The 144,179-nt window shown below is 28.8% G+C and overlaps 9 protein-coding genes and 1 long non-coding RNA gene across 10 annotated transcripts in view; 5 read left to right on the plus strand and 5 right to left on the minus strand.

The window, feature by feature from the left end:
* Positions 1 to 515: 515 nt before the first annotated feature.
* LOC136086200 (uncharacterized) lies at positions 516 to 1,178 on the minus strand. The gene has a single exon (XM_065808483.1). The coding sequence runs from the start codon at positions 1,176 to 1,178 to the stop codon at positions 516 to 518; it is 663 nt and encodes a 220-aa protein (XP_065664555.1).
* Positions 1,179 to 15,900: 14,722 nt separating this feature from the next.
* On the minus strand, positions 15,901 to 16,929 carry LOC136086201 (histone-lysine N-methyltransferase SETMAR-like). The gene has a single exon (XM_065808484.1). The coding sequence runs from the start codon at positions 16,927 to 16,929 to the stop codon at positions 15,901 to 15,903; it is 1,029 nt and encodes a 342-aa protein (XP_065664556.1).
* A 7,981-nt stretch (positions 16,930 to 24,910) lies between these two features.
* On the plus strand, positions 24,911 to 25,378 carry LOC136086202 (uncharacterized). Its single transcript, XM_065808485.1, has one exon. The coding sequence runs from the start codon at positions 24,911 to 24,913 to the stop codon at positions 25,376 to 25,378; it is 468 nt and encodes a 155-aa protein (XP_065664557.1).
* A 1,419-nt stretch (positions 25,379 to 26,797) lies between these two features.
* Positions 26,798 to 30,340, minus strand: LOC136086203 (uncharacterized). The gene is made up of 9 exons (XM_065808486.1): positions 30,329 to 30,340; positions 29,925 to 30,194; positions 29,643 to 29,767; positions 29,457 to 29,466; positions 28,824 to 29,109; positions 28,621 to 28,692; positions 28,077 to 28,300; positions 27,642 to 27,806; positions 26,798 to 27,278 (listed from the first exon to the last, which is right to left on the minus strand). Exons 1-8 carry the CDS (start codon positions 30,338 to 30,340, stop codon positions 27,666 to 27,668), a joined length of 1,140 nt encoding a protein of 379 aa, XP_065664558.1. The 3' UTR covers positions 26,798 to 27,278; positions 27,642 to 27,665.
* Positions 30,341 to 39,442: 9,102 nt separating this feature from the next.
* Positions 39,443 to 63,030, plus strand: LOC100205636 (DNA replication licensing factor mcm7-B). Its single transcript, XM_065807451.1, has 18 exons — positions 39,443 to 39,633; positions 42,199 to 42,275; positions 42,618 to 42,677; positions 44,641 to 44,745; positions 45,345 to 45,478; positions 50,370 to 50,612; positions 50,697 to 50,955; positions 52,973 to 53,054; positions 53,604 to 53,735; positions 54,020 to 54,103; positions 54,175 to 54,261; positions 59,287 to 59,411; positions 59,605 to 59,786; positions 61,804 to 61,887; positions 61,973 to 62,141; positions 62,227 to 62,333; positions 62,458 to 62,526; positions 62,696 to 63,030. Exons 1-18 carry the CDS (start codon positions 39,606 to 39,608, stop codon positions 62,826 to 62,828), a joined length of 2,160 nt encoding a protein of 719 aa, XP_065663523.1. The 5' UTR covers positions 39,443 to 39,605; the 3' UTR covers positions 62,829 to 63,030.
* A 7,305-nt stretch (positions 63,031 to 70,335) lies between these two features.
* LOC136086204 (uncharacterized) lies at positions 70,336 to 70,767 on the minus strand. Its single transcript, XM_065808487.1, has one exon. It carries the CDS (start codon positions 70,765 to 70,767, stop codon positions 70,336 to 70,338), a length of 432 nt encoding a protein of 143 aa, XP_065664559.1.
* A 14,025-nt stretch (positions 70,768 to 84,792) lies between these two features.
* On the plus strand, positions 84,793 to 107,124 carry LOC105846300 (uncharacterized). The gene is made up of 3 exons (XM_065807452.1): positions 84,793 to 85,204; positions 85,274 to 85,528; positions 103,804 to 107,124. Exons 1-3 carry the CDS (start codon positions 85,141 to 85,143, stop codon positions 106,785 to 106,787), a joined length of 3,303 nt encoding a protein of 1,100 aa, XP_065663524.1. The 5' UTR covers positions 84,793 to 85,140; the 3' UTR covers positions 106,788 to 107,124.
* A 9,072-nt stretch (positions 107,125 to 116,196) lies between these two features.
* Positions 116,197 to 128,892, plus strand: LOC136086526 (uncharacterized). Its single transcript, XR_010641395.1, has 3 exons — positions 116,197 to 116,312; positions 128,433 to 128,547; positions 128,719 to 128,892. It is a non-coding gene; the product is annotated as an uncharacterized LOC136086526 (long non-coding RNA).
* A 1,063-nt stretch (positions 128,893 to 129,955) lies between these two features.
* LOC136086205 (52 kDa repressor of the inhibitor of the protein kinase-like) lies at positions 129,956 to 131,211 on the minus strand. The gene is made up of 3 exons (XM_065808488.1): positions 131,057 to 131,211; positions 130,535 to 130,980; positions 129,956 to 130,473 (listed from the first exon to the last, which is right to left on the minus strand). The coding sequence occupies exons 1-3, from the start codon at positions 131,209 to 131,211 to the stop codon at positions 129,956 to 129,958; spliced, it is 1,119 nt and encodes a 372-aa protein (XP_065664560.1).
* A 5,803-nt stretch (positions 131,212 to 137,014) lies between these two features.
* LOC124816189 (uncharacterized) overlaps positions 137,015 to 144,179 on the plus strand; it is a 7,972-nt gene continuing 807 nt past the window's right edge. The window contains exons 1-6 of the mRNA XM_065808489.1: positions 137,015 to 137,345; positions 137,475 to 137,630; positions 138,712 to 139,024; positions 142,241 to 142,398; positions 143,007 to 143,097; positions 143,177 to 143,258. Of these exons, the coding sequence (XP_065664561.1) occupies positions 137,108 to 137,345; positions 137,475 to 137,630; positions 138,712 to 139,024; positions 142,241 to 142,398; positions 143,007 to 143,097; positions 143,177 to 143,258 (1,038 nt within the window). The 5' untranslated portion in view covers positions 137,015 to 137,107. The remainder of the gene's footprint in view (positions 137,346 to 137,474; positions 137,631 to 138,711; positions 139,025 to 142,240; positions 142,399 to 143,006; positions 143,098 to 143,176; positions 143,259 to 144,179) is intronic.

A 144,179-nucleotide genomic window follows, 5' to 3' on the forward strand; every position in this document is an offset into this window, starting at 1 on the left:
TGTATATATATATACTCTATGTATATATGTGTATGGGTGTGTGTGTGTGTGTGCATTATATAAAAAGGAAAGACAAGTTTATCCTTGATCAAATGTATTTTGAGTATGGGAAACCAAATCATGTTGCCATGGAACCTGTCCTTGAGGAGAATCGAAGAAATCTCGAAATAATTCTCTTACTGCTTTTGCATCACGAGAATATTTATTTGAGCCTAATTGTTTTTGTAAAGTTGTTTTCGTTTGGTAATCTGAAACATTGCCTCGCCATTCTACAGCTAGCAAACCAGAGGATGTTTCGCAATCCACAAATCCTAAAGGGCAATATTGATTTAAAGGTTCAAACTGACGACCATGCATAAGGTAGTTATGCTGAGCAGTTACAGCTTTAGTAACATTAACCACAGTTTTTTCGTTTGCAACAATTGATTTTCAAAAAATTCTTGCTGCCAGAATCCCAAAAGTATTTTCTATAATTCTGCGAGCACGTGACAATATATATTTATATATTCTTTCTTTTAAAGACAATATTTCCTCAGGATATGGTTTATTAAATAGTTTTTGAGAGGAAATGCCTTATCTCCAATAAGAACGTAGGGCAGTTTTACGTTTGAACCATTTGGCTTTTTAGGTTCTGGAATATGCAATAAGTTTGATTCAAAAGCAATTCCTATTTTACTATTTTTGAACACACCACCATCACTGTTTCTACCAGTATCACCAATGTCAATAAGTTTGAATTCATAGTTTGCATTGCAAATAGCCATCAAAACAATTGAGTGAGATTTTTTGAAATTAAAGTAGAATGACCCTGATCTTGAAGGGGCTTGCATAACACTATGTATCCTATTAATAGCCCCTATGCAATTGGAGAAGTTCCATTTCTTCTCAAACTCGTTTGCTATAGCTTTCCATTCATCTTCGCTTTTTGGATAGCTAATATATTCTTTAGCCTGCAAAATAGTCCATATAGCAATACAAGTTTCGTTTATTACTCTTCCTACGGAAGTCGGACTTATTCGAAACATACCAGCTAAATCTATTTGTGAAGTGCCTCCAAAAATGTATCTCAAAGTGACCAATAATCTTTCACTAGCTCCAATTGTTTCACGTCTGAGAGAAGATTTTGTAATCGCTGGTGCAATTAAGCTTAACAAATGTTCATACTTTGTAGGTGTCATTCTAAAAAACTTAAAAAAGTATTCGTTATCAAAAAGCATATCTGTTATAAATAAACTGAATGCTCCTTTTGTTTTTCTTTCTCTAAATAATTTTCTGACCCACATACTTTTACATACTTACTTTATACTTATATATTTTATATACATATATTTTATACACTTTATATCTATATACTTTATACACATACATACTTTTTTTTATACTTTTGCCTTCTTTTGATTTTTGAATAATACAGTAATAACAAATATAAAATTTTCCTGCTAAGAATCGATAACGCCGCCATTTTTATTATTTAACTATCATTATTTAAAAACGAAAGTTAAATTGATACGTATAAGTGGAAATCAATAAATCCTAACCGTCCTGTACTAATTACTGTTTTTTTCCCATCCTTTTCCGTTTCCCGTAATAAAACGGATGAGTGGAAACTCACTTTTACAAAAAACTTGTTTCCAAACAAACAAATCTTAATACTTGTTTTTCGACCAGATTCTAGCCAATCAGGCAGCTTGCTTCATATAATTCGAAGACAGTTTCAACATGGCAGACCGCGAAACTACACAAAATGTCTTTTTTCGTAATTCAATAACGTAAGTCGAACTGTGAATATTTTGTTTGTTTATTTAACAAAATAGTGTTTAAAGAATTTATCTTTCAATAAATAATGAAAAATTTGTTTAGAATTTAATAATAATTGTGTAAAATTTAATATAATCTTATTAAACATTATTCAAGTGTTTTTGTTGCTGTTGTTATTCTGTAAATTAAATTATTGTATTATCTTTTTAGTGAAGACCAAGTAAAGAAAACTCGAAAACGGACAAGAAATACTGATATGGGGAAAAGGAATTGCACAAAGAAAAAAAGAGAATCTTTATCTATATAAATTCAAGAGGGAAAAAAGTTGACGAAAGAAAACCTGTTGAAAGTAATTGCACAAAGTGCATATTTTCTTGTGAATCAAAAATTAACTCGGAAAAAATGAAACTTATATTCAAACATTTTTGACAATAGCAAAAATGTTTTTTATACTAAATTTATATAAAGAAATGAAAAAGTAAGAGTTAGAACTGTTTCAGACAATAGCAGAAGAAAGTATTCTTATCAATATTTTATGGAAAATGACAGCATTATCACAGGGTTTGTAAAAAGTTTTTTTTAGGAGTTCTTTGCATTTCTCAAGCAAGAGTACATTGTTTTCACAAGAATTTAATAGATCTACATACAGGAGTTCCAGTTGAAAGGAAAAAAGGAAAGTACATAAAATACAAATTGTCACAAACATTGTTGGACGAAGTTCGTACTCACATATTTCCATGTATTGAATCTCATTATTGTAGGAACACTACCAAAAAAGAATATCGTGAAAATAAGTTAAATTTGTCATTAATGTGTGACTTATATTCAAAACATTGCAAAAAAAAAAGGAATTCAATATGTTAAGCAACATAAGTATAGAGAAGTGTTTAATACAGAGTTTAATATAGGTTTTTCAAGACCAAAATCAGACAGATGTGACTGCTGTGAAGAGAATAAAATGAATATGGAGAAAGCAATTAACAGCTTAGAGTATAAATGCAATTTCAGCGTCATATTTTTTAAAGACAGATTCCTATCAAGAAAAGAAGAGTGACAAAGAATCCAGAAAAGTTGTTTTATGTTTTGATATGGAAAATGTTATTCAGCTTCCAAGAACAAATATATCTAACTTTTTTTTATAAAAAAAAACTTTTTAATCTCACTGTTCATAGTTCAATAGATAACAAAGTTTACTGTTGTGTGTTGAGTGAATATACTGGTGGTAGAACTGCTAATTGTATTGCATCAACATTGGTAAAGGTTTTAAGGCAATTCGTTCTAGAACATCCAAATTTAATAGAAATTATTTTTTGGTCTGACTCATGTGTGCCACAAAATAGGAATTCAATACTTGCTTTTGCTTTAAAAGGCCTTATGTTAGAAAATACATAATTTAAGACAATTACTAAAAAAATTTTCAGAAAAAAGTCATTCTCTTGTGCAAGACGTTGATAATGCTCATAGCTTAATTGAAAAAACTTTAGCTAAGAACGAAGTATTTAGCCCAATTAGCTTAATTTGTGTATTAAAAACGCTGCGAAGAAAGCCCTAACTCCACATTCTTCAGATGAGGTCATCAGATTTTTTTAACTTAAAAATTATCAAAGACTATGAATTTTTTGCAGATACCTTTTTTGTTCTGTCAAACAACTAAAATATTTTTCAAATATGCCGCATTTTGTAACATACAAGGACTGTCACTCTATCACTGAACCAGAAATATGTGTAAGTATTTTGAAAAAAGAAAGAACATTACGAGTTGGCACAAAAACACATTTGCAATAAATAGTCCCAATCTCTAGTGTCTCTTAACATCACCAATCCCTCTAAGCATAGAAAAAACTAAAGATATAAAGTCAATGCTATGTTTTATGCCTGCAATTGACTGTTTTGTTGACTTGAAGAAACATTTTAAAACAATTGTCAGATTATGATAATCGCAAACGTAGTAAAATGCTTCAAAAATGGTATCCTAATATCTGTTTTTGGAGATATAAATAAACATTGTTTTTTTACAAATACTTCTTTAAAGAATTATATCTCCAAAACAATTCTATTCATTTAAAAAAATATTTTTACTATTAAAAAATGTTAAAAGTTAAAGATATATAATTACTATCTCTTTCAAATAAAGTTAATTAGAAGTTTTAAAGACGTATATATGTTGAGAAAAATAACATTTCTTTTTCAATCTTTTATCCTCATTTTTCAATGATGTGTTTTTGGGACTTAAAACAAATAAGCACTCGGGTCGCGCGTAGGAACGTATTTTTTTACGGTAGATAATAAAATGTATATGTAAAAAAAAACAAAAGTTTTTAACCTTTGTTCTTGAATAACGTTTTTTGCAGATGTAGAATCAGTGCGAACTTTTAATATTGTATTTGTAATAATGTAATTTATAAGATTGTCTGTACCAATTTTCAGCTCTTTACGAATTATTGTAAGCTTACTACTATTTTTTCGACTATTTTAACTGAACTAACAGTTAAGAAACAAGTAGCAAATTCTACAAAAAAGTAAACAGGAAGAAACCTAAAATAAAGTTAGACATTAAGAATTGACGCATATATCAACTTTAAAATAAGTTGCACAAAAAACTCTGGAAAGTTAAATTTCTTTCTATAACATCAAATAATTAATCAATCAAAAAGAAAACTCCCCTCATAAATACAACTTTAGATAAGGGATTAGGTGCGTTGTTAACTTAGGAGAACGCAGTTAAAATAAGTTTTCTTATTTATAAAATACTAATTTCTTCTAGTAACTTTAATATACAAAAAAAGTCAAGAATTGAAGACGGAAATACCAATGAATCAACCGACAAAAACTCGTACTCCACAACAACATAAAAGATAATACAAGTTGAAATATTGCAGCTGTAAATGCAGTTGTTAACATTAGTAAATGTGCGCCGTGCAGGGTTGATAACTGACAAACTTAAAATAAAATCAATATATTTAGAAAGGGAAACAAAATAAAAGCAAACCCGTCTTAAAAAAATGAAATGCAAAGGCCATCCACCAAAGACAGCGCAAAATTACTTAATGGTATTATTGATGACGTGCCCAACTTAATATCAAAGCTCTCTAAATTGAGCAGAGAAAACTATGGTAGATTAGTAGGTTAATGCCATTGTTAACATTGCACCAAAAAGTGGGCTGACAAAGATTGAAGGAGTTACCTTCTTGTAAAACAATTGATGACTTTAAGAAGAGCCTAATAAAACTGGGTTATTGTCTATTGCGATCTGCAACTTATTTAAAACTGCTATTTAAACAATCAATCACAATTAAAAAAAAAACATCACATTAAAACAATTCTTTTGAAATTGATCAAAACTGCCAATACAGCTCACGATAGGATTACATTACTGTATTTACATTTCCGTGGATGCAATACATTGATAAAATTTGTTCAATGTTGGATCCAGATTCATTCTTTTATTTAAGTTAAGACAAAAAAGCTAAAACGCCGTTATGATTAGCAACTGCAACAAAACATCACCAATAATGCAATGTCATACTCTGGACCAATATAATACTATTAGATCTATGAGGCATGCTTTTACTCTTGGCGTAATTTGGAGCGTCTTGTTTAAATTGAAAATTTTAAGCTTCCTATTTGTACTCCATAAGGTCAGGTAAAATCAATATTTGTTGTTGCGCTTGATTGAATTTTCTCACCATTCACCAATGAATTTTTTCTTTATTTAGTCAAAAAATTTAGCCTTTTTAACAAATCAGTCACATGACACCTATTTGCGCCGGCCCTGGCCGGAAGAAACGTGATTTCTTCTGAAGACATTTTTAACTCTTCTGCTAATTCATTTTTGAACCGCGAAAACCGATTTCTTTGAATTCTATAAGAAACTTGCTTACTTATTTTTAACAATTTCAAACAATTATTTATTTACATTTTGTCATTTTGAATGATTCTGCCAAAGAAAGCTCTTTTGTTGATTTCAAAAATTCTGGTATTAACTCTATTTTTGCAACCTTTTATATTTTCACCATTGTAGTAACCTTTTCAATGACAATCAGAAATTGGTAATCCGAAGCCATCGTTTTTTGTGCGCTTATGTTATTAAAATGTCTATAGCCTTTCTTAATCCTACTCAATTAACTTTTTGAACTTGCAAAAATCCTACAAAATGTTCAACGATATTAGTTGTTTTGTCTTTTATCTTGACAAAAGTATTTCTTTTATTTGTTATTGATGCTATTTTATGTACCAATTAGAATGTATCGTAATACTGTTGAATACAGTCCTAGAGTTTTAGTAGTTGTGCCCAATTCATACTAACTTTATATAAGCTTACATTCTTGCAATCACGCGTGACGGCAATTAGAAAAAAGATGGAATGTTTAGTTGTTTTTAGACTTATATTCCAATATTATACTGCAATGTTATATATGTTAATACTGTTGTTATTTTTTTGCAGCCCTGGATTAACCTTCAAGCAAAAGGAGTACAAGCTTAGGGCAGCAAACCACAAGAGCAGCATATAGAGGGAATTTTTTTGTTTTTTCACTACTTTTTTTTTTTACACTAATAGGTCAAAATCTTATATCGTACTATATGATTAATTAAATACTGCATTAAACTTTACCATTCAACTCAGGTTATAATGTAAATTATGCAAGGTTTCATCAACTTCACGACCTTGCAAGAACTGTTCTCAGAAAATAATATGAGTTCTTGATTGTGTATCTATTACTGGTAATGGCCTTGACCACCAACCTTTTTAACGCAATTATTGTCCAGAACTGAAATCCAATTAAATGTAGAGAAAAAAAGGAAAGTGCTCAGATAATAGAAAAAGACAAAAAGAACAGTTGGAAAATTGAAAAAAGAATTTAGAAAAAATACCAAAGTTAACAAAGTGTTGTAAATCTACAGCTAATGTAATAACAGAGCAGCAGCAACAAGAATATGCATCAATTCAAAATCGAGATCATTAGTAGCATCAACATCAAGAGTAGAAAAGTAACAAAAAATATCAGATCCAGAGGTAACAGATGTAGACACGTCTTTATTTAGTAATGATGCGGTAAAAAAAAAGATTTTAAAATCAAGGAAAGTAAATCTACCGTCAATGTAAATACAGTCAAACGAGAAAATTATCTTGGTCTATGTTAGGAATTATCTGTGGAGGAAACAGCATTTTAGGTTGCTGCTAGATCAAACAATTGCCAGCATCTTAAAGGTCTTTTTTATAAATCATACTGTGTTTTCAAAGATGAAAAATAGAAAAGATTTTGTAATAATTTTTGAACAGATGCAATAACTTTCGTCAAAAAAATGTTGTCAGTTAATAAAAATGGTTTAGGACACCAATTGTAGCTTTAAAACTTATTTTTGTCTCTGCTTAAAACCATAATCAATCATAGGTCTTTATATTTCAAGAAAATTGATGTATTAAATTTTAAAATGAAATTGCAAATGTGTTTGATCTGTTTAATATGATTTCGAAAGAACTACCAGGTGTACCGGTATGAAGTTTTGAATGGAAAAGTAAAAATTATTTTTTCAAAGTATTGATCATTCCTTTCTAAACATTTGAACCACCACTCTAGCAGTTTGTAAATAACACGCCAATGGAAATGCTAGTCTTTTGAAGCAAACCAATCAGACACCCAAATTCAATTTCTTTGTTGGAATCAATGTGCCGCTCATCCAATGTCTTTCCTATTAATAAATATAAGTGTCAGTCAATAGAGGCCAAATCTGGTGAACATGGCGGATACGTTGGCAGCTCCCAGACAAGTGCTTTGATTGTATTCTGATTCGGTATTGCTTTGTGTGCAAATGCGTTGTCGTGTAACAAATTTACTTTGCGATGTCTTTTGGCCAATTCTGGTTATTTTTTGATCAATGCATGGTTCAAATTGATCATTTGTTCTTTGGGTGACTGGACCATTTTCAAAGCACTTAAGTATTCAATATTTTTAGTCTCCAAGTATTCTGAAGCAGGGGGCAGAAATTTGAATACTCAAAACAGCAGAAAACCAATTAGATGAGGTTCTAATTTATACTATTTACCATAGAGTAAATTAGCATCTAATGCTGCTTGAGTATCAAAGTTTGGTGTATCTTTGATACAATGCACAGTGGGCCAGAGGTGAGCAAAACCCTTCAAAATAACTTTTTATTAAAGCAATTTCTTTTTTTAAATATTAACAAGAGACCTCCTGCACTCTAAAACTGATACAATTTTTTTCTTCTTTGATTTTTGAGCTCAGTATATCAATTTTACTACAAAAATAGCAATATTTTATTTTTCAATATTAGTGATAATGTAAAAAATATATAAAAATGAAATATAAGGGTAGCGAGACAATTTTACAACATTTCAATTTATAAAAAGTTTGTATTAGTCCAATGACATCATATATTGAAATAAGAAGAAAAAATATGAAAATTTATTTTTTATGCTTGCCTTTTTTCAAAGTGTTTTTCAATAGAAATCCTTAAAATGCGCAACATTTTTTTTATCACTTACCTTTACACAAGCCAAAAAACACTAGGCCGCACATGTGGTTTATTTTAAATTACACTCTCATATATAGATAAAAATTTACAAGCAAATTTTCTGAGCTCAACTGAGTGCAGTAGGTGCTAGGCTTTTAATATAAATAATATCCAATTGTAGATTTCGCTTTAAAAACTGAAAAAGACAACACAAAGAACACTTTTAATCATTTAAGTCTTGTTAAAATCTTCTTTAAATAGCACTTTTAATATTATTGTGAAAAATTATGAAACATTTAATGAAGGAGGAGGGAACAACCCCAAAATTTCATGCCTCCCTCACCCCAAACGAGAGGGTAACAAGTTGATTAAATATTTTTTGTACAACTTTCAACTAGACTTATATTAATCCATAAATTTCAAGTTTCATAGCATTATCTCTCAGCGTTCAAAAATAATGAACATAAAATTTGTAACCCCCTCAGATTGAGGAGGGTTTGGGGTGGGTGGGTGTTGTGGGGGTGACGAAATTTTGGAGTTTATTTGTTCCCAACCTCCAATCATTGCAGTTTTTGCTAAGCATCATTATTTGACATTAGTATAAACATACAAATGTTAAGAGTTTGCTCCATGTCTGGAAGTTAGCTCAAAAACCAAAAAATGCTGGATCCGTCACTGAAGAGATTATATATTGTTTGTATTTATGTATGCAAAAAGTTTTATTTATGTAGAAAGAAGAGTTAAAAAGAGTAAAAAGTTAAAATTAGCTTGTTTACGAGAAAAGAGGTTTTTTAATTTCTCGTCGTGTTGAAAGCGAGAAAACTGCGCCATCTAGTACCTTCAGTTTTAATGTCGTCTATATAACTTTTTTAAAATGCCGTTTTCATCGCGAAAATTGTACTTTAAATGTGTCAAATGTATTTTGTTCATCAAAATAACGCCCATAAAAACGAAAAAAGGTAAATTTGATTGTAAAAAATAGCCATTTCATAAACCCTAATATTAATGTTTTAGACTAAAACAACAGAGAGCACTAATGAAATTTTCAAGGTCTCAAACAAATTCTGACTTTATGATGATAATGTTTTGCAGCTACGTTACTATATATATATATATATATATATATATATATATATATATATATATATATATATATATATATATATATATATATATATACATATATATATATATATATATATATACATACATATATATATATATATATATATATATATATATATATATATATATATATATATATATATATATATATATATATATATATATATATATATATATATATATATATATATATATATATATATATATATATATAGTGGGCCATAAGCAGGTTACTGAAAAAGAATGATTATAGCAACAAACAAAAAGAAAATTAGCCAATCACATTTCATTAGTTTTTTAATATATATATGTAAGTTTATAAAAATGCCACTCATTATTAATTTCTGTTTTTAGACAATGAGTGGAAATCGCTATTTGTTGGAGCAAAGTATATGGATTGTAAAGATCATTATTTGTTACAATTTCCAGTATTACTTCAACGTGCTTGGCGTAAAGAATTTAAAACTGCAGCTCCGTTATCTTTATGTATTTGTGAATTAGTTGCCAAGTTTGAGAAAACTGGAGCAGTAACAGATGCTAAAAGAACAGGATGCCAAGTCAGCGTGACCACAGGTGCTAAGAAAGAAGAAATCAAACAACATTTTCAAGAATGTACAACAACATCGTGGTTCATTGCAACTCCAAATATGCCGTTTATCATTACGCCGCATTATCAATAAGCTGAAACTAAGGCCTTACATTCCTAGTCTAATTCATAAACTAAATGAAGATGACTATGATCAATGTGTCGAATTTTGCGAAAAAATGCTAGCAATTTGTAAACAAAATTATGACATTCTTGATTCAATGAGTTGGTCAGATAAAGCAGTTTTCAAATTAGATGGCTCTATTAATTGACACAACAGTGTTTATCACAGTGTTAATTGACACAACAGTGTTTATTACAGCACTGAAAATCCCCATAACATTGTGGAAGAAGGTGTCAACAATCAAAGTTTGTGTATATGAACAGGTTTAAATGTCAATGGTTTAATTGGTCCGTTCTTTTTTGAAGGGACTTTAACAGCTCAAAGTTATCTTTTAATGCTCTCTGACTATTTATGACCTTCACTCAATAATCAACAAAAGCAAGAATTTATATTACAACAGAATGGCGCTCCGCCACATTATACTTTGGTAGTTCGAGATTTGCTAGACTTTAATCTTCCAAACAGATGGATTGTGCGCCTCGCAAGTTTCTGGGAGTGGCCTGCAAGATCCCCCGATCTCACGCCTTTAGACTTTTTCTAGGAAAAGAAAACGAAGGAACAAGAAATTACTATTGACTACCTAAAACATTACCATTACGTATCCAACAATTTCATTACCTTGGGTATCAATATTGTCTCACAAATTACGTAAGATGTTTAGGAAAGCGGTCTTCAAATCAAACTTGAACCTAGAGGCAATAATAACATCAAGAAATAAAATCCAAACTACAAATGAACAGCCAACCATAAGTCTTATTAAATGTCATTGTAGCAAAAACGGTATGCGGTAGTGGTGTAGTGGTAAAGCGCTCGCTCTATAAGCGAGAGGTTTCGAGTTCGATCCCCATTACGTCCCTGGTAGTACCGCGCTCAACTTGTTTCCCCGCGCAGCGGCCTTGTTCGTAGAAGTTCGTGTTTTGGAGTTATAGGGTTGAGAGAGGGTTATAACCACTATTAAGTAGCCTCCTCATCTGTAGTGGCCTTCTTGGCCTTGAGGAGGTGAATAACAAAACAAAAAAAAAAAGTATATAGGTAAAACAAAAATGCAAATAAAAACACGCATACAACAACACAAAAACAGTACAATAGGAAATAAAACAAAACGATCTACTTTAGCCGAACACAAGAGACATAGTGCACAACAAATTAACTGGGACAGTTGCAGAACTCTAAAAGTCGATGCTAAAAAGTTTGATTGGAAAGTTCGTAAGGCACTTGAAATACAGTACCACCAATGTGCCCCTCAACAAAATGGTTTCAATTTAGATGAGGGACAATATGTGTACGCAAAATTTTGGACACTATTTTTGGCGCACTTTTGGCGCAAAGATGAAACCATCCCATTGACATAAAATAAAACTGCTGTTTTAAAAATAAAATAGAAACATAAGCAAACAAATAACTTTTAAGCTGAAGACACTGGTCACAACAATCCAGCAAAAATTTCTTTTAATAAATAAATTTAGTACCGAGAGTGTTGTTCAACGCATTTAAAAGCCATTTTGTTTTTAATGTTTTTATTACTTATCAACAACCTCAACGTTTTTACAACAAAACTGTTCGCTATATATATCATTTAAAAATACAACTTGTGACTCTTGTCAACAATTAATGATCGTTATACAAAATGTTATAATAGTAAAAAAATGCAACGTATGACTTTAGTCAATAATTAGCTTTGCTAATTATTGACAAATTATTGACGCACAATAAAATCACAATTTCTCCCCCAGCTCAACAAGAGCTCATACATAATCATGATACTTTCGGTTAGGAAACAATCTTTTCCCATAGCGAGTGAACTTAACAGACTAAAACTCTGTCTCACAACCTGTTGAATAGTTTTGATCAACGCGATCCATACTATCGTCAGCTTCGCGATTGTCCAGGGAATTTATTTTAGAACTTGGATCTTCGATTACGACATTTTTTAAGTTCGTTTTGGGAGGTTTAGCCAGTGTCAGATTGTAATCGTCATCAGTTGTTATATCTTCTTCTTTTTTGTCTACACAACAATGTCTCAGATGAGAAAAATGTCGTGGAAACGTATGTCCGTTGACTTCAACTTCAGCTGTTAAACCATTATACAGTACCACTATACTTTCTTTTAACCAATGCTGTGTACACGGCGTCAGATGGTTGGGCTTCACCCACACTTTATCGCCAACTTTCCATCCTTGAAACTTAGTCAGGGACTTTGATGTTGATTCGACTTAATCGATTCCAGGAATTTGGACGCGTTTGTATCGTTGGCAAAAGATTTCAAAAGGTGTGCCGTGTTTTGATGAAGCGTTGTTGAATAATAATACAGACATGGGTATGCCACATTTTGCTCTCGCATTTGTTCTTTTTACCATCCGATGAACTCTTTCAACAATTCCATTTCTCAATGGTTTTTCAACAGCTTGTCAAATAAGTCCTATTTTCCACTTCGACGCCATAGCTTGCATAGTCTGAGATCTAAACGATTTAGAATTATCTAGGAGAACTTCGGAAGGAGGTCCAAACAAAGACCATATTTTTTCTAAAGATTGAACAACCATTGCTGCACTTTCGTCGCTTAATGGTGTCCACAACGTGTATCTACTTGGGCCACAATTAATACAGGTGAGATATAGCACCGAATCAACGTGAGTAAAATTGCAGGCTACTCTTTCCCACACTTTACTGACAGCAAGATTTATTTTATTCCACAAAATCACATTAGGATCAATTGAACTACATTCATCACAAGCAATAGTTTGTTTCACTGTGTCTCTTTTAAAGTGGATACCAGCATGCGAGCATAACTCCATACTCTTTGAAACTCCAATGTGTGCTATTAAATGATATTTTTTAATCTGCTGATTATCGTGCTTATAAATGATATCACATTCTTTCGTTGCAACTTTGTTATTTTTCATTTTGAAGCATTCGTTGAATTAGCATTTCACATTGCCCAGCACATTTTCCAGGTTTGTCACAAGTCAATTCAGAATTTAACCAACTGAATACACTTCGAGAATCAGTTTCGATAGAGATATCAATTTAGTTCCATTTCAATGCCATATTGAGACCTTCAATATACGCATCCAATTCAACTACGTTGATATGCATTGCATCAGACTTTGGTTGGAGCCATTTCGCATCTTTTATTTTCTTGTCACCTTGCATTTTCACAACTCCTTTTGCCAGCGAGCTTGCATCACACCATACAGTTAGAGGTACGTTTGGTTTGACATTTCATACATCTTTGCTTAATGACTTTATCCACAACTTCCTGCATCATTTTATTAGCGTACTTATTTGTAATAGGTTCATGACAACCTGCTTCGTTTGTACATCTCTTTATAAAGCTACATGCGAGTCTCAACCATCCAGCAACTGGTAGATTAGCAACCAGATTACCACATACTGAGAATATCTTAGTGAGCACATTTTAAATAGTGGGAATCTCACATTCTCTCTTCCAAAACATTTCCTTTGTAGATGGATTTACTGTTACTTCCAATCCTAGTGCACGAACTGGGTTTTCGCCAAAATATTCAGGTGTTTTTAAATGAAGACCCCATTTCTTCGTATGTGCCACCAGCCTACTTCCATTTTCATTGGTTGCAAAGGTTTCATCAATATATCCTCTTGTTGATTTTGCAAGTGAAAAATTTTTTTGGAAAAAATATTGTAGTATTGAGCTCATCACCACAGGTGCAAGGTTCAAATCAAAGCCCAAACGTGTAAGCGCATATCGTTGATCTTTGTAAATGACAGTTTGGTAAGGCCTATGTTGTTTATGCACATGAATTTGTAGGTATGTTCTTTTTAGATCCACCACCAAGTCGTTGCTATTTTTACTCATGAGTCTCCAATCTCTCATTGCATCGTTGATGACATCTGCATCCCTTTTAGAGGCTTTTACATAGGTGTTAAGTTCGCAATAATCAAGTACCGGTCTTATCTTCTTTTTATTACCTTGAATGACGCAACCAACAGCAGTAATCCTTTAGCTTTCCCCATAAATTTGTCGTCATATTTGATAAGTATGTCTTCTTATATCCATTCATTAATTTCGTTGTTGAACACTTCACGATGTTGGTTAGATACGTTATACTGAGTTGTTTTGTTATTTCATTTTAGGTTCGTTCTTCCACTCCCAACTTACAATGCATTTTTTGCCATCAAAATAAGCTTTGTTTGTTCCAACTTCAATTGTCGCAACACGAGGTGTCAATGACAACTTAATTACAGAATTTCAATTTTACATTGCTAAATTTTAGTTTATCACACTATGGTATGGATCCAATAAAGTTGTGTGATTCACACAACTTTATTGGATCCATACCCATAATCATGTCGTATTTGTTTATTACTACATTCACACATAGCACGAAGGCATCCACCAAGCACCCGTTCGTTTGGTGGTGTATTTTAGCATTAACTTCTTCACATCGAATGATTCCTCCCATTGTAGCAATATTCACTACATGAATCACTTTATAGTCGGAAGGTAGTAATTTTTTGTTGATGGTTAATTGCTAGCAACCAGTATCCACAAGCGCTGTAGTTTTTTTCCGTTTATTACCAAATCGATAGTAGGTAGTATTGTTTCGGGACGAGTTCTTGTAGAAATACCTAATGCAAACTCGTCCCATTTAAGTTTTCCTGGTTTTGTCCAGGGCTCTTTTACTTTTTTTTACTTTTTTTTACTTACACGAGTAAATCAAAAAGTAAACTATATAAATAATTTTAAACGTTTTATGTAAATTTACATTTCCGTATAACTAATTAATTTTTTTGAAACGTCTGCTTCTCGTAGCCAATACCAAGAAGGATGGTCTCATATTATGTGTATCATATACTAATGTTGATTCCATCAGTATTGGTTCGGTACCACACGATACCGATAATAAAAAGATTGTATGGTATCGAATGATCACATAGTCACGGTTAGAAAAAATTAAATGACTATGTGACATTTTAAATTTGTTATTGTTAACACAATACAAGTAAGATTGCTTTTTAGAGATTTAGTTGATAATGTTTAGTTGATGATATTATAAGAGACATAATGAATGATGATTAGTTTACTTTAGTTGTTGAATGTTGAACACAGAACGAAAGATATACCAGGCGAGAAATACAATACCACACAAGAAATAATTAAAGAAACATTACCAGATAAAAAATTAACATGCGAAAGCGATACCACACAGTTAATTAAATTAAAATTGCGATACTGTTTGATAAATATAATGTGATAAAAAATTACATAGTTTTTGAGAATTTCTATTATACTATATAAGTCAATTATATATGGGAGGGTGAATAGAAGTAGGAGGTGGAACATCTCAAAAGTTCAAACTAGGAGAGATCTTTAGTTAATGTTATCTAATGTAAACAATGAGATTTAATCCTTCTATTTTGCAAACATCACTTTGTTTTTCTGGGTGTCGTAAAAACCATATTTGTAAAAAGTACTCCCAAAATACTATTTTTTGAGGAGGAAGTGGGACAAAGAAAACTAATTAACCTCCTATTTCTACCACTTTTGTGTAAATTTTTTGTGAAAACTTCTTAAATATTTTGATGAAAATTACGTGGTTCACGATTTTAATAGTTTCTAATTAATAGTTTTTGTTAACATGTTGTTAATTACTCGCTTGTCTCATTTCACCCCATGGCACTTCACCCCATCTTCATATTGCGGAGATAACAGACACGCCTGGTTAGCTTGTTGTTCAGCGCATTTAAAAGCCATTTTGTTTTCAATATTTTTATTACTATCAGGTAACCAAAAAAGTTCGTGCGGTTTTTCCGTATATTATAAAAACACACAAAACGATAAAAGTAAGTACATTTATTCATCAAAATAGTCACCATTAGCATCTAAAACCTTTTCCCAACGTAAAACAAGCTTATTTATTCCACTTCTAAAAAATTCTCGGTCCTTTGAGTCTATAAAAGCTTTCAACTCCATTTCAACCGCGTCCTGGTCTCGGAACTGCTGTCCTTTTAAATGATTTCCCAGGGAAAGGAAAAAATGGAAATCAGTAGGGGAGAGGTCTGGCGAGTATGGTGGATGAGGCAAACTCTCCCAACCAAGGCTTTGGAGCTTGTCCTGAGTCACGCGAGCGGTGTGCGGTCTCGCGTTGTCGTGGAGAAGCAGAACTCCTCTCCTGTGCACCAGTGCAGGCTGCTTTACAAGCAACAGGTCGTGAACTCGTTGCAGCTGTGCTGAGTAGACCAGTCCAGTAATGGTTTGGCCTGTTGGGAGCAGCTCGTAATGCACCACACCAGCTGTAGTCCACCAAATGCAGAGCAAAACCTTCCGCTCGTGGAGATTGGGCTTGGGTGTCTTTGGGATGGGGTCATCGGGGGACAACCAATGGTAGCAACGCTTGGTATTGTTGTACACAATCCATTTTTCGTCGCATGTCAATAAACGATCAAGAAAAGGCTCAACATTGTGGCGTGATAAGAGTGATGTGCAGATCGTAAGCCGTTGCTTCTTGTTGTCGATCGACAATTTGTGCGGAACCCACTGACTCAGCTTCCACGCTTTCCCAATCGCATGCAGATGCAGGCGGATGGTTTCAACACTCACAGCAAACCTCACTGCAAGTTCTTGGCAAGTTTGGCTGGAGTCAGACTCGACAGCGTCCTTCAGTTCATCCTCATCAACCAACAATGGGCGTCCAGAACGCGGCAGGTCTTCAATGGACTCATCTCCCGAAGAGAATCGCTGAAACCACTTCTGTGCTGTGCGTTCACTTACTGTACCTTCTCCAAATGCTGTGCAGAAGTTTTTGGCCGCTTGTGTTGCATTCCTTCCAAGTTTGAACTCGTAAAGTAAGCAAGATCGAATAATCGTTGGTTGGGTTGCCATCCTTTCTTTACACAAAACCTTTCCTGTAAGCTCGTTACAAGCCTACACTATATATGCAGCAACTGCGCGTGACACACGCGTTCTATTACGCAACAAAGCTTTTAAATGATGACATCTTGTATGAGAGTTAAAGTATTTTATTATATGAACATCAATGAATACAAGTTCTCTCATTACTAATTTTATTTAATCTAAGAAATTTTCGCTAGATTTTTGATTTTGATAGTAGCATTTTCAGCTTTAATTACAAATTAGATTTAATTACAAACAAACGCACAGTGGAACAGAGTGTGCCAAAATACCTAAATATCAATGTCGGCATTGCACGGTGAAAATTTGACATAATGGTTAAGACATGTTCATTAGAGGAAATATCTAATTAAAAAAAACATTAATATTAATTTAAGCGTTATTTTATGCGGTTATTTACACGTAAATTTGACATGTGTTCCAAAACGCTACTTTGCATTTTTTGTTTATCAACTTTCTTATGCTACTATTGTTTTAAATTAACTTTATTGACTTTCATTTTAAAATATATTATTTAATTTAACAATGTTTTTTTCGCTCAGACTTTTAAAAACAATTTAACGTAAGTGTAATCATTAGTTTTTATGCATCAAAAACAGACAGTTTTCGATATTTTTTTTGCTACTAACCTTTGCTATTAGGTATCAGATAAACTATCCTCCAATATCCTCCAAACATTTGACTATGTAAATCTCATGCTAAATGTATGTAAATAGCCATGCATCATAAACATTTTGTTACTTTTTGCAATAAAAAAAGTTATAACAAAACATTGGTCTTCAGTTAATGCTCATTTGATGAGAAGTACTGAGCATGTAATAAAGATGTTTTGTACACAAAGAATACCTACAAAATATTTCATTACTGTTATAATATATAAGTTCTGTTAATATAAATCTAAAAAAGGTATCTTATGACAAATACACGCATTGAAAAGTAATATTTTTGATGTTTACACTAATAAAAGTTGACTTGTCCATTAAAAATATTTTGTATTTTTCACCAAAGTTTAATTTTTTTAATATTTCTTTTAATGTTATATAAGTACATATTTATTACTTTATTTATGCATTTTATATATAAATATAGCTATTTTAATAAAAAAAAACTACAAAAATAATTTTGGCTCAAAAAACTTGATTTTGTCCCAATGTGAAACGGTAATTTCACTTTTTATTGGCTTCTTTAAAGTTCGCTTTATTTGGGCTTCTTTAATGTTGCGTAAGTATAAAAATTATGGCGTCCAGAATTGCGTTTTTACATACTGACCATCATCTAAATTCATACCTCCGTTCTTAGGTCCGCATTTGTTAAATTGAATTTTGATAGCCTCTCGAACTTTTCTTGTAAACTTTTTGGGTTCTATTTTTAATGTTTTTACTTGATCCCATTTTATTTTGCATGGGCATTTAATTTTATGATGTCCAGTTGCAGATTGTTCCAATTTTTCTTCAAAACATTTTTTTGGTGTTGTTTTGCTCTTGTTGCTATCTGCATTTTTGTCTCGCCGATGTATTTTTGTTCACACTCGCTTCTATTAGGTATACTCCGGGGTAGCTATTTGATGGAAGGTTTGTTTTGTTGCGTGAAGTTAGCAAAGATTTAAGATTTGCACTAGATTTAAAGGCTGCCCTTATTTTCACCTTATTTACTAAAGATTTTTCGAAGTTTTGGTAATAATATTGGGATCCACGGTAGTGATATAGTTGGCATGGTTGCTTCGTTGTTAGATAAGACTATTTCATTATTTGAGTGTTGTTTTTTTATAACAATTTTTGCAAGGATTTGTAATTTTTTTATAATAATGTTTGCAATGTTTTTCTTTTCGAATCCATTTTCAGCAAACACATTTATTAGGAAATCGATTTCTTTATTTAAAATTTTTTCAGAGCAAATTCATAAAGCTCTATGAATAAATCCTTTAAATATTCTTTCTAAGTTTTTTGGATCGTGGTTTGAATTGGGCTCAACCTGAATATTTGTTATTGCTTTTTTTCGATGTTTGTTAAAATCATAATTACCTTTTTGATTATTGGTTATTTGGATGTCTAAAAACTTTAGTCTTTTGTTTTCATCTTTAAATTTAAATGTGTATTTAATGGCATGATTTTGACTGTTTAATATTTGTTGAAAACGAATGGCATTATCTTTATTTGTAAATCTTGCATGCCTATCATCTACGTACCCTCAAAAACAATTTTATTTCTATCGGTGGATTAGAATGAAGCGCAATGTCGATTGCTTTATTTTCAAAAAATTGTAGGAAACCTTCCGCAAGTATTACCATAAGTAAAAGTCCTATTGGACCTGAATCTACAAGCTTATAAATTTCTTCATTCCATAAAAAATAACATTTGTATAAACACAGCTCTATTAGTGATTTTATTTCTGAAACGCTTAGTTTTTTTGGGAAGAGCTCTAACATATCAAGAAGAATTATTGTGGCCTCTTCCAGAGGGATTGATGGATATAAATTGACATCGTTTGATATATTCCAAAGTTTAGCTGTTTTTACAAAAGTTGACAAGTTTTTCAACTTTGTTATGTTTTAAAATTGGTTGAAATATATGAACTGAATATTGTGATATTCCATAACTTGGTTTCCCGATGGTTGAAACTACTAATGGCATAGGGCATGATTTTTCCGGTTTGTGCGCTTTAATTACACCATACATACATGACGGTACTGGGTCGCTTGGGTAAAGACTTTTATATTCATTTTTGGTAAATGGCCATTTTTTATTCAATTATGATAGGTAAGTTCTAATTTTAGTCGCAAATTTAATATTAGGATTTTCTTTAATTATCTTTGTTTTGCCAATTTCTTGGTGAATTTTGCCAATGGCTTTGTTGTGTTCTATTTGGAGTATACCTAATAGAATGCGAATGTGAACAAAAATACATCGGCGAGACAAAAATACAGATAGCAACAAGAACAAAACAACACCAAAAAAATGTTTTTGAAGAAAAATTGGAACAATCTGCAATTGGGCATCATAAAATTAAATGCCCCTGCAATATAAAATGGGATCAAGTAAAAACATTAAAAATAGGACCCAAAAAGTTTACAAGAAAAGTTCGAGAGGCTATCAAAATTCAATTTAACAAATGCGGACCTAAGAACGGAGGTATGAATTTAGATGATGGTCAGTATGTAAAAACGCAGTTCTGGACGCCATAATTTTTATACTTACGCAACATTAAAGAAGCCCAAATAAAGCGAACTTTAAAGAAGCCAATAAAAAGTAAAATTACCCGTTTGTTTGTAATTAAATGTATATATTAGGGTTGGCCGAAAAAATGTTTTTTTTGATTTTTGTCTTGATATACCGCAAAAAACTTTTCTTAAGGGTACCTAAAGATAATGCAAAAAAAAAAAAAATAGATAAATTAATATTACACGTCTGGAGCTAGCGCATCGCGCTTGAATAATCGAAGAAATTTTCCCTTTTTATAATTTTCTAACAAATGAAATGAAATTTAATAAATTCTTTAACAAATATCTAGAGACAATTTAAGTAGAAAAAGGTATTGGAATGGTAAATAAGAAATCTTTTTTTTATTTATTAAAAATCATCTTTTCGACTAAAACTTTTTTGAAGAAATATATTTTTTTACTTGTCGCTAATTTCTGTCGATAGTTTAAAATATGATTTGCTTGAAAAATTAGGCATTGAGGATCTGGAGTTATGTGTAGTTTTTATAATGCCATCTCTGGAATTGAAGCCAGCTACTTTTTGTGAAGCCACTGTTAGCTTTACGCACCGTTCTACTACTTGTGTGTGACATGGAAACTTTTCAGAGTTCCACTCAGCCGCTATTTCGCCTGGATCTTTGGACCTTTGACCAAATATTTTTATCTGAGACTCTTTGTAGCAAAGGTGGCGCCAAAAGTCTAGTATTATTCCAGTCAATCATCTCTGTATAGTTGGTAGCAAGGAAATTTATTTTGGGTGGTTGAAAACTCCTGATAAACTTTCTTTGAGAAGCTAGGCTTTTTGCCTTTATTTTTCTTTTAAAACCCAATTCCCTAATATGAACCCGTTTGTCTATTACCAATGTTAAAAACAAGTTTTCTGAATGTGCAAAAAAAGCGTTTCTCTTAATTACTGGTTCTATTACTTTTAGCAAATCATTAGGCAGGAATCTTGACATGTTCTGCTACATTTGTGAAGTGTTTACTTTTTTTTATATGAAAAAATTCAGGGACATGATTTTAAAAGAAAAGAAACTAAGATTTTGTTCTACTCAATTGGGGTTTCAACGCTCAAAAACAATCGTAAAACTCTGTTTGCAGTTGTTAACCACCTTGAGTGTGAAATTGTTTCAGGTTCACGAACAGCTGCCTCATTTAATAGCAGAACTTATATCCAACAAGAACTGCTGATCTTTGCTTAAAATTTTGCGGCCAATTTAAGGAATTTCACAATCTTCACTGACAAATTTTACTGGTAATTTCTCACACTTATTAAGCTGTGCACCAATCGGACCGCTAACCGATTTTGGGCCTGTCGTTTCTCCGTCTAACGTTTGAAATAAATGCCAGAATGGCAATTTGTTGAAGTGTAAGAGGCAAATCCCCCACTGCAGTGGTCTTTTTACATATTTTTCAATAGTGGGAATAACACCGGATTACCATCCTGTGTTAGTAACTGTGCCATCGCATCCGATTACGTCTAGTTCATGAAATGAAAATCCAGCTTCATTCAAATATGAAATAATGCTACTGGCAATGTTTTCAGCAAACCCAGAAGTTAATGAAACATGACTAACGTCTTTGCAGCATTTTTTATTGTAATGCGCATCTGCCATGATGACTTAGTTTGCTTAAATTCTTCTAATTCTTCATCGATGACTTCTTCAATGGCTACGGAGGCATTACCATCGAACTCTTTTTGCTTTAGTGTTTCATCTAAATGGTTTGAGCATGAATGTTGCGATAATAGATGGTTAGCGGGCAGAGTTCTTTTAAGTTCAGCAAATTTCCTATCGTGTCTTTGTGTAATTTTTTGTTTCTTTTACGTCAACACTTCCAATTTTACTAATGCCATGCATTCTTTGGAAGTACAAAAATTGTTACTGTGGGTATTGAAGCTTTATCAAACACTGATTTAATTTGTTGTGCGACACAAATTGAAACATAAGAAAACTTAACTGTCTTGTTGTTTAATTTAAAGGCTAATTTGTAATTTTTATTAAAACAACACTTGAGAACTTCTTCATAAGTTGGAAGTTTATTTACTGATAATTCTAATGGATGACCAAAATTCGTACATTTAATTCGCCACGAGTGATTTTTAAAAAAAAGCCATGACATATTGGCTAATATTATCAAATAATCAAAACAAAATTATATCAAAACAAGTTGTTGTGGAGAGAAACACACCCATTTTGCATCGCATTTTGGGAATATTCTAATGCGATCTTTATTACAAAAATAATAAAAAGCGAGTATTTATTCAAGTATTCAAATACGATGCGCTAGCTCCAGACGTAAAATATTTGTATTATTATTATTATTTTTTTTGCATTATCCTTAGATACCATTACATTTTGGCCCACCCAAAAATTTTCTTCTTTTTAATATGTTAATATAGTTCAACTTTATTGAACTTTATTTGTTTATATTCACAATATCAAAGAAATTATAAATAAAGATCATGAAAATATCTTGACAATTCATGACCACACCTACCTGTACTATTGTAACCACTCCAGGAGACCAAATATGGCCAGGCTTAATTTTCCTGATATCAATTACCTTAATTTAGAACATGTACCATCTAATCAAAAAACCACAGTGATACCTGAGCGGTCATGACCACTCTTGAAGACCGAAAATGCCTTGAAATGTTTCAAATACCCTGACCACAATTACCTAGATTTAGATATACAAAATGTCCCATCTAACTTAAAAACCATTGACCTCCCTTGACAAAACTCTTAAAATAACCACCATAAATGGAGCCCGAAAGTGAAATTCTTGTCCCCAAAACCTCTATAAACATGTATCATATGTCTATATTTAACCCGTATAGTTATATAGTTTTGCCATTTTTAGACAATTCTAACCCACTGTCCACTGGTGCAACACTGACATGATTACATGGAAAGTTGTTTCCTACAGAAGCAAAAGTGATTCATTTTTGTCTCCAGTAGGCATCCGTTGGGTTTATGTTGGAGTTTCACCAACGACGTATTACAACGTTGTTAAGACGTTGATATAAAATGTTAAAACCATGTTATTTTATTGACGTTTAACGTTGTTAAAGTCGCTATTAACGTTCAACGTTGAAGCGACGTCAATGCCTTGACGTCGAAACAATGTCGATTTAGCAACTTCAGAACGGTGTTGGTTCAGCTCTGTGGGAAAGATGTCGTTCCAACGTCTTTCAACTGCCACATTGCTATATATATATATATATATATATATATATATATATATATATATATATATATATATATATATATATATATATATATATATATATATATATATATATATATATATATATATATATATATATATATGCCACTAAAGGTCCACTAAGTAACCGATAAGCAAAACTCCAAAGAATTTAAACCTTGCTTACGTCCACTGCAAGACCAAGGGGTCACTTCAAGGCTGAGAGCCTTCTTTTTTTTTTAATTTTTAAGATTTTTTATTTCTTATATAGTGGATACAACCTTCTTCCAACACTTTAACTCCGAAACACAAACCTTGAAAAATAAAGCTGCTGCGTAGAGAAACAGGTTGATATGAATGAAATATGTAATATATTTTATAGTTATTTTTCTTTTTTAACTATAAAAAATTATTAAATTTAAAATTTAACTGAAAGTTAAATGAAATTTTGAAACCGTATCTAAATTTAATTGCAAGTCAAATTTTTATTACAAATTCGGCACCAAAGTCAAAGCTAAAGCCAACTTCGCCTTTCAGTAAACTTTGTAGTCAATAATACACCGGTCCTTAATCAGTATCATTGAATTCAAATCACTGGAAAAGTCCACCATATTTGATATTCCGTACATTTAATACTCTACCTTGAGTTTTTTACATTTTTACATTTAAACGCATTTTTACAGAGAGATAATTCTTGTAAATCATTTTTATTTATAACCCGGTAACAAAAGATTTTTAGTTAATAGTTCATTAATGAACTATTAACTAAAAACCATAAATGAACTTTACAAAATACCAGGGCAAACTGTACTAAAGAAGTATCTAACGGGTGATGCGGAAGTTATCGAACAAATCCTAATTTCATTATTTGAGCATAATAATTAGTTTTTGTGGTTTTATGCGTAGGCATAAACGTTCTATAAAATATAAACTTTATTATTTGAAACACAATTATTTAAAATGAGGTTAAATGCAGCTGAACGAGAACCTTTTCGAAAGCGACTAAAAATGTTTTTTTGTAAATAAACCTAATATTAAAAAAAATAAAATCGTAAATCATTTTGAAAAGGAAGGATTTGCTCGAAGTACAATATATGATAACCTAAAAAGACTTGAAACTGTTCAATCGTTTTCTGATAGAAAGCACTCTGGTCGTCCGACATCCTGGACTAAAGAAAAGAAAGCTGAATTAACGAGACTTGTCAACAATCGAAAAGGGGTCAGTCAGAGAAAAATAGGTATTAAATTCGGTGTAAATCAATCGACAATTGGTCGTCAGTTAAAAAAAATGAATATTAAATATAGAAAACGTGAAAAGACTCCAAAATACACTATAGAACAACAAATAAAGGCAAAGAAAAGAAGCAGGAAACTAGTTAACCAACTCTATAACACAAAATCGCCTCTAGTCATCAATGACGAAAAATACTTTTGTTTTGCAGAGGACAACATGCCTGGAAATTCTGGATACTACACAAACAACAAAAGACATGCCCAGAAAGTGTTCGTTTTATAGGAAAAGAGAAATTTTCAAAAAAATTATTAATGTGGATAGCCATATCTGACCGTGGTATGTCCGAGCCATTGTTTCGCACTTCCAAGGCTGTAGCGATCAATTCATCAATCTATATTAATGAATGTTTAGAAAAACGACTTCTTCCATTTATTCACAAGTATCATGGAGACTTTAACTATTTATTTTGGCCAGATTTAGCAAGTTCTCATTATTCTAAAGATTCTCTAAATTGGATGGACCAATATGTCTATTACGTTGATAAAGAATCCAATCCCCCAAATGTGCCTCAAGCACGACCAATTGAAAACTTTTGGGGACATTTGGCACAGAAGGTTTACGAGGGAGATTGGCAAGCTTCAACAGAGCAAGTTTTGATTGATCGCATTAAACTAAAACTACAAGAAACTGATTTAAACTTTTTACAATCGCATATGAAAGGCGTCAGAGCAAAATTGAGATTAACTGCAGATGGTGGTGTTTTTTCATATAAAAAATAATATATTTTTATTAAAAGATAAATGGTTTATTTTAAAAAAATATAATAGTAGTTTGTTTCTTTATTTATAAATAAGTCATTGACGTTTTTATTTTGTCCGATAACTTCCGCATCACCCGTTATTATCACATACAATATTTGCGATAACAGATATATTTCCAGTACTGTTTTATACTGATATGTTGGTATATATCATAATGCTTTAGCAGAACGATATATATCATTCATCAGTACAAACTGTAAAAGAGGTATATTTTTATATTTTTTGTTATTTTTTATATTTAAAAAAACCGGGCACAATTATAGGTATCTATGATTAATATGTGGTATTAAACTCGAGTTTAAAACTTAAAACTAGATGCGCATTTTTCTGGTATTATTAGCGATATGTAATACGTGATTGTTGGTTCCCTGTGATTAATTAGACAGACTAAGTGGAGTTTAACTAAAAAGACTCATAAATTCGCCACGCTGTGTTGCAAGATTTTATTTAACTAAATGAGCAAACTGTTGTAACAAACACTTATAAGAGGTGGGCGAGAACATCGGAGCTCTCCGTAGGAGAGATCTAACACCCAGCCAGCAAGTCCAATTAGGCCTCACATGGGGCCCAAGTGGGCAGCTCTATGGGGCCCATATGGGTTGCCCACATTCCGCCCAAGGAAAATTGTCGCTGGGCGTGAATTGGGGCCCAAATGGGCAGTCTATATGGGCTGCCCGCTTGGCCCCAAATTCCCGCCCAGCGACAGAATCCTAGGTTTGTTTTTTAATTGTTTTAAAGCAGTGAAAAAAACAACACTTAAGTGTTGATTAAGTTTTAGATTATCTAAAATCGATTAAAATTAATCTATAATTTTACCAGGATTTATTTTTTGCAATGTGATTTAGATTATGCAGGACGTATTCAAATTATATGAAAACTATTCAAAAACCAATTATAAAATTTCAACATTTTAAGGAACAGAAAAAATACGCTGCTACACGTTTACACGTGTACCTGTGAAAATTGTAGCCTAATCTAGTACTAGATTAGGCTACAATTTTCACAGGTCGGATTACTTTTTAGGCGCCCGAAAAACATACTGCAACACCGAAACACAAAGATAAGTGATCAATTTTGCAGGTCGTATCTTTAACATATTTTAAAGAACCTTTACATTTTGCATAATTAAATTATACTGCCAATATAATTATTATGAACACTAAGTAAAATACAACATTATAAACACCTCGAACAAAATTGGAAAATGCATATTATACAAGTTGAAAAAATTAAGATACGCCTCCGAGTTATAAAATACGCCTCCGAGTTATAAAATACGCCACCAGTTATAAAATAGGTTTTTGTAAATATTAATAACTCGGAGGCGTATCTTAATTTTTTCAACATGCTCCTTTTATGTAATTAATATTCAATCCAACATATATTATTTAAAAGAATAAAAAATTTTATAGGATAAATTTTAAGGTCCCCGCCAGGCGTTTAAAACACCCAACATTTTTGCCCAAAATCGAACTGGCGGGGACCCTAAAAATTGTACAAACATACTTTTTTTTGTTCAAACTTATTTTCATATAAATGGTCAATTTATAAATCGATTCGCGAGTTTAATTTCAAAATTTGTTAAAATATGAAACACCCTAATGTACATCAAGTAATAAGATAGCAAAAAAATGTACATAGCAGGCAACAAATTTGGATTGATACATGAATTTATATTATGATCACTTCCTGCTTTCAGGTTGTCTCTCCCTCTTGACGTAGCCTCGTTTCATTTGTTCTTTTGGCTCTTTCCGCTTGTTTTCCACCCCGATCTCGCGCCCCAGTTAACCATTTGCCTATAGCTATCTCTATATCTTTCACAGTTGCACTTGAAGTTAGCACATTTGCTGAACAGCACCTAAAAAAGGTTATAGTTACTAAAACACTTGCTATTTCCTTGATATAAAATTACTTGCTATTTCCTTGATATAAAAGAGAAACAATCTAGGTCATAGACTTATCACCTCATATTATAGTGATGCAATATTATCATTTATTATTAAATAAAAAAATTCAACACAACAACACATAACACTTGAAATAGTATCATTAATTAAATGTAGACTAATCTTATAGTAGTCTACAGTACTACTATGATGCAAATATATTTGCATCTTTAATTTTCATAAATAAGAAATTATTTGGGCTCAAAACCTATTTGGGCTATAAAAAATATTGTTACAATAATAAACAACAACAAATACAAAATACAATTTCATACGTATTGCACAATATATTGAAAAATTCAGTTCCCTTTATTCCTTTTTTTTTTGTTGGTTCCACTATAATTAAATTGGAGAGCTATGTTATCTGGCATCACTGCTTTCATCATCCTTGCTACTGCTTCAAAAACTTTCCGTCCTCCAAGACTGCTCAAATGAGAAACCTATATTCAAAGTTACTATGCATTTTAACATTTACTAAAATTTATAAATAAAAATTTATTTCATACTAGGTCTTTCTAATTAATTAAACAAAATTGTTTGATTGCATTGTAGAGTTATATTTATTAAAAGCATTTAATTGTACAAATTGTTTAACTAGATCTACTTTGGTAATAAAGTTTACAACTATTTCAAAAACACACAAATAGCACTTCTTTCATAAAAACTGCTTAAATTATATAATGTAATTTAAATATAAACTGTTCTCTAACCAGAGCTTTAGAAATGTTGTAGTCTGTTTTGAGCATATCGTTTAATAGCTGGAAGTCATGGAGTTCTTTTATAGGAATAATGCCACGGGAAAGTTGTGACGCTTGGCTTACCACATTTTTTTGTTGCACTAAAGCATTTAAAATATTTAAATGAATAGTTTGGGTGACTTTTATTTCCTGTACAGTTTTTAAAATTGCTTCGAGATAAGGTCTCAAATTCGAGCCTATAAAACAGAATAACTGAGCATTTTAAAAAATTGATTACTGCTGTTAACGCTACACGCTACTAATTCTGATATAATTAAAAATTGTATAAGCAAACTCTAAGGTGTTATCGTCAACAAAAATTGTAAACAAAATCAGTGTCATATACATAACAATTATGCAGTTACTGCAGCAGGAACTATTTGCATTAAATCTTGCTTCCCTTTGACAAAATTGATGAAAGTTGTGTGTGCAAAAATTTGTATGATAACAATAATTTATTAAGTTTATTTTGGCATGAACGTAATCGTATACTATAAATAATATAAAATACGCTAACCTCCTGAATGAAAATTCATTGCTGATAATGACGAAGAGCTCGGCACATCAGTAAGCAAGGTGCACAGATCAGCTGTTTTACATTTATTTAATTGAATACATTATAAAATATGCAGAAATAAAATTAATAGATAATTTAGTAAAGACTACAGCCAAGAAACTTAATTAAATTAGACTTTACAATACATCTAAGGTTATACTAACCTTGGATATCTTGGCCAATATCAGGAACAACTTCAGCTACAGAAACAAGAGTTGTTTCATGAGCAGTCAATGGTGTATGCTGACTGGTTGAGCTAGTAGTAGGCGTACTGCAGATGGCTGGTGAAACGTGTCCAACAGAAAAACCAACAGGAGAATTTGTTGTACAAGGCGGTTGACAAGGAGTGATTTGTAATGATTGAACAGATGTAGAACTGGAAGGATTATATTGAACATTAGAATTTATTCTTGGAGGTGACTGGGAGGTTGCAGCAAATTTGACTTTTTTCTAGGATATTCTTCATTGCCAGTATCAGAATCTAAAGAAATTCGCTTTGAAGTAATGAAACGCCTGAAAGTGTAAAAATATTATATATAGTCGATAAATAGGCCATCCAACGGGAAACTGGTATTAGTATTTAATTTTGTTTTTTGTTTGGGTAAGTTTTAAATCCATTTTTAAACACTTGTGTGGTTTGGATGGTTTTTCATAGTGACATATAAATGCCATTATAAAAGAGTAGAAGCAATGTTTTAGAACAGGATGACCTTCATGGCATTAACATAAAGCAGGTTGTACTGGATTACATGTTACTAATAGCAGGATAACCTTACTTTACGTAAGGTTAACCTGACCTGACTATAACTGAATATTAATTTAATAAAATGATTGAAATATGAGTTACATACTTTATGTACAAATGAGTTACATATATATATATATACATTACAAATGAGTTACATTGTTTGAAAATTATTTATTAAATCGAAATTTAATTACGGATTGTATGTAATAATAAGGAAACAACAAGGTTTTCTTACCCATGTTTACTCCTCTTTGAGGTTTGTTTGCGCACTGGAGCATCTTGGTCAGTGCCAATGTCTGATTGACTCAAGGGTTTTGTCACCTTTTCTTCAGCCCTTTCATAAGTTGCTAAAATATACAGCTAAAAAATGATATTAATTCATGCTCAACATTTTTTTAAATTTCTTTGCATCATTTGTATCAAAAAAATTATTGTGTGAATATAAATTATGCCTACAAAAACATTATATTGTACCTGCTCTTCCCAGAACTCTAACAAAAAACTTTGGCCAAGTTACCAATGACTCACATCGATCACTAACAAGCTTTTTAATTGTATTTCTGCTTACTTTAGAAGGAAAGAAGCACTCTTCTTCCTCTTCTGAAACAAACCATGATACTGGGATAGTGGCTACACTATAATTACTTATAAATTCGACAATAGCAAACTTAAATGACATGTTGCTGCAAATAGAAATTAGGAAGTGAGGAAATGATACTATATTTAAATAATTGTCATTTCCTATATTTGAAATATAGTAATATTTAATGGATATAAATATTAAATACTAGATTTATTATAATAAATATAAATATAATAAATAAATATTTAATTAAATATGTTGTAATAATTTCCATGGTTTAAATCCTATATCTGATTCCACAGTTAGAAAAATTAATACTATATCAGCAATGATATTACATTAAAATACATGATATTTTTTAACTAATTTATATAATTTATTTAGGATTATTATAAATTTTGAGGATTTATGTAATATTACGCCACTTGATTGAATTAAGGACGTTCTAAAATGTAATAAATTTTACAAAGAACTTCGCAAGAATAAAAAAACTGCCAGATTTTTTATATGCATTCAGCTATGTTAAAGAGCAATGAAACACAAATTTTTTGGTCTACAAGAATTATTTATCATAAGAATTATTAGTCATATTGACTTACTAAATTTATTCTTGATGCAACAAAGGCATAAGAACAAAGTTATCACCAAAAGGCATAATAACAAACTTTTTTCCAATCTTCTCAGACAGTACAAACTTTAGATCTGTGGATAAATGAGCAGCTAAAAATATTTCTAAATGAGTAGAATCTAATGGATAAATAAAAAATGGTTCCAAATGAATGAATTCGTTGTAAATAATGAATGTATCATTTTTTGATGTTTGCAATATATTTCTGACAATTGATAGCTTCCCTAGAATTTCAAAGCAATTGTTGCCAACTGTTGATGAAATAAAAATATGATCTGTTTTCAAATGTTTATATTGTTGAAAACTTTCTTGAGAGAAGTTTTGTGGTACAGGACCAGTATAATGTTCTTTTGAAGGCATATTTTGTTGAATAGTGCTAGTATTTTCTGCATCCAAGAAAATACAGTCTTTTTCATAATAACGTCTCATTATTTGAGCAATTGGATTCTGAGGCCTTCTCACCATTTTTTTTATTTGACCCAAAAAATTTTCAAAGGGAAATGATGATTTTCTATCTAGTGCTCCAAAGTTTCTACAATCTTGTGGCAAATGAATGACATAGTATATAATGTACATATATGAGCTGGTTTGTACCATATATAATTTCAAAATCATTAACAAACAGGAGCAACAATTTCTCTGCATAGTCACAGTACTGCAGTACTTGCAGTACTGCAAACTGTTTGCATATTCAGGTCGCAGTAAACATATCATTGCAACAGAAAATGTTAGAAAGTTACGGTACATATTAATGGGAATAGCATCACGAAGAACAACTGCTCCCAAATATAACATAAATTGACGCAGCTCAGTTGCTTTCCACTGTTTGTATTCTAGAACTGATCGTGGTCGCCTGGCAAATTCACAAGGCATGTGGCTCCTCAACATAATTAAGTTTGCAGATATATTCTGTAGTATCCTTGATGGCAACCTATAATGCAAATCCCCTTTTGCCCAGAGGCTAATAATTCTCATAACTATGCCTAAACAAGTAAGGTGCATATAGTCAAGTGGAAATTTAGAAACTAAACCAATATTAAGTTCTAGCAATGGTGACCGTACATTGGGTAAATGGTGGTCCTCATCTTTTTGCTTAACAAAGTCATTATCGGTTCTAAGAGAAGCATGCAAATTTGGATAGATCATTTTATAGTCCAAGTAAGTGCCTTCCTCTGCACAATGCTCACATGCATTATAACCTCCATGCCCCTTAATACACTTTAAATGTGATTGTGCTGGTGCATCACAAATAATTGCATTTACCCCAATAAAATACACTTGATCTAAATATCTCACACCATTTTGAAATAGATGTTTCATTTCAATGACAAAATCATTTAAAAATGTATTGATACATAAAGGCTTTGATGATCCAGCATATAAGCCAATGATAAAAACATCTGCTTTTGGTAATTCAACAATACTGCCTAATATTGGCCATAATTGCATATGTGAGCTGCGAAATAGCGGCAAACCATCAATATTTATATTAGGAGACAATTTCTTGATTTCAAAATGAGTGACATTGATTTTTTTTCTTAAAGATGTGACTACTGCATTTTCAATACCAAAATGGTAATAGTGTCTGCCAGGAATCTGCTTAATCTGTGTACTTTTAGGTGTTTTTAACAGAGTTCTGGAATCCTTTGGTACTGATAAACCGGCTTGCCACAAAATATTCATTTAATTCATTTTCTTAATCATGTGGAATGCAGTGGTCACCATTTATTTGTAAATCAGGTATAGTATCCATGTATATTTCTTGATCGAATTTCTCAATAATAGTATTTGCAATTTCAGGCAATTGCATTTCCAGAGTAGGCAATGTTGCTTGTTCTTGAAAATTGGCTGAATCCTTACTATTAGTTGTGTCATTGAGATTCAAGATTACCGAATCAAACGCTCTTTTAGCTTTCCTTTGTATAGTTCGAATACTGAACGCCGTTGTGATATCTTATAAAATAAAATATTAAAGTTTTTTAATTTTCCCAAATCAATAATTTTCCCAAAAAAAATACATAAAATGCTTAAATTTAATAAATTTTTTTGATGCAATTAAATAGAATTTTTTTATCTGTGGTCATTATGCAATTATCAACATTCTATATAAGATAATGCATATTATGAATGCAGTAAAACCACTGATTTAGGACTGAAAAGGAAATTAGAAAAGAAATCTATCAGACAAAAAAATATTTAAAATAAATTTTTCGGTTTAAAATATAAAATTAAATAATATTCCCTAATTTTTCCCTGATTTCAAAGTTCTTTTTAAAAAATGTCCTGAATTATAGGTATTCCCTCTATCTTCTAAATTTTAAAAAAGATTCCCCTGAGTGCCCTGTAGTACAGGGCATTCAGGGAATCATAGAGGCTGTATGCAGCAATTTGCAGCAAAATGCAGCAAAGACTATAGCAGGCTGGAACTAGTTATTTGCAATTAACTGTACACTAAATACTCATAGTGTGTGCACAAAAATACAACTTGTATAGCCAATGTCAATTTTTAAACCAAAAACAAAATAAGTTAAGTATAATTTATATCTATATTGTATATTTATACTTTTTTATTTTAATGAACTCAAATACAAGCAATTTTAAAGTGAAGTTTAAATTTTGATATGAACAGCAACTGTCTTAAATATTACCAGCTTATAGCATTAAAACAATACAAAAGTACATGTACCATAGGAAAAATATAAAAAAGGATAAATAAAATTAACAAATAAAGAAAGCTTTATAATAATAATCAACAGGCAGTCTATGATCCGTTGAATATTTACAGTCAGTTGATTATGGTATCCAGGGGAATATCAAGATAGTTCAATTAGTCTGTCAGACTAATTGATCTATCTTAATATATACCTGTATATAACGATTAATACATCTATTAATAATAGATGTATTATATCTATCATCTATTAATAATACATCTATTAATAATAGATGTATTATATATATCGTCTATTAATAATACATCTATTAATAATAGATGATAATAGAATTATCATTTAAAAAAAAAAATTTACAAAACGTAATGAAATAATATAAATAAATAGCTTATTTAAAATGCCAAACGTCAAAAATGAAAATTTAAAATATACAGAACTTTTCAGTTATATTATAATTGTGTAGCAAAGTACCACATACCAATATTTATAAATTAAATTTTATAATGAAAACATTTTTTTTTTATAAATAATGCTATAAATAAGTAACTTACAGAAAAATTGCTATTGCGCATGTACAAAATTTGCAAAAAAGGTTAAAAAGGTACGATCGTCAGCCTTTTTTCGCTTCGAAGCATTTATAAGAGCGAGCGCTTAAGCGCTCAAAATTTTGTAACTATATTTTGTATTCAAGGGCTAGCCCACATGGGGCCCATTTAGGACCCTTTTAAAAAGCCCATGTAGGGCCTACTTGGGAAAGCCCATGTGGGGCCCAGTATGACATGCTGGCTGGGCAGTGATCAATACTTGACTTTTTACAACACCAGATGTGCGGGCTGGGTAATAGTGTTTAATAATAATAACGAGTTTACGAGAAAGGTAAAAAATAAAAAAGTAGCAAATAAAAGGTCTCTCATTCATGATAAGAAAAAAAATTTCCAAAAAATAGTGAATTTTTTGTAAGTTAGATGTACTATCTATAGATTTTGGGTTCATCAAAGTTGTTGCCAAATAATTAGATTAGAGATAGATCAGGATATTTTTTATGTGATTAATGAACTTTTTTTGTTTAAGCTGTACAATCAACAAATAACTGCTGTTCTTTAAAGGAATTTTTTTTAGTGTATTTCTACTTTAGTTGTCATTAATTTTATTGTTTTGATTATTTTTAGAAATTGTTTTTTTTTTGTTCTCTTAAATCAATTAACTTTACGTTACTAATTAGTTTATCCGCAACTAAAATTTTGTTTCTTAAGTGTACCTGCATGTCCCACTTTATCCTATTTAGATATTCGCGGATTAGCATTTTACCAGGAAGTTGGCGCCTCCTTCCTTAACAATGTTGCATATTTGGAGGGCTTTGAACCACGGATCATCAGTTCTAAAGCCAGAACTATAACCACTACACCACAACTGCTTACTTAATATTCTTTAGTGTTAATTTATAAAGTATTTCATTGTTTTATTACCGCCAATATTATTTAGTTCTATTAATAAAGCTCTATTAATATTCTTAATAGTATTAACTACTTCAAACAGTTTTACTTCTGGTAATAAAGTTAAACACCCGAGTAAAATGCGGAAACTTTCGATGGGTAAAATTCAGGAATAAAGTGTGAAAAAATTCTCCTACATTTTCACACTTCCGCATTTTACCTATGCCCTTAAGTTAAAGAAAACAACAGAAAACGAATGAAAAAGGGATTTTCCATAAATTACGAAACTCTTAATTTAACTAAGAAATCAAACAAACAGGTTCATGTTTTCCTTTAATCTTTGATTAAACCAAAGATTAGCAATTTAACTTTAATGAAAACCACTGCGCAAAAATGCAAACGATCTAACAGTGGGCCAGAATTTACTTTTACTGGACAAAATTCATAACAAATTTAATATTAGAGCTATATTTATAAAACTAGCATGAGTACTAATATGATGTCTGTGCTTCTTATGAAATTATTTAAGTTATTTTGTTGCTGTCAATAGCTAATTTTGTCTAGCAACAACTTATTTTTGTTATTTGCAGATAGTTTACGAGTGCTATATTTAATATATTTGGTAAAGTATTAATAAGAGGTTGAGCTTCTTACAAAATGGTAATTTTTTTTATTGATTTGCAATGGATATCTATATTGCTTAGAAACCAGATACTTTCGGTTACTACACAGGGGGAAATTCGTGTTTAAATAAACTCTATTGGATTTTCAACCCATCTACTTTGAATAAAAAAATAAAGATTTGGGTAGTTAATAGTTAATTTAGCAATAATAAAAACAAAATCTAGTGCACATCTACTGAAACAATGTTTGCTGTTGTTAAATCCAGTCAAATCCAACGGGAATAGACAAGTAATAAGAAACAATTCTTTAAACCTCCGTTTATGCAAGGTTCTGATAAAACTTGTATATAAGTATTACTGAAATAACATTCTATGACATTTTTAAGCAACAAAATATTTTTTTCTTATCTCTGAATATTCTAGAATAACATGAACTGATTCGGTGTTTTGATAACACAGATGAAATTAAAATTAGAGATGTGCCGGAACCAGTTGATGCCAAATCAACGAGTACCCGAAAGAAAAATCCGGGTCCGAGTCCTGGTACCCGGCACTAAGTTCATATTAAAAAGGTGGAATAAAAGCTTGAGAAATCTCTGAACTGTGTTTTTACAAAATAACGCTAATTTGCGCTAAGAAAGTTTGCCTAAATATATCAAGTTTCTTAATATTTAATAATAATTAATAGGTTATTAATATTTGGACTAAGGGGTTGTCCATAAAGTACGTACACTTTATTTCTCCCACCCCTCCCCTGCATTTTGATATATGCTTTTTTGAGTACCCTCCACCTCCCTAAAAGTACCTACACTTTTAACCTACCTACCCAACATTTTATGATATTTTTTTAATTTAGTGTCTCCTTACTTTTATAGTTGACCCTTGCTCTAAAAAACAGCCGAATTAAAAAGACCCCAGGTCTTCAATTAGACAAATAAAATTTTTCCATTTTTTCAACCTACTGTGAATCACCTTGAATCAACTGTGGATCACTGTGGATCACCTTTCCTGGTCATATGGTCAATTTTTCCAACCTACTAGCCATCTGTGAATCACCTTCTACTTTTTAGATAAATTTAGCGTTGCGTAATTTACGGACAATTCCAAAGCTCTTTCGTGGTGCTTTGTGATTAAACCTAATCTTAAAAAATTTATTAACAAAAAGTTTGAATCTAAAAATAAGGCAAATTATGTGGTTATTTATATATTAACATATACGCATGCTCAAACTGGGATCTTAAAGTAGCCCTAGGTGTTCAGAAAAGTTAACCCCTTACTTACCACGAAAACACTACATGTACATACGATGCAAGGATGAGCTGCTGGCTGGATGGCTATTTGACCAGACCGGTTATTGATGGTAGTGTTAATAAAAATACGAGCTTAAAAAAATGTATATATAAATATTGTCATATAAATATTAGTAATCATACTTGTAATAACTTCTGGAGACTTTGATAACCCAAGTATTTAATTTTTAGATAAAGTTGAACTATTTAATATAATGAGCCAATTTTCAATATTTAGAATGAACCAATTAACAACCAATATTTGAAAATTCAATTTAATATTGAGTCAGCTGTCAATATTCAGGATAACTCTTTTCAAATACTATGTATAATATTATAGTACTATGATAAATCAAACCTAATTGAATATATTTCGAAATAAGTTATAACATTTCAAGGAAGTTTACAATAGTACAAGTACTAATATAAAGTAAATATCTGAATATACAACATAACGTTATAGACAGTCATGAAAATAGTAACTGATATCAATAATACTACTACTAATAATAATAACAATAATAACAATAATAGCAATAATAATAACAATTATAATAGAACGAGAATATCATAAATGCAGCAACAAAAATTTAGTAAATAATGACAGCAACAACTAAGGTTTAGTACGAAGTAGAGAATAGTTGAATGAAAAAAGATAAATAAATAGATAGATAAATAAAGAATGTCAAAATATAAGTACTAATATTAAAATTATTATTAGAATGAGAAATTTAATAAAAGTATTAAAAATGGTAGATAGAAAACCAGAGGAATTAGATTTAGATGGATAAATAAAGAATTTCGAAATATTAAAAATATCAAATTAAAAACTGAAGGATCATAGATATAATAAAATTTCAATATTAATAATAGATATAATAGAATTTAAAATAAATTTGTTGAAATATTTAATTGCATTTTTTTAACAAATAATTAAAAAGCTTGACTTTGAATTCAGAGATTGAATCAAGAGATTTTAGATCAGGCGGTAGTTTGTTCCATGAGTTAATACATTGATATTTAATGGATTTTTTTCTATATTTAGCAGAGTGGCGTTTTGGAATATCTAAGTTTAAACTACAGATGGAGCAAAGAGGATAGTGACAATTGGTACTTGTAAAGAAATTATTGAATGATAGGGAAGTTTTTTGTGATGATAATTCCAAACAAACTGGCAGTTAAGGAATACCACAAGGTCGCTTAAATTTAATATATCAAATTTTGGTTGCTTAAATTTAATGAATTTGATTAGGTATAGCACATTAGATTTAAAGTTGTTATACTGAAAATATATTATTTTCAAGGCTTTATTTTGGAGATGAGACAACCTTAAAAAGATTTATTTATGGAATTGTCCCCATACTTGACATGCATATCTTAAATGGCACCCGAAAATAGCATGATATATATTTTGCAGAGTTTCTAGATTTACATTGTGGTGGACTTTGACTAGCATTCCATTAGATCTGCTAGGTTTCAAGTCATTCATGTGGCCTTGAAAAGTAAGATTAGAATCAGTTTTAATCCCAAGATATTTAATAGAGTCTAAAGAATAAATTTTTTGTCCGCTTAGTCTGAAATTTAAGTGCTTTTTAATTGGTGCCAGATTGAATTTAAAGATGATCAGCTCTGTTTTGTTAGAATTGAGAAAAAGTTTGTCAGAACGAAGTCTCTGAACAAGATTTCCAAGATTATGATTGACATATTTGTTGATTTTTTTAAGTGATTTTCAACCAGTAGCATGTTAATATCAACAGCAAAATGGTAAGCAGTTGCAAATTTAAAATAAGCGTTTTAGTCATTAATAAAAAGAAGTGGCCCTAAAACTGAACCTTGTGGGACGCCATTTAAGCAATTCTTTTAATCAGATTTTGTGCCATTAATGGAAGCAAACAGTGCCTTGTTTTGGAGATATGAAGTAAACCATAAAGATAATTTACTTCATATCACCAAATTTTATTAATATTGATGAAATTTTTAATGCCTTTCTATGCATTTTTTATGTTGTTCATGTTGTTATTAAAATAAGTTATGTAGTATGATTTTTTAATACTTTTTAATAAGTTGCTAATTTTATTTCTACAGAGCTTAAATTTTGTGAAAAGTTCATTTTTAGTATTAATATTAAATTTCGCAAATTTTTTATAGAGTTTGTTTTTTTCCTGATATAGATTTAAATAAGCCTTGAGAGATCCAGGGTTTAGATTTAAGTTTGATTTGATATCATTATGATATCAAATTCCTGACTTAGTTTCTATAGGTCAAATAAATGAAATAAATGTCTTAGGTTTTATGGCAATAATCCACTCGGGCTCGCCCCGAAGAGATCTCACAGAGGGAGTGACGTATCTGTCCTTTGCCGAATTTTACGTTTCTGTCTTTTGTCTAGAAATTTATTTTTTACCGACTAAAGTCTTGAAAAAAAAAAAAAATAATACATAAAGAAAAAAAAATAAGGTCCTCGTTGGCTAACATTTGCCGACTGCCAAACATAGATTCAATTTTTCCGAATCTAGTGTCCAGTTTGCCGACTAATAAATTTCGTTGGGGGCTAGACAACCCCCTCCTCCCTAAACCTCGGGACGCCCATGGGTCCACTTTTATACTATTGTTTAACAGAAATTTATTAGAAGCTCTATTATTGTTTTTAATAGCTCCATTTAAGCAACCAAATCCAGCACAAGAATTAACTATGATTTATAACATTTAGATATTCGGTTAAGTAACTATGATTTATAACATTCAGTTATTCGGTGCAAACAACCGCGATTTATTTTGTAAATTATTTTGTAAATTGCCGGATAAATAGCAAATTTTGGCTTCAAAAAATTCGCCGATGTCATTCTTATTATTTTGAAATCAATACGCTTGCGCCATTAAACTTTACTTTCCCGCCATTTCATCTAAGTTAAAAGTTGCCTTTGTAGATAGGTTTAAGTCAGTATATTTTAATATTGTTAAATCAATACGATGCCAAAAGATTACAGTGAAGAAAAAGGTTTGATTAAATTATATTTTGATTATTAAATAGAATTAATAATCACGAGACAACAATTTAAATACTTAAACTGTAAATAATTAAACTGTAAATTTTAGTGTACTACTAATAGTAATTTTAATGAAATTGTATAGGTCATTAATAGAACCTCAGTATACGAAGAAAGAAGGACACTGTTAGAATTTTAGAGGCTAGTGGAAAAAATATTTGACTAATTTATCATGCAGTTTTATTTTTGTTTCTTTCTGATCTTAATATTAAGTTTAACTAATTAAATTAACTTATCATTTGATTGCTACATATTTTTGGTAAGTGCTCTATTCAACTATTCTACAAAGATATGATGTTTATGTTACAAATTTTGGATACAAATACATCATTTTGTCAATGCTTTTTTTTATTGAAATGCACATTACTAGGTATTAAAAAATTATATTGAAAATAAGTGAAAGTATGTTTAAATGGTTATCAAGAGCACTAGAAAGTAAAATGTCTCCAACACCCTTTGACATATTTAAAATTTATATTTCTTTAAGAAATGTATTTTTTAAAATTTGCTGTTTTTTTTAGTGGTTTTAATATTTATATTTCTTTAAGAGCTATAAATTTTTAAATTAGCTGCTTTTTTACAGAAATTTTTGTTTTTTTAATATATTCTATCAAGGCATATACCATCACACATCAGAGTAAATTAGGTTTAGTGGTTAGAAGCTAGTTCTGCTTCATGATTACACATTAGTATCAATAATTTTAATGACATTGCAAGTAAAAGTTTTTAAGGTTTTAAAATTTTAATGTAAGGATTTCTTTCAATTATTTTAACTTGATTGTTCTTCTATAAAATGAAAAACCTTCAACTTTTCAAGTCTTCTGTCAACCATTTCACTGCTCTATTCTTCTATTCTGCTCTATTTACAGCTCTATTCTTTTTTTATTCTCTCTAACTCTATTCTTTTTTTCTAGTAACTCCCAACTTAATAGTGGTTGCTTGCAGTCTTGTTGTGAGTGAGTCAGAATTAAAAAAAAAACTCACCTGAAAAATATCACCTCACATTACCTGTGAAAATACTGTGTCAGACACCCGCAGGGCAACCAGGGTTTTTTTTCCCAGGGGAAAACTTGAAGCTAAAAAATTAAAATCACAGACTACTATAATAAAAAAAATAATAACTGTTTATATAAAAATAAATTATCAAAGATTATTTTTATATTTATTATTAATATAAATATAAATTTAGGTAATTCAATTTACTAAAAATACTTATTTTATAACAAAATTTTGACATGCATTATTGTTAACGATTTTTATTAGGTTAATTTTGTTTGATAAAGTTAGACAAAAATTTAATATACTAGTGAAAAACAATGACACATGAGTTATTTATACAGGGTTCCCACTCCTAAAAAACCTAAATATCCTTAAAAAAGGTAAAATTTGACTGCTCTCCTTAATTTCTCATTTTGGTTTCAAATATGCAACTTATTTTTCACTATCACATCAAGTTGTAAAGATATTTGGGTTCAAATTTTTTTTTTTAGTATTTGGGGTAAAGTAAAAAAAAATCGTCAAAAGAAGCATATTTTCATAGAGATTTTAAAAAAACATAAATTGTTGACCTGTGTTATACTTATTAATAAAGAAGAAAATATATAGTTCTTCGATGTTGTGTGATAAGTGATTATAATAATGTGATATAATAAAGTGATATAATAATAAAATTATATAAATCTATTTTATATCCAATTTTAAATCCATTTTAAATCCAATTATATATTAAAAAGTGATATAATAATAAAATTATAATAATGTGATATAATAAAGTGAAAAATGATTATAATAATAATAAAGAAAAATAAGATTCTGTTATTAATTTAATTGTTTTCTCCTTAATTCTCCTTACTTTTTCTTTCAAAGAATTGTTATTTGCGACCAAATCTCCTTAAATATTAGGAAAATATCTCCTTAAATCTCCTTAAAATCCTTACTTTTAGCCTCAGTTTTAATAGTGGGAACCTTGTTATAACAAAGTGTTATTAATGATTCTTGTGCCTATTCACATTATTCAAAATGCCACTAATTCATTTAAAAAATAATACCATAGCAATTTGACAATGTTTTAAAAAACAGTGTGTCTAATTTTATTCAAGTTTTTTTTTTTTTTACATTCAGTAAAAATATATAATGCACCGTAGTCTGTTCATTTTTAAACATAGTTTATAGTTTATGCACTTTTTTAAACATAGTTTACATTAAATGCTTTTTTAAAGGTTTCTTTTAAATAATCACAAGGAATGAAATCTTCATAGTTTAAAATATATTTTTATTAATAAACACTCTTGTAAGTAACATACTGCCAGGATGTATCATTTTTAGGATGTAGCAATGTTTATACAACCCTAAGAAGTTGCTCACTAAGATGTCTCATCTGCTTCAGATAATTTAAAAAGCTTTTAATCAATGCTTTATTAATATTTATTTTAGTATGATGTCATCAGTAATGTTTTATGTTGTCCTTAGTTGGCAGTATGATATGTATATATACACTTTGCTTCACTTTTATATAGATCATGTTCGTAGGTTTTTATCTGAGCACTGTGTTAATGGTCCAGATGGAAAAGACTTTAAATATGGAAATGCATTGGTATATTTATTTAATAAGATTTATATATTAAATTAATTCATACATTATCTTAATATCTTGTTATAACAAATTTATTTGATTTAGTAAATACCAAAATCTTTTTAAATAATAATTTAAATTATTTTTATAATTTAATTAAGATATTTTGATTATAATAGTTATTTAAAAAAATAAAAAAGAATTCAGTACTTATAAACATCAACTTAAATAATCAAAATATGTACACAACAATTTTAAGTTATGATTCACAATATGTACACAACAATTTTAAGTTATGATTCAGCATTTAGCTGCACATTTATGAAAGAAAAGAAACTAACTTATTTTTTATTTTATTTTTAGGTAAAAATTGCTCATAGGGAACTCACCAGCCTTTGTATTGAACTAGATGATGTCCAAGATGTAAATACATATTATATTATTATGAATGTTTCATTCTCTATATATTCAATATAGTTATAGAGATATAAATGCTGTATATTGGCTTTTTTTTTACCAATGTTTGTTTTTATTTTGTTTTTATTTTATTGTAATGATTGATTTTTTAAGCTTGAAGCAAACATCATAAAAGCATAATTTAATTCTGATAAAAAGTATATGATTTAATTTAGATTTTAAAAATATATAATTTAATTTTGATTTAAAAAATATATTTACTTTTTATAAAAGTGTCGCTTCATTTTATGAAAAAATTATAAAAGAGAAATTTAGAAATAATTTATTCTAAACTTAATTTATTTTGTTTTAGTTAGGTTTTTTTCTTCGTTAAGTATTCATTTCTTTTTTAGTTAATTTTTTCAGTAGTTGTCTCCCGTCAAGTTAAATTTTTTTTTCTTATTTCGCTTTTTTGTTCTCAGAACATCTATAAAGTCGTAGCCGTGTTATTGCGACTAAATATTATACGCGTGGTCAGATACAGAGTGCAATCACACCCGCTTCCTGACCAAGCCTGCACTATATTTCAGCCCTTAATGCACAGTTCAAAAAAAAGGCCAACGAAAAAGAAATACTTATATTTATTTCAAGTGTAAAATTAAACAATGAAAAACTTGGTAGCAGTTTTTATAACAGTTTTTATAAATCTATTTCAATATAGTAGATTTACAAAAAATACATTTTTAAGAGGTGTTTTTAGAAAAATTTAAAAAAGAAAAGAATAAAGGTTAATAAATTCTTTAATTTTAATGTAATCTTAAAGTTTGCAATCCTTTCATTTTTCATAACGGGTGATTTAGAAGTTATCGGACGAATCTGAATTTAATTATTTGAGCATAATAATTTGTTTTTGTGTTTTTATGCATAGGCATAAACGTTCTATAAAATAAAAACTTTATTATTTGAAACACAATTATTTAAAATGAGGTTAAATGCAGCTGAAAAAAAATCTTTTCGAAAGCGACTCAAAATGTTTTTTATAAATAAACTTAATATATAAAAAAAAGAAATAGTAAATCATTTTGAAAAGGAAGGATTTGCTTGAAGTACAATATAAGATAACCTAAAAAGACTTAAAACTGTTCAATCCTTTTCTGATAGTGAGATATCTGACTGTGAGTTATTGTTTCACACATCCAAGGCTGTAGCAATTAATTCATAAATCTATATTGATGAATGTTTAGTAAAACAACTTCTTCCATTCATTCATGGAGACTAACTATTTATTTTGGTCAGCTAGTTCTCGTTATTTTAAAGATTCTCTAAATTGAATGAACCAATATGTCTATTACATTGATAAATCCCCAAACGTGCCTCAAGTTTTCACGACCAACTGAAAACGTTTGGGGACTTTGGCATAGAAGTTTTACAAGTTTTACAAAGAGATCGGCAAGTTTCAACAGAGCAAGTTTTAATTGATTGAACTAAATTAAAACTACAAGAAATCGATTTAAATTTTTTGCAGTCACCTATGAAATGTGTCATAGCAAAATTGAGATCAATTGCAGATGATGGTGATTTTTCATTTAAAAAATAACTTATTTTTGTTAAAAGATTAATACTTTAAAAAAAAGAAGTACAATAGTTTTTTTTTCATTTGTAAATAAGTTATTGATGTTTTTATTTTGTCCGATAACTTATGCATCACCTGTTATTATTTTGTTTAATATATAATTAAAAGATAGGTTTCTTGCATACATAACTATTCTTTATGTTAGAAATTGATTCAAAAATTGTGTGATTGATGAAAAAAGAATTATTATTTGTCAATCAACTGCTTCCATTTTAATATAAATAGTTAAATATATATTTTTCTTTATCTTAAATAATAAAATAAAAATGAGGTTTACAATGCTGTTCCACAGAGAAACAAGCTTAACTATTAAAGCTTTCAGAAAATCAAATTAAACTTTTAATCTATTTTTTGCAGATGAATCCTGAATTGGCTGAAAATATTGCTAACAATACTCGAAGATATTCACAACTTTTTTCTGATGTAGTATTTGAAATGCTTCCCGATTATAAAGAAAGAGAAGTTAGTATTCATGTTTTTTTTTTTCTAATTATTTAGTTTATTTTTAATATCTGATTTTTACAAATATTTTTTCTTAACTGTATAATTAGTTAATTTTATAAACTGTATAACTCAAAAATTAAAATAAAAAATTTGATATAAATCATTAACTTTAAAAACCTTTCCTCTCTTTGTAAACATTTTAACTCTTGATGGTATATAAACTTTTAAATTTACAGGGCCACTGAAAATTGTTTAATAACATTACACTTATTCAGTAATTGCTTATGATGATTAAAAGGCGAATATGAATTTTAGTTGGTTGTATAAAAGTTGCCATTGTTTGTAGTATAATCTAGTTAGCGTAATATGCTGCTGTTGTATGTACTACATTCCTGTTGGCTACTAATAATACACCGCTATTCTATGTAATATATTATTATTCTGAAGCAATTTTTTAAATTAAAGCTATAGATAATAAAAAAATCAAATTAAACTGCTTGAAAATATAAAAATTTTTTGAATAAGAATCAGATTAACATAGTTGATGGTAAAAAGATTTTAACTGTTCACTGATTACATATAAGTAACAATAAAAAAAATCTTTTCCTATCTCTTAGGTTGAAAACAAAGATGTCCTCGATGTTTTTATTGAACATAGATTAATGATGGAGCGCCAGCTACATCCACCTCAACCTGGTGGATTACAAGAAGACATAAGGAAAATGTATCCTCCTGAGCTCTTAAGAAGATAGTAAGTAATACTGGAGACATCTTTAGTAAATATTATTATCATTATTATTATTGATAGATAATTTTTTTTTTTTTTTTATAACACACACACACACAGGGGTCCAAATAAGTGTCAGACATTGCAACCCCTCAGACCATTTTTGAGACCTGCTAGAGGAGGGCAACAAATCATTGTTCATTTTTTCAGTATAAATGAGCAATCATTGGTGCCCCCCTCAAACAAGTCTCAAGAATGGTCTGAGGGGCAGCAATTCCAACATCTATTTTGACCTCTGTATATTTATATATATATATATATATATATATATATATATATATATATATATATATATATATATATATATATATATATATATATATATATATATATACACACACATATATATACACACACACACACACACATATATATATATATATATATATATATATATATATATATATATATATATATATATATATATGTACATACATATATATACACATATATATATGTACATACATATATATACACATATATATATATGTACATACATATATATGTATGTTTGTATATACATATGTATATACATATATATATATGTATGTTTGTAATATACATATATAATATATATATATATATATACACACACATATATATATATATATATGTACATACATATATATACACATATATATATGTACATACATATATATGTATGTTTGTATATACATATGTATATACATATATGTAATATACATATATAACATATATGTATATATGTAATATACATATAATATATATATATATATATATATATATATATATATATATATATATATATATATATATATATATATATATATATATATATATATATATATATATATATATATATTAGTAAAAACACTTATCTAATTTTTGATTACTTCAACACTGTGTTTCACCATCTGTAGGTTCATCAGGAAGAATGTCTAAACATAAAAAAATTTTCAAATTATAGAAAAATTATTTCACAGGAAGTTGGGAATTGTTATAATTAATTATGTAATAACTGTAGTATTTTGCAACCAGGAAGTTGCATCAACTACATTAGATAATTAAAAAATCACGAAAAGAATTCTTTAGAATTAGGATAAATTTGGACTGGTCATTTGTTTTTATAATTTTTTAAAAGGAACTTATTTTCATGTCTGCATTTAGAAATTAATTCTGATTTTTTATTCAGTAAATTTTCTTGATCTAAATGAGTAATAATTTCAAATTTTTTTTGTAAACATAGTATACATTTTTTGGAAATGTTGTTATAGGCAGGCGCAGTTTTTAGGATAGACCAGTTTAATTTAAAATTAATATTTTTTTCTTTTAGTTGCCAAATATATTTAGACAGCATAGTCTCTTTTGAGTATTTTTTATGTTTAAAAGATTGTTTGTGATTGGCATAATGTTTTTTCCATTTGCCCTCGGTTAAGCCGATATGTTTATCAGGGTTGTTTTGTGTGGAAGCAATGCATTTGTAAATAATGTTTTTTGATAAGCATTTGCCATTCATAGGGCAGTCAGGTTTTTGCTTGCAGTTACAATTTTCAGTATTTTTTTCTTTGAGAAATTCATTTTTATTAATCAATGCAAAATTATGGCCTTTTATAATTCTTTCAATATTTTTTGTACAGCTATAGCTTACTTTAATAGTTAAAAATTTTGTGCAATTTATTAGAGGGAGGGAAATGTTTGTCAACTAATTTTAAAAACGCTTTTCCAACCTTTGTTGAAACATTTTTGCTGTACGGTGGGTTAAACCAAATTATATTTCTATTTCTATTTCGCATTTTTGCAATTTTTGTTTCAAATTTAAGCTGAAAATTTTTAAATCCGCTTTTTTTAAGAGCATCTTCATACACGCGTTTGGAAGAGTTGAAAAAATTTTCATTAAAGGAGTTTTTGTTTTCATTAAAGGAGTCTATTATTAATTGAAATAGGAATTTGTTTTAAGATTTGAGGGGGATGATTCGAATTTATATTAATATACGATAATTTATCATAAGGTTTTTTATAAGGCCTATAAGAATTTTCTGAGAGGTTAAATTGACATCAAGAAAATTCACAATTTTTAAATTAATGTTTATCTCAATTTGGAAGCCAATGTTTTTGAAAATTTCTATAATATTTTTTCTGACTTTGTCAAGTTGAGGCCCTGATTTTTTTTGCATTATTACTAAGCCATCATCGCGGTACAAGCCTAATTGGTTAAAATGAACTATTTTAGCTAGGAAATTTAAAATATATAAGCCTACAAATTCGCACATTTCTACTCCGTTGTAACTTCCCATTGTTATATATATATATATATATATATATATATATATATATATATATATATATATATATATTTATTAACCCTCAGAATTAGGAATAATGAGGTAATTTATTGCCTGTTCAAACTGTTAAAGGTCGGCAAAAAAAATTTTACACTAAGCGTTTACCATGAAACATAAAAATGAAGTCAGCAAACACTTTAATGGCAGCACCGTTAAATCCCGACCCTTATTGTGAGGGTTGATATATTTATTTATTTTTATTACTTATTTCAATTTTCATCGTATATTTTTCTATGAAATGTTCATATATCATAAGATATTGTTGGCTTAGCATAGGAACAGCCTAAATAGTCATATAGACTAATCCAAAGTATTGTCTGTTATTTTTTTCACAAATAATCATAAAGACTAATCCAAAGTAGTGCCCAACATTTTTGCGTACCAAAGTACTACTCAAACGCTGAGTTGGCGGTGGCAAGATTTTAACTCGTATTGTGCAACAGTCTGGTTTTAACTTTTTTTTTTAAAAACAGAGTTTTGTTTGTTGAGTATGCATTTAAAAGTGTGATTAACAGCATTGTCTACACTTGGACATATTGTTTGATCTTTTCTGATATCAAATCTATATAGAGTATCTTTTACCATTTTTTGACTGCAACTAAGTTGTGTTGTCCTACCTATTACCAAAGTTTTAATTCAAATTTTTCCGCATAAAAATATTGAATATTTATTCGCAAATAGTTATTTTGGTGTCGAGTGGTTGCTCCTATTTTCACATAAATAAATTTTTAATAAGAAAAAAAACTTTTTCTTAATTTTGAACTGAACTCACCTATTTAAATCAATTCAAAAATGCTCTAACTAAATTTAATTAAATTGAGTCAAAATTATTTTTTAAAAAATTGCTAATTAAACAAAAACAACTTAGTAGCTCAAGTTTAATTTTTAAAATAAGAAAATTCTGTGTTCATCAAATATCAATCGAAAAAACTGTCAATTGTATATATTCAATATCTACATTAAAGTATAATAAAACATTTAATACTATAATAATGGTTAATTTACTTTTTATTTTTTTTATAAAGCATATTAAAAAAATTACTATATTTAAAAATCAAAAATATTATAATGACATTTTTAATCATTGTAATTTTTTAACTTTAAAAAAATATTATATAATATAATAACTTCATAGCACTTGAAATTTTTTAATTAAATTTTAAATTAACAAAAAATTTGGTTATTTCACAATTGTGGTTTAATGCTTTTTCTTTTTTTTTATAATCTAATATTTTCGTAAATAAACATAAACGATATCAAAAGATAATTTAAATATTCCAAAAGATGAAAGCCTTAGCTTTACATGAAATTACCGAATGCGTACATAAATTGTCATTTGTAACGTAAGATGTGAACATAGTAATGCTTCTTAACAAGGCCTGATGTAGTATATATTTATTTGTACATATTTGTTTATTTTTACATGCTGACATTTGAAAATTAAGGTCGGCAGTTGTATATTGTAGTTGACTAAAGTATGTCCTTTTTACATTGGCATAGCTGAATGCTGACTTGGATATCAAAAGCTGTATATATTAAAAAATATAAAAGTACATTTAGATTGACATTCTGGTGTCATACTGGTTTAGGGAGTGGTAAGGTTTCAGTACACACATCAACTGAATAAGGGAGTTTTCCCAATTAAAAAAAATACCTATAAATTCTAGTTAACACACAATTACACACATATTTATATTGCTATCAGCACCTGCCTTTTTTATTAATTTACCAATTTTCCAACTGATGGCATTTTAATATTTTTATCTTGCATGATGATAATAGTTTAGTTTATAATAAATAAACTAAACTTTATGCATTAGTTAAAATTTTTTTTAAGTATTGTTTATTTTTACTTTGTTTACAGGCAAATTTTTTTATTCTTTAAGATCATGTTTATAAGCTTTAATTTAACAGCTGAATGTACTTTTATTACCATATTATTGTTTTTAAAATGATTTTATTTTGTGTTGTTCTATTGTTATCATTAAAAGTAAACTATTTAAGCATTGTTATCTATACATGTTCAAGTATAGCCTTCTATATGATTGTTGTTTAGATATCTAAGTTACTAATTATTTAATTAAGAATTTTAAGTAAACTGCTTATCTTAGTATAATTTTCTTTTTTTAAAGTTTTTTTTTCATAATAAAAAAAACTGAAAAATGTCTATTATTAACTGAATTTTTCTAATGTCTTTTAAAATAATGGTTTGGTTCTGATTTGGATCCAAGTATTTGTTTACCAGCATTGACTCAATTTAAAGTTGTATGGTTTTAAATTTTCAAAATTTTAATAATTTGTTAATTCATTGGTATCAGCCTTTTTTGATCCATCAGTATCGGAATCAGCCACAAATGTGCTATCTGTACATCACTAATGTACATATACTTCATATATATATATATATATATATATATATATATATATATATATATATATATATATATATATATATATATATATATATATATATATATATATATATATATATATATTCACTATCTTTATAATTCCAATATCTTTTTTTTTAAAAGTGAAATCCAGTTTAAACACAGCAGCCAACAAAAAGCAGAATCTGTAAGAAATATAAAAGCTGAACGAATCGGAAAGTTATCAGTAGTGCGTGGTATTGTTACAAGGTGTACTGAAGTAAAACCTGTAATGTCAGTTGCTACTTACACATGTGATCGATGTGGAGCTGAAGCTTACCAATGTATAAATTCACCAACGTTCATGCCATTAATTAATTGTGAAAGCCATGACTGTAAGACTAATAGGTGGTTACTATTTAATATTTTTTAAAATTCTTTTTAAGTCTTATTTTTAAAATCAATATTTTTTTAATAAAAATACTTTTATAGATCTGGCGGTCAACTCTATCTACAAACTCGCGGTTCAAAATTTATTAAATATCAAGAGCTAAAAATTCAAGAACACAGTGACCAGGTCCCTGTTGGTAATATACCAAGAACAATGACTATTGTAGCACATGGAGATAATACACGTTTAGTTGTACCTGGGGATCATGTTCAAATTACAGGAGTTTTGTTACCCATGATTAAACAAGGATTCGCGGCAAGTGTGCATGGTCTGAACACAGAAACTATATTTGAGGCTCATGTAAGTAGAGTTTTTATTGGGTTACTTAATCTCTAAAAGTTTCACCTACATATTTCACATATCAGTATTTTTAGTTTTTTTTAAGAGCAATTGTCTGTAAAAATCAGACAATTTTAAAAAAGTATATTAAATTTGACCATTCTGTTCTTTTTTATATAATTGGTTTGTATATTAGACAAAGCAACAAATGCAAAATAATTTGTTTTAAATTTTTGTCATTCAGCTTAGGTATTTTCTTAAAAAATCAAAAGAATTTGAGTCAATTTTGCCTATTTTGCTCTAAATCTCAGTAATAATAACTGGGTTATTATTTGTTTAAATATATGTTTTGTAAAAGTATTTATAATAGCCAGCCACAAGTTTTACCAGTGAAAGTTAAAATTAAAGTTGTCAAAAAGTACAAATATTGTTAAATAGTATGAACCAACTATTGAAAACAATATGGCCACATTTATTTTTTTACATCAGACAATAACTGGGTTTGCTAAAAGGAAATGTCTGACATCCAATGCCCAATGGATCCAATGTCCTTGAAAAGTACATTTGTATCAAAAATATCCTGAAATCCTGTAATTTAATTTTTAACAGCAAAAGAAAATTTTTTATAATTTATTTATTTAAAAGGTTTTTTATTTTTATTATATTGTTGTATTTACTTAAAATTTCTTAAAATCTTTTATATTTATTAGTATTTTATTTTAAAAAGATTGACTACAGACGCTTAATTTAACTTAAAAGTAGTTTATTTAATTCAAAGCATAAATATAGATATTTATATTTTTATTACAAAGTATACAAATATTTTTTTGCTCTTTGTCTTGCATGAAACGTCATTGGCGACATGCTACTGATAGTCATTATTAGGGGTTTTAGTATTTACATCAACTGAGGTTTGCATTTCACCAGGTACTATCTAGATATGTATGCAAAACTAAATACAAAAAAAGAATTTTGTTTTTAGTAAGAATTTCAACATTAGTGTATTTAATGTGCCTTTATTTTTTATTTATTATATGAATGTAAATTTTTTATCTAACTAAACTATTGTTTATGTTTTTGTCAATTTTATTTATTTACTTATTGCTTATAATTTACATAAATAATTTTGTTTAGTTCCATTTAAACAATATGGTTTAAGCAAATAAAAAAATCCAAAAAAATATAACATTTTTAATAAAATTAGATTTTTAATAAATTAATGCACTTAATTTAAATACTTTCACTAAATTGACCTTTACTTTTCTTTTAAAGTCAATTTAAAGTTGATTTAAAGTTTTCTAACTTAGATCAATTTCAAAAATGTATTAGTTGATTTTGATCACAGCGGAAGAGCATTTCCACAGAGCACAGCAGAAGAGCATTTAGCTAGGAAATTTGCACCTCATTTCTTACTAATGTTGTTTATTGGATTAGAGCTGGCATCAAACCCTGGACCTCTTGGTTCTGAGCCAGAACTCTAACCACTGTGCCATGGCTGCACATAAATCAACTTAGTTGACAGTCTATTTTAAAGTTGTGACAACACTAATGTTTATATAATATTTTATTATTCAATAAATTTATAAGTTTTGATAATATTAATTTAATTTTAATAAGATATAAATTTCCTTGAATTTAATTTTCATCCCACGACCTTTTAAGACCTCAAAAACTGCCAAATAATAAATGAAAAGCTTTGCTTATAGAAATGTTGGATTTGATCAAATTTTTCCTAATGCTAGAATTGTAAATTGCTATATAAATGCAATTTTTTGTGATTGCTTTAAAAATATTTTTTGAAGCTTTTATCTTTTAATTAGGTATCAATATAAAAACACATGTGGTTCATTTTGATCAAGATAACCTGCAACTAATAATTAGGGGGGTAGACTCAACAGTAAAAAACAGTAATCTTAAAATAAGCATTGAGAAATCTTGGTGTTTTGATCAACAAGCTAATGAAAACTGTTTTATCAGAGCCTGTTTTGGTTTTGCTTATAAAGTAATCAAATGTTATGATTCTTTTTCTAATTTATAGAAAATTATCAAGATGAATAAATCTGAAGAAGAAATAAACGATCGAGAACTCTCAGAAGAAGAAGTTTTATCTCTTTCAGAAGGTTTGACAGTCTTTTTTAGTAGTATTTTTTTGAATTTGAAAATTATGAAATTGATTTGATTAAATGGATTTAAAATGATACTTGCAAAACATAGCATCATAAAAAGTGGGCAATCAAATATAGACATTTTAAGTTAGTTTTAAAACTTGTTGTTTTGAATTTGTTCTACTTGCTTATTCAACATATTATAAAAAACTACAGCTTTGTTTTTTTAATGTAAATATTCTGTTATTTTTTTAACCATAACTATCAAAGTTTTTTCTTTTTTTTTTTTACAAAAAATATAATGTGTAAATAAATTTATTATGGCTTTTTATGTTTTATTAATCATCATCATCTATAAAATTAAAATATAATAAATATATATATAATTATAAAAAATATATATAAAATATAATTATTTGAAGTTTTCTTTAAATGGAAGTTAATTGTAAACAATTATTTCTTACTTTATTACTTTTTATTACAATTTATTACTTTAATCTTCTAATGGAAATTTATTTTAAGTAGAAGATTAAATATTTATTAATTCATTGATTAAAAATTTAGAAGCTGACTTTTATGAAAAACTCTCCTCTTCAATTGCTCCAGAGATCTATGGTCACGACGATATCAAAAAAGCTTTATTGCTTTTACTTGTTGGAGGAGTTGACAAAAATCCTAATGGAATGAAAATTAGAGGTATATCTCAACAAAGGATTTAATTCATTTTAAATTTCTTTTACAATAGTATCATTGTCTTTTGTTTTTATTTATAGTTTTTGAATGCCAATGATGAATATTACTTTAGAAGCCGTTAACAAATTGTTATAAAGGCTAATGATCTTTAAGTTTTCAACCTGACTGGCAATTTTTACGCTATGAATTTCTTACTAAATAAGTTAATAGTTTCAATTAAAAACAAAATATAAAATTTAAATATTGAAATAAATAAGTTTTTATTTTATACAAGCTTATTATATTAGGCAGTATCAACATGCTTCTTATGGGTGATCCTGGTGTTGCAAAATCACAACTACTTGGTTATATTGATAGACTAGCACCACGAAGTAATACTTTTTACAACATTCTTGATTTGTATCCACTTAAATTATACATATTTAATGAATACTATCTTAAGGTCAATACACTACTGGGCGTGGATCTTCAGGTGTTGGACTTACTGCGGCTGTTACAAAAGATACCTTGACTGGCGAAATGACTTTAGGTAAAATCTCTATAAAAATAAATGTACACAAAGATAATAGTGAAAATTTTAAATATCTGAGTTATTGGAAAAAAAATCATTTTTTATTTTTAAATTTATATATATGCACACACAACCCTTGAAATTACCTAGCTGCGTTTCTATGTTTTATGGTATTCTCTTTGTGTCAAATTTTTTTTGCTAACCTGATGCTGACCTCTAACAGTTTAAGGTCGGTAATTTATTGTCAACCTCATTTTTCTAAATTCCAAGGGTTGTATATATATACATATCAATGTGTATATATATGTATGTATATATATATGTGTGTGTGTGTATATATATGTATGTATGTATGTGTGTATGTGGGCAATTCCACAGTGGAAAATGAGAAAGTAATGAAACTTTATTTTCTTTTTCGTCAACTTTTAACAAATGAAAATTGATGTAGACACATGAAAGTTTATTTAAAATATACCTTTAGTACTAAAGTTAGTTAATCTTAGTCATTTGTATGCATCTGAAAGTTACGTTTTTTCTCATTGTCGCATGATTAAAAAATTATCATTGTAAAATGTTGTTTTAACCATGAATTTATTTGCATAATCGGAATTAATTTAGCATGAAAATAGAGCTAACATGTCCAAATTGTTGTTGGTCAGATTTTATAATTTATAAAATATACATATTTCAAGAAAATAACGAAAGAAGTTTTGCAATTTTCATGTAATTTAAGTTAACAAAAACATGATAAAGTTTTGTTATTTCTAAAATTTAGTTGAAAAACTTTTTTAATAATATATGCGAAAAATATTAAATGTTCTTATATTGGTTGACATATAAATATAGATAAATTAATAAAAGTAAGAATTATATAAATATTTTTATTTTGGTATTTCAAAAAAATTTTTTTTTGCTATTCTCCTAGTATAAAACAAATCAGTTAAAATCTTTTTTATTTTTGTTTTAGTAAAACAAATTGTTTGTAAATGCAATTAATAGGGGTCATTCATAAAGCATGTCACCCATATTTGTCAATTCTTAACACCTTGGCTCCTGTCACAAACTATCACATTTACCTGAACCTTCCTCCTATACTGTGACAGCAGTTTTTATGTCAATAATATTTTAAAAGATTTAAATGTAAATACTTTGCAGTATTTTAAAATTTCAATCTAATGAAAGTAAGGCAATAAGCATAGGCGTAAGAAGTGTAAGTAAAAACTTCGACAAGCCAAAGATTTTCTTATTTAAATGACTCAAATAAGTATTAACACGTTCGCTGCCAATTACGAGTATACTCGTAGTGCTTATTTTTTGTCAGTTTTATTCAGAATAAAAAATACTATAGAATTAATTTTGATTAAAAATATTTTATTTCTTGAAATCTTGATATCTAGCCTTGGCAATGAGAATGAAAGCCTTGCCAAAAATTAATCATTGCAGACTTTATGGCTCGGCAAAGAAATAAAGCATAAATTAATTTAATTCTCGGCGTGTTCTAATACTAAAATAATTTTTTAAAGTTGCTCTTGCTGAAAAACTGTTTGGGTTCTATAACTTTCATAAATGTTATAAAAAATCACTCAGGAAGAGTGCCACCAGTTATTTAATAAAGTGTTAATAAAGTTCTAATATTTAGAACTTTATTAACACTTTAAAGCAACTTTAAAAATAATTTTTTAAAGTTGCTGAAAAACAATTTTAAATAATTTAAAGCAATTTTAAGTAGATTTATAGGTAGTTTTTCGTAATCTAAATTTTTGGACTTAAGTAAACTATAAAAAACTCGGAAATTACTATTTTATTTATGTCATAATTGACATGCAAGAAACTTTCGATTTAAAAAATGATTCTAAATCACTATATTGATGTGGTAAATTTGCATCCAGAAGTTTGGATTCTATAACTTTCATAAATGTTATGAAAAATCACTCAGGAAGAGTGCCACCAGTTATTTAAAATTTGCTTTTTTAATTAAATGAATGAGTTCAATACTTTTGGAATTCTTTTGTTACGCAACTCTAACTCTTAACAATAGATATAAAATATCCATGATAATAATTGCTCAGTAACGTAAGTGATGTAAATATTTAGTATCAAAAAAACTAGTTTATTTTTCCTAGCCGGTCACCTCTGAAAATTTTTTATATATTTTTTAAATTAATATAGAATTCTCAACATTTGTGAAAGTTTCTAATGCAAACCGCTTTACTGATTCGCAGAAATCTGACCTATAAGTTAAAGCAATTTTTTTACTTTGTTTGTCGTGTAATATAAATTAAGTGTCATTTTCAGTAATAAGTTAGACCACTTTTAGCCAGACTCAAAACTTTTTAGCTTTTTTTATTCTTTAGACTAATGCCTTTCACACAAAATAGCTAAAAGTTTAATTTACAATTTAAATGGCAAATATTTGATGAAGTTGCTGGGCGTGTAATGCAAATATTACCAGGAAAGTTTCCAATATTACCAGGAAAGTTACCATAATACCAATTACCAGGAAGTTACCAAATTATTTGACAAAAAATATGTAAATGACAACTTTCAAAGAATGTTACTTTTCAATACACTATTATTTGTCAGCTTCAATATGTCAGCAAAAAAAAATCAAAGTGTTTTTAATCAAATTAATTATTTAATCAAAAAAAAAAAAGAAGAGAAGAAAAAAAGCGTTTTTGTGTGTGTCGTTTTTAACTGCAGTTCTTGTTTAAGTTTGTTGCTTCACGCAACGTTTTACACCATATCTGGTGAAATTTTTATAATATTAAATCTGTAAGTTTTAAAATTATAAATATTAAAACTTACAGATTTAATATTATTAAAAATTCATCAGATAATATTATAAATGTATTACTTTTTAAATTACACTAATAAGCAGACAGTTTAAAGAAATCTGTCTATCAAATATAAGATTTACCTCAATCAACACTATCAAATATATATATATATATATATATATATATATATATATATATATATATATATATATATATATATATATATATACACAATTAAATATTCTCTGAGTCATTTACATTGAATATATTCTTTTGCATAGAATATAATTGGTTACAAAATACAATGATAAAGTTATTGTAAATTATAAACAAAAGTAGACTAAAAACTATTTGAAACTTTGGCTAAACTAGAAAGATACTTGCCTTTGTTTTTGATATACATAAGCAGTTTTTCAGTGATGCTATATAGTTTAAGCATAACATACTTTTTAAAATTAATTGCACAAGAAACTAGGAATACATTTTGCAAATGTTGTATGTATTGCATAACATGTTATAATTTTTGTGCAATGTGTACCGCTGTTTAATGCTTAGTATAGATCTAAGTTGCAGTTTTTACTTTTATTGTATCACTTTAATTTCATGTTTAGCACATCAATTTTAAGAATGTTTGAATGAATCTTTGTAACTAGTTCTTTGAGTAATTTTTATGGATAAATCATTTGTTTGCCCAATTTACCAATTTAAAAAAAACAAAACAAACCATAAGCCCTAAAAATCACACGTAAAGAAACAGTCTAGCATAGTACACAGTAAGGATGTGATCAGATCAAACTCGGTACTTCTTGATCACAAAGCTCTATAGTTACACCACAATTGCTTCTTCACAAGTTTCACGTTTCATTCTTCAAGAATTTTGGTAATAAAAAAATATTTTTTTGGGGTTGTTTTTAAGTTTTTAAACAATGTATTTATGATTTTTTTTTTTTCATGACTGCCATGACTTAGTATTTACTTTCTTCAATGTGTTTGCCATCAAAATGTAAGAAGCCAGTTTTGTGACATTAGCTTGCATATTTTAGCAGCTTTATCTGGGGATACTCCAATGGATGTCACTAATTTAGTTGCAATTTTAATTTAGTTGGTTTGGTTGTATTTTCTGGTTGATAGTGGATAAGTAATTTTATCTTCTTCATATTTGCCAACTGTAGATTTGTAGACACTAGATCATAGAAAGTAGATTTTGATGTTGAAGCTGGCTCAGCAATTTAATTTTACCTGTTGGTACCCTACTTTACCTTTCTTTTCTTTTGTTGTACAGATTGGTTGTAACAATAAGTTGATTTGGAATATCAATTTGACCACTTTTCAAATTTGTTGTCTTTTAACACTGTATCAAGCTTTGTTAATATTACTGGTTTGAACAAAAAAAAACTTTTATTTGTTTTTAAAAATATGGTGTTGTAAGTTCTTTGAAAATTTCTGTTGTACTCTTTTTTTACCCCTTAATTTATGCTCCAAGAAATTTTGTTATCTAATTATTTGTAATCAGTGTGGTGTTCTGTATTTTTCTTGCTGGTTCTAAATTTGTATTTCTAATTGACAGTAGTAACCAAATCTGATTTTTATTCAGATATTTTTTTTATCATTGATTATTATTCTTTTGCACATACTATTCTATTTTTATCATTGATTATATTATTCTTTTGCAACATACTTTTTTTGTTTGTAAGAAGCTAACTTTTTATTATAATTTTTTATTTAAAAGGAAATTTTATATATAATTATAAAATAGTTGGGAAGTAATTGAGATATATTCTATTCAAGATATTTTATAGAGATGTGTTTTGTTTTTGATAGTTCTTATAACATGTAGTTTGTTATTTTAACAAATTGTTAGTTCAAACAGACTACATGTCTGTGTAAAGCATTAATGTTTTCTGTGTTTTTTAATAAATAGGATAAAGTTGAAGGCCTAGCTTTTGTACTAATTAAGCCTAGCATTTCTTATAAAGATGTTTTTTTATAGATTTACCAATTAGTATACTATTAAAACTGCACAGAAAATAACTTGTTTGACAACAAATTAAAAAATCATTAAAAAGTTGTACACAAACAGATAATCATTTTTTTTTTTATAGTTATTCTTAGCTTTGGTTTTTCTTCTCAAAAAGATTTCCTGAACAAAAAATATATTTTTAATAACTATTTTAATCAAGTGTTTTCTTTTATAGTTACAAAATATAAAATTCAATGTAAAATGCAAAATTTAACAAAATACATCTGTTTTATTTTTATATATAAGAGGGTGGAGCCTTAGTGTTAGCTGATCAAGGTGTTTGTTGTATTGATGAATTTGATAAAATGGAAGATGGAGATCGCTCTGCTATTCATGAAGTCATGGAACAACAAACTGTCTCAATTGCAAAAGTATGTCATATATATGTTGCAAAAGTATGTCATATATATGTTGCAAAAGTATGTCATATATATGTTGCAAAAGTATGTCATATATATATGTTGCAAAAGTATGTTATATATATGTTTCAAATAGACATCAATGACTTATTTTGTTTTATTAGTTGTATGAAAAATTGCAATAGATTTTTTTTCAAATGTATAGGCAGGTATTATCACAACATTAAATGCACGTGTATCCATCCTTGCCGCTGCCAATCCTGCATTTGGTCGATATAACCCTAAGAAAACTGCAGAACAAAATATTCAATTACCTGCTGCTTTGTTATCTCGATTTGATTTGCTTTGGTTGATCCAAGATAAACCAAATAGAGAAAATGATTTGCTGTAAGTTGTCTATCAATTTACTTGAGTGATATATAAAATATTCCTTATCTTCAACTTTATCAGTGATAAAGATAATAAATTTAATTGCTCAATGCAAAAATTTAGTTATACTTTAACTTTGATTTAGTCTGCTCAATCTACAATTTTACAGATGATCACATTGAGATATTAAAATTTAAAAAAATAATAATTTTTAATAAAAAATGAAAAAGCTCATTTCTTCAAGGTTTTTTAAAATTATTATTTTTTTTTTAAATGTTTTTGGTATAACATGATATTTTTAATATTTTTATACCCAATAAGCACAAGACAAGATTAACACATCTAAAAACATAGTAAAATGTATTAACATTGTTTTTTAATGTGTTAATCAAGTCTTGTGCTTACTGGGTATAACATTTGTTTCTTTTAAGATTACAAGCAAATATAAAAAAAATTTTGATGTCTTATTAAACCACCAAAATATGCTCTATATTAATGAAATGACATTTGATTTTAAAAATTAAGTTATATAATCATTGAACTCAAGAACAATAAACACAGTAACACCCATGCAACATTCATTGTTTATGAGTTTAATGATTATATAAGCTATTTGTGTATTTGTTTTTTATAACATATATTTGTGTTTTAGCAAATTTTTTATTTGTTAATTATTGTGACTTAATTACATTAGGTTTGTACATAAGGTTTGTATTTTTGTATTGACTCTTCTGACAATTTTTCAGCATTTTTAATTATTTTTCTGTATAAATCAGTTTTATCTTATTAAAATAATTTTTAATTAAAAGTTATGCTTAAAAGTTCTCAATTACAAAGTAAGATTGAAAGAAAATTGACTATTAAGCAATTATTTGATATCTTTTGACTAAATATCAAGAAGTTGTGATAAATCAAGACTGTGAGGCTATTTTTTAATTTGTCTTTAACAAATTAAAAAAAATGCCCCCATTAGATGTTTAGAAGGAATACAAATGTCAAAAAAATAACTCCCAGAAATAAGAGAAAGTTAAGTTAGTGGAAGAAAATAAATTAGCTACACATTCCACAATTACCAGCAAATTAAATGAGGTGATATTTTGTTATAATCAATGTTTAACAAAGTTTTCATAGATTATCAGCAAATTAAATGAGGTGATATTTTGCAATAATGTTCAACAAAGTTTTCATAGATTAGGCGTTAAAAGGAAAAACCCAAAATTAACTAATGCTCAGATAGAAAAAAAGGCTGGAATAAGCAAAGAAATCTATAGTTTAGCTGTTGATGAATGGAAACTAGCGATTTTTTATAATGCAAGGACAACTTTTTTCTTTGTATTTTGCGATAATGTTTATTATTTTAAGTATGCATCAGTGATGAATCTACCATAAAAATCATGATTAAAAATATGTCAAAGGGGCAATAAATTTTTTTTCATAAAAATTTCTTTAAAGTTTGTGACCCAGATAATCAAGCATCTTTATAGCATATAAAAGCGTCGTTAAAATACGTCTTTATCTCAATTGAAAGTGTAATTTCTAATAACAAAAGAAACATGCTTATGCAAGATAGAGCCGCCATGTCACGCTGAAAATTAATTAAAATATTTTTGGCCTTTCAAAAAGGCGCTTAAATTTTTTAATTTTAAATTACAGTTTTAAATTTGCTAGTGAGTTCCTCAGATTCAAACATCATATAAAAGACATGGAAGTTATATATAAAATATTTCATAGAAAAAATCACTGAAAAGCCCCGTGTAATTGAAAAGGTTATTTAGAACCTTAATGCACAATAATAAATAAATGACTTGCTGCATTTATTGTAAAAATATAATTAATAACAAGAATAAAGGGATGATATTGAGACTTAATGTTAATAAACATTCTTATTTTGAGTATTTTATTAATAATCATAAATTATATAAATTTATTTTTTATATCTGTATTTTAAAAAGACAAAGGATTTAGGCTAATAATTAGATCAAGGACTGTAGAGTTGTCTGCGTTTGTTTTATGAAAATAATTTTTTTTTGTATAGCTTAGCTCAACACATTACTTACGTGCATCAAAACTCTGTTCATCCTCCTGCTCAGTATACTCCATTAGATATGAATTTAATGAGGTATGTGAAAATAATCATATAGAAGAGATTTGTTATTACAGAACTTTTAGATTTTGTTTAATATTTTATTAACATTCTTTTAAAGACGTTACATAGCCTTGTGTAAAGAGAAACAACCTACAGTTCCCCAAGAACTCACTGATTACATAGTGAGTGCTTATGTTGAAATGCGAAAAGAAGCAAGACACAATCGTGATATGACTTTTACGTCAGCTAGGACATTGCTTGCCGTTTTACGTATCGGAACAGCATTAGTATGTTATACGTTAAAAGATTTTATAAAGTTTTTTGTATTTGAAGTTTTAACATCTGCTTTATTGTTGTTAAACAATTTTTCAGGCTCGTCTTCGATTGGCGGATACCGTAGAAAAAGAAGACATTGACGAAGCTATGCGACTTATGGAAATGTCAAAGGCTTCTTTATCTGATGATGAAGCACCTCAAAAGTAAATTTATTTGTTTTGAATAGTTTCCATATCTTTTTAATTTATAAATGTTGGTTTGAAATTCTATTTGATTTTGATTTGAAGTAGTTAAAATAATTAACTGTGTTTTAAATGGTTCTATTAGAAAGCCTCGCGCAGTTGACGCTATTTATGGATTAATTCGTGAGATTGCCGGACTAGATAGTTATGTCAAGTGAGTATTTGTTTTAACATTGTTAGGTATTTAAATTGTGAATACTTGATGCAGCTGTTTGACTGACGTAACAACGTTGGTTATTTAACTGGTTAAGACGCATATTAAGTTTACGTTTATATGCTAAATGTTCGTTTTCCTTTCATAATGGAAATTTTTTATATTATAGAGTTGATCAAGCTAAACAACGTTGTTTAACGAAAGGTTTTACTCCAGACCAATTTGAAGCTTGTCTACGAGACTACGAAAACTTAAATATATGGCTGCTCAACAAAGCGCGAACTCGTATTACTTTTGTCTGAGTTGAAGTTTTAACGAAATTGACTGTTTTATAGCGTAATAAGAAAGTACACTCTGGAAAACCACACGTTTCCGTAAGAAGTAGTAAAATCAACTTATCCTTGGTAATAAAAAAACAGGGTTGAAATCGAATTTACCGATGCAAACTTGTGTTTATAATTACATTGTAAAAACTTTAAAGATGAAATGAAAGTTATAGACAAATTTGCTGAAGCGTCGTTGATTCGCATTTTTAAATTTATTTGTTTCGATGTTAAATAAGAATTTTTTCGTTTAAGAAGTTGAAAATTTGAAAAATTCTGTCAATTTAATGACTAAAAAATTACTTATAATAAGTTTAAAAACGGGGTAAGCAGTTTCTTCCTAAAGTATCTTTTTTTTGTTCGCTAGGTTTATAATTACTTTCATTCCATCCGCGCATTTTCCTTCATAACAGCTTGTTGAGTACTACTGCAAAACTATTTAATATCATTTGAACATGCTATTTTATTTAATGGTAGTGTGTTATTCAGTGTATATATATGTATATTATAGGTAGCAATTTTAACAATAAAATATGTAAATAAACTTCTATTAATTGGATTTTAGTATTTGTTAACTAGGAGCCTATTTGGCAATCTTACAGAACGCGTTTAATTTATAATTTGGGAAATCAGACGAGAAAACTTGGATTAAAAAATCATGTAGAAAAATATTTTATAAACATTTCTAATGATATATGGGTATTATACTGCTATTGTAAAAAGTTAAATGAAAATCTATGAATAAAAAGAAATTTAATTTATTTGTTTCTCGAAAACATCTTTTTAAAATAAAATCTAATTTAAAATAAATTTAAATGTTTTTATAATGCTAGAAAATAAACAATAAAACCCCTTTAAGGCTACGCAATTTTTCATTGTTTTCTTATAACATCAAAGTAAAACGGCAGGAACGTATTTGTTCCGGGGCCGGAACTTTTGTCTGAAATTTCATCCCAATATTTCTAAGTAAAGAATTGACGAAAATTTATATAAATTCGTTAAAATAAAACATTAATGTTTAAAAAATTATAATTTTAAATAAATTTTTTATTAACGTAATTTAAAAGAAATTTTTGACTAATGCGTTAAGCTTAACGGATAGATGAGAATACGGCCCCCGGTAAATTGTAAAATGCATTTGCGCAATAACCGAAGTTTTCTCGTCAGACTTCCCAAAGTCAACGGTAAAAATAAAGTCAGACGAAATATCGTCTATCTAAATAAGAAAGCATTTTGAGTTTTGAAACCAAAGTTACGAATGATAAGTAAGATTATTAAAAATAATGATAAGTTAAAAAGCGTATTGAGGTTAGATGCTTATGTTGCGATGATGACTGATACAATTTCTTTAACCCCATCCCCCTCCAGCCTGGTTGCATCTTTATTCAATTTTGAGAACCTGTACACAGGTACCCTGAAGGTGACCTAAGACCTTATATCATATCCCATGTAATTTTTCTTTTGATTTTGAAAGTCCATTTGCTCATTCCAAAACTATCAAAAGTTTAATCATTTTTTGGTAGCTTTTTGAGAAAACTAATTCATAAGACTTGTTTTTACTAGTGATTAATGCCCCTCTGACTCACTCTAAGACCCCTGCGAGTGGATCAAGTTGTTGTATACAATATGTTTGGTTGTTTGACCTATTGGATTGACTCTTTGAGGATCGTATTTAGAAATAACTTCTGATAACAACTTGGACTTTCTAGTTTTTTCATCAATAGAGGGGTTATACCGCCAAAACTAAAGTTTTGTGAGCACAAGTGTACTTGAAATCTTTACATCATACTTATCAGAATATTTCACTATTTTTTCACTTGAAGAGTTCTAAAAAACATTTTAAAATGTGAAACCGGATCTGAAAAATTAATTAAACGATTAGCGTGTTTTTGACTGCGGTAAAGACAATGTTAATTACTTTTTTTGTGCTTCTCCATGCACTAGTTGCATAATTTATATAACTGTGAACATGATACTTCAAAGTTTATAATTTACATCTGTAAACATGATACTTCATAGATTTAATGCCTTTTGTAAGTCTAATATCTTAGTCTTGGTCTTTTACGTAAATCAAAAACGTAAGTCTAAGGTCTAAATTAGGACATTGCGGATCACCATAGGATATACCTAAAAAATTAATTTGATATACATCATTAACAAAGACAAATTTTTTTTTGATTCGATAAATGACTTAGAAAATTATTGCGCATTTTTGCTATTTATTCCGAAATGTTTAAGTTTATGGGCAAAGTACCATAATCTACGGTTTCAAATGCTTTGGATAAACCAATAAAAATGCTTTATGTAAACTGAGAATTTTCTAAAGAATTGGAGACTTAGCATATAAACTGGGTTATTGCATGCTTAGTTGAGTTATTTTAAAAAAATTTAAAATTAATATACACTCATAATAACAAATAATCATAGATTATGCATAATTTTTCTAAAATTTTTATAAATTTTAGAGAGCTTAATGAAGCGCAATTATTTTATTATCTTCATTTAATCAAATGAAGATAACAATTAAAACAAGAAAGTAAAAAAAAAACATCCAAAAGTAACATAAATTTTTTTTTTTAATAATGTATCAGAAAGGATTGTGAGTCAGAAGAAAATGATTTGATGATAAATTGAAAAAAAAAAGTAGATAAGTCTCAAATCGGCTCTTAATGACTGTTTATTTTCTGAAATCTTCTTTTATATATATATATATATATATATATATATATATATATATATATATATATATATATATATCTATATATATATATATATATATATATATATATATATATATATATATATATATATATATATATATATATATATATATATATATATATATATATATATATATATATATATGTGTGTGTGTGTGTGTGTATATATATATATATATTGTATTATATTATATATTATACTATTTATTATATATTATATTATATATTGAATACGTTCATTAAATTCATCCAAGTCATTTGATTTTCGCCAAAGTTTTGCATTTCTCTTCCAGTCTAAGTGATTCAGCTTCTTCGCTCAACCTACTATCAGGTTCTAAAAGCCATAGGAACGAAAACCTATTTGTCAAATTTCTGCAACTTAAATCCTGTCTCTCATTTGTTGAATTAAAGTATCGAAAACGGTATTGAATGCGTTCTGCTCAAACTGCTTCTCTTCATTTTTGTAGAAATGTTCTGAGCTTTTTTTTTTTGTTCTTGGTATTTTCGTGAATAGTCTTTCTATTGTTTGTCCTCTTTTGAACCAAAGTCTAATTGAAAACTATAACTTGGTTGACAGGAGGCAACGGTTTTACAACCTCAATGTGTGCACTCCATTGGGTTTGCAAGACTTGATGAAGAGACATACCTGTTTTCTTAGCCAAGACTTTTTATTAAATAGAGCTTCCACTAAAGCGATTGCAAAAAAAATGAACCAATATAGTTCTTCGCTTCGTAAACATATATAACATTTTTTGCTTTATGTTTAAATGTAAAGAAAACATATCTTCTTTTACATTCCAAAATTTTTGTGTATCAAAACCAAAAATAAGTTTGATTTACTTACTGATAATTATCTCAATGCCCCTTTTTATCGAAATAAGTATAACCAATTTGGTTTTTCTTATCGTGGTTCATATTTATGGAATAAAATAGTTATACCTAATATAAATTTTTTCTAATAATTTGACTTATAATTATTTCAAAAAAAAGTTAAAAGACATTATTAATTTACTAGGTCACATCTTCATCTAATTCTAACAATTAAATATTAGTTTTATTTTAAATTTGTTAATGTATTTAATTTAGACTGCCACTCGATTTGTATAATAATGCTGTCAAACACAAGGTTGCACTGGGATCTGAATTCTGTTTTTGCTGCGAGGAGGTGAAAATTGTGTTCAGCTTCATAAAGTGTCATACTCATTACTTTGTGCTTCCTCTTGATTGGAAAGTCACCTTCTATTCCGTTCTGGTTGACTATTTCTGCGGCGTTATTGATGATGCTGTCTGCCCCAACATCTTTCAAAATCTGTATGGAAGCCTTCAATCATTTCAATTTTTTTGCTGGAATGTCAATTGAAATGTTTATATACTTAAGCAGTTTGTTTTCTCACCTCACCTCATGCACCTCAGCAGCATGGACATCAACAAGATTTAAAGGGTGAGCTGCACATGGAACAAATCTTGATGAATCACAGAGAGAAGGGATATGAGCTTAGACGCCATTTTATTTTTCAGACATATTGGTTCCATTGTCGTAACCTTGGCCGCTACAATCAGAAATCTTTAGACCATCCTTCTCTAATTTTTAAATGATCTCTTTTGCAAGACCTTTTTTGTGAGATTCATTAAAGACAACAAAGCTTTCCTCAATTGCATAGATTTCCTCATTAATGTAAACATACCTGAATGTTTGAATCATCTGCTTCTTGTGGGAGGTATCAGTAGTGCAGTAAAACAGACCAGAGTATTATTTAGCTTTTTTGATGTTTGACAGTATTTCATTTTTGACTTTCTATCCGAGTAACTCAATTAGCTCATTTTGAATTCAAGGAGAAAAATAGGACGTTCTGATTTTCTTTACTTTAACAAATGCAATGTGTTCAGCCACTATAGATCAATAATGACTTATTGACTCAATCAAGCTCAAAAAAATTCTTTTGTTGACCGATGATTTCTGCTGTGGCCCCGAAGGGCGAGATTGTTATTGGCACAGTACAATATTGCATCAACAATCACTTTTAAGATATCTTTCCACTTTTTCATCTTTCCATTGATAACTTTATGCTGATCAAATTCCATCTTTTCTTCTTCAAGGTTTGAGAGTTTTCCAATCTGAACAGCATCTTTGGTGTTTATTACTGTTTTGATGTTCAGGAATTCTTGGGTTTAGTGTCTTCCATTCACAAAATCCTTTTGAAATTTCTGGAAATTTTTTATGTTTTTTGATGAAAATATCAAACAGCAAAAACAAAACAATGAATCTTTTTTGTTGTTGTACAGCACCCAATAGCGAACAAATTTTTCACCATTGGGATGAACTTTTTCATATCATTTTGTGCTGAAGTGTCGCATTCTAACGTCAAAATCACGCTGCGTGTTTGAGAAAAATTTTTATCTTTTTTCCTCTGGCCCATGCTGAATCAAAAAGCATTTTATTCTGTCTGATACTTTGGGCCATGTTGCTGGATCCAGAGCCGTCCTTAGAAAATGCGAGGCCTGAAGAAAAACATTTTGCGAGGCTCTCTTGAAAGAACAAGTCTCGTCATTTAAAGCGCTTTGACGAAGAAAAAGTTTTAACTCTTACTGTCTGAAAAGGGGTTGTGTAAGTGCAAAACATAAATTTTGGGTTGGTATAATTTGGAACTGCTGGTTTCGTGTGAGTTTATAAAAAGGACTGAGCGCTTTATAAAATAACCTAGAATAATAATAATAAAGTTTATTCTTAAAGTTATTATAGGCCTAATAATATAAAATAAATAATAATAATAAAGTTTATTCTTAAAGTTATTATAGGCCTAATAATATAAAATAAATAATAATATAAACGAAATAATAATTTTTGTCCGACAAGAAATAAATGAAATAGAATAATAAATAAATTTTTCTTTGTTGGGTTATTATTGAATAATCAATTATAAATAATGTAACATATTATTACAAAATAATAATGCTATTTGCACATATTATGTTCTCGACAATCGTTATGAAGGGTGCTCATGGGTAGGTAGATGTTATATAATAAGTGTTCACATCTGTAAATTAAAAGAAGATAATTTTATAATAAAATCTTGGAAATTATTAATTAATAAAAATAAGTTGTTCTAGTTAACCAATAAAAAATACAGTACTTTTAATATTGTCAAAACTTAGACTCACCTTATATGAACTGCACTTTTCTCGATTTCATTCCAGCGAAGTCTTAAATAATTTCATCAAAATTAATTTTGGCTGTTGTGTCAGATTCAATTAATAACGTTGCCAGGGATGATAACTTTTCTTGACCCATGGACAATCTTAAATATGCCCTAGTTTTCAAGCGTTAAAAACTCTTTTCTGCGCTTGCCACAGTTATAGGTAGAGTCAATAAAATCATATACGCTATAAATGCGTTCGGAAATGGGTTTTAAATCTGATGAATAAATCTCAAAATCCCCGCAGCTGTTTTCACCTCAGCCGGTAGAAGTTCTCAAAGAACCTTAAGTTCAGAAAAAAGGTCATTTCCACTAGTAAACGACCGGGGCTTTGGCCGGGGCTAGGTTTGATAACACATAGACGCGACCGGGGATGAGTTTATGATCAGTGTTGCATTAATATTGATAGATCCTATAAAAATGTTATTTTTAATTTAAATTTATGGTATGAGTTATAATTAAAAGCAACCCCGGTCATAAACCCGGCCGGGGCTGCATTAAAATTGATAAATCCTATAAAATATTGTTTTTAAATAAAATTCATATCATAAATTTTAATTAAAGATAACATTTTTATAAGATCTATCAATATTAATGCAGCCCTGATCATAAACCTGGCCCTTGTCATGGCTATGTTTTATCAAACCTAGCCCTGACCAAAGCCCCGGTCGTTTTCTAATTTCCACAAGCATCCTTTTCTTCTTCAAAACATAGTAACGATTCTAGGTCTTAACACTTTTGAAACAATTTGTCTTCTATTAGTGCTTTGAGTTCTTTGACATGATACAAAAATTCAAACATAGTATTGTAATTAGTTATTTCTTCAAACCTTCTTTTCAAGGACTGTGCTGTAGTATCTGTAATAACAAAAAAATATTCCACTTTAAACGTTTTCTCGGCGGATTCTGCCGTAGAATCATCTTTTCCCTCGTACTCAAACATTCTTCTTTTCCTTCTCCGGCTGATTTCTTTGAAATTTGATTCTACACCCAGAGTTTTACTAAGTTTTCTTGCTACCAATGTTGCTGAAACAAAACCTTCAGCTTTAAATTTCTGAAAAAACTGAACAAGCCTTTGAAATAACTGCAACGCAACTCCAAGGTGCATTTTTTGAGCCTGAAGGCATTTGCTAACACTGTTTATTGCAAACAGTACATCATATCAAATGCATAGGGCTATTAAGAACTCATAGCTACTTATTTCATTCATAATTGATCGTGTTTTACTATTGGCTTTTGGATCCTCAGTGAACTCAACTAATTCAATTAATGCAGTATGAACTTCTTTAATTTGATATCAAAGCGCTTTTACGCTTTCCAGTTTACTTTGGCAACAAATGTCGCAGGACCTTTTTACAGTCAGATTTGGTACGTGTTTCATGAAAGTTCCCCATCGCATTGTTGGCAATAAAGTACATAAACTCTTTGCACAACACCAAAAAACATCATACCTTTAAGTGAACATTTTGCAGCGTTACAAATTAGGAGGTTGAGGCTAAGGCTTGGGCAGGGCATGTTAAATGTCTTTGAATTTATTTTAAGATACGTGCCTGTACTCCAGAGTGGATACCTTTCATATTAGAACCGTTGTCATATCCTTATTCCCTGCCTTCCCTAATTTGCAATCCAAGTCATCTAATTCTTGTTGAAGAAAATCAGATAGATTTTTTCCCGCTGTTGATTTAATGACTGATAATCCAAGGAAATATTCTTCGATGCTTAAACCTTCATTTTCACTCTCAAGAGAACTTGCATTCATATCAGTTCTTACAAATCGTAAGACCAAGGATAACTGCTTCGTGTGAATAAGATCCGGTGTGCAGTCTAGCATTACTGAGAAATACTTAGCTACTTTTATATCCGCGACATTCTTAGATTTTATCTTTTCAGACAGCAGCTTTATTAATTCGTTATGAATATTCGTCCCGAGGTAGTGATCATGAATTTCAGATGATTGAATTCGTCTAACATGCTCTTGAATGACGGGGTCAAATGTAGCCAACATTTCAATCAGTCCCAAAAAATTGTCTTTGTTTTGATCGTATATTTTGCTGTTTGATTTACTGAATACAATGTTGTTTTCTACTAAATATTTAATAACATTGACAATTCTTTTCAGAACCTCACGCCAGTGCTTTTTTTCTTTATTTATCAGTTTCCTGTGCTTTGTATCGACTGTTAAAGTTTTTTTTAAACGCAATTCAAATTTCTTCCATTTTTTAACGTTCTCAACGTGCTTTGGTGACTTCTCATGGGATTCAAGTCCTCTGCCAAGATGTGCCTAATCACTGTAACCGTCGCAAGAAAATTGAGACCCAGTGTGGTTACCAAATAACTTACAGCAAAAAAAAAATGCCTTGTCACTAGTTTTACTGCATACAAGCCATTGCCTAAGCACCTCTTCTTTGTTGCTTGTGACTCTTTTATAATAGTTAGCCAAAAAACGTATTTTTTCTGAGTTTTTAGGAAAACTAAAATTAGTTACTTGCAAAGGGCCCTTTTAGATAATTTCATCAAATTTAACAGTTAAAAACGTAACAGGCCAAACAACTGGATTGTTAATGTCAGAAATAATCCCTTCAGCTTCACTACAAAATATAAAGTTTTGAGGACCAGGTGCTAAAGGATCTTAAACTTCAAACGCTAAACCTCTAGTAGAAATTGAAAGGTTTTGAGGATCAGAAGTATCAGACGGCAAAAAATCATTTAGTTTTTTATCATTACTTGTACTTGAAATAGATTGATTTACGAATATTTCAATTTCTCTACCCACTATACTCAAACTCTCAACAGCAGCTGATCCTCCATCTTGATCTTGAAGTTCAGCTCCATCTTGTATTAAAAATTTAACTAGCGTGTCCTGTTGCGATTTTGAAAACTTTTTACGTTTTCTTTTTACTTCTGTTGTTCAAAACCACTTTCAAATTTTCTATATTTGTCTCTTTCTCTAGACATATTTTAAATCTGTTTAATACACTAAAACCATCACTAATGCCATAACAATGATTTTTTCATAATTATAACATTTATAACCATAAAGATTTATAAATAGTTACAAGTTTGTAAGTTGTAACTTACCAACTAAATTACCAAATGAGTTACACTTAAAACGAACTAAAATATTAATTTGCAAATTCCCACCAGCCATAAAAAAAGAACACTTTATAAAACTAAAATGATAGAATAAAACTATAAATGATTAAAAATAATGAGCAAAACTATATGCACAACATATACTAAAAAACCAAAGAAAAAAATATGGAAAAATAAAAACAATACAAAATCTTGGAATGATGAGCTTTCTCAAAGTTACTTTTGAATTTTATTTAATGTTCTTTCACATAATTCGTTTTTTTTTTCTTCTTTTTAGACATTTTTTTTTTCTTCTTTTTTATTTTTGAAAAACAAAATAAAAATTTCGCCTGATCTATTATTTTTTTTTTAACTTTTTCACTCTTTAAAAAAGGTATTTTATAGTCGTTAAGCAAATGAGTTCTCCATTTGTGATGTCATTGCAAAGAAGAGCTTTAATCATAGCGTTTTCTCCTAGATTTCTACTAGTTCTCTAGTAGAGTTTATTAGTTTTGTAGTAGAGAGAATGCTATGGCTTCAATAGATTCGAACGATGTTTTGCATTATTTTGTTCGCTATTTTCTCGTACGAAGAAGAATCTTGTTAACACGTTTTTTAATTAATAAATAATTGAAGTTATTGCGCGGGTAATCAGATAGATATTTACTGCGGCCGTGGCACAGTGTTAGAGCGCTTGCTTTATAAGCAGGAGATCCAGATTCGAAACGAGCTCTGGGCATATTTTCGCGTCGCGGTAAGGAAGGAGGCGCGAACTTCCTGGTTAAATGCACTTCCGCGGTGCTCTGTGACAAGACCGTTAGGATTTCTTCGGGCACCTAAAAAAAATTAAGAAAAAAGATATTTTTGGCACGTATATTATTATTATATTATTTTCATTTAATCAAATTTTTTTTTCATTTTTTAACGACAGTAAGGTCTTTTACTTATATTTTAACGAGAGTAAGACCGATGCCTAATTCTCGTTAAAAATAAGTAAAAGTTTTGGTTGCTCGCGTTTAGAAAGGCCTCGTTGCCTATGCCTTCCTAAGCGCAAGGCCTGGAGCGACTGCTCCACTCGCGCTACCCTAAGGACGGTTCTGGCTGGATCTCTGTGTTGAAAGTTTTCTCCTGATGTTGGTTGAATATCTGATATTTCTGAATGAAGTTCATTACCATCCATTTCAGCTGGGTCAGAAAGCTGGGAACTTTTATCTCCATTGTTGTTTTAGAATTATCTGTGCAAAATTCTTTTTGACTTTGGCTGATGAAAAACTTCTTTTCAATTAATTCTGATGATAAGTTATTAATTTGAGCTGTTTGAAAAACTTTTGCCATTTACTTCAATACATAAATCTTTTGAAATAATTTTTTTTTCTACTCAGAGTTTGTTACTTACCACTTCTTGAAACTTTAGTAGTTTCTCTTCTTAAATTGAGCGCCAGATAACTTTTAAATAAATAGTTGGTGGCTTCATTTTAAGATTGTTTACAATTAGTTATATAACTAATATCAAGTAAACACCTTATGACAATGATTAAAATAATAACGGTTATAATAATAAAAATAATATTTATAATAACAATGATAACAATATATATATATATATATATATATATATATATATATATATATATATATATATATATATATATATATATATATATATATATATATATATATATATATATATATATATATATATATATATATATATATATATACATACATATATATGTCCACTTTAATATATTAGGAAATAGTCATAACAGTAAAAACAAATTTTCAAATCGAAAAAAAGTTGAGACAATAACCAGAAAAATATACTATTATATAATATAAATATACTATTCATCCGAAGTTCAAAAAGAAATATATTGAAATCGTACAGTCAGATTTTTAGAAAATTGATTTTAAATAAATAAACAAAACTGTGATTTACACTAAAAAGGTATTAATTAAAAATAAACTTTAAGCGCTAAGATTATTTTTGCCCTTTTTTATTTATGTTTTTGTGAAATTGTTGTATTGATATACTAATTTGCATTGAAAATAAGGCTACAACATTGAGTTTTTTGAATTCAATTAACAAATGAACGGTTACTTTATGAAATATCCTCTGTATTAAAAAACCGTAGCCATTTTAAAAGTTCGTATTTTCTTACGCATGGAAATTAGTGATTTAAGAGTCAAAGTAGATTAACAAGCACTTATGAATCACATCACTAAAAGAATTGTAAAAAGAGGCAAAATTAAATAATGGACTGTTTAGATATTAGTATCAAACTATAGGGGCATGTACAGGAATTTTTTTGGGTAAGTCGAAATTTTAACCCCTCCCCAATAATGTTAAATTTTAGCATCCCCCCCCCCCCCACCTTCATCATTGACAAACGCATATATGAGGTAAGACGGCTTAGCAATCGCCCGATATTTTATCGCACATGATGCTAACCATTATCAAGCATCATCGCTTCGCACGCTATCTATTTTTAGAAGAAAATGATGATAACCATTCAGCACCAGCGCTTAACAATTACACACGACCTATTCTTATATGAAGCAAAAAAAATTTTTAAAAATCCCTGCTAAAGCATTTTTTTAGATTTAGGGAGAGCACGCATGAAGTAATACACGCATCGACTTATTTAGGGAGAGCACGCAAGGAGTAAATGAGTCAACTTATTGGTTGATTCGTATACTACTCTTGGTTTGGGATATTTGCGACACTATTTCTTATCTACTGTTTGCGAAATTAGGCTTTTTAATTACATTTGACCCAATATGAACTTTATTTTTCGAAACTATAACTTCCGCCCGTCTTCCACAAAAAAAGTTGAAAACCAAATAGTAAATAAACTGTGGGCTATACTTACTGTACTGTTCAATGGCAATAATGTTTTTACAAAGATGTGTGGCTATGAAAATAGCCGCTAAACAAAGAGTTACTTTTTTTAAGATAATATTTTTATATTTTTTATATATTATATTTTTATTATATATTTTTTAAATTATTTTATTTTATTATATTTTTATTAAAATTTTATTTAAAACACAACCTACGATTATTTATAGCAAACTTATTAATGACTTTTTCAACATCTATAGGTAACTTTGTGTGAATATTCATTAAAGCTAAACCATTTAGGCGGTCCTCTACCATTGTGCTTCTTTTATAATCTTTTAGACGTCGAAGTGAAGAAAACGTTCGCTCACATTCGCATGAAGTTAAGGGTAAAGTAGCAAGTAACTTAAGACAAACTTTAATGTTTTCAAATCCAGGAAAATTTATTGCTTTTAATGTTTCGGTAATATTAGACGGAAGCTCATTTTTAAAATTTACCCAATATACTTCCCACAGTTCAAGCTCACCTAATAAAGCAAGTGGATTTGGTAAGTCTGTTATATAAAAGTCACTGAAAGATATGATATCATCTTTCCAATAAGTATCACTAGAACACTGAACTTCTGCAATCATTTTTGAAGGAACTAAGACAAGTGCTTTATAACACTTTGAAGTTGTATCATTAAACCTTGTGTTTAACTCAGTACTCAGATCGTCTAACAAAGGAATAGTGATAACCAATTTAAAATAACGAGAGACAGATTCAAAAGGAGTATTAGCTCTGTTTTTCGAAATAAATGAATTTCTAGGCTTTTCTTCTATAACATTTATCTTGGATGCAATTTTTAATGCTTGTTCATAGCATATTTAATGGTGTTCATCAACTATATTTCTAAGAGAAGACACAGCATCTTTTAATGCCTGAATAAGATTCAAATCATTATAAATATCATTACTTTTTGCCTGCAACAATCGTGTAATTGGAAGAGTTATATCAAAAACATTTCTTGTTATACAAAGTGCAACAACAAAATCAAAACCTGTTATTAACTTCAGTAAATAGGAAGCAGAAGTAGATGTTGTATGATTAAATGTTTTATTGATATTTAAGGACATTTCTTCAAGACAGGAGACCACAGGTATAAAAAGCTCTTGAAAAGTATCTATGCCATGTACTTTATCAATCCAACGTGTTCTGCAAACATCTTTTAACTTTTTTTTTGGAAGCTAATGGAGTAATTTTATCAATGTGCTCTTCTAATTTTTGTTGCCTGGTTGGAGAAAGATTAAAAAAGTATGATACCTCTTTTATATGAGCTAAAAGGTTTCTGATAGACTGCACATTGCATGATGCACATATAGCTAAATTAAGTCTGTAACAATAAATAGAAATAGCTTTTTTATTCAAATTAAAAATACGAGCAGATAACTATGTCCAGCCATTGCCCCAGCACCATCATAAGATTGTCCTCTACAATTTATAATATCCAAGGAAAGAACAGACATACTTTTTAGTAAAACACTAAATAAACCTTCGCCAGTAACACCATTTGAACAATGTATAAATTTAACATTTTCTTCTTTTATGTCTAAATTAGAATCTAATAACCAAAGAAAGTTCAGTGTCCGACAAAAAAAAAGCTTAGATAGACATGCAAGAGAACTCAACTAAATTTCTACAACTGATATAGAAAAAAATAAACAAAAAATTTTTATTTGGTGCATTGATTCTTAGATAGAAAAAAAACAAGAAAAAAATGACAAAAATTTGAGAATTTTTTATTGAAATAACGAAATAGACCAAAAAAATACTTTGTGGTGAAGCCACGGCTTTTGATCACCTTGCCTTTTGATCACCTGCCTTGCACCAACGAGGCATACTCTCAACAAGTGATTGTAAGAGTTCCCTAGAAATGTTCTTCCATTGATTTTGAAGAATTTGAAACAACTCTTCTTCATTTTTTGGAGCTCTTGTCTTGATTCCATGATCCAATATACTCCAGAGATACGCAATAGGGTTCAGATAAGGACTTTGAGCTGGCCAAGAAAGAACCACTAACTTTTTGTTCTTCAAATAATTTTTCACATTGTTTGCCGTATGTTTCGGGTCATTATCTTGGTGAAAGACCCAACTTTTATCTTTAAAGAGCTCATTTGCACTAGGTATCAGTTGATGAATTAAGGTTTGTTTGTACATTTTACTGTCAATAATACCAGGAATTTTATACAAACAACTAACACCCGATAAAGTAAAATATCCCCATACATTCACTTTTTTATCGTGCTTTACTGTTTGCTGTGTTACTAATGGATCGTAACGTTCATTATGTAACCGCCGCCGTCCACTGAAGCGCAAACAAAATGTGACTCATCACTCCATAAAACATTTTTCCATTGTTCAATTGTCCAATTCTGATATTGCTTTGCCAATTGAAGTCTTTTTTTCCGGTTACTTTCAGAAATAAATGGTTTTTTAACGCTCCAGTAAGATTTAAATTTCCCAATAGAATGGATCCTTCGAAGAACCGTCCGTTCGTCAACATCCAGTTTAAAATTTCTCTTTATTTCAGCCGCTGTTATCTTTCTATTCTTTCGAAACTCTCTTATAATTAATCTGTCCTCTCTGGCAGTTGTTTTACGCCTTCTTCCGCTCCCTTCTTTGCGTTTAAAACTTCCCGTCAAATAATACTTGAAAAAAAATCTTCGAATTATAGTGCACCATCGATTCAATTTTTTTCCGATTTCATGGTCAGTGGATCCACTTTCATGCCATGCCACAATTTGGCCCTTTTCAAACTCAGTGAGTTGTTTTCTTATCTTTTTTTGAGTTGTCTAGCGCATTGTTCGACTTGGGTGCTTTGATAGAAAAAGCGACAATTGAAGCAAGAAAAATAATTTAGGATTACGTTTTCGCTCACAATAAATATTTTTTTCCACAACTCGCCAAAAATTTGTCCGGAATTCGACATGTCAAGCTCTAATTGACAAATAATAAAATGACGTAAACATGTGGTTGTAGTTTGCCCAAAGACATTTCTAGAATATTAAAGATACATTATTGAAATGAATTATTTCTTCCTGAAATAGTATTAAAAAATATATATATTGGTAAAGAATATTTGATTGTCATTCTTTTTTGTTGTAATTTTTTAAGAGTTTACCTAAGCTTTTTTTTTGTCGAACACTGTTGCTCTTTATTTGAACTGTCTGAAGCTTTATCAGCAATAATAGAAAAATATTGAGACTTTAATTTCTTCTATTATTTTGTTGGTAACTACTTCGCAACAATTTATCAGCTCATTTTGAGATGTATTTGATATATAAAATGCATTTTTTTGATATTTTAAATGATCTTCAAGAATTTTATCGCCAGCTCTGACACGAAAATGAAGCAGTTCGATGAAATTTCCTGCAGTAGGACTAGGAGATTCGCTTCTACCAGGATGAAATTTTGAATTATCTCGATGATCTCTTAAAGGAAGTCCAAGGCGCCCACATATAATAATTATTTCAATAATTGGTAACAACAATCTACGAATTTCAGAAATCTGTGATTGAATTATTTTTCGAGAGGTTATATCAATTGGCTCTGTTTTAAAAGACCTAAATGATGATAAAGAAAACAAAACTTCACCAGTTTTAACATGCAATCATTTGTTTCTGCAGGTTAGACTATTATTATTTTTTCCAAATACATGTTTCTTAAAGTGAGCAGAAGCATCGTTCCAGTAGTTGAATGGTTTACTGAACAGCCTTTCTACTATAGTACAATCTGAAGGAAAACTGTGACCAAAAAGTACACATGGTAAACAGAAAGCGCCATCAAATATCTTTGAATAAGTAAGCCATGGAAATTTATCTATCCATGCAAGTTGAAAGCTACGTCCATTTGAATTTTTAGGAAAAGTAAATGTTTTACAAGGTACAAACACAGATTGAACTAAATGTTGAACTTCAGAATTACTTGAAGTTTTAGCAACACTGAAATAACTAGCATAATTAGAAACCAAATAACCAATATCATAATTATAGGAAGTGATAGAAAATGGTATACATCGAGTTATTTTACTAAAACTAGGTATTGGTAATTTGTTGCAAAGATCGATGATTTATTTTTTAAATTAGATTCCATAAGGTCATCATGATCTTTCAATTTGCTATGAAAATTAATTTTAGTCTGTAACATCCTGCTACTTTCATTGGAAGGTTTACGTTTCAAATTGTCTTTTAGTATTAATGGAACATAATGATTGTGCTGAAAAGGGACAGAAAAATCATTTGAAAAACTTTCACAACATAAAAGAAGATATAAAGACTCGTAATTTTCAAAAGAGGTCATTCTGGGATAAATATTTTGGCTAAATAATAGTTTGTACTTAGTGAGGCCATTATCTGGATAAAAACATTCTATTTTTTTTCCACATATGCTTGACAATCAAAGAACACAAAGGAAAGAGGACCAGTTCTTATCATTGCAATTATGAACAGCTTCTTCTTGTACTAACTCTTTGTCTTCCTTTCTTTTATCTAAAGAATTTTTTGATGTTGACAACGGCAGTATGTTTTTTAAACAAGGAAAAACATTTATATTGTTACAAAAAACAGATTGAAAAGTTGGATGGTTTAAGTAGAAATCTGCATTTAAGAAAAGCTCGATTGATGTCAATAATCTTAAATCATTTACTACAGAATTATTCCCAGTGATGACTAACGAGATAGAACTATACAGACAGTTTCCAGTTGATTGAGAACTAATATGAACATAAAAACATAGTTATACAATTATATTTTTCAATTGCAATGTTTTCAATAAAAAATATTTTTATAAGAAAACTAGTTCATTATTGTTATTGTTACATTGGATTTAATATAAAGATAAATTTATAAATGTTTAATAAAAAAAGGTTAACAATAATAATAAGAAAGCTTAAAAATAATAAAAGAAAACAATAAAAAAAAAATCACTGAAACGAAATAAATATTTCTACCTTAAACAAATGAAATTGCCACAATGTTTTTCTGAAAAAGTCTTTGGTAAAAAGGTGTCTAAACCTTTAATATTTTCTACAACATTCATATTTGGATGTTTGTCTTTAAAACAAGTTATATTTTTTTCCAATCTTTCTTTCCAATGGACTATCTCCGATTGGCATTTTGTTTGGAGAGCTATTTGAACTTGAGAATTAGTCAACATTTTAAGCAAATAATTAAACTGTCTAAATTTTATGTTTAAGAAATGTTTAATAAATACATACCAAACAGGGTGTATGTATGAAAGGAAGTTCGAATTTAATTTTTAGTATTTAAAACCCTTTTTTTCTTTTTATATTGTTTAAAATGCAAGTAATTAAAAAGATACACAGCTTTGTATAAAATAATTAGGGATGTCTATTGATATATTTTAATATGTGCTTGTTGTTAATTATAGCCTTCTCCTCCTGATAATAATAAATAATAAATATCAATATAATTTGAGTAAAACTTTACTTAGGGTGTAACAGAAAAGGAAAGTCCGGAATTCGATCTCTAAGAAATAATAACTCTTATTTTTTTTAAATTAATAAAAGTAAATATTTAAAAAATGAAGTACTTTATAACTTAATAAAAAAAGGTATGTCCATTCAAGTTTCTTATTAATTTGTTTAAGTCAAAAATTAGGACGACCTCCTTTTAATTATATAAATCGTTTTTTTTAATAAACTTTAGACCGTTCTCGATTTGACAAGCACTATAATAAAATACCAAACCGTAAATCTAACTGTTATCCCGGATTAATAACTTCTTACCATCCGTTCGAACAATTAACCTTGTATAGTTTGCTTAATTATTGCTTTAGTTTGCTATAATTATTCGCTCTGTTTGCTTTTATCTGCCGACGCATCATATTTATTTAACAAAATATTGAAGTTGTGAAAAAAACATATATATATATATATATATATATATATATATATATATATATATATATATATATATATATATATATATATATATATATATATATATATATATATATATACAGTATCGGACAAAACTAGTGCAACCAAATAATGTTAATTTAATTTTTTTATATAAAAGTGCTGCATTTTTTCAATTTAGAGAAATAACTATGTAACTGTTTAGAGACAAAGTTTATCAGACGACGTGCTTCATCAGCACTTTGTCTGATTGTTCGGTCCGATAAAGGCAGCTCTAATTGCTTTTGTATTTCGACTGATGATATCCAGGGATCCTTCTTGACAAATCTGACGATCATAGAATTCTCTCTAGAAGTGGTGGAACGCGGTCTTCCACCTTTGTTATCTGCTGCCAACTTCCCCGTAGAACGATATTTGGAACATAGTCTTGATACGGTCCATTTTTTCACGCGATATTTATCACAAACACTCTTTTGTGACATTCCACTTACGTAATCGCCAATAATTTTCTTTCTTAGTTGCAATCCAAGACTGTCGGGAGCCATTTTTGCACTTGAAGTCAAAAAAATAATAAAAATAAAAAATCATGCTTCTCAAGGCTTACCGTGTTACATTTACCTTGTGATGATGCAATAATGCTGTGTGGAACACAACGTCTTGGTTGGATGTGGACTGTATTGATGTAATGAAACACTTGTTGTATTTCACTTCTTGTATTGATGTTCTTCGATAAAACACTGTGATAAAACTCACTTCGATAAACTGTCTTGACAATACTGACTGATTGACTTCCATATACTGACTAAATTACACGTCGATTTACATGTCTCTTATATAGTAATATGAACCTGTGTGAACCTGTTCTGGAAGATTCTAGATGCTTCTTTTCGATGCGTCTGGATGCTTCTGAATGTCTCTGGATATTTCTGGATGCTACTGGATGCTTCCAGATGCTTCTTCTGGAAATTTCTGGAAGCTTCTGCATGTTTCTGGAAACTTCTGGATACTTCCTTTAATTATTAAAAAACCTCCGTGACATTGACACGGACCAAACTTAAGAAAATGAAACAACCCAAAAAAGTTGCACTTGTTTTGTCCGCTGCAAAATGGCACTTGTCAACAAAAATGTCAACGAAATTCTGCCAATGTGCCAATGTGCCAATTTCTTTCAATGTCAACGAAATTCTGCCTGTGTGCTGTCACCTGTCAGCTGATTGCTCATGTCTTCGCATGCTATGACTCCAGACTCCTGAACTGTTTGCTGTGGTAGTATAGTTTGTTTCGTTTTTAAGACATGTAAAATTAGGAACACTTTTTAGCATTGTTCGATGTTGGCTGCAAATGTTTTGTCCAATACTGTATATATATATATATATATATATATATATATATATATATATATATATATATATATATATATATATATATATATATATATATATATATATATATATATACATATTGGGTATGTCCAGCGACGTAGCAGACATCCCATAGACACGCCCCTGAACTAAGTGAAAATATGTTGCTATTAAACAGTCGGGGTATGGTTGGATCTACTGAAAAGCTTTGTACAACCAGGCGTTTTCCAATTCTGTTGACAGTCAAGATTCAAGCACGTATGCAATTGTAACAAAAGCTTTGAGGCTCAATGTGTCAACTTCACAAAATAACTTTTTGTAGACCAACTTGATGCCTCCTAAAGTAAGATTTTATAGGCCAATTCAACTTTATTTCATCATAGAAACAGCTGTAGTCGTTTTAGACAAACAGCGTCAAATAGAAAAAAGAATTTTTGGATTTGCATCCAGTGAATATTAAATTGGTTAATGGAAAGTTTGTTATTGCTGATTTCAATTTTATTTTGTGCATGATTGACGGAAAAGTTTTTGTAATTATAATAAACACATCGTCAACGAAATGCTTTTTGGGAAGCTACACCAACTGCAATGATGCGTTTGAAGAACTTTAGTCTAAGTGGATTTATTGCAAAAAAAGGTACACTTATGGGATATCTCCGTTACATGCTAGGATAAGATTTCTAGAGTGTCTTTTACATATTTTATACCGACTCGAATTCAAAAGTAAGGAAAGAATCCAAGACAAGATACGGCAAAAAAAAAATTCATCCAGCCATTAATATTTATAAGAAAGCATCTCAGAGTTAATTTCCCTGCAATTAGTGGGGCAGGAACATCTACAACCGGAAATGTTTGCAGAAAAGCGTTCTCTTATTCAAAAGAACTAAATGAAGTATTGAGGATTAATGAGAGTTATTAAAATGTTCAAAAATTTCTTAATTGCAATAAGTATTGAATCCAGAGTTATTTGAGCTATACCGTAAAACAGAACATTGTTGATATTTAGATTTGCATGATTGGTATAAAATGCCGTCAAAAGTTCACCAAGTTCTTGGAATTGGAGCAGAAATGATGATAAACTCACCAGTGAGTTTTACCCGAGGAAGCATCTGAATGCCAAAACAAATATTACAGACGACATCCTGAACTACATACTTTTAAGTGTTTGAGACAAGCTAATTTTATAGATGGTAAGCCGTGCAGTGAGATCACAGTGAGAAAACAGTTGTTCTCAAGTTTCCAGAAGAAGTAAAGAGTTTTTTAATTTTAGAAGTGGACAATAAGGAATTAATAAAACTGTCAAAACTAGAATTATCAGAGCTAGAATCATCGGAAGCAACAGAAATTAATAATTAAGAAGATGAAATTTTGAAACGATTAGAAGCTATGAAAGATGAAAATATTTACGTGTTAAACAAACGCAGCATTATTAAAAGTAAAAATTATTACTTTAGCAGTACTTTTTCGAAAGTAAGTTTTACTTTGCGTTTCTAATGCAATTTCAAAAGATATTTTTAATATTTTCTTATCTTTTTAAAAATTAAAACAAGCTTATAACCATTTATAGAAATACTAGTGTTCTTTTCAGTATTTATAGCCTGCTTCACAATTTCCTAACTAGATCTGTGAGGGTAATGAGTTATCTTTACATGTAACCTGCTTCAACGAAACAATATAATTAATAATAAATAATATAATCAGTGGTGTGGCTAGTAGTTCGGAGTCCTTCCCTAAAAAAATCAGTAATTAGGGTCCAAGAAATCTTTAAAAAATATCATTTATTACGTATTACTAAAAAAAAAAATCGGAAATTTTTACTTTTATATAAAAACTCTTAAAATTGGGTCAAAACATAGCACCGCCCAGGTGTTTAACTTAAATAAGTTAATAAGTTGTTTGTTTCAATGGAAAAAAAAAGATAAAAATAAAATAAAAGTTATTCTTTTCTTCAAAACTATTTTTGGTCACACATTTGTATGAAATTCGACATGTCCCCTCTCATATATTAAGTACAAAGAAAGCTTGGGATTGTTATTTAAAAGTAAATACGCAATTTCAACAGTGATATCATAAATGCTAACAGTTTGACCAGGGTGTGATAATATTTATGAATCCAGGCTACTATTATAAAAATGCTTAAATGGCCCAAATACCGTTCCATCAAATAGTTGAAGTTCATTTGATGTATGAGGTGGCAGCGTAAGAATGACAACTCCATTTTTCTTGCTGTAATTATTCCGACTACAGATAAATGGGACTCGTTATTGTCCATGATCAAAAAGACCATGTTTTGTGCAGAAATTTGTACTATTGTGCAGAACGGTTCTGCACAAAACATGGTCTTATTGATCATAAAACTTAATGTGAAGTTTATTCAAAAAAAGTTTATTCGCAATTTTTGGTGAAAATATTTATTTTTTAATAAAATGACAATAATACTTTGTTTGTTTTCGAAAAATATAAGCAATTTCTATTTTGAAACTTAACGACGTATGTCTTCACACTAACTCAATTGTTGAAATAAGCATTATATATTCAAATAATATAGTTTTTTCACTTTATTACTTGAGAGTTATAAAAATTGATGGTAAGACGTTTTTTATACTTTGCGTTCTTTAGCAGATAATTTTTAAACTTCATGTAATATTTTTTTTATTGTAAAGCTTTTATGAATTAATTTTAAATGTAAAAATATTATTTTTATTTGTTTTTAATCCTACTATTGCAATTGAGCTTTGAAATCTTTCAGACAAATATAATTCTTTTATCATTAATCCTCTATTAATAATGTTTTATTTCGATGTTTTAAATAGCTTGAATTTGATATTACCCACCATGCCGTTTGATTAAAGTTTCATTACAAAGCAATTACTGACAGAGCTTATTTAAAATTGTTTTTATTAGAAGCGCTTGTAGTTATCTCTTATTACATACATAGATAGTTAAAACTAAATTGAATTTCATTTTTAAAATATACAATTACAATATTTCAAATTAAATTTTAATACTTATAAGTATACTATCAAATCTCTCAAAAATTAATATTTGATTATAACTAATACATTTACTAGAATTCTATTCGCCCTTTTAAGGGATTGAGAACGGCAATCTACTAACTTCATCATTGACATTTTCAATTTCAATTTCACCCTACTCATGTCTAGTTTTATTAAATACTAGTATATATGGAAAAATACCAGGAATTAAATCAAGATAATTGCGATGAGTTTGCATTCGATAATTTAAAAGGTAATTTTTGTAATATAAACGCCTAATAATTTCCAAGTTCCTTTTGTCAAAAATGTTTATATCTTTTAGTTGAAAAACTTCCAAGCGACGTGCTCAATATATTTGCAGAGGAGTTGCCGAATGACTGGATGAAACTTGCGCATTCCTTAAAAATCAGTAGTGAAGAAATTGATAGAGTTTTACATAAATACAAGACAGCTCGAGAACAAACTTTTGAAATTTTTAATAGTTGGTGTAGAAAAAATCCAGAAAAAACATGGGGCGAATTAAAATCAGTATTGTTTTTATGTCAACGAAATGATGTCATCTTTAAATGCGAAAAAAGTGAGTTTTTGTTTCCTTGTTTTAGCTTTATTTATTTTATAGTATTTATTGTTCCGTTTTTTTAATTGTACTTTTGATAAAATTGTCGAACGACCTGTAAGATATAACGCTGGTACTCAATAAAATGAAAAAGGTTGAAGTAAAGGAGCAAAATATAGTTTAAAATATATGTTATAATCAGAGTTGTTACGACATAATATGTCTGGCAGATCTGTCGACATATTTTCAGACATATTTTATGCCAACATAAAATATGTCCCACATATTTACGATTGACATATTTTGACATATTTTTATGTCTGAATTATTTTCTGCTGACATAAAATATGTCAGACATATTTTCTGTCGACATATTTTGACATAATTTTATGTCTGAATTATTTTCTGCTGACATAAAATATGTCAGACATATTTTCTGTCGACATATTTTGACATAATTTTATGTCTGAATTATTTTCTGCTGACATAAAATATGTCAGACATATTTTCCATTGACATATTTTGACATAATTTTATGTCTGAATTATTTTCTGCTGACATAAAATATGTCAGACATATTTTCCATTGACATATTTTGACATAATTTTATGTCTGAATTATTTTCTGCTGACATAAAATATGTCAGACATATTTTCTGTTGACATATTTTGACATATTTTTATGTCTGAATTATTTTCTGCTGACATAAAATATGTAAGATATATTTTCTATCGACATATTTTGACATAATTTTATATCTGAATTATTTGCTGTTTGATATTCTTGAAGATGAAATCAATCTAACAATTTTATTGCGCATTTCAACTTAATTTACAGAGTTAAGTAAAAATAGTTTAACAAATTTGTTGCTTTTTTGCAATCAATTATAATTGAAGGTCAACAAAATAAAATTTTTTTTTCTGGTGCCTAGCAAACAATTTGTTTTTTGGATTGCATTTCACATTTTGATTTCAAATATGCAACTCATTTTTTACCATCACGTCAAGTTGTAAAGATATTTGGGTTCAGATGATCTGAACCCAATATTAAATATTAAAGATCTGAATCAGATCTTTAATATTTGGGGTAAAGTCCCTAATATTGTCAAAAAAAAAGTTGTTCAAAAGTATGTCAACTTGGGTCTCAAAAAAAGGGTATTTTATAAGATGGTATAGAGATTTTAGAAAACATAAAAATTTTTCCTAAAAATTTTTTGGCAAAAAAATTATTTTAAAAAATGCTATAGACTCTTAAAAAAATGTCAACAAAATGTTTTTCAGCAATAATACAAAAAATGCTTATTTTTATTACAAACGAATAACATCTTTAAAATCTCTATGAAAATAAGCTTCTTTTGAGACTCAGGTTGACATCTTTTTGAACAACTTTTTTTTCGACAATATTAGGGACTTTACCCCAAATTCTAAAGATTTGAACCCAAATATCTTTACAACTTGACGTGATGGTAAAAAATGAGTTGCATATTTGAAATCAAAATAAGAAATCCTACATATAAAAACAAATTGTTTTCTTGGCACCAGAAAAAATTTTTTGTTGTTTTTGTTGACCTGTGTTATGCATCATAAAACTTTTATTTTAAATCCTATAAGCAAATTTCTTTTGTTTCATAAAAGTCTTTTTCTGCCCTTTTTAGCGATGTATCATTTGATAGTATTGACAAAGTATTTTTAGCGATGTATCATTTGATAGTATTGAGTAGTATTGATGCATCATTTGATAGTATTTGATAGTATTGATTAGTATGGATTATTATTGGCGATTTCCCTTATTAAAATGTAAAAACCATCTCAAGCTGAGTTTTTATTACTAAAAATGGTTTTTATTAATATGACTAAGCTTAAAATTATTCTCTTGATTAAAATAATATTAAAAAAAAACAACATTTTTAGTTATTTTTAACTAATAGTTGATTCGTTCAATAAATTATTCTCCATTTTTGACTTTAAATCGTAAGGAAAACGAAAAAAATAATTATTCCAATATATATTTCACTCAAAACATTTTATGCAAGTTTATGGCAGTTAATTATGCTGTTATAATGCAATTGTCAATAAATTTTATTGTTAAATAAATCATAACTATTATAACTAAAAGTATATTATTCGTAATTAGTTATAAATTTTTACCGGTTAGTCTTCTTAATATGAATTTAATGAGCTGAATATATCTTTTGTGAAATATTTCAAATTCTTCAGCTTAAATGAATTTAATTTGGCACGAATTTTTTAAAATTCTGTGAACCGTTTTTTTCATAGAATCTTTTGAATTCAATTTTTCATAATGAAATCTTTTTCCGGATCAACTAATAATTAAAAATAACTGAAAAAAATTTTTTTTTTGTTATTATTTTAATCAAAGAAATAATTTTAAGTAATAAAAACCTAAAAAAACTAAAAAAAAAAAGTTTAGTCATACTAATAAAAACCACTTTCAGTAATAAAAACTCAGCTTGAGATTTTATATTCTGATATGGAAAAGCGCCAAAACTAATCAATACTAATCAATACTATCAAATAATATCAAACGATGCCTCGATACTAGTCAATATTAGTCAATACTATCATATGTCAATATTAGTCAATACTATCAATGTCAATATTAGTCATAATCAATAAATAAGTCGTAATCAATAATTAAGTCAATAAATGCCAATATTAGTCAATACTATCAAATGATACATCGCTAAAAAGGGCACAAAAAGACCTTTATGAAACAAAAGTTTGCTTATAGGGTTTAAAGTAAAAGTTTTATGAACATAATTGATTGCAAAAAAGCAACAAATTTGTTAAACTATTTTCACTTAACTCTGTAAATTAAGTTGAAATGCGCAATAAATTTGTTAGATTGATTTTTTCTTCAAGAATAAAAAATATGTCTGACATATTTTATGTCAGCAGAAAATAATTCAGACATAAAAATATGTCAAAATATGTCAACAGAAAATATGTCTGACATATTTTATGTCAGCAGAAAATAATTCAGACATAAATTATGTCAAAATATGTCAATGGAAAATATGTCTGACATATTTTATGTCAGCAGAAAATAATTCAGACATAAAATTATGTCAAAATATGTCAATGGAAAATATGTCTGACATATTTTATGTCAGCAGAAAATAATTCAGACATAAAATTATGTCAAAATATGTCGACAGAAAATATGTCTGACATATTTTATGTCAGCAGAAAATAATTCAGACATAAAATTATGTCAAAATATGTCGATAGAAAATATGTCTGACATATTTTATGTCAGCATAAAATATTTCAAACATAAAATTATGTCAAAATATGTCAATAGAAAATATGTGGGACATATTTTATGTCGGCAGATAATATATCTCAGACATATTTGACAGATAACAACCCTGGTTACAATAATGTCACATATGTAATAACGTGTGATCATACTTAATATAGTCAAAACTACAATATTTCATTTAGATAATATGATTTTATTTTTGAATTTTTGTTTATAAAGGGGTGGTTAATTTAAGGTGTCAATAAGTCATTAAAAAGTCATTAGGCAAATATGACATATTTGCCCTTGGTAATGTTTTAGTATTAATTTAATTTAGTATTTTTAATATATAGAGTTTTCAGAACACAAAAATTAGTTTTTTTAATGTATTTTAGCATGTATAAGTGGTAGCAATTTTAAGTAAAGTCGATTTTCTATGTAAATAAATTTAACAATTGTTTATTTTGAACTCTATACTTTGCCATTTCTAAACAACTGCCTAATTTAAAGTCTATACTTTGAAAGTCTATACTTTGAAAGTCTATACTTTGAAAGTCTATACTTTGAAAGTCTATACTTTGAAAGTCTATACTTTGAAAGTCTATACTTTGAAAGTCTATACTTTGAAAGTCTTTACTTTGAAAGTCTATACTTTGAAAGTCTATACTTTGAAAGTCTATACTTTGAAAGTCTATACTTTGAAAGTCTATACTTTGAAAAAGACTTTTGTTTGATAAACTAGCTCATTAAGAAGATAAATTAAATTTTGTGAAAAACAAAATCTCTTATTTTATTTTGTTTAAACTTCTTTTTAGGATAAATCAAAAAAGTTTTCAGTTTATTCGTTTATGTTTATGGTGTTTCATTACAATCGTTCCGCTACTATCTTTTCATCCTCTAACTTTATACCTATAATTAAGTCATGTAAAGTAAGTAAATTATGGCTGATATATACTTATGAAACTATAGGGTTTGGAAAATTGAGACCCCACTGGAGGGGTCTCAATTTTCAACAGGAATAAAACAGCTTTTTAAATCACCCGTTTTAACTTGAAAAAACGAAATATAAACATATCAAAAACTTTAGAACAAAACTCAATCAATTAAAAAAAAACTAAAAAAAGAAATTATATATAAAGACAGCAAAGTTAACTGCGATGTTATAGCTTGTACATTTAGGTTAAACAAAAATAAGAGCTTTAATTTTTTTAAAAAGAAGCACTTAAAATCTAGCATAGTGAGATCCATAAATAAGAACAACCGTTTAGATTCTTTTCTAAATCGATCGAGAGTGGTTTTCTTTTTATTTGTAATATCTGAAAATAAATTCTATAAGTATGGCCCACAATACTTAATTGAGCATGAACTCAATTTTAAACTATATCTTGGGACAGCAAAGTTGTTGGCTGAGAATCTTGTGCTATATTTATGACAGACTAAAATAGGATTTAAATATTTTTGGGAACAATCCTAACTTCTATACATAAAAACTAAAATTTCACGAAAATTTATTTTATAAATATTTATAGCTCCAAGTAAACACAATAAAGGCTCACAGGGTTTTGTTCTATTTGCTACAAATATAATTCGACATGCATGCTTTTGTTTACTATAAAGCTTTTTTAATTTTGTATGATTGGTCCTTGCCCAGGTGATATTACAGTATTTTTTAGGTAACTTTGAATAAAAGTAAATATTAAACCTTTTAGTGACTTAAAATTAAGAAATGATTTAGCTCTATAGATCATTCCTATATTTCTAGAATATTTTTTTTCAATTTCAAACAACAAAAGAATGGTTAGCCTCACAGTTTAAGGATAATGTTGAGTGCCAACCTGTTGCCAGAGTCCTTTCAGCATATTTGTCCCCTAATTCAAAACTGAAGCGCAAGTTAAACGTCAGACTTGAAACACAAAAGCCAACATCTGAACTGAATCCTATTTTGAGCATAATGTGCCAGTAACGGGTGATGCGGAAGTTATCGGACAAAATAAAAACGCCAATAACTTATTTATAAATAAAAAAACAAACTACTATTATATTTTTTTTAAATAAAGCATTTATCTTTTAATAAAAATATATTATTTTTTATATGAAAAAACACCACCATCTGCAATTGATCTCAATTTTGCTCTGACGCCTTTCATATGCGACTGTAAAAAGTTTAAACCAATTTCTTGTAGTTTTAGTTTGATCAAATTTTTAATGCGATCAATCAAAACTTGCTCTGTTGAAGCTTGCCCATGTCCCTCGTAAACCTTCTGTGCCAAATGTCCCCAAAAGTTTACAATTGATCGTGCTTGAGGCACATTTGGGGGATTGGATTCTTTATCAACGTAATAGACATATTGATCCATCCAATTTAGAGAATCTTTAGAATAATGAGAACTTGCTAAATCTAGCCAAAATAAATAGTTAAAGTCTCCATGATACTTGTGAATAAATGGAAGAAGTTGTTTTTCTAAACATTCATTAATATAGATTGATGAATTGATCGCTACAGCCTTGGAAGTGCGAAACAATGGATAACTGTTGACTGGTGAGTTAAAGAAGCCAAATCTTTGCATGTTTGCAACGCATCATCCATTCCAGCAGTCATTCCAAATGAGTCTCGAACTGCACATTGCAAAATATGATTGTTGCACAAGTATTGGTCAAGGCGGTTTGACAATTTGACTGCAAGTTTCATGTTTCTTGCCTGGTCGTTCACGCAGTACATTGGCAAATCAGCAGGCAAATTTAGTTCTTCTAATAAAGAATCCAGCTTTCCTTCAATTAAGATACCTGTGTGTCTGCCTGGGAACTGTTGGACATGGGGTGTCTAGTGATGTAGTCTCCAATTTTTGTCAAAAGTATGAAAAGTCCAAGAGATGTAGCGGTCCTGAGCTCTAGAAGTCCAAAGGTCAGAAGTAAATGCAGCACTTTTTAGATTTGGCGTAATCTCCGTTATTATGCTCTTCATTCCAGCTTGAACTTCTCTTGACCGAATTAAAAGCTTTCTTGAATATGTTGGGCTCAGTTTAATAAAGGCTCAGTTTAGGGTTTGCAATGTCAAACAATTTTTTGAAACCTCTTCCTTCGACTGCTGAAAAGGATGCCAGATCAGTGCAAAAGTAATCCAGCATTGCAGAGTCAAACTGTTTTTGAATGGAATTGTCTTTGTCATATTTGGACTTTGTTTCAAGCATTTTGACTAAGGTTCGTTGTTTCTTCTTAGGAGGAGGAAGAAGAGAATCGTCAGTTTTTTCAGAATACTTAACGTAATCTTGGCTGCGTTTTTTTTCGAGGTGACAATGAAGTCCGCTTGTGTTTCCATCTTTTGTTTTCAAAGACTTTTTGCACGCTTGCATTCAGCACCGTCACTTGTTTTTTGAAAATATCTCCAGATTTTGTTTTTTCTTGGTAAAATTTTTGATCGTTAAAATGAGGCAAGAATATTTCTTTTCAATATGAACAATATGTGTCAAGTTGAATTCCACTGGTAAACTAATGAAATTAAGTAGAAAGTGCACCATTTTTACAAAAAGTTTTAATTAGATTTAAAAAAAAAATCTAATTAAAAAATCTAATTAAAAATCTAAATAAAAATTTAATTTGTTTTTGTCAAAAACAAATTAAATTTTTAACTAGATTTATTAAAATCACAATATTAATTAATTAAAAAACAAATTATTAAGCATTTTGTAAATTATAATAATTTTTAATTTGGAAAATAATATAATATTTAAGTCTCGTTCTACTTCTCGCGAGAATTTTCTATTACTCGTTTCTCACGAGAAGTCCCATTTCTCACGAGAAACGAGAACGAGACGAGATCTCGCTCATGGTTACCTTTATCACATTTGCTACGTCACTGGATACGCCACTGGCTAATAAAATTAAAAATATTGAAATATAAAATTAATTTAAAAAGTTTTTTTCAATCAACAAAAAAACACAACTTTGCTTTAAATGAGCTTTGTATGTTTATTGGCAATTTTTGCACGTATCGCTGACCATAGTAGAATAGCAAGATCCACACAACCAATCGTCACAGGATTCGCAACGCATCCATAATTGTCGTTGCGCTGTAATTTTATCTCCAAAAAATATGTCACAAGCTTGATATTTTTAGAGCTCAAAAAACCGTCAGTTTAAATCATTAAACTCTATAAAGTACAATCATTAAACTCTATAAAGTTTAATGATTGTTCTACAAAAAAAAGTGATTCGCCAATTTATATCAGGTGATCAGCCTACTATTGTGATCGGGCAGATTTAATGTTTATTGCTTAAAAACAAAATGTTACCTGACAATGTAAAAAAAACGCAATGTATTAAAACCAAATAGAAATAACATTATTGTTTACCTTTTGTAAATATTACCCGTAAACAAAATTATTCTTATCTTAATTGTTTTAAATTGGATTTCATTTCATAAACTCTTAGAATATGATCAATAAAGTAAATTTCAAATCTTGATAATTTACTAAATTCAAACCATACTTCATCAGTAGGCAAACTAAATCAAAGTAATGGTGCAAGGTAGAAGAACGCGGTAGAACTAAAAAATAAAAATAAAATTATAAAAAGTAGATGTGTAAGATAGATACATGACATGATAAAATATATAATCAGTAATATATATTTCTACCAGCTTCGGATGACTAAAGCAAAACGAAATAACTAAATATATATATAAATATATTTATATATACACATATATATATATATATATATATTAAATTTTTTTATCCAGGGTCCAGTAAGAAGTTTTCCAAATATTGCTAGCACACACATTTGTTTTATGGCAGTTGTATTACAAAATCTATGTTTCATATAGAACTGAAGCTGATATTAGATGTCAAAACAAGGTGGAATAGTCTTGTTGCAATGCTAGAAAGATTCCTTAAAGTAAAGACATGTATACTAAAAGCAATGATCAATTTAAAAGAAGTTCTGAATATCTCCGAAGATGAATATACGATTATGAACGCTATAACAATTTCTCTGCAACCAATAAAAGTTGGAATAGAAAGACTTGGTAGAAATAATGCTACTCTATTTGACGCAGAAGGTGTTATGATATTCATCTTGGATGATTTGGCGGAGAAAAAAAATTTGATAGCTAATAAACTGCTTCAATCTGTGCAGCAGAAAATTTAAGAACGCAGAAACGCCAATTTAATTGGACTACTAAAATTTTTAAACAACCCAATTAGTTATAATCAGGAATCAAATATCAACTCCAAACTACTATTACCGTCCAAACATACATTAAAAGCAACAGCAAAAAAATTTATACCAGGTTGTACATAGAGGATGCTTGCACTAGTTCATCAAATAATGAAGTAGTTGAAGTGAGTCGTGATAGTGAAAGCATGGTTTCTGACCCGTCAATACCTCAACCTGTTGCTCCAAATTTATTAGGCAAAAGTATTTTGACACTTGAACAAAAATTGGATGCGACTATTTGTAATGTCAAACAAGTAGAAAAAGCAGCTCTAGAAGACATTAGAAATTTAAAAAACCTCACAAAACAAAATCAAACTTTTTGAGGCAACTGGAAAACGTAGCGAAAGTTTAGAAAGAATATACTCCACATTAATGACCATCAAGCCGACATCAATTGAATCAGAAAGAGCTTTTTCTGCCGCGGGTCTATTTATGGGAAAAATTCGTTCACGATTAAGTGACAAATTACTTGATTGCTTATATTTTTTAAAACAATATTTTACTTTAAATAGTAATATAGATTAGCATGGTAAGATAAGTTTGTCAGAAGCCGCTTGTTTTTATATTAAAAATAATGCCGGGAAATCCCGGGAAATCCCGGGATAAATAAGTTGTTCACCGGGAATCCCGGGATGCTAAATTTACGGGAAATGAGAAACCCTACTATCTAGGTAATCTATAGTTCTATTCTTTTTTGATCTTATTTTGCAAGATATATAACAAACTGTTGCATTTGGAGATCTTTCTTTAGCTTCACTAAACATACCCATTAACTCTTCACTATCTATGTTATGAAGCCTTGCACTAGTTGTCTCCTCCTTAAGTGTCTGTGTAATAGAAAGTGAGAAATATCGCTCATATTGACAGTTCAAAACATCTTCCACCGCAATAAGACAAGCCAAATCGTGTTGATAACCTGCTCATCGATGGAGCATATATTTTTGACAGGTTCTAAAACATTTGATTTAAGGGGATTTTCGAAAAAATCCTTTTTACTGTTTATCAGTGCACCTGGATTAGATTTGCAATTTTTAATTGTTTGCAAAACATTTTTAACTACTTGGATACCTGTAATATGATCAAAACTTGCTTTTTCAGCTGATACATAAAAATTTTTTATCCAGGATCCAGTAAGAAGTTTTCCAAATATTGCTAGCACACACATTTGTTTTATGGCAGTTGTATTACAAAATGCTGATCGCTGAACGTTTTTAAAGTGCCACACTTTACTGTTCCAATGGTCAGAAATTTCTTAAAAGCATTGTAGTGTTTCATAAAGATAAAACAAGTACGGAAGAGTATATGAAGACGATTGCCACGATATCTTGGAATTGCACCTCGTGGCAATTTGTTATTGTCTAAAAAAATTTATGAATCCCGCCGGATCACCTTTGCCATCTTTAAATCTCATTTTGCTCATTGCCAAAACAGTTTTAACTGCCATACAGTCGTGTACAAATAATAGGCAACTTTCCTTTTCCAAAGACTGTAATGCTGAACGACATGAAATAGCTATTGTATCAAGCGGGTGCAAATGGCAGTTCAGCTCATTTAAATTCTTACCCAAGGTTGCACAAACTTTGGTAATGGTAAGATGATTTGCTGCAACTCTGTCTGTCATTGTGTTTGATATATTTGAAATAATAGACTTACGACATTCGTCGAAGGAAAGTGAGAAATAATCTGAATAAACTAATGCCATATGGTCCACTGCATTACATATGTAATTTTGGTAATCATCAGATGTACCTTCAGGTAATTGGTCAAGGGCAATGACTTGACATTTATTCTTTGAAGTCAAGTGGATGCTGTTGATATGGACACCCTCTTGCATATTGTTGCATCAAACCCAAGAGTTAGATTTTTATTATTGAAAGCCCATTCTGCTGCTTGCAATTCAGATATACTGTCTAGTTCACGAGCTATTTGCTCAACTGTAATACGCTGAGGAATATGAAAAAATTTAACACCTAAATATTGTGCAATTTTCTGCAATAAGAATGGAATGTTACATGTTGGGACATTAGACAACAACATGCTGTAAATTATCATTCTTGTTTGTAATCCATGAGCCTTATTATCTTCTGGTGTATCTGAAAGTGCAATATTATCCTCCTCCATCTGGATCATATCATTTTCTAATCTAGATAATGCCATTTTGTTTTCTCTTATGACATTATTATGTTTGAGATTCATTAGTTTTAACTTTTCTCTTTCTTTAACTTTTTTTGCCTTTCTTGTAATTATTGTTGTAATTATTGGTTGCGAATACTTCTACTGTAATAATATGTTTGTAACTTTTGTTTTAAATCTCTAACTTCTGCTCTTAAAGCTTTTATAATATCTTCTTTTCTTTTAACACTTTGTCATAAAACTTTCAATTGATATGGCGTGCTCTTTATTTTAGCTTTTAATGAAGCTATCTTATCTGGTATTCTTTATAAGAGCTAGCTAACTTTGAAGATAAATTAGATAAACTTATTCTTTAATTCTATTTTTTTTTGGAATTAATTTTTCTCTTGAACTGTGCCTACTTTGTAAATTTATAATTCGACCTTGTGAACATAAAAATTCACTATTTATTAAAGATAACATAGTAATGTTTTCCAATAATGACACAACTAAAGAAGTTGATACAAGGTTTATGCTATTAGAGTTAGCTTGCAATGAATTGATTAATAGTGGTTTTTGAAATGCATAGGTCTCAATGCAAAATGTAATAAAATGTTTAGAGGCTCTTTTAAAGTTGTAAACCCATTTCTTTGCTTTATTAACAAGAGTCTGAATATCATTTTTACTAATGCTGAAGCCAAAATACTCTTTGACTTGTTTGACTGTTTCAATAAACAACTCACTGTTTAAAGTAAAACAAAAAAGTTTATGTCCTACCCTACACTGATTGTTTATTTTGCAAAGTAATGTAAAGTTAGCAAACAAAAACTTTTTAAACTTGCCACAAAATATATGTAAATTTCTTTTTGGGCTCATATTATCTTTAAAATTATACCAACTTAGTCAATTGGGTAAATACTATGCAATAGGAGAAAAACAACCAATGGTAAGTATAATGCTAATCTACAACCAATGGTAAGTATAATGCTAATGTTTTCAATTTCAGTAAAACCAATTTTAATCTTATTAACTGCATATTAAAAAAAAGTTAGACAAAAATTGGTTAATAAACTATTTAAAATTGCAAATTAACTGTTTTAATTGAAAGATTATTAATTAATAGCAAATTATGAAAGAAATGAAAATATGTAAGAAATATTTTTTTTTTTTCTAAAACGATTATGAAGAAATGAATCAACAAAACATTTCAAGTTTAAATAAATGAAACCAAAGTCGTAACTGAATAATAGATAAGCATTGTAACTTTTTTTTTGATCATTTTAACAGTGCCTCCTGTCATATTTCTGTAGTAATAAATGTGCTAATAATAAAGTTAATTATACTTCTTTATTAATTTTAAGAACTTTATCTATAGTTGAACTGTAATTAAAAATATTAGAGTTTTATAATTAACTGTATCAATACTTAGCATAAAAACTTATACAAAATGAAACTAGTTAAATCATTTATGTGAACCATATTTAATATGATTCAAATAAATTACCATTCAACAAAAAGTAGTGGTAATATCATTTATTATAATGATTTTTCCCACTACTTTGATTGCTATAAGAGGATTATTGAGGAGAACGTTTGATTACCACAAACATTTTTATTTTTTCATTTTTATTCATTTTTCTTTTTAGTTAAATCTGAACCAATTATTATAATTTTAAAAGCAGATTTAAAGTTCAAAATTTAAGTACCAAAAGTGCTGCACAAAATAGAGTATGTGCTACATGAAATGAATCAATGAAATTTGGCAGGTGCAAAGAAATTGTGTAAACTTAACATCGAGAATAGTATTGCAAAAAAAACAAGCATTTCTTCAACATTTACTGAATGCACAAAGTATAACTAAGTTTTTGTCATTTAAAAATCTACTTTAAAATGTTTTTATTGTAATCAAAAGGTACAAATTTACAAAGTTTAATTACTCTAGTTTTTAAAAAATATCTATACTAATATATAACTCTAAATAAAAAACCTCAAAATACGTCCCTCAATAGCTAAAAGCAAACTTCAAAAAACGTGGCACAGAATTTTAGCACAAATATCGGTTCCGTAAAACGCGTAATTCCACGTACCTAACTAGTTAAGTTAGATTTTACTGCAAACATATTAAAAGAAATAAAACTATGTAGGCTACTGTCTACATCGTAGATTACAGGTATAATTTATGTAAAATATATGTTTAATGTAAAGTTTAACTTTACTTAAGGCATAGTAATTAATTTTTACTAGTATAACCCAATAACTATGCTATATACTACATTATACTATTTTAGTATACAAATATATTTACAAAATACAAATACTATAAAGGTGTAATGAAATATTGCGGCCTAACCTCTTCCATGATTCACTTGTATGACATAAACTTCGCCTGTCTTAGGATTGTTGAGAGTAGTTCATCTTCATTATTGTTCTTGGCGATAAGATTTGCAATAACCTCTATCTTAAGATGATTTAAGCAACCTGTCGAAACTGGAACAGCCACTTCTTCTTAAACAAATTTTTAGCAATACGTTTGCTTAGGTTGAATTCGTTTGCAGAAATCTAACTATTATAAGTGCCGTGTTACTTGAATGAGCCCCGCTGATTGTACCTTCGACCATATAAACTGATAGACACGCCGTAAGTATTTTGAAGCTAACATCTTTAAGCGCATGACGTCACGTTTGGGAAAAACAAAACACGATACAAACGAATAAAAACTTTAAGAATTAGAAAACTTAAGGATTAATGTAAAATTTTTCAGTAAACCTTGTTATTATTATTATGATTTTTTTTTAAAATGTTATTAAATTTATTATTTGTATCAAATTTTAATGCATTCTTAGATTTCTTTGAACAGAAAACGTAACAGTTAATAGAATTTTATATGCTTTATTATGCATTACATTAATATACAAAATAACTTTTTATAGATTCGAAAAAAAATTTGCTTTGTTTATACACTTTGTATGCGTTCATTATGTCGTAAATCGTTGAGTCAGCTTTTTGGTGCAATCGTATCATTAAATATTTAGCAATAATAATTTTATAATTTCTCCACCACTTTCATAAAAAAGTTGTAGACAACGCTTGACAATGTTAGCTTTTTCACAACCACCTAAAACATCAATTAAAAAATATGCAACAGGAAGTTTCCAAACGTCCATTTACACAGTTTATCATAAAAACTATCATTATCAATATCAGCACCAAAATCAATATGACCTGAAAATTTGTGGCATATCCATTCAATTTTTTTTCTAATGGCCATTTCATCTAACATTAATGAACACACAACACATTGACCAATTTTCTGAGTCTCTTTTACTTTGCTTTGAAAAGTAACTAAAGCTTCTTTTCAAAATCCAGGGGAACAGTCAACACTTTCATACAATTTTTGTATAGTTCGTGGATGAGGAAGTGCGTTATTAAATGTTTTCCTAACATAACTATATGCTTTAACATGATAACTATGCTTTAACATAAATATGCTTTAACATAACTATGCTTTAACATAACTATGCTTTAGCAGAATAAAAATTTATTGTTTAAGCAAAGCTTAGTATTTCTAGTGGGTAATGCATTTTAACTTTTCCTTGTAAAATCCAACAAAATAACAAAACTTTTCCTTGTAAAATCCAACATAAAAATTTACTAAATTAAAACCATATTTCAACAGTAGGTTGACTAAAACAAAATAATCCCAAAGTTATAACTTAAATAAGTAACAAATATTTAAATAAATAAATAGAAAAATAAAATCAAAGTCAAATATATATGTCAAACATAGAAATATGTTTAACAACTACTCCTATTATAAATATATATCATACCATTAGTGTAGTTAATATTTCTTCCGAAATCATAGTATGATTCATGATTTTGATTCATCATATGATTCATACTTTTAAATTTAAGATGACAAGGGAATAAATGTTAGACTTTAATCCTTTTTATTAGACTACGCTTGGAATGCTGAAGCATTTTAATTGTCTTTTGTTTAGCAACGAGCAATTACTTATAGTTTATTTTAAAAATTATTTACTATTTTCTGGCGTTACCATATCATATTCATCAAATACACCAATATACCATTTACCATTGGTGTTAGGATTGATTTAACACTTTTCAACAATGTTCTTTAAAATATAAAGGTGTAATGTGTCAAAGTAAACTCAAATTTTAAATCATTATATGCAATTGTAAAAGAAATTGTAAAGTATTTACATTAGAAAGTAAAGCCATTGTAAAGTATTTACATTAGAAAGTAAAGCCAATGTAAAGTATTTACATTAGACTTACTGTATTGAATCATTGGTGATATTATTGTTAACATTAATGATAAAATTATCAGCATTAATGTTCCTAAAAACATTATATAAATGTTACAAAAAGTAAACTTAAAAATTTTAAATCAGTTTATGCCATTGCAAAAAAGATTTGTTACATCAGACTTACTGTATTGAATCATTTGTGGTATTATTTGAAATAATACTTTGTCTGTTTTTTGGTGGTTTTCTAGGATTAATACTTTTTTAAAAAGGGTTAGGAAATCAAATATAGAAGAAATTGCATCTTTTTTTAGTTTCTTTTGTGAACTCCATAGACTTCCTGATATAAAGGAACTCTATGGAGCAATTTGAAGGAAGTCTATGGAGTGATATGAAGGAAGTCTATGAAGTGTCACTCCGTGACATACCAGTAAAATGTTTACCACAAAGTTTAGACTGCTCACTAGAAGTAAAACCATCCCTCCGCATAGCTTGTATCCATTTTCTCATCAATTCCAGATTTTTCGGAAAACTATCAACAAAAATAGGTATATTAAAGTAATATGCTATTTATATTCCAAATATAACGTAGAATCTTAGCAAAGAAGGATTTGTAGCTACTTACACATGAAAAGAAACCCTTTTAGTATATTTTTGAGTGCAATTTTATGCAGAACAAGATAAAACCACGATCTTTATATACCTAAATTCTATTTCAAAATTAAAACTTAAACAAAATAATATACATAACAAATAATTAAACTTGAAAAGTGTTAAATACATCAAGCTATTTTTGCCCTAAACCAATATTATAAAGGTTAGCAGACGTTAACATAACTCCAAAGTAGGTCAATGTTTTCGCTTACCGTATTTTTTTTTTCTTTGCCGCATTAACAAGTTTTTATTGTATTTTGGAGCATTAATAGGTAAAACAAAGGTGGCTTGACTCATACTGTTGGTTTATTACAAATAATATATAAATTAAAATGTGAAATATATATATTTATTTGCTAATTTTTTTTTTTGAGTAATGTTTTATGTTTGGAGCAGTTTTTTTTTTAATTTTTCGGAGTCCAGTTGAACAAATCCACAAGCTGTTTCATGGTATACTTTCAAACCACACACAAACGATTAATTCTACCCTGCTCTATTATTTCGACTACTTCTATGAAAATAACTGGCTTATCTAGTGTTATGTTGATGTAACTCACAATTCTTTAAATAGAACTGTTTAAAAATATCATTTTAAGTTGATGTAACATTGTGAATTAAACATATTAATTTAAAAATTATTTAATTCTTTTCACTGATCTAACCAAGCAATTTTAACATTTCTATTTTGTAAGTTGACCAGTCACATTTTAATATGATTCTCATTGCTTTGTTTTGTAGTTTTTCAAAGGTGTTTAAATTATTATTGCTTATATCAAGAAAAACAGAAGCACAGTATTCATAGTGGGGAGCAATTATAGTTAGAATGATTATCTTTTTAGTCTATTGAGTTAAATATGCTTATTCTGTCAAGATATCCAGTTTCCCAATTTTATTGGAGATATGTTTTAAATGTTCAGTAAAGTTAGGTTGGTAATCAACAACAATCCCTAAATATTTCTTGCAATCACCAAACTCAATGATTACATAATCCAATATCACTTTAATCACTTATCAAACATTTTTCTTAATTTTTTTAAATTATGTAGACTAAGTATCTTATTAAGCGATTTGTACATGGTTATTCAATAATAGTTATATCTTAATTAGCAAGATATATAAAAAATTGCCTTATTAGGAGATCTACCTTAAGCATAACTAAACATCAAAAAATGGTATATAGACTCCCATCACCATTTTAGTAGTTACAAATCTTGTTGTAGTTGCCAACTCATATTTTTTCACACAGCTTAATGCTTCTTCATGCAAATTGTAATAATAAATTAATTTTTTTTTTCCGTTTATAAAAATTAAAAGTCAAATTGATCGGCGTAATGTGAATATGAAAATAGACTAAAACAACTATTTTGAATATTTCTTACAAAAAAAAAGGCACACTATAATGTTTTGTGATATCATTTAGTAAAAAGTTTAATAAATGTGTTTAAGAACTTTAAGTAAATGGTATCACAAAACTTTGTATAAAAAAGTTTAATAAATGTGTTCAAGTAAAAGTAAAGAACTTTAAGTTTTGTCAACAAAATAAGAGAAGTGTAAAATAGTGTATCAATATATCAATAATATGAAAGAAAAGCAACAATTAAAAAAACCACATTCAATATTTATTGAAAGACAGTTTCAACATTTATTGATTTGTTTAGTTCAATTTTTAAGCTTAAAAAAAGCTTATATTAAAGTACTAGGAGAAATAAGAAAAAAAAACCGTGTCGGTAGCATATATAGCTATATGTTGTCTATATAGACAACACAAGAACAATCAATACAAAAAATTGTTGTCATATTTAATTTTTTTGCAATTGTTTGTGATTTTAAATTATTATCTGAAGTTTAAAACTAGTTTTAAGAGTTTCTAGCAGCTAACTAGTTAAAAATCAATCTGTCAGTTTAAATTTCTAGCAGTTAACTGCTAGAAATTTAAATTGATAGACTTTATTTTTTGGACGGTAACAGTGACTAAAAACATACCATAAACAATATTATGTGTAGATAAACAATCATTTTCAATGATACTCAAATTTTGTTCATAGACTTCTAAATTAAAAAATATGTTAATAACTATATAATAAAAAAATATCATATATTTATTTCATTTATTTTGTTTATAACATTGTTATGAACAAAATTCTGCATTTATTAAACTGAAAATGTTTATATATTACGTTACCTTTTATATTTCTGCTTTCAGATCCTTAGAGCTTATTTCATCGGAATTGAGAAATAATCTTTGTTTTTGTTTGCTTTAATAATGCTAAGTTATTAATGTCACGTTTCCTCGTGCAATTATTTGCTGTTTTGAATTAACTAGAACAAATAAAAAAGTTAAGGCCGCCGAAAAATTCCACCTACTTTGGAGTTATGTTAACGTCTGCTAACCTATTATAAATTGATGAATACCCAAACGTGACGTCGCGCGCTAAAAGATGTTGGTTTCAAAATTTTTTGAATGTTAAAGTACGGTAAGGCATGTCAATCAGCTTATATGGTGGAAGGGTTGTACCAACTCGGTTTTTACTCAGATTAATACTTGTACTATTCGTCATTCGCCTTAGTCTTTGAAATTTACTTGTTTTAGAATATATTCAACTTGATTCTATATTCTAATCAACTATATTCTAATAAACTATATTCTAATAAATTCTCTTTGAAAAATTAATTTTGTTGTAACTAAGTAATAATAACTAATTCAAGTTAAGTTACTAAGTTGTTTATATTATATATATATATATATACCTTTGTTCATAGTAATAAAATGAGCTTTAATTTTAGAATTAACTGCACGTTCAATATTTGGTGTTCAACCGTCTTCTGACAAGTTATTTTTACGTAACAAGGAACTTAGTGAAATTCATAGTTATTTATTTGACTTAAAAGATGCAAAAAATTCTACCTTAGTGTTGTATGGAATGTCTGGTGTCGGAAAAACACAGCTTGCAAAAAAATATTGTGAAATATATTGTAAGTGCTATAAAAATTTTGTTTGGATAGATGCGGCAATTGGAAAGTTACAAACTTCAATTAATAATGTTTATCAAAAATTAGGAAATACCGTTCAAAAATTAAAAATTGAATATTTCGATATAGAAGTAATTGTTGAAAAAATTCACAACTTTTATAAAAATGAAAAGACTTTATATATTTTTGACAATGTCGACGATGACTTTGTTCGAAATTTAGAATTGTACATTTCAAACAAACCAAATTCATTTAATTTGATTACATCTCAATCAATAACGTGGTCAAATAATGTAAATAAAATGCTAATTGATGTTTTTTCTTTTGAAGATGCTTTCGCTTATGTAAAAAATAATATCAAAGAAAGAACCGACACAGACCTAGAAAGACTCATTGAAGAACTTGGTTATCATCCATTTGCTATTACTCAGGCAACAAAGTATATAAATATGCATAAACTTACAATTGAAAAATACATATGCCAATATAGATCAAAATCTTTACAATTACTAGATGACAATAACTCCCCAGCCAAAGGAAGTTCTTCAATAAAAGCAATAAATATGCTTTTAAAAAAATTAGAAAAAACTCAAACTATTCCATTAAAAATACTAAACTGTTTATCTCATTGCGATGGTCAAAATATAAGTAAAAAATTTATTATCGAAATATCGAAGCAATTGAATGTAAGCGAAGAACACCTAGTAGATGAAGCTATTGAATTGTTGATGAGTTATTCCTTATTAGATCGATTTAATGATCAAAAGTATTCAATGCACAATCTGACGCAGCTATCGTGTATATGTTTTCAAAGTAAAAATTCAAGTATAAATACGTATCTTGATCTAATAGAAAATTGTATTAAACTTGAGTTAAATAAAGTAAAACATCACGTTGATTATGGAAACCATTTTGTTTTTCATTTTCTTTACTTGTTTCGTAATTATAAAAAAAGAATGTTAAACACTTTCCATCATATGACAACTTCTATTAAAAAATTATTAGTATGTAAAGGTTTGTTTCAACAAGCAATTGAAATACTAAAAGCTGTTCAAAATTTCAATGCAGAAACCTATGGAGCAAACAATAAACTTACACTTGATACTAAACATAATATGGCATACTGTTTGTACAAAATGAGAAAATATAACGAAGCTTTAGAAATTTTATACCCAGTTGATAAAAAACTAACTGAAATTTTAGGTATCAGCCATCCATCTACAATGACAATAAAACATAATATAGCAAGCTGTTTGCACAAAATGAAAAATTATGACAGTGCCTTAGAAATTTATTATTCTGTTAATAAAAGAAAAACTGAAATACTCTGTGTTAACCATCCATCTACTATCGCAACAAAACATAATATCGCTCGCTGTTTGTACGAAATGAGAAAATATAATGAAGCTTTAGAAGTTCTATATTCTGTTGAAAAAATAAAAACTGAAATTTTAGATATTAATCATCCATTTACAATGACTACAAAAAATAATATTGCACTCTGTTTGCACAAAATGGGAAAACATAACGAAGCTTTAAAAATTTTTAATTCTGTTCATGAAAGAAAATCTGAAGTTTTAGGTATGAAACATCAATCTACAACGACAACAAAACGTAATATCGCAAGCTGTTTGCACAAAATGGGAAAATGCAGCGAAGCCTTAGAAATTTATTATTCTGTTGATGAAATACTAACTGAAATTTTAGACATCAACCATACATCTAAAATGGCAACAAAACATAATATAGCACTCTGTTTGCACCAAATGAGAAATTATAGTAAAGCTTTAGAAATTTATTATTCTGTTGATGCAATACTAACTGAAATTTTAGGTATGAAGCATCCATCTATAGTAACAACAAAACATAATATTGCAAGCTGTTTGCAAAAAATGGGAAAAAGTAACGAAGCTTTAAAAATTTATCATTTTGTTCATAAAATGCAAATTGAAAGTTTAGGTATCAACCATCAAACTACAATTAAAACCAAACGCAATATTGCAAGTTGTTTGCTCAAAATAGGAAATTATAAAGAATCTTTAGAAATTTATTTTTCTGTTAATAAAATACTAACTCAAATTTTAGGCATTAACCATCCATCTACAATGACAACAAAACATGATATCGCACTCTGTTTGCAAAAGATTGGTAGATATAACGAATCTTTAGAAATGTATTATACTGTTGATAAAATGCAAACTGAATTATTAGATAGAAATCATCTTTCTATAATGACAACAAAACATAATTTTGGAAGCTGTTTGCGCAAAATGGGAAAGTATAACGAAGCTTTAGAAATTTTTAATTCTGTTCATAAAAGAAAATCTGAAGTTTTAGGTATGAAACATCAATCTACAATTGCAACAAAACGTAATATTGCAAGCTGTTTGCGCAAAATGGGAAAATGGACGGAAGCCAATGAAATTTATCATTCTGTTGATAAAATACTAACTGAAACGTTAGGTATGAAACATCCATCTACGATGACAACAAAACATCATATTGCACTCTGTTTGTTTAAAGTTGGAAAATATCGCGAATCTTTAGAAATTAATAATTCTGTTCATAAAATAAGAACTGAAATTTTAGGTGTCAACCATCCATCTACAATGATAACAAAACATAATATTGCAAACTGTTTGCGAAAAATGGGAAAATGTTACGAAGCTTTAGAAATTTATTATTCAGTTGATAAAGTACTAACTCAAACTTTAGGTGTTAACCATCCATCTACAATGACAACAAAACATAATATTGAACTTTGCCGGCACGAAATGGGAAAACATAACAAGATCTAAAAAATTTAGTATTATTTTGTTATAATACAAACCAAACTTTTAGATGTCAACCATCTACCTAGAATGATAACAAAACAAAATATAGCACTTAGTCAGCACAAAATAGAAAACTATAACGAAGCTTTAAATGTTTTTTATTCTTTTATCATGTCATCAATTTTTATTGATGACATGATAAAAGCAAACTTAAATTTCAGGTATCGATCATCTATAGATGGTCATAGATGTAGATATATTTACAATGGCAACAAAAATTCTTATTGCACTCTGTTTGATTTGGTTATTATTTTAACTAATGTGATTTTATGCAATTTTTAATGAAATTTTATTCAATAAATGCAAACGTTTTATTTTCATATAATATACAAAATACACACACATGTTAAAAAAAAATACGAAATAGTATTATTAAAATACTAGGATCCTATGCTATTATGCAAAATATAAAAACTCTCTCAGAATCAAAAATTTTTGCAAATGAACTCTAAATTAAAAATAATACCAAAAGAGTAGCTCCATGTCAAGAAAACTTTTTTTTAATTGAAAAATATGTTCTTGGATTTTCTTTGTATTTTTATTATAGTTAGTACTTTATAACATATAATAAAATTTCAAAAGTTCAAATTTAAGCGGTTCCTAAGTAGTGTTTGTTATAACTTTGTGTTTGTTATAATTTTGGCTGATGTTATTTTTTTAGTTAATTTTCATCATTTTTAAATTTACATTTTTCATTATAAAATCAAACCTTCAAAAAAGCAAAGACTAAAATAGGTAACTTAAATAACCTTCATGCGAGTAATTCGTATACAGATGTTAAAAGCTCATATTTTAAAAATAAAATAAACAAAAATCAATTTTAGATACTCAAATAATCGGTCTCTGCCCCAACAAAAAAGTTGGGTTGCAGTAATTTTTTTGATATAAATATTTTTAAAAAGTTTATTTTATGTTTGGAAAACAGAATGATAAAAGAATTTATTCTTCAAAATATATAATTTTGAAGTTAAATACCTAGCTTTTTATATTATTTGAAATAATAAATAAAAAGTATGCATACTTAAGTTTATATACAATAATTTATATATACATGTTTATAAAAGTCTATATATTCAGTGCTGATTTAACCCATGGACACACCGGACATATACCCAGCGGGCACACGACGTTGGAATAACGTTGAAATAACGTTGATTGACGTTGATCGACGTTGATCAACGTTATTTCAACGTTATTCCAACGTCGTGTGCCCGCTGGGTACTGGGAGGCCAAGGAAACTGGACCTTATTTTTCCAACGACCTGTAGAACTTTCGAGTTAGAACATAATGGTGAAAAAAGAAACATAAATAAATCAAGCAAATACAAAAACAATAAATAATTATAAAATACAAATTATTAAAAGAGAAGATAACAAAAAAAAAAACGTAGCGAAATTAAAAAAGACAATAGAATAAAAATTAAAAATAATTTCAACAAAAGATGAAAAGAATTACAACAACGTTATAAAAATATAATTGAAAAAGATTTTAAAGAATAGAACGCGATTTGATAATTCAGAATGGAATTTTTTTCAGAATTTTTGATGATTCAGAATGGAATTTGTTTCAGTATTTTTAATGATTCAGAATAGAATTCGAATTCAAAATGGAATGCATTTTGACAAGTCTTGAATTAATGTTTTTTTAAAAGTGTGGTTGTGTATAATATTTTATCTAATTACTTGTATTTGTTAGTCATGTGTATCCCATCATAAAATATTTATAAAGTGTTAGTCAACGTTATTTTTATTTTCAGTAATTATGTATAAATACTATTTATTTACGACTTTTATTTTTCAGTTCGTTTTTTAAACTGTTTGTTTTCTATATAACTTTTTAATTTAACTGCAAACTTAAATTCTCGTTTGATATATTAATATTCCTTTTTTTATTATTAACGAGACATTTATTATAAATATCCGTTCCTAAAGGTGGTAATTATCTTAAATGGTATTGGGATTTATCGTGCGGATTAGTTATTTATTTATAAATTAAAATATTATAATTTATAATATATTATTATAAATAATTAAAAATACTTATTAGAAATCTAAAAAAGTAGCTGATGAAATAAAATGAGTGAAAAAGTCTAGATGAATGTCCAGGAAAGAGAAATTCTGAAATCAGAATTTCTTTTCTTTTTTCTTTTTTTCTTTTGCTGCCAAGAGTACCTTAAGGAACTCATGGAAGCAAAATTAAAAAAAAAAAAAAAAAATTAAAAGAAAAAAAAGAAAAAAGGAGATGAACTCATTTCCAAATTACAAAAATTATGAGCTTTTTCTTTCCTATTGATCCAAAAGGTATAAACCATTTTTAATTGTTGTTATCTATATTTTGGCATTTTAATTTTTAAATAACTAAAGGCAAATAAATCTAAAAATAAATAAATCTAAATATTTCTAAATTTTTAATAGGTTAGGAAAAATCTCTCTCTTAATGCAAATCAGTTCCTTCTCCAGTTCTTAATGAAACTCAAGATAGAAATGTTAACACTTTGGTCCACGAATCACAGGAAGTGCATACGCAAGAGCACGTTGATTCTCTATATATATCAAACAACCCTCGTGATGTCCACGCTTAGCCTAAATTAAATAGTAATCAAAAACAATAATGATTTCAACGATCCTGCTAATTAAAACCGTGACAACTTGGAGTTGATCAACCATATTTTGTTAAATCCAAAAAATTGACTTCTCATCCTCAGAGTACCGTGATTCTGAAGGCAAATTTCGTCGAGCTTAATCAGACCTGTTTTTTAGAACGGAAAATAAAGAAGGAAGAAAAGTATTAAGCGATTGGCTTTAGTTTTCAAAAAGAAACGGAAGCATTTACTGCGAACCTTGCTATTTTTTTGGAAAATCGGAAAGCAGCTTATGTGGAAAAACAAAGGATTCCGGAACTGGCAATATGCTAAAACCTCCCTAAGTAAACATGAGCAGACCACAGAGCACTTTCCTGTCATTGCCGCATTTTTATGTTGAAGTGAAGCAGTCAAGGGATGATAGATTTAGAGTTCACCAAGCAATACCAGACTGAAAAAGAAATTTGACTCAAGTTTTACGACATAAAATCGAAGTTATCAAGCTCTCAAGGTTTGTGCGTAATATATAAAAAAATTTAAATACATAAATTTAAACTAATGTTTTTTATTAAATTTTTAATTATAAATACTTTAATTGAATCACACTTATCACGTTATATCAATTATCACGTGATAATGCTGCTAAAATATTTTTCAAATTTAAAAATAATTGAATATTTTGTGTATTGTTCAATCTCAGAGGATTATCATACGCGAATCAAAAGAAAACTAGGATTGATACGCAACAGAAACTTTATTGAATGTATTAAGCTATTATCAAATTTGATCCCTTCCTTGCCCAACACATGACAACTCATGGAAACAAAGGAAAGAGAAGTATCTCGTACTTATCTGAAGACATTAGCGAAGAACTAATCTACTTATTTATTTATAAATTATAATATTAAAATTTATAATATATTATAATAAATAATTAAGAATACTTATTAGAAAACTAAAAAGTAGCTGATGAAATAAAATGAGTGAGCGAGAAAGTCTAAGTGAAGATTGTTACCGGTAAATTCCAAAACCGCCATGGTTTTGGAATTTATCGGTAATAATCTTTATCTAGACTCTTTATCTAGTTTTAACATTTATAGGTAATATGTAACATGTTGTAGTATACATTTTTATTTACTTCAAATATAACTTCTTAGTTTTGAGAAATCAAATTTGCGAAATATTTCTTAATTATTGTTGATTCTTCTCCCAATGTGTTGCACATCGACCAACTCTGCTTCATTCTGCGTTATGTTTTACAAAACGGAGAACTAGTTGAGCGGTTCTTAGCATTCATTCCCATGCATAATCATTTTTCAGTTTCTACGCTTAAAATTGTTTTGTAAATGTTAGATTTGTATAGGATCAACATTCAAAATTGCCGTGGCTAGACACACAACAATGCCAGTAATATGACTAGAATCTAGTTAGGTTTACAAGCAAGAATTAAAGAGATCAACTTTCTCGCCAAGTACGTTCCATGTGCTGCTCACTCTTTGAACCTCGTAGGAGTGAGTGCCGCGGAATCAAAGGAGCTGCTGTTAATTTCTTTAGTTTTCTTCAAAAAATTTATAAATTCTTTTCTGCATTGATGCATCAAGGATGTCTTTAAGTCAAAGTTCTCTGCTGGAATACGTGTTAAGGTTCCCAAGACTCTCTGTCAAACTCGTTGGTCAGCTCGTGCTGATGCTTGTTTAGCCATTGAAAAGGGCTATTCTAAAATCAAATTAAAACATATTTCGTTTGTGGTTGTGCATTAGGGTGGGTCATACTTTTAAAAATTTTGATATAGGAACGCGACCAACCTTTTTTATGTATTAGGATATTAGAAGAGACGTGGATAATTGTTCAAAAAAAGTTTATCTAGTAGAGGGGTAGGACGTTTGAAAAACATTTTTACTAAAAATTCATCAAAATGGCACTTGTCTGTCTTTTTTTAAAATTTTATGGGAATGCAACCATCAAAAAATAATTAGACATAATATAGACATAAAAAAAAACATTATCTATGGTGTTACTTTACTTTAGGCCATAAAAACACGGTAGAGTAAAAAAAGTTTCCTTCCAGTATGGATTTTGCAAGAAGAAAAATATTTATAAGTGTTAGAAATGGTAGAGCGCGTAATAATTTAATTATGTAATAGGATATTGGAAGAAACGTGTAAAATTTTTTCTCTCTTTAAAGGTTTGTCTTGGGTGGGCGCAGGGCGTTTAAAAAATATCAAATTTACTAAAAACTATAAAAAAATTAGTATACGAATATTATTTATTATTTTCAATGTATTTAATGCAACTAAAATATAAAATGAGGTGAATCATAAAAAATGGTCGGCAAAATTTGTGGGCTTGGGGCTGATATCCCCCTGTCCATTATTATTAAAAACCATAAAAATTGGTCAATAACAGGAAATGGTGTATGATTTTTTATATGTTATAAAGTTGGTCTTATGGCTAATTTGTAGAATAATTACTAAGATAATAGTATCCTGAAAGATTTGCTTTTTAAATGTGTTCTATTTATTTACGATGACTTTGGCATCCTAAATATTGTAATAAAAAAATAAAGAAATGATGTAATTAACAAATTTATAACATATATAAAGTCTTTACTACAAAAAACTATAAATATTTTTTAACAAACGTAATATTAATTTTATTGCGATAAACGGCTAAGTCTACTCGAGCTCAAACAGTATTAAAATGCCCTAAATTGCATGAGCTATAGGGTAATGGACTTGAACTTTGTTTATCAGAGCTGCCTATGCTGAGAGATAGTTTACGATATGGAATTTTAATGCGTGAAAGATCAGTAACACGTTTGAGTACAAGATGTATGTTTATACAAATATTTCTTCAATTAAAAAGTATTTGGATGTCAGCAAATTCAACAATACTGTTGGTCTCAGAAAAATATGCAGTCGGTAAACTTGTTCTTGATTGGAACATTGGAACAAAAGACATTGGAAAATTGAGAACTACGTGAAAAAGAAATATGTATACGGACAAATTTGATAAGTTATTTGACTTGACAAAATGTAAATGCAAAAATTTATGCTGTAATGAAAGTGGATGCGATGGTGGTTGTTTTAAAGCCCATGTGACTTGTATATGTACAAAAGTAGCAAAGATACAAGAACTATTTTTCTAGCAAGCTCAAAGAAATAAAATTGGCAACAAAAATACTTTACAAATAGGATTAGTTAATATATTAGAGACATATCGGTTAACAAGATATTTAGATAGAAAAGAATCAGACTTTAAAATACCATTATTTAAACATTTGTTTTCTTCTTTAGCTGTAAAATTTCAAACAAAAATAGACGATTCGGATTGGCAACGAAAATGCAAATAATTCAGAAAAAGATTACTTCAGTTTGAAGAAAAATTACTTAAATTTTACCAGGGTTTCTCAAGCAGCGATTAGGTATGGAGTATCTAACAGAGCTGCATCAGCCATAGCAACTACTGCTTTAGCTTCTGCAAGGGAAGTTGATCACAACAAAATAAAACGAGGTAAGAATAAGTTAATGAAAGAAATCCAAGGTAAATCTGAAAAAGTAATAATGAATGATAATACTCAATGTATTTTTTTTTGATAGACGAATAGATTTAACTAAGTACATGAAAGAAGAAGAAGATGCAAAATTAAATCCATTGGATAAAAAAAAAAAAGAATATTATTCAGTTTGTTCTGAACCTTGAGGTAAATACCAATTACATTTCACTAACAATTCTAAAGGAAGAGTAGAAACTGCAGCTGAGCAAACAGCTGATAAGCTTTATGAATGGATTGTGCATCATGATGTTGGAGACTCTTTAGTTGCCATTGTTGCGGGCTCAATAAATTTAAACACTGGTTGGAAAGAAGGTATTTTCCTTGAACATAAATTGGATAAAAAACTAATATGGATAATTTATGCTCTACATACAAATGAACTACCTCTCCGACATCTTATGATTTAGCTTGACAGAAAAACCGCATCAAAAAATAACTTTTTTGGTTCTATCGGAAAACTTATAGGTAAGATCATTAGCTTCAAAGTCAAAGATAGCATTTCCTAATTTCCAAAATTTTCTAATGCAATGATAGATCGTGACTCTGAAGTTGTAAAATTGCTTTCTGATGATCATTATAAAATTACCCATGCAATTAACGCAGGAGTTTTTCCGGACAATCTTAAAGGAAAAGAAATTGGGCCACATTTGCATGCAAGATGGTTGAATTTCGCAAATAGAATATGTTTACTTTGGTGCTCAGAAATCTTATTTTTAGTTGAGAAACATACAATCTTCAACTTCAGGTGGAGTTCATTGTTGTAGTTTATACGCCACTTTTGTTTGAAATTAAAGTAAAGTGGAAGTGGACTGAAGGGCCTAACCATATACTCAAGCAGTTAAAACTTCTTTGTCATCAAAGACCTAAAGTTTAAGATATTGTATTGTCCTATGTTTTGCCTATAATAAATGGAATCAGTGAAAATGTTCTTCAAGCATTGTTATGTAGTCTAGAAAAAGCAGAAAGAGAATTTGCAGTAAAAACAATTTTAAAATTAAGAGGAGATTCAGAATACGAAAACACTAATGTAAGAAGTAGAAGACATCATATGCATAATGAAAATCCTGTTTCACGTTTTTATCTAATTAATTAGAGTTTAGATCTTTACTTACATGTTTATTGTCAAAGGATGAACTTTTAAAATACAATGATACCCGATGAATACACCTTGTTTTCCTGTTCATAGGCAAGCTATTGAAAGATGTGTCCAAGAAGTCATAAGAGTTTCTCAGTCGGTATTTGGAAAAGATAAAAGAGATGAGTTCATCACAGTAGCGTAGCGACAAAAAATTGCCCCCCCCCTCCTCCCTCAACTTCATCCAAATCCCTACTTTTAGATTGTAATAATTTTGAAACGATATTTAATGGAGCTAATATTTAAATAATTGACACCAAAATGCAAAGAAAATCTAAAAAATCCATTTTAACCCTGTTGCATATACTATTTCTTTTTTTTTATTGCTTTCCAAAATAGTTTTAGGAAAAGCCTTCATTACATCTACATATCTATATTTTATGGAAAAAAAAGTTGCTAATATTTGGCACCCTATTCATAGTATCATTTATAACCAAATTTAGGTTGTGGGCCGCACAAAGAATAAATGTTGGGTTTTTTCTATTTCTTTATTGTTTCTTGTAATCTTGTTTGTACCCCAGTAAATGCCACTCATGCTTGCTCCATCATAACCTTGTCCCCTACTTTTTTTCAAATCAACATCAAATGATTTTAGTATACCAATGTTTGATTTGATATTGAATTTGCCGATTGATTGTTAACTAAAAAACCCTATAGATTTTACTTCAATTATTATTAGGAGAGGAGATCCATTTATGTTATAACAAATTTAAACAAATCGAAAAAAAATACTTAGTTGGTCTGTTTTAGATAAATCTTAAGTAATAGGGGAACATGGGGTAAGATGACGAATGGGGCAAGATGACGACCTACAGTTATCTCTTAAGCAAAACTAAATATAACAGTTAACTTTAGCTGAAAGGGAAGTAGATTAATTTTACTAGATTTATCAATGGTTTCTTTTTAAGTATTATTTTTGTGACGAAAGTTAAGTATAAAAACATTTTTCCGACATTGAAAAAAAACATTTTATTCTCGTTTGACTTGATTTATTACATGGCTACATCACCAGCTAAAGGTAAGCGAGAAATTTCCATTTAGTTTGATTAAACTGGAAGCCATACAAGAAGTATTAGGCTATGATAATTTGATTATGTATAGTTCTGATTCATTTTAAAGATTGTATTAACCTGGGGCAAGATGACCGGGGCAAGATGGCTAGTCCGTAATCCATATTAAACGAAAGTTTACTTGTACTGTTTGCTATTCTTGTATTGTTCAGTCATTATTTTATTACGAAATACAATATTTGTTTGATAATAGTTTTATTTTGTTGCGTTGGAGTTTGCAACAAACTGATTACTAGGTTGTTACTGTTTTTTTGCATTGTCCAATATAAATGTATAATTTATTAGTTTTAAAAATTACACCTTTACTTGTATTACTTTTTTAATAAAAAAGAATTTGTGATGATGGTTTTTGTGGTGTTTATAGCTTCATAGAGTTTTCTTTTCTTAAAGTTTTAAACTTTGCTAACTCAAATCGTCATCTTGCCCCGTATACGGGGCAAGATGACGATTTGAGTTAACATTGATTAATTAGTTTTTCCTCCACTGTTTTCTACTTTAGAGTAGTTTTTTGATACATCATTGGCGCGGAAGGATATTTTATCATTTTTAAATCAAGTTTTAATTTTTGGGACAGATATTGACTGAGATACAGGCGTTTTTCAAAACGTTCGTCATCTTGCCCCGTGTTCCCCTATCAATAATCATTGAAAAAAAGAAGTAAATTGGTATCATTGATAACTATTCTTTCTAAATTTTTTGAGAAAAGACAAATAATTTCATTCTGAATTCAAGGCGACAAATAATTAACATGGCCACTAAGCAAAGTTATCACTTCTTTCAAAACACTATAATAGCTGAAACACAGCTATTATAGTGTTTTGAAACAATATAATAACTGTGTTTCAAAACACTATAATAACTGTGTTTCAAAACACTATAATAACTGTGTTTTGAAACAATATAATAACTGTGTTTCAAAACGCTATAATAACTGTGTTTTGAAACAATATAATAACTGTGTTTCAAAACACTATAATAGCTGTGATTCAGATATTTATAATGGTAACTTTTTATCAGATTTTTAACTATTAGCTAACACGCTAATAGTTGAAAATCTGATAAAAAGTTACCATTATAAATATCTTGGAGTGAACCATTTTGCCCTCGAAAAGAACTACAATTTTTTGCTAACTTCAATGGTATGTTAGTAAGTCTTTTTAAAACTTTTGTCCAAAATGTTTGTTCATTTGGAATATTTTTGAGTAACATAGTATCTATTGTTTTTTCCGCTTTCCATTGTTTAAAAATAAAATAAGTATTTATGTGAGCCTCAGACATTTCATGTTTATTTATTTTTTTTTTTTTTTTGAAAGCCCCTGCCAGTCATTAATACACCGTATCCAACGTATACATTATAATTATTTTTTTCTCGTTTGAAAATAAAAAGCAAGGTTGACCGTAAATTAAGTTTTTTTTTAGTGAGTAGCATAACCAAGTATTTTCATTATATTCCTGATTTTGTTTCTTTTTTATAGTAATCTATAGAGAAAGAACAATTTTTATCATCTTTAGGGAAAGGTCCTTCAGGACGACAAGGATCGACAGATAAAATGAATTTTTTTCTTCTATCGTTATATCATCTTAAAAGTTCTAACGTTATAACATCTTTAAAGCTTGCAAAATCAGAAGCTATTTGCTCACAAATAATTTCAGCTAAATTATATATGTTTTTAACTTCATTTTTTAGCGGTACTTTAGTTACATTTGACATATTTGATGTTTCTATTTCAGAATACTTTTTGGCACGTATTGGCACTTTCATCTACCATGTTATTAATATTTTCTAGTTGTTAATTATCGTACTTTGCGTTAAATTGTTACGACTTCATAATTGCGACTTTAAAAATTGAATAATATTTTATAAATTAGTGTAGTTTATTTTAATATCCGTAAATATATTTAAATAAAAAGTTGCTCTCTATTTAAAGCACTAGTCAAGGTTTTAAACTACTTAATAATTGTACAAAGTGTTTTTGTACAAAGTGTAATTGTACATGCAAGTTGATCTGCATGTTATTTTTTATACTGACTCTTTTAATAAATTTTTCTTAGTCACCTTAGGCCCCTAATAACTCTTGACCTCCCTGCGTCTGCGGCCCCTTCGCTACGCTGCTGGTTCATCAGAGCAACATTAGTGCATCAAGAAATCATACCCGTAAACCAATCAAAAAAAGATTTATTTAAATTAATTTAGGCAATATGAATTTTTTTAGTCGTTTTCTTTTGCTTTGGGATACTATATAAGTTCACAGTAAATAAATTTAATGTTAAATATATAGTTTTTCTCTTTTTTGGTATATTTAAGGACCAATAAATTTTTAACCCTTCCGGAGTTTCTGAACTTCAGTTTGTGAATTATTGTAGGAGTTATATTATTTATTATTTATAGTGCAAGTTTTTGACTTCTTTTAATGTCCAACAGCAAACACGGTATACTAACGTTTACATTTTTGTATGATCTTATGAAGATTAGCCCCCAAAATTATGTTGTGTTTTAATGCTTATACTATGTCTGATTGTTTTTTGATGATTGAATCTCCATAGGATTAAAAAAAAAGAAAAAAGGTGCCGATTTGATGAGTTTTATGTAAAACTTACACTTTTCAAACGCCCACGCAAGACAAACTTTTAAAGAGAAAAATAATTATTCACGTTTCTTCAAATATCCTATTACACAATTAAATTGTTACGCGCTCTACTTTTTCTAACATTTATATATTTTTTTTCTCATAAAGTCCATAATGGCAGACAACTTTTCTTTCGTCTACCGTGTTTGTATGGCCTTAAGTAAAGTATCATCAATGGTTATGTATTATTTTTATGTCTAATTGTTTTTTGATAATTGCATTCTCATGAGCTTTTTAAAAAAAAGGTAGAAAAGTGCCATTTTGATGAGCTTTTAGTAAAACTTATACTTTTCAAACATCTAGCACCTTCACTAGATAAACTTTTTAAGAAGAAAAAATTATTCACGTCTCTTCTAATATCCTAATACATAAAAAAAATATTGCGCGCGCTCCCATATTCAAATTTTAAAACAATGATCCAGCCTATTGTGCATACTTATTAACAAAAGTTTTCTATAAAGGAGGCTCTTCTTGATATTAACAACGATCCTACTCAGAAAGATAAAATAAGAGCCATAGGTTTTTTTAGCAGAATTGAACAACTGGAGACAACTACTTTAATAATTATTTGAAACAGAATCATGGAGAGGTTCAACAATGTTAACAAAAAACTGCAGTCCGTCAAGCTTAATTAGGTATAATTGAAGAACTGTACAACTCCCTGGAGTATTACGTGCAGCAAGTTCGCTCCAATACCAAGCATTATGAAAAGGAAGCCGTGTCCTTGGTTAACATACTATCAAAGATCCTTACGATCAAAGGCGCCAAAGAGTACGCAAGAGATATTACAATGAAATTAATAGTGTGGAAACTACAGTGTTTTCTGGGCGATCTAAATTGATTGCCGAAGTTAATGAGATCACGGACAAACTAATGAGTGATCTAGATAAAAAAAGCTTATTCTGGATTGAATTTTCCATTTGGTTTTCTTGTGAATCTCTGCAGCATAGATATCTCGGAGATCACTTGCACTGTACAAAAACTTGTTGAACAATATCCAACTGATCTCAACTCTCACTTATTGAACGAATGTCTTTCTTTTGGAGTTTTTATTCCAACTGAAGTTAATTATGATAAAGGCAAACAAAAACCTTCAGCTCTAGATCTTTTAAAACTAATTAGATATAAGAATTTTAAATCAAACTTTTTAAACATTGACGTAGCCCTTCGAATCTTTTTGACCACCGCTGCAACAAACTGTCCTGGAGAACGTCAACTTTCAACATTTAAAAGGATTAAAAGTGTTCATCTCTCAACTACAGGTATATATACAACATAATAAATACCTATAATATAAAGGACTCTTTATTAAATATCTCTTGAACTGTAACAATCTTATTTAATAGCAGACTCGTATAATTTCCAATTTTTATTTGTTATTTAATAGGTCAGGAACGTCTTTCAGATCTTTCTATTGTTTAAATAGAAAACCGGGTACTAGATTCCATTGACTTAAAAGATATCATATCTGCGTTTGCAAGCTTAAAATGCAGACGGAAGGTGTTTTAAAACCTATTCTAATCGCAGTGTGTTGTTAAAAATAAATAAAATACAAAATAAAGTTAAATACAAAAAAAACATTTTAAAGCCATAGGGCATAAATTACAAAGCCATTGCGAAACAATTACAAAGATTTTTTTTTTAACCGCTGTTAAATTTGAGTACAAAGAGGCCAGCAGATTTTCAGATATTTTTTTGGTACACTTTTTAAAAACTGAGTGAGAGCTAACTTATACTGACTGAGAAGTTATACAAAAGCAATCATTTTAGTATACATGTTCTGGTATTTCATCTTTTGCCAACACTTATGTAGTTTTTTATTTTGCACAGACAGTATTTGAACTGCTAACTGCAGAAAGGTAACTAGCATTTAAAAGTCACTAATTCAATTTTTAGCTCAAATCAGTTCTAAAAAAAGTAAACACACCGTGAATTCTAAACGGGGACATCATTATTATTGGCATGGCAACAGTTTAATTTTGTTTTTCTTGCCGATAGGAAACATATGTAGAGCATCTTCCTCTTTTCCTGTAAACAATGTTTTAAAGTAATTTTTATTGTTGAAGCAAAAAACGTGGTACATAAAATACAAAATTTCACATGAAGTTAATACTTAAACATTTTTTGGTGACAACTGCGCTGGTCAAAACAAGAACCACATCCTTGTTAGACTTATGATGGCTCTTTGTGAAAATAAGAGTTTTAAAAAATAAATTTATGATTTGTTTTGGAGGACATTCTTTTATGTCTAATGACCATGAATTTGAAATTATATGGAGAAAAGTAAGAAAAACAGAGAGATTTTATGAAAGTTTAGGAATTTAATAGTCGTAACATCACTAGTTTAAATATTTTAACCAAATATAGTTTTGAATCTTATTTTGAATTAGAAGTTTAAATTTTTTTTATTTACTTTGAGAGGGCTAATATTTTATATGAAACATTTCACCGTGTAAATGTCATTTGCACAAAATGTCACAAAATATTAACCCCCTATCTTATCCTGAACCCCCGATCTTATCTGATCCTATCTTTTCCCTGCAAAAGAACCGTTGGGGCTCTGATCTCTGTAGAAATATTTCGAAGTAAATTTTAGAATTTCGAAAGTAAAATATCGTTTCAGTATTATTTTTAGAATTTCGAAATCACAAAAATATTACGAAGCAAATTTTAGAATTTCGAAAGTGAAAAATTGTTTCGGTGTTATTTTTAGAATTTCGAAATCGCAAAAATATTTCGAAGCAAATTTTAGAATTTTTAAAGTGAAAAATTGTTTCGGCAATATTTTCAGAATTTCGAAATCGCAAAAATATTTCGAAACAAATTTTAGAATTTTTAAAGTGAAAAATTGTTTCGGCAATATTTTCAGAATTTCGAAATCGCAAAAATATTTCGAAACAAATTTTACAATTTTGAAAGTGAAAAATTGTTTCGGTAATATTTTCAGAATTTCGAAATCGCAAAAATATTTCGAAACAAATTTTACAATTTTGAAAGTGAAAAATTGTTTCGGTAATATTTTCAGAATTTCGAAATCGCAAAAATATTTCGAAACAAATTTTACAATTTCGAAAGTGAAAAATGGTTTCCGTAATTTTTTCAGAATTTCGAAATCAAAATAATATTTCGAAGCAAATTTTACAATTTCGAAATGAAAAAATCGTTTCGATGCAAAATTAATTAGTTTGAAATTGATCCCCGAGCGCCACTGCCACCTTATGGGCGTTAATGCGTTTTTGCGATCTTAGCTGCAGAGAATCTTTAAAATATAAAAGTAAAATCTACATCTTTAAAAGAATAGAATCGATTAAAAAAAAAAAACATTTACCCAATTATATAATTATTGAAATCACGTTAGCACAACAGTAAAACATTTTTTGACAAAGTAAATAAATTTAGCGGCAAAACACCTCGAAAAATGCCCCAAATTGTCCCCAAATTATTTGGCTTTGAGCGCAAGGTAAATCTCAATATTTTGTAAAAAAAAAAATTTTAATGTGATTATAATGGTCCAATTTTATTTTTAGATGTTGTGTATTCTGGTTTTTTCGTAATTATTGTTTAAAATAAAATTTCGCAAAATTTATTCAAAGAAACAAAACTTTATTGCGTATTTGCCTTTAGTTATTTTTTTCCTAAACCTTTTTTTTAAATCTAAACAACATTTATGAAAAAACCGGAATACATAACAATCTAAAAAAAAATTGGGTCATTATCACATAAGAAAATTTTTTTTTTCAGAAAATATTGAGATTTACCTTGCGCTCAAAGCCAAACAATTCGGAAACAATTTAGCGCATTTTCCGGGGTTTTTTGCTGCTTGAGCACAAGGTAAATGTCAATATTTTTAGAATTTTTTTTTGTAATCGAATTTTTTTCATATTTGCTCCATGTTTGGTTTCTTGTGTATTTTCGTTTTATAATAAATTTTTTTTGAACACCCCTAATGTCTAGTTTAAAAGCCAAAAAATTCAAGCAAAATTTTAATTATAATTGCTAATTCTATATGTATAAATGTATTTCTAATTAGGAGTCGTTCATTAAGTACGTACGCTTTTATTTCAACCCTTTTTCCCCCTCCCTCGCATTTTGATATACCTTTTTTATTAGTACCCTCCACCTCAATAAAAGAACCTACGCTTTTAACGTACCTACCTAACATTTTATAATGTTTTTTTAGTTTAGTGTCTTCTTTCTTTTATAACTGACCGATGCCCTCCCCCTCCCCAATCGTATTTACGCCATTTACAAATATAGATATAGGTACAGGCACGATGGAGTGTTCATACATCAGCTGTGTATTGTTTCATGTACCTCAAAATTATGCTTTTCTACCGCATTGAAATCTAAATTTTAATCAAAAAAGTTGCAAAGAAAACTTGAGTATTAAAAATGTTTTTATATGCCGTCTTCGAATATATTAATGATTTACGTCGTTTTTAAGATTTAAATGAAATTTCTTTTTAAATCAAACTCACTAGCAATCTAATTTAGCTATTTTATAAGATATAGATATTACATGCGATAATTTGGATAAAAAATTAAATATATTAAATATAATTAAATTGGATTGCTTGTGGCTTTTATTTAAAAAAGATTATTTTTTAAACTTATAAATTTAATAGCTTTTGACCAAATAAAACGTTATATAACTTTATATAATTTAAATGTGAGACGCAATTAAAATACGTATAGATTTTTTTGACGTTATGTTGCGTCTAGTTTTTTCAGCAATATGCTGTAGATGCATATGTAAAAATTAAAGGACAGCGTCTTGCTTTTATCAGAAATAATCAAAATAAACTGAGAAGCAAGCAGTATGATGTCTTACATGAATATGTTAACAACATTGCGAACGAACGTAATGTTAGACCAGGGCGAGTAGTTATTTTGCCATCATCTTATGTAGGAAGGCCTAGAGCTTTAAAAAAAAATTTTGAAGATGCTATGGCAATTATTAAAAAGCATGTTAATCCAGATCTTTTTATTACTTTTACTTGCAACCCAAAATGGCGTGAAATAACAGAAAATTGATGTCCAGGTCAAACTGCAAATGATAAACCTGATTTGGTCACTCGAGTATTTAAACTCAAGATAAATAACCTCCTCGATGATATATTCAAATATGGTGTATTAGGCAAAGTTGTAACGCATGTTCAGGTTATTAAGTTTCAAAAGCGTGGTTTGCCGCATGCTCACATTTTACTTCATTTAGCCAATGATGATAAACTTGAAACAGCACAGGATATCAATAATTTAATATGTGCAGAAATTCCAGATCCGATTGTTAATCGTGAACTTTATGATATTATAAATTATCCTAAAAAATTTAATGCCAACACAGTAGCCGTTCACAATGGTTATCCACAATATATTTTTTTATTTTTTTTTTATTATTTATTTATTTTGCCGTTGATAAATATTACAAAAAAGAAATTACAATAAAAGAAAAATCCTGGCCGGAGCAAGAAGAAGACAGGTTGTCTTATCACCGAGCCCCGTCACACAAAAGTTTACATGCACAATAAATGATAAAAGACAAAAAGACAGTATAAATACAAAAACAAAAACAAATCAAATACTTCAGCAATAAAATAATTTGTTGCTAACAATCTTCCAGCAGAATAATTTAAAAAAAAAAAAGTAAAAACGACAGAAAATCATGAAAGTTATAAAAACATGCGTTGTTTAATTAAAAAAAAAAAAAAAGCAATATATGTAAACATAAGTATTTGGGCTGATTATTTAATATCATCAAAAATATGAACGAAAAAGACAATTTTATTTTCGTTATCTTTTTTACTAATGGTTAGAAACCATTTTAATAAAAGCTAAAGAAAGTGATAAAGATTTAATTTATTTTCAAGCGATTCAGTCCAAACCTTTAAATTGTTTTCAAAAAAGGTATTTGAAATCTGATATATATCGAATCCATGTTCAGTAAATACCGTTTTGAATCATCCTTAGAACTTTGCAAAGTGCAGTTTAAAACGAAGTTTTGTTTTTTACTAAAGATTGGAAGAAATTTTTTCCAAACTAAAGGTCCCCGATATTGAATTTGGTACGAACTTAATTTAAGAAGGTTTATGGGAACCACAAAGTTATTCACTGAAAATTTGGTTGGATATTTATGGGAGATTTCATTAAAGTAGGATTGAAATGTTACTGGAGAAAACCAAAGTTTTGCTTTAAACATAAATAACATTACTTGATGAATATTAAGCTTATAAATATTTAAAGCTCCAAGCTGACGTAAGAGAGGTTCGCATTGCGTTTTTCTATTTGCCCCAAATACTATCCTGCAGCATGTTTTTGTTTACCATAAATTTTTTTAAGTTTAGTGTGATTAGCGCTACCCCAGGAAATGTTACAGTATGAAAGATAACTGTGTATAAACGAAAAATATAAATTTTTTAAAGGCTCGTTATTAAGAAAAGGTTTTGTTCGGTATAACAAGGCAATATTTTTTGAGATCTTACCTTCAATATATTTAATATGAAATTTCCATGACAATTTTTCATCTAAGAGCACTCCCAGAAAGTTTGTAGTCAACTCCTTTTTAATTATTTTATTATTGATTAAAAGATTGGGTAGTTTAAGAGGAATATTCTCGGCTTTACTAGGTTTATGGAATAGGATAAATTTTGTTTTCTCTACATTTAATGATAGTCGGTTACTTATAAACCACTCGTTGATCTTATCTAATTCTTCGTTAAGTATTTTAAAAAGAACAGTAATATTATTGTGAGAATAAAACAAATTAGTGTCATCTGCAAATAAGATAGTATTTAATACTTTTGATGATAAATATAAGTCATTTATATAAAGTAAGAACAATAATGGTCCCAAAATAGAACCTTGGGGTACTCCACAAGTTATTAAGTTGTTTTTTTGAGTCTTTTGTTTCTTTAAGTACAAATTGCTTTCTGTTAGTTAAGTATGATTTAAACCAAAGTAAACTTTGATTTTTTGATATAGACGTCGTGATGATGGGTTGGTTATCAATATTAAAGGCAACAATGTAGATAAACGTTGGCTGGTATCTTACAATCCTTGGTTATCTAAGAAATATCAAGCCCACATTAATGTTGAAGCTTGCATGTCTGTAAAGGCTGTTAAATATTTGTACAAACACATATACAAAGGGCATGATTGTGCGAATGTTTTGATAAATGAACAGGTTAATCACAATGAAGTAAATACTTTTTAGATTGTTATGTCGTTATGTTAGTGCACCTGAGGCACTGTGGCGAATATTTGAGTATCCTATAAGTCATATGTCACACACTATTATCCGTCTTAAGGTTCATCTTCCTGAGAATCAGATTGCGTATTTTAGAGAAGGAGAAGAACAAGTGGCTTTAGATCGTGCTGCCCAACGCGATACACACCTTACGGCATAGTTTAAATTAAATTCTGAAAATGAAGGAGCGCATCGCTATTCATATGTAGACATTCCATATCACTTTGTATTTGATGATAAACATTGTAAATGGAAGGTTAGACAAAGAGGTGGAAATAAGGTGATAGTAAGAATGTATAAAGTTAGTCCAACAGGAGAATTATTTTCTCTTAGATTGTTACTTTTGCAGGCAAAAGGAGCAACATTTTGGGAGGATTTGCGTATTGCTAATGGAATAGTTCTTGAAACCATTTGTGAAGCATGTGTTTTAAAAGGTTTGTTGCAAGATTACACTGAATGGCAGAATACTTTTTCTGAGGCAGTTTTAACGCGAATGCCTAAGCAAATTAGACAGCTTTTTTCAGTAATTTTAACCTTTGTGAACCTGACGACCCTTTGCATCTTTGGAATACATACAAAGCTTTTATGATGGGGGATTTCATTCATCGCCAAGTTCCATTTATATTAGCTGAACAAGCTACTCTTCGTCAAATCGAAAAGATTATTGATCAAAGTGGTAAAACTCTATCTGATTATAATTTGCCTGTTGTTGATGAATTCATAGGTTTTAATCTAGAAAATTTAAATGATAGTGTTCAGCAATCAATTGTCGAAGCTAATAGAATGAGACCGCTTCTCAATGTCAATCAATTAAATGTAAGTAATGCTGTCCTTGCTGCATTGAACGAGCAGCCAAGTATAGAAAATCAACATTCCAGATTGTTTTTTATGGATGGATCAGCTGGTAGTGGAAAAATGTTTACGTATAGTTATTTGGTTGCTGAAACCATAAGTAGGGGTTTTAAATCTGCTACAGCTGCATGGACTGGCATAGCAGCAACTCTTCTTACAAATGGATCTACATTGTATGGTTTATTCAAACTTCCTGTCCCAATATTGGATAACAACACATGTAATGTAACCCCTAACTCTATTCATGGACATTTTTTAAGACAAGTTAGTTTGTTTTTGCTTGATGAAACATCCATGATACCTAAACATGCCTTAAATGCAATTGATAGGTTGTTAAAAGATGTTTGCAACAACAACTTTCCGTTTGGAGGAAAAGTCATTCTTTTTGGTGGTGACTTCAGGCAAATACTGCCTGTTGTGAAAATAGGAAAACCAGCTAAAATTGTAGAATCGTGTATAAAATGTTCCTTACAGTGGCAATGGATGCAGAAATTTACATTAACTGGAAATATGAGAGTACATGAGGGGGAAAGAGAATTTTCCCAATGGCTATTAAAACTTGGTAGTGGAACAATGCCTGTCAAAGAAGAGGATCCTTTTAAAGGATGCATTGAAATACCTTATCAGTGCATTATTAGAGAAAATGTCTTTATTGTTGATAAGATTTTTGGAGATGCTGAGCAAAATGATTATTCTAAACGTGTCATTTTAACACCCACTAGTGTGGATTCATTATCAATTAATGAAGAAGTGCTTGAATGTCTACCGGGTGAGGTCAAAATTTATTTAAGTGCTAATCAAATTGAGACTGATGGCTTTAATGAAAGAAATAACTTTCTTGTTGAGTTTTTGAACAGCTTAACTCCGTCAGGTATGCCTCCTAATTGTTTAAAATTGAAAATTGGTTGTGTAATTATGCTACTTAGAAATTTAGATCTCAAAGCTGGGCTATGCAATGGCACTCGAATGAAAGTTTGTGCTCTTCAAAATAATTATATTGATGCAGAGGTTTTGACAGGTTTTTCTGGTGGTTAGCGGGTATTTGTTCCTCGAATTCAGTTGGCTCCATCAGATTCTAATTTACCTTTTGTTCTGAAACGTCGTCAGTTTCCTGTGAGATTGGCATATTCAATGACAATTAATAAAAGTCAAGGTCAAACATTTGACAGAGTTGTTGTATATCTAAAAAAAACGTGTTTTTCTCATGGGCAACTATACGTTGCCTGTTCAAGAACTAGAGCATTTAATAGTTTGTTTTTCAAAATATGGTAGGTGGAAAATGTTACACAAATAATGTTATATTTTCTAATGTTCTTAATTTATAGTCTAGGCTTTTCACATTTCTAAATGTTCATATCTTGCAAGCACAAGCTGTATGATGTGTGTAATGACTTTTAGTTATTAATTATACTTTAAATTATCAATTGTACTTTTTATTTATCATTTGTACTTTTTTTTGTTTAAACATTTATTCCAAAATTCCATATAAAATTCCAAATGTTGCATTAACAAAATAGCATCAATTTTTAATTATTTAATAAATGGTTTTCAAAAATGTTTTATTTAAAATATACCTAAATTATAAATGGTTATTGTTTTAATATTAAACTATTTAATTTTTTTTATAAAAAAATATAGAAAATGCAACCAGTTTTTGTTATTTGGCCTTCTGATATAACTGCTTTTAAATAGTTATTAGTGTTATAATTCATAGCCAAATGTGTAGAGTTTGGTCGTTAAACTAGCCAAGCAAATGTGTGTAGCGCTAGGCCGTTAAACTAGCCAAGCAAGTGTTGTGTCTTGAAGTGTCGTGACTTGCAGTGTGTGTAGAGCTAGGCTGTTAAACTAGCCAAACAAGTGACTTGCAGTGTGTGTAGAGCTAGACTGTTATGCTAGCCGGCTATTCTTTATAACTAAAAATCTATTTAAAAATAAAAATAAAAATAAAGTAGCGATCAGCAAGGTTACAAACTTTGCCAGCCAAGAGCTTTAGTTAGCAGAGCTGTGAGACAGTATTTAGTGCCAAAAGGTGTTTGGATCGTCTGTAAGTTACGTAATGCAAACTTATACAATAAAACAAAACAGTTCAAAAGTTTTCCCTCGCAGAGTTTTAATATTTAGATAAATTAATGCATTAAGTTTAATGAAAATTGACGCGTAAAAGAGCTAAATATCTCCAACTTCTATTTTTAGATATATTTTGCGTTGCGTAACTTATGGACGATCCCTTACTGTTTTATTTAATGTCTGTTGTCTAGCCTTTTATAGCTATATATATATATATATATAAAACACATGTCTGTTAATATTTTGTGTAATTTCATCCTACAAATATCTTTAGCTATTGCTTTGCGTAATTGTTGTGATGTTGTTATTGTAATGTTTTGTGTTGATAGACAGCTTGGCTTACCTTCCCGTGGTGTCTATCGTTAAAAATGATTACAGGTAGTTTCTCTAACTGCTTTTAATTATTCACTAAAATCCAATAAAGCATTTGATATTACTATAGTACAATTGTTTATATCTCTTTTTTTTTTATCTTTAGTGTTATTAATATTTTTGCTCTTTTGATGAGATTAAACGAGTTGGCTTTTCATTAAAGATAAAGATATTATTGGTTTCAAAAATGAACACCATAGCCAAAGTGCTCACGAAATAAAGTAGTTTTTAAAAATCTTTCTATTTTGTTCTTTTTTAATTTTTTTTTTTTTTAATTATTTTTCTATAACTTCCTACTAGCATGGAATCATGTAGCTTTTATAATGTTTAATCGTCGTCCCTATCGATAATAAATATTTTTAATTATTTTAATGTTTTTTTTTTTACAATAGGCTATGCTTGACTCCTCGGTCCTGGAGATGGCCGCTATTATAACTCATTTGGAAAAGTGCCTTCAACGTTAATTGTTTTTTAAGAAAAATTTGTTTTATATAGATTTTTTAAAATATTTTTGTTATATATTAAACTATTTATCATGTAAATAAATTTATTTAAAAAAAAAAGTGAACCCAATTTTAAATATTTAACTTTTACAACTGTTTTATATGGTTTTAACATCTCTTTTATACCCTTTTCAGCTTATTAGGCCGGGTGAATAAAAAAAAGCAATTGCTTTTATTCAACGCTTTTAGACTAATTGCTCACCTTAAAGTGAAAATATTTATCGATTTTGCTCAAGTTTGTATTAACGTAAAAGCGTAACAATTACTTCAAAAATGTCGAATAAAAGCAAATGCCTTTTTTTAACCTCACTTATAAAAAAAATTAATAAAAAGTTTTAAATAAAACTAATAATTTTAATGCAAAGTTAAGACATACGCAAGGCAAAACAGGGGCGTGTACAGGAATTTTTTTGGGTAAGTCGAAATTTAAATCCCTCCCCAAAAATGTAAAGTTTTAGCGTCCCCCCCCCCCTTTCCTCATTGACAAACGCATATATGAGGAGCAATCGCCCGATATTTTATCGCACATGATGCTAACCATTATCAAGCATCATCGCTTCGCACGCTATCTATTATTAAAAGAAAATGATGATAACCATAGTTAGCACCAACGCCTAAAAATTACACACGACCTATTCTTATATGGAGCAAAAAAAATTCTTAAAAATCCTTGCTATCGCACTTTTTTAGATTTAGGGAGAGCACGCATGAAGTAATACACGCATCGACTTATTTAGGAAATACGCAAGGAGTAAATGAGTCAACTTATTGGTTGATTTGTATACTACTCTTGATTTGAGATATTTGCGACATTATTACTTATCTACTGTTTGCGAAATTAGGCTTTTTTAATACATTTGACCCAATATGAACTTTATTTTTTGAAACTATAACTTCCGCCCCTCTTCCACAAAAAAAGTTGAAAACCAAATAGTAAATAAACTGTGGGCTATACTTACTGTACTGTTCAATGGCAATAATGTTTTTACAAAGATGTGTGGCTATGAAAATAGCCGTTAAACAAAGAGTTATTTTTTTTTAAGATAATATTTTTATATTTTTATATGTTATATTTTTATTACATATTTTTTAAATTATTTTATTTTATTATATTTTTATTAAAATTTTATTTAAAACACAACCTACGATTATTTATAGCAAACATATTAATGACTTTTTCAACATCTATAGGTAACTCTGTGTGAACATTCATTAAAGCTAAACCATTTAGGCGGTCCTCTACCATTGTGCTTCTTTTATAATCTTTTAGACGTCGAAGTGAAGAAAACGTTCGCTCACATTCGCATGAAGTTAAGGGTAAGGTAGCAAGTAACTTAAGACAAATTTTAATGTTTTCAAATCCAGGAAAATTTATTGCTTTTAATGTTTCGCTAATATTAGACAGAAGCTCATTTTTAAAATTTACCCAATATACTTCCCACAGTTTAAGCTCACCTAATAAAGCGAGTGGATTTGGTAAGTCTGTTATATAAAAGTCACTGAAAGATATGACATCATCTTTCCAATTAGTATCACTAGAACACTGAACTTTTGCAATCATTTTTGAAGGAACTAAGACAAGTGCTTTATAACATTTTAAAGTTGTATCATTAAACCTTGCGTTTAACTCAGTACTCAGCTGGTCTAACAAAGTAATAGTGATAACCAATTTAAAATAATGAGAGAGATTCAAAAGGAGTATTACCTCTGTTTTTTGAAATAAATGAAGTTCTAGGCTTTTCTTCTATAACATTTATCTTGGATGCAATTTTTAATGCTTTTTCATAGCATATTTGATGGTGTTCATCAACTGTATTTCTAAGAGAAGACACAGCATCTTTTAATGCCTGAATAAGATTCAAACCATTATAAATATCATTACTTTTTGCCTGCAACAATCGTGTAATTGGAAGAGTTATATCAAAAACATTTCTTGTTATACAAAGTACAACAATAAAATCAAAACCTATTATTAACTTCAGTAAAGAGGATGCAGAAGTAGATGATGTATGATTAAATGTTTTATTGATATTTAAGGACATTTCTTCAAGACAGGAGACCAGAGGTATAAAAAGCTCTTGAAAAGTATCCATGCCATGTACTTTATCAATCCAACGTGTTCTGCAAACATCTTTGAACTTTTTTTGGAAGCTAATGGAGTAATTTTATCAATATGCTCTTCTAATTTTTGTTGCCTGGTTGGGGAAAGATTAAAAAAGTATAATACCTCTTTTTTATATGAGCTAAAAGGTTTCTAATAGACTGCACATTGCATGATGCACATATAGCTAAATTAAGTCTGTGGCTGTGACAATGAGTAAAAATAGCTTTTTTATTCAAATTTAAAATACGAGCAGACAACCCATTAGTATGTCCAGCCATTTTGTTCCAGCGCCATCATAAGATAGTCCTCTACAATTTATAGTATCCAAGGAAAGAACAGGCATTTCTTTGAGATGTATTTGATATATAATTTTTTTTTTTTTGATGATATTTTAAATAACCTTCAAGTATTTAATCGCCAGCTTTGACACGAAAATGAAGCAGTTTGATGAAATCTCCTGCAGTAGGACTAGGAGATTCGCTTCTACCAGGATGAAATTTTGAATTATCTCGATGAAGGAAGACCAAGGCGCTCACATAGAATAATTGTTTCAATAATTGGTAACAACAATCTACAATTTTCAGAAATCTATGATTAAATTATTTTTCGGGAGGTTACATCAATTGGCTCTGTTTTAAAAGACCAAAATGATGATAAAGAAAACAAAACTTCACCAGTTTTAACATGCAAACCTTTGTTTCTGCCAGTTAGATTATTATTATTTTTTCCAAATACATGTTTCTTAAAGTGAGCAGAAGCATCATTCCAGTAGTTGAATGGTTTGCTGAACAGCCTTTCTACTATAGTACATTCTGAAGGAAATTGTTACATTGGATTTAATATAAAGATAAATTTATAAATGTTTAATAAAAAAAAACTTAACAATAATAATAAGAAAGCTTAAAAATAATAAAAGAAAGCTTAACAATAAAAAAAAATCACTGAAACGAAATAAATATTTCTACCTTAAACAAATGAAATTGCCATAATGTTTTTCTGAAAAAGTCTTTGGTAAAAAGGTGTCTAAACCTCTAATATTTTCTACAACATTCATATTTGAATGTTTGCCTTTAAAACAAGTTATATTTTTTTCCAATCTTTCTTTCAAATGGACTAACTCCGATTGGCATTTTGTTTGGAGAGCTATTTGAACTTGAGAATTAGTCGACATTTAAAGCAAATCATTAAATCTGAAAGTCATGTTTAAGAAAAGTTTATTAAATACATACCAAACAGGGTGTATGTATGAAAGGAAGTCCGAATTTAATTTTTAATGTTTAAAACCCTTTCTTTCTTTTTATATTGTTTAAAATGCAAGTAATTAAAAAGATACACAGCTTTGTTCAAAATAATTGGGAATGTCCATTGATATATTTTAATATATGCTTGCTGTTATTTATATCCTCCTGATGATATTTATCAATAGAATTTGAGTAAAACTTTACTCAGGGTGTAATTGAAAGGAAAATCCGGAATTTGTTCTCTAAGAAATAATAACTTTTATTTTTTTTAAATTAATAAAAGAAAATATTTAAAAAATGAAGTACTTTATAACTTAATAAAAAAGGTATGTCTATTCAAGTTTCTTATTAATTTGTTTAAGTCAAAAATTAAAACAACCTCTGTTTAAATATATAAGTCGTTTTTTTTAATAAACTTTAGACCGTTCTCGATTTGACAAGCACTATAATAAAATACCAAACCGTAAATCTAACAGTTATCCCGGATTAATAACTTCTTACCATCCGTTCGAACTATTAACCTTGTATAGTTTGCTTAATTATTGCTTTAGTTTGCTATAATTATTCGCTCTGTTTGCTTTTATCTACCGACGCATCATATTTATTCAACAAAATATTGAAGTTGTGAAAAAATATATATATATACATATTTTGGGTATGTCCAGCAACGTAGCAGACATCCCCTTGGCACGCCCCTGCAAAATATATTCCGGACATTTTTCGCTAAATATTTTCTGCATTAGTATAAATTTGGATTGGATGAATGCTGAAATAATTATATGTTAATATACGTTAATATAAAGTAAATCGACATATTTGTTTACCGTATTTTTATTTTTTTTTAATTATTATTTTAATTTCTGCTGGACTATTAAAAAAAAAGATGGCTTGAGTAATAAGCTTTAATATTATAGGAGCAGTATACAGGGATAAGCCTTATCCGAAATTGCGGATATATTTTTCAACTTATAGTTTTCCGGATATCCAAAACAATTTCTTTTCATACAAGTTTACAAGTTGTATATTAGTAAGTTATATTAAGATGCAGGTTAAGGTATAATTTTTGTGAATATTTATTTTTTAAGCTTCACTCATCACTCTTAGCAAAATAAAGAAAAGTTTAAAAAAAATTAGAAACTACTCAGCTAAAAGCAAAATTAAGAGGAAGAAAGGGAAATATATTCCGGATATTTTACCTAAACAGTTATTCGCAATTTTAAACTAAGGCTTGGATGATCTATGCATATAATTCAATTCATATTTTAACAAAACGACTTTGTTGTGATTTGCGCATTTAATGTTCGAACGTTGCAGAATAAATGGTTAACTGTATCTTTAATGAAGCTAACAGTTTTGTTTAACTAAGAAGCCAAGAACAATTAAAGTAAACACAACTAAAAAAGTATTAATACATTTATATTTCATTAGAGAAAACAAACAAAAATTAAATTGTTATTAATTATTTATTTACTAAAAACCTGCATTACGGGTTGCCTATTGTTACAGTTTCTCTTGTATAAAAATTCATGTCTCGTAGTGAAATTATTGTGAGATACGTAAAAGAGATTTTGTTTACACGAATTCCCAAATGACATATATTCTTTCTGATCAACCCGTTAACAAAATCCTAGATAGGCTCTTTTATACAAAAAACTTATTTTAATACTGTTTATGAAATATGCTATCACCAAATTTTGCTCATAAGATATTTGGATAGTATTTGAAAATACTAGCAGATTAACTATATGCTAAAAGAGCATAAGCAAAATAGTTGTTTAGTGAAATACTTATTATTGAAAAGCTTATTATAAAAAGAAAAAAGAAAAATTGATAAAAAATAATACCACAGCATTTTTTTTTCAACTATTTTGTGTTTATTAACGTTTTTTAGTTGTCTATTGATGGTGATTTTAACTATGCGATTGGTTTTCATATATCATCTATATATGTCGATATCATCGATATAAATTAATATTATTATTTATATCAGGCCCGTAGGAACAAAAATTATATTGGCGGGGGGGGGGGGCAGTACTACCCTGAAATAGTTTTGAAGACCTTTTGTTTTTTTTCGAGTCATTTTTTAAGTCAATTTCTTTAAAATTATTTAAAAATTATTTTGGGGGGGGGGGTGCAAATTTCCCTGCTGCCCACCCCACCCCCCCCCCCCCCACCCCACATACACACACACACACACACCCCGGTTGCTACGGTCCTTATATATCAAAAACGTTACAAAAAACAATTCTAATGTTCTAATATTACAAAAACAATTTTGATAATTCCATAAAATTTTAAATTTTAGTATTGGCAACACCAATTTAACCAATTCATTTTTTCTTGAATATTAAATGTTAAAAGAAAATTAATAATAAAATTTCAGAATACTTAAATGGCTTTTAGACGATGTAAATAGTCACTAGACTATATTGTTAGTAAACATGTGTTACATAAGGAAGTCAAAAAGGCTTTATTTCCGTACAGCTTACAGATCGTATTTGGCAGACTTGATTGGCAACCAGGAAAAGTCATGAGTACTACAAAGCTCAGTGGTTCTAAAATTATATTATATAATACAATCGATAAATCTTTGTATTTAGTTTTATTAATTATATCGTAAAGATAAAATTATCATTAGACGCCCTGTCAGATAATAGAATAAGCATCAGAAAAATGGAAATTGATAAAAAAATCTTGCCTCAGTCATATATTCTTTTTTATTCAAATGATTTAATGAGAAAAATCTTAACTAGATAAAGAGCTGAACAATTCGACTGAAAAAATGAAATTTGCATGGAAAATATTGTAGGATATCTGTATATTAAAAAAGATATGAAATTTTTGAAATCTGTTACGTTATAAGGAAAATATTTACTTCTCCAACCATGTAAATTGCATACTTATCGGTTTGAAACTTGGACATGTTTAAATCTTAAAACGTGTCAAATCAAAAAAAAAATCTTTTAATTTAAATTTAAATTTGAACCACTCTTGTTTGTACTATTTATAAACAATTTGAAGTTTAAAAAATCTAACCAAGCTGTATGCAAAAACTTTGAATGAAATGCTTTCCAGTGCATCAACTCTTTCTTTGCAATCAGATCTTGATTTAGCTTCTAAGTGGACTCAAGACTGGCTTGTGAAATTTAATATTTCAAAATGTACGGTCATGCACTTTGGCCGGAATAACAAAAAATCACCACTTTATATCAATGAACAAAAGTCAAACATAACAGAATCAGAAAGTAATCTTGGAGTAATCTTCTCAAGCAATCTTAAATGGAAAAATCATGTAATAAAATGCGTAAGCAAAGCCAACCAAATGTTGGGTCGGACAAGAAAATGCTTCTTTTGCTTTGATATTAGACTGCTGAGAATACTTTATGTTTCTTTTGTGCGACCACTGTTAGAGTTTGCAGTACACGTTTAGTCACCTATTCGAAAGGGAGAAATTGAGTTATTAGAGTCCAACATCATGCAACTCGATTAATACCATCACTTAAAAAAATCAACTATGAATATTGTCTAAAGGCTCTTGACTTGACTACCTTGACAAAAAAGAGACAACGAGGAGATATGATAGTATTCAACAAACTCAAACGAGAGGTCACAGCTTTAAATATGTCAAAGAAATCACTAAGCAAGCATGTTGTGAAAACTTTCTATTTAATAGATCGGCTAATTTATGGAATAGCTTGTTAAGCGAGTCAGTTAACAGTTTTAAAGCAGGTCTTGATTGCTGGATAAGCAGCAATCAAGCAAATCGGCTGTCAAAGTTTTGCTTCACACCAAACTGGGATTGGCAAGCAGATTTTGAAGGCTTTAGACCATAGAGGCGGATCTTCTCAAGAAATTCAGCTAATGTTTCCGAAACTGTCCAAAGCTAAAATAAATATTGGCATATTTGTTGCTTCTCAGATTTCTTAAAGATTTGAAAGTGTTGATGGAACGCAACCATGATGAGAGACTACTTACCCAGCTAGCATTTGGTCCTAAAAAGACATTCAGAACGTTTTTTGAACGTTGAAAAGACGTCTTTTTAGAACCAAATACCGACTGAGTATGTTCTTAAATAAAAAAGGATGAAAAAGCTTGTAACAGACAGAATATCCCAAAATCTATTGATCCTTTTTTTAAATTTACATCAGCAACATCATAACCAAAAACTTATGGTTATTATGTTGTTGATGTAAAAGTTTTACTTTTTTTATTAGTTTGGCCAAAAAGAAAATCTGGAAATGCCAACAGAACACGTTTGTTTAAGATTAAAAATTAAAGTAATTTTGGTTTTCATAGTTGCGCTTTTTAAAATATTGTTTTTATTACCTTAGCAATTTTTGACGTGATTTAAAAATGTCCGAGTGGATAATAATGTTGGAGTTTTAAAAAGAATTATATAGGTTTGCTTTTTTATCTCTGACAACGTAAAGATAAAAGTTTTTATAAATAAAATAAAAGGATAAGAGTTATTGGTGTTCCTTATTAAGTCAGAGCAGTTAACTTATCGCGTTCTTGTATTAATAACTTCCTTGTCTTTAATATTTCTTGTTGTAATTATCTCCTTAAGTTTTAATTTTTGATAAAATCACAAAAACATTGTCATAATGATTTAATTGAACTAAAATTATTAGTTATTATTAGCAGTTATTTTTCTTCATTACTTTCGATAATTATTAGAAAACTAATTTGGGCTATCCTTTAAAAAAATTTGAGACAGATGACGTAATTGCTTGTTTTATAACTAGTCATATTTTTAAATAGCAAATACTACAAAGTACTTGTTAATTAACTTTAATTATTATAAATATTGAGGCAGTTTTATAATTTAATTGAAGATAAAGGAATTTTTTTTTTAAATTGAAGTTCTTTTCACATTACTGCTTTGAGATTTTTTGACAGTTCTCAAACTGTAAACATAAAAAATTTCATTGAAATGAATTTTGACTACGTCTCAATCACACTTCATGCAGTTGTTGTGATTTATCTAACTTTGGCGTCTTGTGGTAACTTTGGATCAATCTTTGGATGCTCATGGTGGACCTATAAGGAACCCGATTACATTTATGAATTCGGTATTCTTCGAGAGTGCATTACAAGCTCTAAAAACTTGACAAGAAAATGCACATTTAGAAAAACACTTTTTATGTTTAACGTTTTATTGGAAGATGAAGGTAATAATGTAACTAATTTTTTAAGTTTATTTTTAGTTTTACCAACTGTTTTAATACCTTAATTACTAAAAATTTTACTTGGTTACTTTGTTACTGAAAATTTCAATATAGTTAAAAGTAAACTTTTAGATTTAATACCGGATATTATACTAGTATTATTTTTCGTTGCAATTGCTTTTAACATTGTGGCACTTTCCAGTAGCATATTTTTATGTTTCCAATGGAAAAATAAAGAAACATGGCGAATAATTTGCGTGATAATTTCAACTTTTGGAATGTTAGGAGGTAAGAAACTGTTATATGTTTTAAAGATACTAGTGTTCAGCCCAGCGGCTGAAATTTGACTGTAGATTATAATCAATACATAATTAGCTATAACAGGCTATTATGTGTTTGACGTTAGTAACATTAAAACTAATGTTTTGTTTGATTTATTTAAATTATATATTTCAACATAATATGTTAAAATATATAATTTAAATAAATTAAATAAAACATTAACTTTTAACGGAGAAACTTGGTATTCCATTTTATTTTTGAGTAAAATATGTGAGATTATTGTTTTACTTTTTATGGAGAAAAATTACGAAAAGGTAAATTTACACATAATATATTATATTATGTATAAACTTTACCTTTCCGTAATTTTTCTCCATCAATTTACCAAGTTTACAGATACCAAGTTTCCTTTTGTATATTAATATATACGCTGTAAAAAATATAACGCTACCATAACGGTTACATAACGGTTAGTGAAAAATTAAGCGTTATGTTAGTAAAAAATGTCTTAGCATTATGTTTCCCAAAATTATTTACATACTCTTTTGTCAGTGAAAGGCGTTATGTTTTACCGTTATGTTACCCGTTATGTTAGTTTAATTACGTATTAATATGACATCTTAGAAATACTTGTAAAAAAGCGGGATTTTTTACAAATTGCGTTATATGTTAAAGATATTTTTCTATAAGCAATAAGAGCGCTTAAACAACTTTTATATTACCACTGTTTATTGGCATATGTGTATTATATTATTGGTTAGTGAGGCTCATACCTTTAGAATGGATTGTTACTAATATAATTGGTTAGTTTCCATTTAACATTATCAAATAATGTTGTCATATTATTCATCTTTATTATCCTTATGTTTTACATGATGAACCTAAAAATACATTTATTAATCTATAGATAAATAAATGTACTTTTAGATTCGGTTCTCAAAGAGAAATAATTTTAAAAATAGATTTCCTCATTTTGTTGTTTGCTACTCGTTTTTATAATAAATATAATGCTGACATTTTTTCATCATTTCATTTTTTTATTTTATTTTTCATTTCAATAGTAATAGTATTTCATTTTCTTTCATAGGTCAAAGTAATGCTACTGGGATGGTGTATGCTCAAATTTTGACTAATAAAATGTCAGCAATGCATGGCGGATGGACTCTTATTCTATCTTGGATTACCACTGTTATTCATCTATTGGGAGCAATTCTAAGTTACTGTATACTTCGCTTTCCGCCGATTGGTCATCGTCAAGGAAGAGTAATTTTAAGAAACAATGATATGTCTCTGAGTGATAAAAATTCCAATAGAAATATAGAAAATATAGAAAATAAAAAAAAGATTGAAACTAAGATTGATGAAGATACAAAATATTTTGATGATAGAGGATTTGTGATGTACTAAGCATCGTCAAAACTTTGATTTTTTTATTTTGTTCCAAACAGGAAGATTATTTTTAACATATAAAATAAATACGAAAATATATTTCATGTTTTAAATTATTTTATATCTTTTATTTATTATTACTGGAAAATTCGTTGGCTATTACATTTTTTATACTTAACTGTTTTGATTATTTTATTCTAAAGTTTATAACTAAAGGAACTATTTTATTTAAACTTGTTCTCAGCAAGCACAATTATTTTTACCTTAATTCAACTGTAGAGGACGTTTTAGAAGCCAATGTTGGTCTAAACCCTGTCTAAAAATGCAATTTGGATGAAAGGCAAAACTGTCACTAGAGTCTTTAAACGTAAAAGAACAAATCAAACTATTTACCGGTTGATTTAATATTTTTTTACTTTTATATGTATGAGAAACAAAAATTCAGTTAAAAATTTTCCTCCATCGGGCTCACAAACAAAGCGTTTACTTACTTTTAAAAATTAAACTTTTATTTAAAATGTGTGACTTTTTTACTTTACACAATTAATTCAAATTATTCAAAAAAAAGCTTATATATTTAAAAAAAGTTTGACAAGAAAATAGTATTGACTTTAACGAAGTTGCTTTAGAATGCAAAGAGCACGCTTCTCCAAAATACGATTAAAGAGTATGATAACCTATATAGATTGATTTATAATGTTTTGATATATAATGAAAAATTTGATTCCAAAGAAAAACAAATATGTTTTGACTCTTTTTAACTCTTTAAAAAAAATTACGTATCCAACAATTTATCTGTTATAATTAAAAATTATATGTGAAAAAAGTAAAAAGCATTAATGTTCTAGCCGTTGTTTTTTTAAGCCTTTAGTTATATTTTTTGTTGAAGGTGTTAGTTCTAAAACAGTTCCTTGAAGAATATCATCTAACACAGAGAGTACGCCGGGATAATGTTTAACAATTAGTCAAAAGGCTTGAATTTTTTCACTCCACCTTGTTACGGAAAGACTAAGAAGAGATAACGGTATAATAATAACGGCTTTTTCATCACTTTCCATTGTGTAGAACTGTGAGAAAACAAGCAGTAGAAGCTTTCTACGCTGACAAAAAAGGTTTTTACATCAGGCTCTATTTTTGCTGCATTGACTCCTACACAATAGGAGTCAATAAACAGTTTAACGAATGGGCTCCACATGGAGAAAACAAAACACATTGGTTTTTTTCTAAGATGCGGGCCTTAACACCATTTATTTTTCTACACATATTTGAACCATTTTTGTAACCTTGTGTACGACGATCTTGGAAAGATATGTTGTATCTTTCTAGAGTGGCAAATATTTCTTCTGTTATTTTTTCTCCTGTTTTTTCTTTAAAGATTATTAGTTCTATGAAACGCTCGTTTACTTCAAGTTCTTTCTTTTCTTTATTTCGTGATGTATGCTTTAGAAGAGAACATTTTGTTCAATATCGAAATATCCGGAGCGGAAATATCCGTAGTTGAATCATCTGGTAATCCATAGAAGATAGCATCTTTTCTTTGATCTAGAATAGTTTGAAGAACTTTGTCTGAACATAACTTGATTAGTTCATTTTGAGAATACCAAGACAAATGATGTGACCTTTCATACTTTTTAATTTTAACTGAATTTGTTGAACTTTGGCAAGATGTTGATGCGTCACTTTATCATACTTCCTATTCAATTACAAAATTCCTAAGAAATTGCCATTATGAACATCCCCAATCGTTATGCTCTCTCCTTAAAATGCTAAATCTCTAGATGATAAAAATAATGTAATACTTATAATCCGTAAAAGAGCTATAAGTGTTTGTCTGTTCCATTTCCTTTTCAATGACTTAAAACGGGTTTTCCAACCTAAACATTGTTTTCGATGTTCAGCGCTCTTTTCTTGATTGGGCAAAATATTATAAAATTTTTCCATGGTAATTTTTCAGGGAAAAATCCGACCCGGGCTAAACTGCCAAAATTTTTATTATTTTGATCGCAAAAAATACGGCATGGTGGGCCGTATAAAGCTTTTTTTTTTGTCATACTTCATGCCAACCATTCTCTAGGAAAATGATCTTTTGCTAATTTATCCTTCATTTTTGTAAACAACAAAGGTTTATAAAACTTTCTTTCTTGTAGATCTCTTGGTGAGTTTTCATAAATTCGATTAGTTTTCTCAAAGCTGTAAGAAATTTCTGTAAATTAGCGCAGATTATCTGCAATAAATTTGGGCTATGTACCTGGGTCATCAAAATCTATCTCCGATTTTTTAATTTGATTAGATTCAGATACTTTGTCGGTATTTAATTCTTTTTTAGCCACACTATCCTTAGGTTGTTTCTCTTATGCCTTGTTCTTCAGAAGCAATCGACCTATGTGCATTTCCTCGGCCTAATTTTTGAACTGACAAATCTATATTGATGTGATTTTCAGCTCTCACATCGATACTACAGTTATGTTCTTTACAATCTTAAATAAACCTTCGAAGGCTGTTATTTTTAGATCAGTAAATCTTGGTTATTGATTGACTACCACGAGATTCTTTTGGTTTCATCTTATTTTCAAGTTTCCTCTTTTGAGCTCTGGACTTATGTTTGTAATTTAAGCTTGACATGTTTTAATAAATTGACAATCTGATAACTCTGAGACAGAATTTAAATCCTAAACAACAAATACAACTTTCATAAATTTTAGAACTCAATAATAATTTCAAACTATATAAATGTCAGAACTCAAATAATTTCAGAACTTATTATTTCGATTCTAATTTGGTTTTATAACAAAGTTCAATTAAGGTAAATGATTAATATGAAAATTTACTGACCAAATTATGTTTACCTATCCAATAATCAAGTAAAAACTGTGAGAAAAACGCGGGAAATAGATTACATAACGGTCCAAAAAGGTGTCATTTGATTACGCTTTAAATACAACTGTAAAGCTGTTGTGCGTGCGCGTGTGTGTATTAATATATATATATATATATATATATATATATATATATATATATATATATATATATATATATATATATATATATATATTATGTGCATAATTTTTAACTGGGCCTCCTTTACCTCCAGGGCTTGTGCTATTGTACCAACCGCCCCTCCACTTGTGGGGACCATGGTGGCGGTACTAACTGATGTTCACTCTTCAAAAAAACAAATTCTTTGTGAAACAAATTCTTTGTGAAAAACAAATTTGTCTTTTTGTTAGTCCGCAGTTGGATCAAGTAAATCATACCATTATTATCACCAATATCAAAACTCTGATGAAAACTATTCGCTCTGGGTTTATGGAGTTATTTGGAAAGATATATTATGGAGATAAGATAATTATGGAAAATATAACAATCTTTAATCGAAGTAGCAAAAGTTTTAGAAAAACAATGTGCACTTTAAAATAATGTGCACTTTAAGACAATGTGCACTTTAAAACAATGTGCACTTTAAAATAGCTTTGATATTTTTGATCATAACTAGAACAGAAATCGGATTTAAATCTTAAACTTAAGTCGTAACTGAAGTCCTTCTACTACTAATAATTGCTATTTATATTCTTAATAACTTTTTTTCTTTTAAATGTAAACTTTTAAGCGAAAGAATGTGAAGTTTTAAGCGAAAATATGCGTTTCAGTTTCTAAAACAAATACAGAATACTATCACTTGTCAAAGTATACTTGACATTGAATGGACATGTTTAAAATCATATACTCTAATGCCTTGGTTACATCCTTGTATAATATAAAACTTATTCCAATTGATTTGAAAATATAAGACACTAAAATTCAATAAACAACTACATAAAAGTGTTTTTTTTTTCTTTTATGAATAACATCTACGATATAACTAAGTTATCACAAACCAAATCTGCAATGAACCCGCAGGTTCACAAACTTTTAAATTTTAAATATATTATGTTTCTATAATAATATTTTTAAACGTTGTTTTGAAAATATTGAAGTAAGATTTTTTTTTTATAGATTCAGCTAGAGCAAGACTTATACCAGGATCTCTACCTTTTACAAAATTTACCAAAAATAAATACCAAAAATATAGTGTTCAAACATCTAGGTAAAAATTTCAAAAACAGACTTTAAGTTTTCTTTTTTTTTTTTTAATTTGAAAATAGTTTTTTATTTTCTTTTTTTAGTTTGTTAGCAAAAACAAGACTTTCAACCTTAAGCATTAAGTTGAAAAAAGATTACAGTGAAATAGACGAAGTTCAAAACGATGTACGTTTTTTTTATAAATTGCTTTCAGAATTTGTAGATCGTGTCAGCGCCTTAAATTGGAACCATTTTTTCTTGTTATATCAAAAGATTACGTAAACAACGTACACCTACAACCCCAATATGAAATATATGTTCAAGCTAGCCTTATATTTACAAAAAGAACTTTTGCTTTGAACTAACCAGATAAGCATGAGATATATTCTAGCTATAAGATATCATATAAAAACTTTATCGAGTATCTCTTTTATCAACTTACTCATTTTGTCAGGGTATAACTTCTTGTTTAAACTGTTTTGAAAACGTATTCACACAAAGTTGTATAACCCAAGTGTTTCATCAAGCACTAAATTTGAGAGTGAAGAGTTTTTATATGACTTTGGTTTAACTGTGTGGATAAATGTAACTATAAAACTTAATGAACTTTTTTTTAAGATACGGCATTGTTTACGTAATTACAAAGTAATAAGTTAAAAATAGACATTTTTATATTTTAAAATTTTGTTTATTGGGCGACGTTGAATACTATGTTTGTTCTTAATGTTTATTGGGGGACGTTGAATACTACGTTTGTTCTTAATGTTTATTGGGCGACGTTGAATACTATGTTTGTTCTTAATGTTTAAGAGATTTAGAACTATTGTTCTAGGTATTTTATTATCTTTTATTTTGTCTACTCAACACGCTCTTTCCAAAATCATCTCGCCAATTAAAAGATGTTATTTGAAAGAGGTTTCATTTATTTCCATTAATTACGTCACGGAATTTTCGAACGTTTTTAATCTCCCACTCCCCTCTTTGTTACAAAATCGTAATACTTAAGTAGCAAGTTATGCATAAGTCGTCACAAAACCCCCTTATAGCGTCACATAATTTATGGACGACCCCTTACTTCCTCTGATCATTCTTTTATGTGTTTCCGCT

Source organism: Hydra vulgaris, chromosome 10 (assembly GCF_038396675.1).
Source record: "Hydra vulgaris chromosome 10, alternate assembly HydraT2T_AEP".
Lineage (NCBI taxonomy): Eukaryota > Metazoa > Cnidaria > Hydrozoa > Anthoathecata > Hydridae > Hydra > Hydra vulgaris.

Coding starts and splice junctions, on each gene's coding strand:
- LOC136086202 (XM_065808485.1), top strand. CDS start 24,911: ATGTGGATAGCCATATCTGACCGTGGTATGTCCGAGCCATTGTTTCGC.
- LOC136086203 (XM_065808486.1), bottom strand. Junction 28,693..28,823: donor TATTGGCCAAGATATCCAAG/GTTAGTATAACC, acceptor AATGTAAAACAG/CTGATCTGTGCACCTTGCTT. Junction 28,301..28,620: donor AATGAATTTTCATTCAGGAG/GTTAGCGTATTT, acceptor TCTGTTTTATAG/GCTCGAATTTGAGACCTTAT.
- LOC136086204 (XM_065808487.1), bottom strand. CDS start 70,767: ATGTTGGCTACATTTGACCCCGTCATTCAAGAGCATGTTAGACGAATT.
- LOC100205636 (XM_065807451.1), top strand. CDS start 39,606: ATGCCAAAAGATTACAGTGAAGAAAAAG. Junction 45,479..50,369: donor CCTGAGCTCTTAAGAAGATA/GTAAGTAATACT, acceptor TTTTTTTAAAAG/TGAAATCCAGTTTAAACACA. Junction 62,142..62,226: donor TACGTATCGGAACAGCATTA/GTATGTTATACG, acceptor ACAATTTTTCAG/GCTCGTCTTCGATTGGCGGA.
- LOC136086205 (XM_065808488.1), bottom strand. CDS start 131,211: ATGGCTGGACATACTAATGGGTTGTCTGCTCGTATTTTAAATTTGAAT. Junction 130,981..131,056: donor TTAGCTCATATAAAAAAGAG/GTATTATACTTT, acceptor TTACTCCATTAG/CTTCCAAAAAAAGTTCAAAG. Junction 130,474..130,534: donor ATTTATTTCAAAAAACAGAG/GTAATACTCCTT, acceptor TTACTTTGTTAG/ACCAGCTGAGTACTGAGTTA.
- LOC105846300 (XM_065807452.1), top strand. CDS start 85,141: ATGGAAAAATACCAGGAATTAAATCAAGATAATTGCGATGAGTTTGCA. Junction 85,205..85,273: donor TGCATTCGATAATTTAAAAG/GTAATTTTTGTA, acceptor TATATCTTTTAG/TTGAAAAACTTCCAAGCGAC. Junction 85,529..103,803: donor CATCTTTAAATGCGAAAAAA/GTGAGTTTTTGT, acceptor CTTTAATTTTAG/AATTAACTGCACGTTCAATA.
- LOC136086200 (XM_065808483.1), bottom strand. CDS start 1,178: ATGACACCTACAAAGTATGAACATTTGTTAAGCTTAATTGCACCAGCG.
- LOC136086201 (XM_065808484.1), bottom strand. CDS start 16,929: ATGGCAACCCAACCAACGATTATTCGATCTTGCTTACTTTACGAGTTC.